Genomic DNA, 141,803 nt, shown 5'->3' on the forward strand with positions numbered 1-141,803 from the left:
CCAATAAGTCAATAAGTTATGCAGAATGTCAATTAACCTACACCAACCCATGTACTATGCCCCTCAAATATAATAAAATCACTTTGTTCAACTATTGTCCTATTGTCCTAAACCCCTTCACACATAAATCAACAATGGTATAAGAGCAACACACATCACACCTCCTAAATTCTAACACTTTCATATTAGGTTTGATTTTGGCACCTTGCTTTCATACTAGGAACTGCCTTTCGGTTCCAAATTATTCAGTATCTTACCCTAGCAGACATTACTTGAGGCAGCCATTAAACTCAAGTTGAAATACAGAAAATCGGGTTTTACTTGAGGAGAAAGTCCGTCACTTATTTTGTCAAATCCTTAGCTTTCTGAGTCTCAGCTTTGATAATATGAAATGAATGATCTTTTCCTTCCACTTCAACCACCTCTGCTTCTCCTTCCCACCCACTTTCCTTCACTGCTTCATAATAACCAATGCCTCTATTTCTCAGCCATCATTCTCAGAAACACTCACAAACAACAAAGAGCACCAAGCCCTGCCAAGCTTGGTGTTTCAAACCACCAGGCAAACCCTCGTTCCCAACTGTCATAATGTTGGTCCTTTTTTCTGTCCTTCATCCCATTTACCAACCACAAGGGTCAGCTCTACTCTGAGGAACGAAGAGGAATTTGGCGGATCAACACCAATGCCCTGATCGGATGATGTCTTTTGGCTCGCAGAGAGAACTCCTTCAATTTCTGAACAAAATTGAAAGTTGAATCAGTTTGCCAAAAGCGGACGGGCCCGATCAAGGCCCTATCTGTCAACTTCTTCTTAGTACTGATATATTTTGTTGCGTAGGCGTGTCACTATTGAGTATATAACCAGCCTAATAGATCTAGTGTGGATATGAATGATTAATGCTGATGAGCTTGCGCTTCCTTTCTGGACTTCTTACCAAGCCATTGTGCCTCCAGGGGGGTACTGGCCCAGATAGATTCTTTTCTATACCTCAATTAAGAGGACTTCAATATTCTTTCCTTCGTGAGTATCGCCCTGACAAGTATGAGCAGCACCTGAACAGAAAACAAAGCAAGACCAAGTTTGTGGTTAGCAAAAACCCTACCTGGGTTTTATTAACCTGCTTCAATATTTTCTCGTTTTCAACTAAATCAATAGTTAATTCAGGCCCATTGGTGAAAATTTCGGGCCCAACTTAACTTCTTGTCCCTTTATTTTACTATTTATTTCGGGTCCCTATTGCCTTTCGGGCCCGAATGCTAGTTTTTCTGGACTGTTTGAGGGGCAAAAGGGCGGGAATCCAATTTTATGTATTAGAATGATCTTTAATTCTTTCTTAAGATAATCAAGTGAATTTTATCCATATAGATTCTTCTGCAACTTATGTTTACTTTGAACCTTAAACTAAATAACATAAGATTATTTAATTAATCCATCAATTGTCCTTGAATCCGAATTATAGAGTAAAGGAAAAGATATTGGAGATTTCTCAATCTAGTTCAAACGATTACATGAATTGAAACAAAAAGACGTCTTAAAAGAAAAATCATACCATGGATATGGCAGAGCTATGAGAGATAAGCGTAGAAGTTGTCAACTGGTTATCTAAAGAAAAAACAGGCAGATTGTTATCTTGGGAGTTTTTCAAGTGTTTTTTGAGACGTTGCGTCTGATTTTGGAGAGAGAGTCCCCTTCTTCTGAAGTAGACTTTCATCATTTATAGAGGTGGAGGGAACTCGTAATGATAAAAACTGAGACAAGACCTTTGGCTTGTGGTTCAAGGTCACCTGCTAGTTAGCTGATCTTAACCAGTTTATAGAAGGAATGATGGAGGACTTCTAGCAGGAACCGTCGGTTTTCTTTGTGGAGCTCTCTTGATTTGACTTCTTTATACTTGAAAACCTAGCTGGCAATTTTGATCTTTTTTGGTTTTGAGGGCTTCAGTACGACTTGTTTTCTTGCTGGGAGAGAAGGAGGTCAAGTCGTCATTAAATGTGATAATCCCCTTCGACCTCTCATGTGGGCCTAGAAAACACGCTTACCAATCTCTTAACTTGTAGTGCGAGATAAAGATCTGACTCTCAAGACTTGGGCCTTTTTTGATTATTAAGAGAGGCCCAGTTGGAAAAGAATGACCTTAAGAAAAGACAAATGCTGTTGGATTTGGCTTTATCTTTAAAAAATTCTTTTTAAAACTTGAGACCATTTTTGGCCCGTTTATCAAAATTGGGTACAAACACATAGCAATCTTATGAGCAATGTTGGCTCCTACATTGTCACCACCCAAAGAAAAAAAAACGGATCCACAGTGTCGCGATTAGCGCCACGCTCATCAGCGATGGCATTATCGTAAATGTGAGGCAACCCATCGGAGAGCAGCCCTGTCCTCTTAGGCAACGGAGCCATCCTGTACTCTACTGACATAGCAATTTTGGCTTGGGAGACCAAGTTGTTAAGATAGCAATGGTGATCTAAAGAGAAGGCAGATTCGATGCAGAAACTTTCACCATGGTACAGTGGCGGATCCAAGATTCAAAAGTCAGGTAGGCGAAACTTACCTTAAAAACTCGACGGTACGAGTGAATTTTATTGATAAAAATAAAAAGATACACCTAGTCAGGGGGGACGTAATGAGCCTTACCCTCAAATATGCATATCTATACATAAATAAAAGCTTAACAAAAAAAAACAAGAAGTAAATGCAATGCAACACAAAAACTAAACTATTTTAATCTAAAATTGTACCCTACGAGGCTTAGAAATCTTAAATTCTTCAATTATCTCTTCATTATCGATACTATTAGCAAACTCTCTTTCAATGTGGAGAATCATGCAATCAGCAAGGAATTCATCAGCTATGGTGCTTCGAAGTCTATTCTTAATAATTCTCATACATGAAAAAGTTCGTTCCGTTGTTGCTGTAGATACAGGAAGAGTCAACACCAACTGAATCAATCTGTAAAGCAAATGGTAGTTTTCTGCCAAAGTTTTCAACAAAATTCTTAAAATCAAAGGCCTAATTAATTTCAACAAAATCCCCAAATTATATTTCATTCCTAATTAAACCCTAGAAAACTCAATTTCAAATTAAAATTAAAACTAAGATGCATACATTTATTTTAGGAATAACCCAATAGAAGAAGATAATTAAAGAGAAGAGATTAAGAAGAATACTTGTTTCCTTGTATATGAGAAGAGAAGAGAAGAGAAGAGGTTGTCCAGTGTCCACGATTGCACAGCACAGCCAAGACTTGCGTTGAGAAGAAGCTCTCCCGACTGTCTGAATTGCACCGCATGCACCACTATTTGGCTACTTAAGTTATATTCTTTCTTTTATTAAAGTTTGATGGGCCATTCATAACATGGGCTAGTTATAATTTTTTCAGTTTTTTAAAGTTTGAGTAGGCTTGTGCTGTGGGTTTTATATGGATTGGGTAGGCAAGAGTGTATACCAACACATGGAATGGATATCAATTACATAGCTTATATATAGGTTTTTTTTTTAGTGAAATATTTTTGGGTAGGCGGTAGCCTACCGCCCTGGCTTAAGATCCGCCCCTGCCATGGTAGTAGAGCAAGATGGGGAGATTTTGCTGGGCTCATCAAGTTCTGGGAGAAAGACTCTAGCTAAGATCAATATCTTTTGAGGACACTCTTGTTTATGAGTCATCAAGCGATGGGGCTGCATATTGAGAGCCTAATAGGCGTTCAACATAGCCATCCTTGTACACTCCGATAAATGGGAGAAGCTCTGTCTGCCTCCTTGGCATGGAATACATGGTGAAGGTGCTGGGTTTTTCTTCTTTTTTTTTGTAGAAAGAGGGCTCTAAAAGAAAAAGAGGCAAGACCCAATTGGCATTTTTCTATATACCTTTTTTTTAATCACAAATGGTTTTGAGATTTGTGAAATTATCATATTTCGTCCCTAACTTTTTTTTTGTGACACTAATGATCTTCAAGGTTACCCTCTACACATCAAAATGGTCCATGCCATTAGCTTCAGACAAATTTTTTTGTTAAATTGCTAACGTGGCACGTGTGTAGAGTCCACACATCCAATTGTATAAAGTCACGTGGCTTTAAATAAAATAAAATAGATTTTAAATATTTTAAAACTTAAATCCATAAAAACAAAAATACCTACACCCTCTACATTCTCATTCTGCCAGCGCCCTTCGCCCCCTCGCAGACCCACATTTTGCCTCTCTCCCTCCTCTTCCTCCCTTCTCTTTCTCTCTCCCTTTTTTTAAAAAAAAATTCTACAAAGCCGAAGTCTTTGACTTTTGCTTTGGCTACGGCTGCAATGCCAAAGACTATATGTGATCTTTGGCTGACCCTGTAGAAGGCCTCTACTCTTGGACCTCCACAATGATCACATGATGTCTCTTGCTTTTGATTTCTTTCCTCTGCATCTCCTACTCTATAAAATCTGTTTTTCCCTCCAGTCTTTGTAGGCAACAGCAATCTTTTACTGCCCATGTCCAATCACAAGCAGAACGAAAAGGAGGGGCAATGTTTAGTTGGATTAGACTGTGAAAAAAAGGAAGAAGAGGGGGAAAGAGGCAAAGAGTGTGTTTGCGAGGAGAGAGGCGCAGCGCAGGCAGAGGGAGGACGCAGAGGGGATGGTCATGGTACAGTTTTTTTTTTTTTTTGGGATTTAAAGTTTTAAAATATTTATAAATAAAAAAATTGTATTTAAAGCCATGCGGCTTTATACCATTTGATGTGTTCACTCCATACATGTGTCACATCAGTAATTTAATAGAAAATTTGACAAAAACTAACAAAAACCATTTTGATGTATAGAGAGTAACCTTAAGAACCATTAGTGTCACACAAAAATATTATGAACGAAAGATGAAAATTTCACAAACCTCAAGAATCATTCATAATAAAAAGCATTATTTTTATGACTAACCAAATTTGGGTAAACCAGTAGGGTTTAAGTTTAACACGAGAGGTAATTTCCTTGATTCAATGGCTAATAAACTTATGATATTTTTCTAGATTTAAATTTGAGAAGCCACCCAATGCTATTCAAAAAAATAATAAAATAATTAAAAAATAGTTACCCTTTAAAGGCAACAAGATCAAAGCACAAATCATGTTTATGCACAATTGTATCTCTTACTGAATACTATCTCATTAAAGAGCAAAAACTTGGGGGAATACCAAGAGAAAATGTAGGTGAAGGTCACATTCCAAGCAATGTCGGAATTGTGTTACAAATGAGGCTGCGTGTCTACAAGTAATGGAATCAGAATGGACTATAAGCAAACTAAAATCAAAGAATTAGAAACTTCCACTGGCTCAACAACAGCACGAACATCTACTACCGGTCTCTGTACAAGAGGGTGTTAGAACTCAAGAATCGAAGGCGGCAATTTATAGCCGCAAATTATGTGGGTTAGGCTTAGTAAGCGCTTTAGTAAAGTAAGTGCAGATCTCGGGTATTATACGCATGATCAAATGAGAGTGCCTGCAGAATTCCAGCATAGAGAGAATTTCAGTTGATGAAAGAAAAAAAAAATCAAGACTCTTCTTCATCAAAATAAGAAAAATGATGATACCCTTCCGCCAAGGAAAACAAGACGAAATCTAGGAACTCATGTGACCATACATAATATGATCTCTTTCAACCAGTCCATTCATAGAATATACAAACACAGTAAGCTTAGCAAAGATCCAACTGATATTGCAACACAAAAAATTATCTGAGTTATATTAAGTAATATGAACTTGAGATAACTTAAGAGCATGAAAGTATTTATTTATCATAAGAGTAACTATGTGCATCTCCATAAGTTTCATTTCAGATCCATTTATTAGAAGAATGATATAACAGAAAGTATTCAGTAGCTTTAGCAAGTAACACCATCAGCACAAGCTAGCTAATATTTTCCGTTAAAATACACGGTGTAACTCCCAACACATTGCAAACTTGCCTGCATATCTTTTTTAAGGAAAAAGAAGAAATCCTGCTTGATCTGCATAGGAAGCGATATATTTTGGATAAGAACCAAAGGTTGGAAGGAGCACATACCCTGGTCTGGCACTCAATTTTTCAAACTGCTCCAAAATAAACAAAATGCACGTGTGCCTTAATGACATTGCATGGAAGGCTTCTGAAAGTTCATACATGTTTGAAACATTCTCCAATGATACGTCCTATGTCAAAAAAGTAGAATAGTAATTAGGCAGCCGCCTTTTTCAATTCAGAGCAGTACATGAACAGAGAGAGAGTGTGTGTCAGGTCACCTGTGCTATTGTATACTCACAAAGCCGCTTCAGTCCCTCCAGAAGATACTGATCTGCAGCTCTGAGGAGATCTTGAGCAATATCAAGAGTAATGTCCACTGATCCAGTGTATATAAATCTGTGCACAATCAAAAGTCTCTGAATTATCAAAGCTCACCAGAAAGCTTTCATGAAACAGGAAACACACAACCGTCACTTTACCTCATCATCAACTCGAAAACCTCCCATCTAATATTTGGTATCTCTATGTCCCTTGCATCCTTCTCCTGTAATAGGTTAACTGGAAATTATAAAGATATTGCACACTATTGAAGATGAAGACATCCTTTCTACTATGTTACATGCACTTCAGTTTACTTGTAGGTAAATGGTGATCCAGTATGAAATCACTATATGCAGATACCCACCCGGTAACCACCATCAAACATTGCACGAAATGCATCTGAAGAAGCAAGCAGGCAAATTCTGTGAGCATAGAACCGTCTACCTGCAGTTGGTGAGTGAAAAATCAAACATTTAAGGAGTTCCTTTATGCTAAGACTACAATCAATTATGCTAATTGAATGTTCCTCTATGACAGCTAAGTAGGAAAAACTTAAATGAAAATAAATAGATATAAACCTTCAACTAAAAATATAACATCGGACAGTGTGGGATTGTTTACATACTGCTCCCCTAGATAGACCTGCACAAATATTTGTCCACCGTCATAGGCAATTCATACTAAATACATACTTTAATGCTTAAAATAATGGTAGTTTCAGAAAAAAAAAGTATTATGCCACCATATTGACATTATATTATGTCCAAAACATAAGGATTCAATATATACACATGTATACATATATAATGACCACAAGCATGAAAAAGCCTTCTGCTATTGAAAAACACCCAACCTGTGGTGTCGGAGATGGGGGTGCTGCATCCACAGGAGAAAGAGTCATGGCTTTGTTGGCCAACTTATACAAAGCCATAGCAGCATCAAGCTGCTGTTTATGGGTAGTAGAGCCAAGAAGCCCAAGAAGCAACTCCAGCCCTGCTTAATAATATTGTATATATCAGCAAACTCAAAATCAACATAAATATATAAACAATAAGTTTCTATGTGAAAAAACACCATGAAAAGTATGATTTAAATATAGAGGATGTGACATGCCATTGTTGTCAATGAATATTGTTCTCAGATCATCTGGGGAACAAAGATGAGCAAAAGCCAAAGCAACACGTTTCTGGACAACCCTCTCTGCTACACGCATCAAATACAACAAATGGGACAAAACCTACATTAAGAAAATTAAGGAATTACAATCTCAGATGTTTTTAGCATAAAATTCACATAAACATAATGCCATAAGCGTACCAACAGCTAGAAATTACAAAAGTCAAAAATTAAAAAGAAAAGTAATAAGCATGAGCTCACTCGTCCATGAATCTTCTCCTCTAATCTTTTCAATGTTTTCGTCACGCAATCCTTTGTCGCCTGAAAATACAATTTGTCAATAACTTGTGATATGTAGCAAAGAGAGAAGAAAAATTGAAAACAATTGAAAAACATCTCTTATAGTTACTAAATTAATGGAGGAATCATATTATCAAACTATGACATTTGGAAACATACTGCATTTAGAGGAACTACAAATATAGCTAACTCAGAGAGAGAGAGAGAGATACTTGAAAAATAAATTCTCCATCCTGCAGCTTCTGAACACCTCCAACCCTAATAAAATCGGACACATTATCCTAGAGGAGAAAATGAATAAACAAAATAACATCACATTAAAATGGTGTTCAATGTCTACTTGTTGACCAATTTATAGCATTCAGCCCACAATTTCATGAAAATTCATAAATAATACCATACCTCATTATCTGCAAGGCCATAAAGAGTAAATGCAGCATTATGTTGCAGAGACCCATTTTTTGAATCAAGAAGCTTCAGCAATGGCAATAAACCACCATTATGAGCAATACCAGCTTGGTTGTTTGTGTCCTGAATTTGCAACACTTGATGCAATTATTGCCAAATCACATAGTACAAGACACAGAAAAACCAGTATTTCAATAATAAATCAAAATTATGGCATTGGATTACACTATCATGAGCCCGAAAAACCAGTAACGGTACTAGTGATTAGAAGAAATTCCTCAAAAATTTAATTCTGGAACTCCTGTCCAACTGTACTAACATACATGACCCATAAATTCATCTTTATTTCCATCTATGGTTACGTTATGTCAATTCTTAGCGCACAGTAGAATACATCTGCTGGCATGAAGACAATAGCCCCACACTGAACTTTTCAATTTAAACAAAGAAAAAACAACGAATGTGGAGAAATAATAACCTGTGCCAATCTCCCCAATGCAAAAGCTGACATCTCCCTCAGTTGTACGTCAGGGGATTGAAGCATCTCAATCAAAGGTCGGACAGCACCCCTCTGTACAATGTGAACCTACCAAAAACTTACTATTTCAATGGAAGGGCAAAGGAAAATTGGAAGGATCCAAAGGCAAATTAATGCATAACCACAGAAAATTAAGAACGTGAAGGTAATTATCTGCATCGAAGCAACAGGGCAAGAAAAAAGCACTACCTACAATGAGAAAGCAAACACTACAGGTCAAGGAACTATTTTTCAACAGAGAGAAAGCAAATATTGATGACATTTTGTTTCCTAACATCATTGTCATGCCAAGCGCAGAACAGGGGTGAAACTGTTGACTCAACTAATGGAAACATTTAGAAGGAGAGAAATATATCCAACCCACCTTGCAATCTGAATCAGTTGCAGCAAATTGTCCAAGTAATAAAGCTGCCTCTCTTTGGCTCTCGGAGCAGCAAGAACTATAATTCAATATAGAAGACTTGAGAAACTTCTTCACGTTATAAAATAGTGGACGGAGAATAACAACAATATAGTTGCATCATGTGACATGACACTATTGGGACGCACCTAAGCAATCCAATAACAGGTTGTAAAGCTCCCGCAAGAAGAACTTCTTTCTTTATGTTTGGAGATGAGTGTACCAGATTTCCAATAACACCAACCTGCATTACATAAAAAATAATCTGATGCTGCAGAAACATGAAGTGCAAAAACCTAATTCTGCACAGTATAAGCCCAGTAGTTCATTGTAAATTTTAGTCTAATAAGAAGATCCTACCGCTTCATAATGTATAGCAGGATCCTCAGACCGAAGCATTAGAATGAGGGTAGGAAGAGCATTGCATTCGACAATCTGCAAAGTCATAAATTGACAACATTTGTTTCATGTTCAAAACAAATCTTTTATAATAAATCATAACTTCACAAGAAAGGTCTATTACTTGATTCTTATTCTCATCATTTTTAAATGCCAGGGTTCGTAATGCTCCAGCAGCTGCTCTTTGCACCTTGGTATCAGCAAATTCAAGCAACTCAACTAAAGGTGGAATTCCGCCTTCTATTCTGTATATGCAGTCCTGGTATCATTAGAATATTGTGTTGCTACAGTCAAATTTTAAAATTAGGGTACTTGAGAGACAAGCAAACCTGACACGTGTTTTAATGCTGCTGTTTTCATGAGCAAGGTTGGTGATGGCATCAGCAGCTCTACGAATGACGCTATACAAAGCCCTGGATACAGGAATATCCTTGTGCCTCTTCAACAAATCCACAAGATGAGCCAATGCACCAGTGTCAACGATGAGTTGTTGATGCTCAGGCTGTTGACACATAAAAGAAACTGGTTTAGCAATTACATGTGGAGTTATTGTGACGCTGAATTAATACTATCCCAGAGTGTCTACCGCATAAATATTCATGCAACATCATAAAGGTGAAGAATAATACTGGCTACACCAAGAATCAAAAGCAAGCAGACATAAAAGGGCATCAAGATGTTCCACGTTTGGTATATTAGTATACTTCAAAACCGACACAAGATGGCAGAGTTTATGCACTCAGGCAAAATCATGCCACACCAACTTACTATAACATTTCGGCAAGTACAAAACAACCAAAGGGCCAGAGAAGCTGATTGTAATAAACCTTACATATACTACAACCAAAAATAAAACTACTTTTTGCCACAACTTGCAAGCTATTATGAAATCTCAGCCTCGTGCTAATTTTTTCATTCAATTTTATACAAATTGTAAATTTTAGCAACTTCAGTTACCATCCAGCTAATACAAATTTCAATCCTTGAACCTCTGCAAGTAATTTACACACTCAATTATACGATCACCAAAAAATAAAACACGAAATATATTCATGCAGAAATAGAAAGTTTTAAGTGGATTGAAATATTGAAAAACAGTAAGAGTAAAGTGACCTTAACTGCGAGAAGGCCTAGTGCAAAGGCACTTCCCTTCTCGACCTCGTGTTCGTACGGCTTCGAACTCCGGTCTCCTTCGCTTAAAGGCGGCGCTTGAAGATGCTTCACCAGAGCCGGAACCGCACCGCCTTCAACGATCACGTTTACTACTTCCTCTGCCCCAACACAAACACACAAAATAGTTTATTCCAAACAATACAAGAACCAACATAACGCTAGAAACTTGCAGAACTGAGAGCAAACTAGAAAAAACGGAAATTCGGATGAGATCGGAGGGTGTTTTGGGGATTTTGTGCAACCAACCGTTCTTAGCGAGCTCGGCGAGGACGTGCGTGGCGCGCTTAGCCGACGCTCGATCGGCTTCGCTCCAAGAGAACGTAGAGTTGAGGACCTTCACCTGCTCGCTGACCTCGCTGAGCAGGGCCTTTCTGGCTTCGCCGGACTTCACCGAGATCTCTCGTTCGTCTCCGATTTCTTCCTCCAGTTTCCGCTTTTGCCCCTTCCTCTCCGGGTGGTTCTGATCCTGGCGCCTCTGCAACTCCATCAACGAGGCCAAACCAAAAAAGCGAAGATGAGGAGAAGAAGCTGATCCGAAATGGAAAATTTTTGGATTTGAATAGGTGAGAGTGAAAGACAGAGACAAGAAAGAGAAAGAGAGTGCAGAGGGGCACTTTTGGAATTCCAAAAAAAATTACGAAAAAGAAGTAAAAGCTTTTTCTTTCCGTTTGTTCTTTTTTTTTCCCCTTTCTTTTCTTTTCCGGTGAAATGTGTCGGGTTTAAACCGGCCTCATGATTTCCGGTTCTGCTAACTAAATCTTTTTCCTTTTTTTTTTAAATTAATTTTGTTTTTTTTACTAGATTATTATTGATAATTAATTGATTAACGTGCGCTCCCGCTCTAAGAAAGTACAGCAGGAGGACGGAGTGGAGCTAACGTGCGCATGGTGTGTAGAGAGGACGGGCCCGCGAGAATCTGGGGGTCCCTCCAATTGCACTGTAGAGTAGAGCCGTCGTGCTTGCATGTAAAGTGGGGGGATAACTTTGGGTGGCTGAGCCGGGTCGACCCGAGCGGGATGCTGGTCGGGTTAGAAATGGATCCGGAATTGAATCCTTGTGAAGGTGACGTGTGGGGGGGAAAAAGCTGAAAGGGTCATGAATTTGGCACCAACCCGACCAACCAAACAACGGGCTCATCATCATCAAATAGAGGAGGATTGAGGAGGAGGTGGATTTTATTTTACACACACGTGCTGATTATGATGGGTTTTTTTTTTTTTTTTGGGTTGCAACTTTCAATCGTGTTCACATGTCCAACAAACATTTTTCAGAAATGCGATTGGAGAGAGAGGTACACACACAATGCACGCAGCCATGGGATTTTTAGAGAGAATCCAATGATGATTACATAATAAAATATAGGGTGACCATCAGCACAATCAAGTTTCGGGCCCATTCTTAATGGTGCCACTTCCACACTTTGCTTTGGGCTTACTCTAGCAGGCTAGTTGATCAAACTGTTTTTCCTTTTACATATTTACGTATTTGGAATAAAAAACGATATGAATTGGATGGATTAGGTTTAAATATGAGAACAAATGGGTATGAAAGAGTGCTGTTATTTCCACTCTTCTGTCATATTTTCCTACCCATCTTATCTTCTCACACACCATGTAAATTTGAAAAAACACAATCATATCTTTCCACCTACCATTATTCCTAAAATACGCTTTCATCATTGACGAACTGAATGAACCCACCCCTCTAGTGCTAGCACCTGCAATCTCATCCCTAGATCTCTACCATCATCGACTACAAATGTAAATATAAGAACCAAAACTGAAATTGAAAATGACTTTTATAATCACTCTACAGTGAGGGACATGAAAGATGGGATGTTTGGGGAAGAGGATGAAGGCTGTTAGAACACTTCCAACGGTGCCTCCCAACCCGGGCAACAAGGGGGCCAAGGCCCCATTTGACGTTCAAGGCAGCTTCTACAACCTTGGTAGTTCGTGGGTCCTAGCAAATCAGGCCAACCCAAAGGCAAGAATAGCTTGGGTTTGCTGATGTCAGCGATGATGTTAGCAACGAAAAAAAAAATTTAAAAATCTAAAAATATACTAGAAATTTCAGAATTTTTTTTAATCAATACTTAGTCATATTCTTCATTTCCCACACCAAAACTCTATGCAAAATTCCTCTCTCATATCTCATGTGAATAGTGGTTGCCATTGGGTTGCCATGGCAATGGGTGAAAACACCACAAGCATTTTGCAAAGGCTGCCACTATTCACACGAATAGTAACAGCCCTTGCCTTGCCATTGCCCTTTGCCACGGCAATTGGGTGGAAGTGCTCTTAGTGATGTTTGGGTTCATTTGAAGAGAGAAATGGGAGGAGAGAGAAAGAAGGAGATGGATTGATTGGAGAAATCTCTTAAATATCAATTTTTTTTCTCTTTAAGTCTTTAGAAGTCATTTTACAGAGGGGTAAATTTGTCTTAAATTTTTTGAAAATATGGTAAGTGGGAAAATAGGACAAGGGGTGGAATATAGCAGCACTCGTATGAAATCAACTACATTTCCCTAATCAACTAGGGTCACTAAATAGAATATTAGTGCTTATAGGGATCATTATTCAACCCATGACACGTTAGTTGGACGAAACAAATCCTAACAAAGCCTATAGCTAGGGATGGCAACAGGCTGGGTATGACAATACCATCCGTTTTCGCTCCCAATCCTCGCCCCCATACCCGCTAATAATTTCCGGGGAATCTCCATCCATGTCCCCTTCAGGAGACTCTCTCCCAAAACCCGCCACGAATCCCCGAATATTTTTTTTTTCTTTCCAGATTGTGCTTCCATAACTAAATTATTTTTATTGATGTTCCTCTGCAAATTTTAAGCTTGCAATCAACTGAAACCATTTTCTACAAAATAAAATCAAACCCAAGGGAAAACCCCCAATATTTGAACTGAAACCATTTTGCCCAAAATTAAATCATGTTCATAGCTACACAACCAAGAAATACACAAACAAAGGAAAACCCATTTAGCAAAACCATAAAATAATAATAATAATAATAATAATAAAACAAGAAGCAAGAAAGTGACAATTTCCCAAGCCTGTGAAGAGATGGAGCTTTTGAGTTTGGTTCTGAAACAAAGCATTCGCAGTAGATTGAGAGACCAAAGATATGGAGATTAGAGAGAGAGAGAGAGCTATGAAGAATACAGGGTGAGCTTGTTGTGTTAGAGCGGGCTTGGGTAACATCCTATTAGATTATAAGTATATTATAATTATATATATTATATACTTATTAATTCAAACATAAATATATAATACATTCGGGCCGAGTTCAAGGATGGGGACACCATTACCATCCCCAACCTGGACCTGTTAGGGATTTTTTTTGTTTGAGGATCCCAGTACTCGTACTCGATTTGTCTCCAAAACCGCCTCCGTTAGGGCCGGGACCCAATGAGGACTCGTCCCGACGGAGATTTCTGACATCGCTACCTGTAGCCACCTTCGCCCAAGGTAGAGCCTAGGTCAAGGGTTTGAAACCTAAACCCCACACACCCATTTTAGCATGATTAGGCGCAACCTGACCAGTCTAGGCTCCCTATTGAAATATATCATCTTTTAATATTAAGAACGTCAAACCTTGTAGAGGAGACTAATTCATTTTAATTGAAATATTCATGTCGAATTACAATGGAGATCATAAAGGAATTTCTAACACACACATTATCAATGTGACATTTCCCTTTGGAGATGCTATTTGTGATATGACATACATTAACACGAACTTAAAAATAAAATACAAATACATAACAAATACAGATTTAGCCAATTTAGTTGACCCTTTTTTTTTAATTTATTTATTTATTTTATTTTTTTTGCCAACCGAAAACAATTTAGTTGACTTCAATGTCTCTTGATATTTGTTTTGTTCATTCTTTGTGGTTTTGGATTGGAGCTTTTATCCGTTTCGTTTTGCAGTCAACTGTTGGGCTTCATTTTTTAGCTGCCTATTCTTTGCTGGCCTCCTCACTTGTTGTTTTATTCGTTACGACAGTTTATTTGTTTTTCCTTTCTTTTCTGGTAACCTTTCACCGTGGACTGGGCCTTCCATTTCCATTTCTTTTTGACAAAACAAAAAGAACCAGTTACTAAGTGTACCCCACACACCTACCTACCCCACCAAAAATAATAAATTAATTTAGTAATAAAATACCAACTCTGACCAAGCCTTCGTTTTCCCGCGTTTACCCAACTAAAATACCTTTCCTCTTCCCCAACTCCACCTTCTCTCAACTCCCTCTCTCTCTCTCTCTCTCTCTCTCCTCCTCCTCCTATTCCTTCCTTGCGTAACTCACTCACCCAACTCAACCAAAACCAAAACACCAACTAAAAACCCCTTCATTTTCTCCCCACACCCATCTTCTCTCTCTCTCCTCACCCCTCTCATGCCTAACCCCCCGCCATGTCATTGCCCCTCCCCCTCCTCCTCCTCTCGCTCCTTTCCATCCTCCCTCAATCTCTTTCCCTCCCCAAAGGTAAGGAAGCACTATTCATTTGAATTTTTTTTTAGTGTCACCTTATAATATTTAATGTTTAGTATCATTTTAGTTGCCAATTGATTTTGGGTTGGATGCAGGGAAACTAATAAACTGCGGTGCGCCGGTCAAATCCCTGATCGACGGCCGCGAATGGCTCCCCGACACCGGCTTTGTCTCCGTTGGGACCCCTCGGACCCTGACAGCCCCGGTCCTCGTCCCCATCCTCTCCACCGTCCGATCGTTCCCGAACAATCCCCACCGCAAGTACTGCTACACGGTGCAGGTCTACCGCAACGCCAGGTACATGGTCCGCACCACCTACTACTACTACGGAGGCCCCGACGACACCCCGCCGGTTTTCGACCTGATTGTAGACGGCACCCTCTGGGCCGTCGTTAACACCACAGAGGACTTCGCAAAAGGCATGTCGACTTACTACGAGGGGGTCTTCCTCGCTCAGGGCAAGACCATGAGCGTGTGTCTCGGGTCGAACAATTACACCGAATCTGACCCGTTTATCTCCGCCCTGGAGTTTGTGATTCTCGAAGACTCACTCTACAACTCCACGGATTTCAAGTCGTACGGCCTCGGCTTGGTTGCAAGGCACGGCTTTGGCTACACTGGACCAGTCATTCGGTATGTGCCTTTCTTCTTTCTTTGTTCAACTCGTAAATTCGTAAAGTCATACACTTGGAAGTCAAATTTGTGTGAGCTTAGAATCTGAAAATTGGGTCTTTTTCAGATACCCAGATGACAAATTCGATCGGTTTTGGGTGCCATTTGAAGGCCACAATCCCATCAATGTAAGCAACACGAATGTGTCTGTTTCTGACCTGTGGAACTTGCCCCCGTTGAAAGTTTTCCAGAGCGAATTGACGACCGGGCAAGCTGAAACTATGGAGTTGAATTGGCCTCCTGGGTCGGTTCGGGAATCGACCTACTACATTGCTCTGTACTTTGCTTTAGGGATGTTGGGGTCGAGGGTTTTCAACATCAGCATCAATGGTGTGCCATATTATAAGAATTTGGATGTGACCCCAGAAGGGCTTGTGGTCTATGCGCGCAAATGGCCTCTTTCTGGTGTTACAAGGATCACTTTGACTCCCTCTGCTGGGTCAAGTGGCGGTGCTCTGATTAATGCTGGCGAGGTGTTTGATGTGCTGCCTCTTGGAGGAACAACTTTAACTCGAGACGGTATGCTTATCTTTGATGCTATTGGGTTCGTATTTTGATTTTGAACCAACCCACATGCTAAATTTTTTTATCTTGGCATATTCAGATACCAACTGTTAGATGCCATTTTGTTCCTAGGCTTATGCAAATATGAACTATTAGCTCACAAATTAATCTCACATCTCCAAGATGAGTGAAATGTGTTCGGATAAGTTGGTTGGTTTTCATATTTTATGGCAGTCAGTTTAGTGATGTCAATTCTTACTGGGAATTGGCTTTCTTTCCACAGTTATTGCTTTGGAAAGTGTAAAACAGAGGATTCAGAACCCTCCATCTGACTGGAATGGTGATCCTTGTTTGCCCCGTCAGTACTCGTGGACAGGCATTACATGCTCTTCTGGCCCTCGACCTCGTGTGGTCACTTTGTGAGTTGAAACTTGTTATAATCATTCATATTGCTAATCAAGTACTTCCTTATCTTTTCCTTTTTTTTCTTCTGTCTCAGCTTGCTTATCCTAATATCTGTTTCCTCCTTCTTCCAGAAATCTGACGAGTATGGGCCTTTCAGGATCGTTATCACCTAGTTTTGCCAATATGACCGCATTGTCTAATATGTAGGTTTCTGAAAACTGAACTGTCTATTTAAATTGACAGAAAGAAAAAAAGTATTTGTTGAATGCCTGATTAATGATTTCATTCTTTCGACAGCTGGCTTGGGAAGAACAATTTTTCAGGGCCTATTCCTGATCTCAGTTCATTGAAGGGACTGGAGAAACTGTAAGTTGTGGCAATTTACTTTCCCCCCAGATTTTATTTTTGAACTTACAATGAAACACATGATAGCATATAGAACTATTAGCACATCAGCCACTATAAATGGAATCATAGATGTCAGTGACCTCAATCTATAACAAATATTACTTGGGGTTTGACAGAGTGACTAATATTTTGGGGGTTTCTTATGTGATACTTTGTCATTGCATTGATTGTCACAACTAAATATTCGGAACCTGAGTCTCCTTTTACCTTGACCTGTTGCCTGAAGTATGTTCTTTCTCTGATCCAATGTTTGTTCATTTTTTCCTCATTTAAGGCACTTGGAAGACAATCATTTTAGTGGAGATATCCCCTCATCGCTCGGGAACATTGTTAGCTTGCATGAACTGTAAGTATCAAACTATCAAAGTTGTTTCTTTGTTGGTTCTTGGTATTAATTTGAGATTTTTACTTGCATTTTCTACAATGTCTCTTTGTATAGAAATTGAATGAGAAAAAATTTGGTTTATTATTTTATTATTAGGTTAAGCTTAAGCTCAAACAAATATACTGTTTGATTATAGAATTGTTAGCATTGTAATTTACTGGTGCTAAAAGTTAGTTGTAATTGCTTTGAGAACTTTATGATGTAAAGTTCCTTTGGTTGAAAATAACTTACGGTTTAAGCCCAGTATCTGCGACCTCCCCATTCTCCTATTGTTGGAAACACCTACTTCTCAAGGCATATTAGAATCAGAATTGCTTCAACTAAAATCTGCATGTTCTGTCTGTTTTGTTGGTGGGAAGGAACTGCCATTAGAAGCGTTTCATGGTCTATACCTTCTAATTTGACAAAGGGATTCTCACCAAGTTTGGAAATATGCACGTACGTTTATATCTATGTATAGGACTAGAATGTTATGGATGCTTATTGTTACTGGTTTCAGATGTAGATATTTATCCGAATTGATACATTGTTTTCCATTTTTATTGAAGATATTCTAAATTACTATGTTTCTTGCTGATAATTCAGATTCTTTCCCAATTATTATGCTAACAATGCTGTTAGATGACAACGCAGCTGGGCAAACTGTTTTTTCCTTTCTTTTTTGTTTTTTTTTTTCTCCTTTTGGGTTGGGGGTTCTTGCACATGTGGTGATTCTGCTCGTTGCTTTATGTTTCTGAGTTTCTGACCTGTTCCCTTGTCTCTTTCAGCTTTTTACAAAACAATAATCTGACTGGTCAAGTTCCTAGTAGCCTTACTGGAAAATCTGGGCTGGACCTAAGGTAGTTGAATGTCCACTAGTCTTCCCACTTAAACCTTATGAATTGCACTTTAAGCTGATTGTTTTGATTTTCATTTCAGGACTTCTGGAAATTCTTTGTCCGCACCTCCACCTTCTTGAACAGCTAGTATATGCATTCAAAGGTTGCCGTGGCTGCTTTTTTTTTTTTTCTTGGAGAAACTTGATCCATACCTACATGAAGAGCTCTCAAACATTCGGATGGGAAATTTGCCCTTGCCAGCTCTTTGATCCCAGAGTCGAAAGTTCTCGTGCTTAGCTGTCTTTAGTTTTGATAGGATTCAAGGTCTTCAATGAAACTTAAGTCTGCAGTTTTATGCCCGATTGTTCATGTACAGTCATTTTGATTCGCTGGTTTCTTGGTATAATTGGTTGCTGTTCATAAGTTGTTCATATTAATTTTCCTTATTCTTTAATACAGGTTTTCTTTTTCTCTTTCCAATGTACACCCTGAATTTAGACCAACAAGGAAAAATGTACACAATGAATATGTTGGTTTGTTATATTTTTGTAAAGTGATTGGTGTTGTTTTTTCATGTCTTCATCCCTTGACTTTATCATCTACCAACGATAATTCAATACTCTGTCTTTAAGCAGAAAAACTTATATGAAACTGGGATAGTTGCTATCCCCGCCCAATCATGCTATGTCAAGTGAAAAAGTTATCACACATAGCATAATATGAATGGCCAGAAATATATACCTATTTTCCACAAGTGTTACTCGTGTTTAAAGTCAAATATCAGATTCCTGCTGCTGCCATGCCTCACATGTTGGACCCACTGAGTCACAGATTTGCATCTGCATGTTGCATGACTTCTCACTTTCTAGTGGCTTATTTAGGAGAGCCAGTTGGCAGAAAACTGTATGTACTTTTGGCAATACAAGAAGTACCAAGTAATTAAACAAATTTTGTTAATATTGAGCCACAAACTAGAAAGTTAGCATTTACATTATGATTTTTCAGATCCACCATAATCAACACTCTAAACATGAGACAAATCTTAAATGAAACCCAGAAAGAAGAAAAAAAAATTGAGAAGGCAATGAACATATTGGACAATGCTGTAGATCAAACCAGCCTCTTCTTTCTACCAAATTCCTAAATGCTCTCACCTCTCTAGCCTTCCTTTCCTGAGAGGAAACAAAGGTGGCAAGGAAGTGCTCTTCACCTGTGTGCAAATTGGCACATTGATCATTGGCCTTATTCTTATACTGGCTGATCTTGTTCTCTCCAACCCTTTCTTTATCCTCTTCATGTACTTCTCTTTGTTCCCCATCCCCTCCTTCTCTTGATCTGCTGTTGCTGCATCAGCAAATGAGCTCGAAGAAGACGTCGAAGAGGAGGAAGAAGAAGATGGGGACAGTGATGAAGCGCGCTGCTTCTTGAGCTTCAGCAACTCTTTCCATAAAACGGTGCACTTAGGTGGCCTTGGAGAGGGGTCATCATCAACAAACCAACTCCCTCTGCTCTCCTCCTTGTTCACCCCTTCCTCATTCTCATCTCCCTCAACATCTTTGGTTTTGAGGCTAAGCTTGCTGAGCCTCTCAGCATGCTGCTTTTGCCAAAAGGGAAGGAGCTTCCCTTCAAAAAAAAGCTCATCTGCAGATAACATGGTATGGCTACTCACATTGCTTGAGAGAAACTCGAATTCTGGGTTACGTACCTTTTGATCACACTCCATTATAAGATCTTGCTCACCTTGATGGGCATTTGGGGTGATGGAGATGAAGTTATTTTCGTCGAGGAATTCGGCAGAGAACGAAATCCGGGGGCTGGAAGGTGTGTCCATGGATCTAGAGGTTGCCTGAACAATTTCTAGGGACACCATTTTGGTTGTGTTTTGGGCTGGTTGGTGGAGAGTGTTTTTGAGCAAATGCATGAGGGATGTGATTTATAAAGGGAAGGAGATGCTTTTAATGTTTCAGTAATTTGTTAATCTCTGTGTTTTTGTTGTTGCTAGTTATCGTTTGGACGGTGAGATTATAAAAATTAGGTGGTCTGGTGAAGGCGAAACATGAGAGCTCAGGTGCTGTTTAGAATATAGAAGCAGCACATGGACAACTTTATCTTGGAAACTCAAAGACAAAAAGCTTTTTTTACCTTTAGTTTCCCATACAATTTTTCTTCGAAAATCCCAAATATCATTAGAAAAGGTACAAAGTAATCCTGGAAAAGGGAAATTTTCTTTTTGGTCAAAAACCTGGAAAAGGATTTAACCCATGCTATTATTGATTATTATTTAGTATAAAAAAAGAATATAGAAAGTGAAACATTATATTAACCAAAAAAAAAAAAAGCATATCATATATGTGATAATTTCTTTCCAATATAATTAACTCTACATTTATTGCAGTGTATCGGATAATCCGATATTAAGGGAAGGGAAAATTGAACCTAGGATTTCGGGTACAAGATTAAATGCTCTTAATCACTTAAGGCTACAAGTCCCACACAGGATAATCTTAAATTTGGGGAAGTTGGGTTGTCTTGGATAGACATTATGACAGAAATTGGTAAAGTTTGGTTACTTAAATAGAATATAATCTTAATGCCTTCCATGCTTGCCTTCCTTTCTTTTCTAGCTAGATATAGAGTAGGGTAAATCCTGAACTTTTCAAGATACATGCAATATTTTGGCAGGGATCTTCTGCTTTTCAAATTAAGAAAAGAAAGTTTGGTGCATGGAGTTTTAAATTAGGATTATCTCTGAGCTTAGTGGAAATTGATCTAATTGAGTTTGGATTAGTCAAAGAGAGAGGAGCTTTGTTAGTTTGACTCCCCTGCTTACAGGGGGATATAACATGGTAGGTGTCCCAAGCATGTGGTCACATGAGAGTTATTTTCTGCCATGTGATCTCTGAATCAAAGATACATTTTTCTTGATGACCAAAATACCCTTTGATGGGCTTTGACTGTTTCTGGTATTTTATGTAAATTCTCCCATCCTGGTGTGTGTTCTTGTCATCTGGAAGGGTATTTCAAGTGGTAGATATCATGTTCATGGCTTAAAAAGCTTCCATCAAGATTTGGGCAGTTGTAATTAAATCAAGACAGCTAATCAACATTGGAGGTAAATCTTGTGATTATTAAACGTAGTTATTCGCTGTGATCATTTAAGCAAAAGCACATAAACCAGAGAGCATTCTGTGGTCCTCCTCTGTCCTCTCTTGTATAATTATTTCTTGTTTGTTGTGTCTTTGTTCTGCGACGACTGAGGGAGACAATAATGTGTCAAAGTGTTTGTTTACTTGCTAATCTAATAAACAACAAGAACCATCATGTGATACACAAATCATTCAAATTTTAGCAGTGATCAATTGATGCACCATTTCATCACAACACATTCACGTAATCGGTTTAGTGAAGACTTTCTTCATAATTAGGTTGAAATGTTATGTGTCTTGTAGATGTTGTTCACGTGATAAAGTGATCGTGAAATGAATCGTGCATCGCGAGTAAGAAAGGAGCATTTAACCTGTGGAAGTGAAGGCTAGTAGGCAAGGCACTATACATCTACAGAAGAAAACTGGCTACAGAGTTATGACAGACAATGATCAGTAAAGGGTTAAGAGACAAGAACATATATACACAATAATAGTACATTCCTATCTGTCAAAGACGTGACCAATTCGATCTTGTTAGTTTGGAGAAATATTGGGACCACAAGTTTTGGTGTTCTAGGCAATTATGATTATAAAAGGAGTGATTTCAAATGCAAACCAATAAATAAAAACTGCAAAGGCAAAGCAATGTGGCTGGCTAAAGACTGTACAAGACAAGAGTTGGGGGGACCATTAATTAGCATTGACCATTTTATTAAATTAGAGAGGAGTTTACTCTGGTTTCATCTAAATCCTAGCTGTTAGTACATGAAACAGAGGAGATCAAATATTAATTACACATTATTTATTTTATACTCTATCATTCAGATTTAGCACTCTCTACTCTCTAGTGTGTGTGTATAAGAGAGAGAGAGAGAGAGAGAGAGTTTGATGCAAACATTGTCATTTGTAAGACTCAGGCCAGACAGTATAATAGGTTAGGTGGATTATATTGAAATTGAATCATCTGGGTAACTGATTTCGTTAGGCATTCAGAAAAGAAAAAAATATTTAACAATAAATGGATTTTCTATATTCCCTCAGGTTAGCCGAAATTATGAGAAAGGATTAGGATTTGGATACGTTCAAGGTTTGATTCCCTTTAATATGTAAGATTACAAAATAATATTTTAAGTACTCTAATGTACAAGAAAGGGAATCAAACTTGAGTGCAAAAGGACGGACACACTATAATAGGATTATAGGACGCCAACAGGACCTAGTAAAGTGAAAAAGGCCTTGACTTGCAGACAAATTGTCTCACGTTTAAACCTCCATGACACCATGGTAGTGTGTGTGTGAGAGAAGCTCTCATTCTCTTGTAATTTAGACAATCGTTTGTATTAAAAAATAAGATCATAAAAGAGCAGAAAATGAGGGCTAACTGAAAAAGTGGTGGATTTCAATGTGGCATCCACAGCTTGCTGTTGGCAAGGCCCCATGCTCAAGGCTAACTTTACACATGCATTGCTATCAAAAGGCCCCCATTTCTACAGTATCAGCAGCCACGGATTGGGTGGCCCAGAGACAGACATAATTGTACTGTAATAATTTTCAACCGTGCCTCGCCCAGAGTTTGTATATCGTAGCTTCGCATTGGGCCTTGCACTTGAAGTATAAATAAACCATGAATATTTATAAATTAAGGAGGCTTTTACGCTACATAACAGAACCAGCTGCAATTAGGTATCGAATAAATTCACAACAAATTGTGAAGACACCTACAACTAGACGAAAAATTAATTGGTAGTTACCAGGTGAACATAAATTTTTGCAATGAAGAACATGAGCATTATCATCGGGCCGTGAATGTGGGATTGCTTTGAGGAGTGTTAATTAAATCTCTGCAGTCTTTCTGACTAATCTACTATATTATACTTGATGTCTGCTACTAAATGCTCAGCCCTAATAATACTACTTAAATTTATAATTGCCAATTGTTAAAGCTACACAAAAGTTTCACTCTGACACCTTCAAATCAATTGAATTAATTAAAGGAAGCTAAGGCTAGGTTTGGTACTATCTTACAAAACGTGTCGAGCGTGTTCGTCTCATATTGAAAAATTAAGAGTCTTAGTCTGCGTTTATAAGGAATTGGATTATTCCCCCCATTGCCAATTGATTTTGAAGTAAAACCTCAACTTTCTTTAGTACGTGTATGGTTTTAGAGCCTTTTTCCATCTTTCGTTGTGGAATACCCTGCACAAAAATAATATAAGAGGCAACGCCTCCCTTAATTAATAAATACATAAACCAAATGATCAAACAAACACAAAAGCTAGGACAAATTTGTGTCTTCTGCTTCTACTTTTTGTGATCGAATACCGATTTCTAGCTACCACTGATTGTTTGTGGATGTCGCAATGTGATTATGTTGGGTAAAGTAAACGAATTGTTAATCATAAAAGCAGACGGGCCTCAAACATTTCAAAACACCTCAAGCATCTGATCTAATCTAACTGCAGCTAGCAAACATTTCAACCACTCAACCATACGAGAAGGTTATGTGTTGAGGGAGAGGTGCAAAATCATGCCAAGCTGCCCCTTGTGCATAGCTTTATATGATCATGATCAGAGACTAGACTTGTTCAGACAAACCATTGTCTAATTAGTTCAAGTATCTTATCATTACAACTAAGGGTAAGTGAGACAGAAAACTATACGTAGTTGGTATGTTTCTGTGGTTGTCATTCGCTCATTCCTCTCCTCACCCCCCAACTACCACCACCACAATTTATTTATTTTTCTTTCTATTTTTAATCTGGTTTTCAACAAGATTGATTGCTTTTATGGTTCATGATCGTCATTTTAGAATTTAGATTTTAGGTTTTGAATCTTGGATTTTGAACGGTCCAAAATTTAAGACTAAAAACTTAAAATCAAAACGATTAATTATGTCGTTAATTTTCTTATCTTACCAATTATCCATTGATTTCCAAAAGTATTATATGAGAACTCCAATCATAAGACTCTGTTTGGTTCATGGGAAATGAGACTTGGGAATAGGAAATCAATTGTTTTTTTGTCCCGTTTGGTTCACGGAACGAATTTGTAGGGAAATCATTTCCATGTTAGTTCCCAATAGATGGGAAATAGAATATTCTTTTCCCATGTTTGGTAATATTGGAAAAGTAATCGGGAGATATTACTTTATTTCCTTTCCCATGTTTGTTTTGAGTATAAATAGAAAACAAAGTTTGTATAAATTTTCCATTATATATTAAATCAAATTAAAAAAAATGCATTTAATGATATATTATAATTCTAAATTGTTAATGATGACAAAATAGTCATGAAAAATATTTATTTAATATTTGCTCATTTTCCCAAACTTTCCTATGATGAGGAAAAACAAAACCCAATTTGGGAGGATGACTTTACTTTCTCCCCTACTTTCCCATGAGTCAGGACGATTTTCTATGTCTGACTTACCAAACATGGAAAAGTAATTGATTTCCATTCTCAAGTCTCATTTCCATGAATCAAACGCGGTTTTCCATATTTGGTAAGTTCGGTATGAAAAATAGTTGCCTTGTACATGTGAAATTAGGGATAAAGTGAAGCTCTCCTTCCTCCTTGCATTTTGTTTTTCTCCTCATGAAAGAGGAAAATAAGTCAACATAAAATGCACATTTTTCATAATAATTTTGTTCCCATTAACAATTTAAAATTACAATATAACATTAACCGCAAACCAAACGGGGCTAAGAATAATCTTGCCAATTGTTTTTAGCAAAAGAGCAATGTTTACAAGATAGTTCGTTATCTTGATAACAATGAACACAAGTTTGATCAAAGCGATCAATATCAATCGATTAAGTGGATATAAATTTTTCTTCTGAATTGATTGAAAATCAACTTCGATAATTTTTGGCAAAAGATCAGTTTCTTTAGCTAGGATCCACGTGTCCAAAATCTCAGATTTTTTAAAATAATGCTTATTGTATTTTTATAGAAATGCTTACAATATTTTTCGGGGGGCTTTTCTTTTTTTGATAACGTGGAAAAACTTTCAGTACGAAGGAGAAGGACCACGCAAATTAGTACAATAAAGTTCATGTGACTTGTCTCTCTGGATCCATGTGAAAAACCTTTAATGCCCAGCTATAGAAGACAAATAATTATAGATGTGACTACATTTCACTTTTCTCAACTCCGATCGATTATATATGGCTAATTTCCATCCATCTTATGTGACGCAATGTGTTGGTCTAGAAGGTTTGAGGGCCACTCTTGCACTATCATGGAATGTTACGTACCTACACCCAGGGACGGATTTAAGATTTTAAAATAGAGTAGGTTAAATTTATCTTATGTACACACTAGAAAGTGGAAACATATAAAGTGCAACTACTGCAGTGTACCAAATCATTCTTTTATTTATTTATTTTTTTCACTTAAAGGAATTATGTGTGAAGAGGGATATCAGTGAAAGTGAAATTACCAGTAAACTGTTCATAAAAAAATAAAATAAATATAAATAAGTCAGCAGAGATATCATACACAAGAATGTTTTAGAATAGTTAAAGAGAATTCAATTCATTAATTTGTCTTATCTTCTTTTCCTTGAGTGTATTATTGGGCTAAATTAAATTTTTGGCATGATTTTCATTAGTAGGCATGGTTGGACTAAATTAAATTTTTGGCTGATAAAATAAGCCCAGGTTAATCTCCTTCTTGAGACCGTCTCCTACTTACACTGAAATATTACTGTGACAATATTTCAAATCAATCACACATTATTAATTCATTTTAACTTTTTCATGTAGATGTTTTACGTTGCATAAAAGAAGTTCTCCATTGGTAGACATAGATATTGTTCCACCGTCTACATATGAAGGTACTGTACTAGTAGTAGTACGTGGTATGAAAGGGGTGGCTGATGTTTATTCAGAGGGCCTGGATCTCATATTTATGATCCATTGGTATTATTTGCCATGGATGGTCCACATGAAAACGAGTTAGATTCAGAATGTGTCATCGGTCTGACAACGACAAACTATCTGGTGCCAATTGATGTGATTTGTCCCTCTCCACATATTTGACGATTTATTGCCAAAATGCATTAACAAAGCAATCTTAAAAAACCTTTGATTATTGTGAAGAAATAACATAGCTAAAATATCCTTAAACATCATTATGTACCCTCATTTTTGGGCCAATACCAAACCCTAGTCTTCCTTTCTCTCAAAACCCTTATAGAACCGTTTTCACTTTGAAGAAGAGGAAGTTAATGTTCTTCCTCACTTCTCCCTCTCCCCTATTCTCTTCCTCCCTCTCTTCTTCCCTCATTTTCAAAGACAAAATTTTTCCCTATTTGTCTTTGTTTTGTTATTATTTTTCTCCAAGCATCACAGACGGCTGCGTGTTGGCATCTCCACCTGCGCTTCAACATCGAATCTCCACTACCATCCTTTTTGCAGTCTCTTTATGTTCATAATAAATCACATAGACTCTTTGTGTTCTATGTGTAGTTTTCACTTCTCTTTTTGGGAGAGCTTTTTACCTCTCCTTTGTGAGAGCTTTTCATATCTCATTTGTGAGAGTTTTATTTGTATTGTTATGGCTTTATTTTTTCAAGTTTTATTTTTTTTGATTATTCTGAGTTTGCAATCTTAGTTTGGATGTCTATGCCAGAGTTTTTTCGATCATGCGTGATCGTTAGTGAAGGCGTATCAGATTGTCTTAATTTTAATGTTAGACCACTTTGTTATTGTAATGGCCTTTGTGTGGCTAGTGGCTTTTTTTAGCTGAATTATGGCAATCCTAAAATTGCTCCACAAAAAAAAACATCATTATGTGCTAGTGTGACATATAATATTAACCAATTTCATTGGAACAATCATATTAAACTCAATAATCAATATATAAAGATTTTAATTATGTTTGTTTCTTGGCATCAAGATTAATTAAGGAATGAGTTTAGCACTTTAAGAATGTGTTTTCCTATATGTTTGGTTAGCGCAAATTACTTTAGATTTGGCTTTCCTATAAATATCTAAACCCCATTGAACGGAGAGGTTTTACAAATTGAATGTAAGAGTTTGTGGTTTAACCCTAGAAATGAACTCTATAATATTAAATCATGATAAAATGATTTCATTTTCAAAACAATTATAAATCTCATTCGTTGGCTTCTAAAAACTTATTCCAATAGTGTAGAATTCTCAAATTTTGATAATTTAAAAGAAGTACAATCTGGAAATAACATGTTCTGAATTAGATAAGGAGGTTCTTCAATTCTAATGTAAGATTTTGGGTTTCTCATTCTTACATTATGGTTTTAGCCCTAGAAATGGACTTTATAATAAACGAGCCAACAGATCTCAAATTCGAATCCTTATGACACTTTAGTAGTGTGAGTGTGTGTGAGATTCTCCTATTCCTTGCAATTTAGACTATCGCTTATATTAAAAAATGAATGAGTGTAGAATTCCCAAAATCAGATGGCTAATGAAATGGTGCCCCGACCCAATTAAGTACCTCCACCAACAAAGATTTGGATCATCCATATGAGAAGCCTATAAGATGGATGCTCTATATATCGTCCAGATAGTTTATAAACTGAAACTTTATTAGATTTGAAATGCCATAAATAGGAAGTTGGCAACTACTTTGCCAGCTTCCCTTATTAAATATCCACCGTCTTATCCAATCACAATTGCTGAAGCTTCCTCTCTAATAATCTCTCCCCACATGGCTGACCTCAAGTCAAGCCTCAACAAACTGAAATGACCATGTGCCTTTTTCTTTTAAATTAATTAATAAATTTTTTTTTTTCTTCCCATAATTACAAGTCAGAACTCGATCAAATTCATTCATAGAAGAAAAGTAAAAAGCAAGAAAAATCATACACATTTCCAGAAAGGAAAAAAAAAAAAGCTGATCTAGCTAGCAGCCTGCTCATGAACATAACGGTCCTAAAAAGTTATGACACCCGAATTCATCGTTAAAAGAAAAACCCAAAAGCCAAAAGCATAGCAAACTCCCATATGCTACAATGATTTTTTCGTTAAATTCATTCACATTTTTGGTCAACAAAACGGGAACCAAACACAGCCTAAACAACAAGATTATACAGATTTCAAGTTCCGAGGCTAAACAGTACTCACAGACAGAGACATTTAGCTAATTTGATGCTCAATTTGAGAGACCAAATCCAAATGAGTAGTTTCCAAAATACCATCATATCATATCCATCCCCATCACATGCATGTCATGCATGTCATGCATGCAGATGCAGCTTTTTCATGAGACCTCGGGCATTTGGAAAACAGACGCAGAGATAAAAAAAACTTGTACAGATCTATTTATCTAGACGAAATCAAATTTAATTAATTAATTCATTCATCAAATTCTAATATAAGTCAAATTAATTAATTAGGTTGGATCTCAAATCTCATCACTGACCATGGCACATAGCAGCACTCTTGCTCTGAACCACCAAGGAGTTCTTGCAATGAGCAATTGCACCTTGAATTGCGCTCTGAAGCTCCTCCATCGACGACACTGAACTGTTGCCACCACTCGTACCCAAACCCGAGCCTGAACCCGTTAACCCGGTAGTACGGGAGAGAACGCCTGAGTGGCTTGGGGAGCACCTCATGGAAGAAGGGCAGCTCGAAACGCTGCCCCTCCTTCTTGGGTACCTCAGGTTACCCGAGAAGGACTGAGAAACTAAGCCATGACTGCTGCCACCACAATCTTTATTATTTCTCGTGGCGCATTTTTCTGCTGAGGTTTTTGTGGTCGTGATGATGCTTAAGCCGCCTCCTCCTCCTCCTCCTACTCCTCCCATTTTCTGTTGCTGTTTTTGGGAGAGTTTTTCATACAAGGGCTTCACCTTCTTCAAGTATTTGCTAAAAACCTCCTTGGCAGTCAAACTCATACGTTTCGGCTTCGCTGATGATGCATTATTGGATCCGGGCCCCACCATGTTGTTGTTGTTTTGCTGCTGGTGATCTGGAACATTGTTGTCTTTCTGTACTTTCGGCTCCTTCTTGAACACGGACGAGAATCTCGACAAGGAGAAGTACTTCTTCCTCGAAACGGCATCGTTGTTGCTGGCGGTGTGCTGCACTGCGTACTTGCTGCTGCTGCCGAGGCGCTTGTAAGACTCGTCGTTGGTGTCCTCGGCGACGGAGCTGGGGCGAGAGGAGCCGCAGGACTGGTCTGCGAGGAGGCCGAGGTCGCTGGCGAAGGAGGAGGTGGAGTCACGTGACTCATTGGAGCTGCTGGCGGTGGAGTCACGTGAGGTGGTAGTTTCGGAGGATGAGCAGTTGTAAGACGATGACGCGGAGGAGGGCAGGTGGAGGGTGCGGACCATGGAGAGGCGGGGGGAGAGGTGGAGGGGGAGGAGCTGGCCTTTGTAGAAGAGCTCGTCGGCGGGGCAGAGGGTGTTGGAGGATTTGCGAGGAGAGAGAGAGATTGTGAACTCGAAATCTGAAGAGGAGGAGGAAGAGAAAGAGTGGGTTGGGGAGGGCGGTAGGGTTTGGGATTTTTGGTGGGGATGATGAATATGATGATGCTTCTTCACTTTGATCATGTTCATCTCATCATCTTTTCTCATCATCTTCATCTCCATTATCTTTGTTTGAAGCAAAAACAAAAACAAGAACCAAAAAAGAAAAAAGGAAGAAAAAGAAGAAGGGAAGCTACATAATGGTTTTTGTGAGTTTGAGAGGAGGGGATGATATTAATGGGTTTTGTTTTGATGTGAAGTTTGGGTGGTGGTTCGTGTTTTGTACGTCAAAAGTGGTGTGGATCTGGGGCTGGGTTTTGGAAGGGCTCTTACCAGCTCACATGGGATGATGGGGGTTTGAAGTTTGAACCTTTTCTCTCTCTTTCTTTTTGCTGACTGATGTGGTGTATGATGAGAGAGAGAGACACGGTAGAGTACAGGTGATTAGATGATATATGAAGGGTTAGGTGTCACGTGCCTGAAACGTGAAAGGTGGGGTTTACTTCACGTTATTCTAATTTATAATCTATAAGATATCTTTGTTGTGGGGAGAGAGAGAGAGAGAGAGAGAGAGAGTTACATGAATCGAAGAAGCAGGGCATGCTGCTACGTGCTCTGCTGCTGGCTCATTTGATCATCATAATAATTATACGGTCTTCATCTTTTATAGATTTAATTTTTATACGTTATAATCTTAAATCTTATTCGACGTCATTTAGACACGAAATGAATCAACTATTGGTCTAGTGATACTTATCTTTTTACGGTAAATTACATACCAAATCACAATCATATGTTTACAGAGCTGCTGGTTATATATATATATGCACTCCTGTATGCTTTGGACATGTGCAAATCATGATTTCTGATAAAAACCTGCCGATTGCATTACATTATTGGGTCAACTAACTTCTAGTTAAAAGCCTTGAGCTCATCTGATCATTTGCATGCTGTTCTTCATAAAGTTGTGATTTTTTTATTAGCAAGTGATCAGACATAGAGCCCACGGTACTTTTATTTGTAAAATCTGATGCCTGCCCTGTCATGCCAGATAAGATGTGGTAGATTTGACCTTGTTGATCCATCTGGCATTAAACTTTTGCTTTGCACAGGGAAATTGTTGCTTCATACAAATATAATTAATCAAATCAAATGTGATAAAAATAATGAAATAGTAATTTATTAAGGAGGTCACTCTGTCCAGGAAAATTAACTAGATTCTCATGACATGAGATTTGCTCTCCAATCCCAGAATCATAGTAGAGAAGAAATAGCTTTTCGAGGCATCAAAAAGGTAATCTTGAACGAAAACAAAATTAATTGTAGTTAAACTTGCCAGCTACGAGGTATGAATACGTATACTATAATATTTCAGCAAATTAGTGGAGATTAGAGCCATGATTAATGCTATATGAAGTAATTGATTTGTACTAGTAAAGAGATCATTGGGTCGACTTGGAGCATTTTTCTCTGAGTTTTACAGGTCAATTGGATTGGACGTGAACGGCCTTTGGAACCTTTACTATGCATCCAAAATGCCCCTTTACTATGGCTAGCTATCCATTTAACTGACATTCAATTTCAGTTAAAAGCCTATCGTGCATGAAATTTAAGGGTGTGTTTGAGAGTGTTTTTGGAAGGGCAAAAGTACTTTATGACAATCAAAAACACTTATGACTGCATTTATTCCAAAAATAAACTCAAAGAGAGTTTTTGTAACTTATTCCAAAAAGAAAGAAACTAAACCAGTCATATTGCAACCATGTTGTCACAAAGCCGACTCGTTGTCTACAATTACTAAAAGATAACATATATACACCAATCGACTTTCTTTTTTAGCAAAGATAGCCAGATACACCAAAAATGAATAGATATGCAGGGATTTGTTACAAAAATACTCCATAAAAGAGCTAACAAAATAGAGATGATGATGGAGAGGGAAGCAAAGAGGATGGGAAGGGAAGGAGGTGAATAGAAAATGAAAAAGAGAAGAACAGAGGATAAAAAGTATGGTAGTCACCACCCCAAAAGGGGTGGCAAGCGGCTAGGGGTTTTCACTCTTATGTTTTCCCACGTAGGTTTAAACACGTTTGGTATTTCATCCCACCATGACCTTTAATTTGAATGCAAAAATGTACCATGACCTTTGATTTAGCCAAAAAGAGAAAAACAAATAGTGGATGTGTCAATTATTGTTCCAAAGAAATAGTGTTAGCATGAGCTTTTTGTGCTGCATCACGTGATTTTGGCTTCTCTAATGTCCTTTTTGCTTAGGTATTACTCTTAACGTGGACAAATCAACATATATACAGTATCCTATATGCCGAGATTAAAGGCGACTTCAAACTTCTGAATTATTTGATTATGAGTACAAAGTCTTAGGACGTTTCTCCTTGCTAGTTAATGGCATTATATCCACTTGCAATTTGCTCATATGTTTTTCCAGAAGCCAGTTAGTTACTGTATATGGTTAATTAATACCCTTGTGCTCGGATTAGAGCATCAATTACCCGCATAAAAAAAACATGCGTATTTCATATTTCATAAATTTGTCTTTCTATTTTTCTCGTAACATGACTTATTATTTGATAAAAAAGATAAACAAAAATGCTTATGAAATATGTTGTATGGAAGGTTTTACTCCGTCCGCACACATTGGAGGGAAAAAAAGAGCTGCACACCTATGGAACTTTTTCATTTTTCATTCTTTTTAGACTAGTAGCTAGGCCTACACACCTAATGGACGTTATTATCACGTATAATCTATGTTGCCGAAAAGGACCAAAGCAATAATATTGATGTCTTTGCTTCTCTTCCAGCTAGCAACAGTATTGTTAGTTCCGTTCACTCATTATTCTCTAGCTAGGATTGGTATTTACTGTTTGGGATGTGGATGTGGTCCTAATAGCTAATTAAGCTTCCTCTTATTTCTCCTATTTTGTAGTTGTTGTTGGCTGCTCAAACAGGTAAAGCCTTTTGCTCATATCAAGTTGACAAGTGTCATCTTGCATAAAAATATTAGGGCTTGATTGTTACACATGGACTGTCTTGATATGGACTATGCTTAGAGACTGTCTTGGTTTAGTCTAAGCTGGATAACACTTATCTTGCGTTTGGTGTATGCTTGGACTATGATTAGATTTTTTTATTTTTTCAAATATATATATATGTATATATGTATTTTATAATATATATATAATATATGTATATATACATACATGTATAATATATATATATATATATAATATATGTGTATATACATACACAGTCTCATTCTATTGAAGGATCTTTCAAATAATTTTATTTGAGGATCTCTCAAATAATTTTATTTGAGGGACGCCCTTTAAGGTACTCTACAATTTTTTTTCCAATGATCCAAACTATTTATTTTTTAGGTATTCATTTATAGATAATCTTTACAAAAACTTAGAAAAATCAGAAACCGTTTTGACATCCAATTGTGTCCTACAAAATCAATGAACACGGTGCTTCAAGAAAGTATTAAAATTTCAATAACTCAATTGAATGGTCAAATGATATAGGATTCAAGTGATTTTTTTTGTAAGGATGATATTTGAATGTGTATCTACAAAATAGACGGTTTCGATTAATGAAATACAATATGGAGTGGGCTCTACAAGAGGTGTCCTTCAATAGAAGCTCTCTGTATACATACATATAATATATATATATATAAAACATATATGTGTATATACATGTATATATAATATATATAACATATATGTGTATGTACATGTATATATGTGTATATAATAATATTATATATTATAAATAATATAAACATATATATATATATATGTGTATATAGGTGTATATATGTATATTATAATATACATGGGTATAATACAATACATATACATATATTTATATATATGTATGTATATTATAATATATAATATAATATATATATGGGTATGTTATAATAATAATAATAATAACATACATGTATATAGATGTATATATGTATATTATAATATATAATATATATGGGTATGTTATTATAATAATAATATACATGTATATACGTGTATATATGTATATTATATATGTAAAAAATATGTATACATATATAATATATGTGTATATAGGTGTATCTATATATTACAATATATACATGGGTATAATACATATACATATATATAAATATGTATATTATAATATATATGGGTATGTTATAATAATAATATACATGTATATATGTGTATATATGTATATTATAATATATATATACACATATAGTATAAATATATAATGTATATGTGTACATATGTGTGTATATGTATATCATACATGGGTATAATATATATACATATATATATATATGTATATATTATATATATTATAATATATTACAATATATATTACATATATGCATGTATGCTATTATGTACATGTGTATATGGGTATATTATAATAATAATATACGTGTATATATCTATATGTATATATATATGTATTATATGTATATATGTGTTTATATATATATATACATGTATATGTGTATATACGTGTATATATGTACATTATAATATATATATATATGTGTATGTACTAATAATAATATATGTTATTAGTATTATAATAATAATAATAATATATGCATCTTATACATTAGTGAACATAGGACTAGTTAATCCTCCATTTCTACATGGGCTTAGTAGTCCCCTCATAAGGAGGTGTTTTTGGTGGGCCTGGTATTAGCAATCCCATCTAAGACTAAAATGAAATGAAACAAACATGGTACTAAATTTAATTTAAGTCAGGCCAAGCCAAGCCTATGTACCAAATGAGCCCTTAGGGTTTTCTTTATCTATCAAGTTAGCTGGTAATGTGTGAATTAAGCAAATTAACTTTGAGAATTAGTGTGGTCCGCTGAGAGTTCATTGGACATTCAATAAAAGGCTTCTAGCTAGTAAAAGTGCTATAATCTGTATAATGTATTATTAATTAGGAATAACAAAATAGTGTTATTCCAATTTTATGGAAGTTTTTTCAAGTAGCTTTTGAAAAGTCAATTTGCCTTGTTCAAAAGTTAAGGTAGATATATTGATAAAAGGACATGACATATATGGGAACAATTCTTAATAAAGTGTTTTTTTTTCTTCTAACCATTTGCCTAACTATTTTGTAAATCCAGTTATTGGAAATAATTTAGTATGTTTGGTAATTCCAGTAATATGAAATGCTTTTTGGCACATGAATTTTATTTTCCATTCCCATAGAAAACCAAGGCCAATATTAAATGCACTTTTTTTCATGAATAATTTGTCCCCATTAGCAATTTAGTCCAACAACAAATATTGTTGGTATTCTTGCCAATTAGGTATAGTTCAGTTAGTTGAGCTGAGCTCAATTGGCCTCAAAGCAGAGGTTCGAAACTCTAATGCACCTAAGAATGTTTGTGTGTAAATCCCCAACCCCCCTATTCCTGCATCCCTCAATCGCTTGTATTAAAAAAAATATTGGCATTCTTTTTTAAATTTATTTATTTTATATTTCTAACATGGTGTAATTGAAAAACTAAATAAAGTTTGTCTTCCATTCCTACACAAATCAAATATGGAAAATGATATAAAGTAGTATGTCCTAGTTAATTTCCTAACGTTATCAAACATGAGAAAGAAATCTTCCATTCTCGTCTCTTGAAAAAGAATATAGGAAATTTTTTTCTATCTAAATTAGTTATGCAAACCAAACCAAACTTATTAGACACATTTACCACAGAGCATTTTGCCTTGGAGATGAGCCTTGACTGCAAAGCTTGCTGTAACTTTTCATTAATTGTAGCCATCTGATTTGGTCACATTGACCTTTCGATTTGAGTATTCTTTCCTTTTCAACATGGACTCTTGCCTTACTCATTTGGTCAAATTTTCAAAATTGGTGCTAAGACCATATGAGGTTACCCCTAGCATGAGCCATTGCCCACCACTCATTGATTATGGAAAATGACGACATAGTAGATTAAAATTGATCCAATATATATGAATTTGCATAAACGTGAGGATCAAAGGCAAAACTTGATTTCTCTTGGTGGAGAAATCTCATTGGTGATGGAGGTATGGAGAAACCACCACGGAGGAAGAGATGCAAAAGCTATAGGTATGCAGAAATGAGAAAATCATTTGTTAATTATTCATATTAATTTTAAGTAGAAAATGACATAAATTGAAAACTAATATTCAAAACACGACCAACTTTTTTCCCTTCAAAATTTAGAAAACGCACCCTTTTCTAAATTCGAATACAGAAATACCATTTATATCGTTGGATGGGGTTAAGGTGAAATCCAAATGGGAATATGATATAATTTTGGGAGACTTTGAAAGCAAAAGGAGAGAGAATTTTTTTAAAAAGCCAAAATGATAAAATTGCCCTTATTTATTTTTGGATTTATAAAGGAATCTTTACATTTGTATGTCTTTGATTTGAAAGTTGAGAGATTTTTCTCTTTTTGAAATAAGCTTTGACTTTTTCCAAAAATGAAAGTTTTTTTATGACTAAAATCTAAATTTACTAAGTAATCACTTGTTCGAACATATTACACAATAAAGATATAATAACTGTACAATTTAGATTTTATATTGTTGAATAAGCCCAAACGAATAGTTAACACCATATTAACTTAACGGTTAACGCTCCAACGCTAATAAGCTTTTATAATAAGAAAAAAAAAAGAAGGCGTTGGCAAAATAAAAAGAAAGAAAGCTTGTGAAAAAAAGAAATTTAATTAAAATTAAATCCGATAAGAAATTTTTACTCGAAAAGAAATACAAAGATTCCAGAGGGGTGTAGGCGTGGATTGGGTTGTTGTTGCTGACCTTCTTATACCTGACCAAATTATAAAGCTTCTCACTTTCGTTTGGGTTTTAACTTCTTTGGGCTCTCTTCTCTCTTGTCTACTCCTTTACGCTTTCCTTCTCCCAAACCCTAATTGCGATCGTATCCACCGCGGTTTCAGATCTCCATCGCTGCCGATCAGGTAATTTCTGTTGTTTTCACGATATGTTCGTTCTCGTCGTCGTCGTTTTTCAGTTCTAAGGTTCTAATCGTTTCAATCTGCCACTTTTTGTGCAATCAGATATCTGAAGTTGGTTAGTTTTTCGATTTTAATTCGAATTACTTAACTTTCTGCAATGATCTGCTATTATTTGTAGGTTTTTGTATTGAATTTTTGTATTTTTAAGTGAAGAGCCTTGAACGGATCTGATATTTATACGTTATTGAGTATCATATTTATTTCATGCATGCGCCTACATATTTATGGATATGTGCGTGTGCAAAAGATGATTTTGGAAGAATTAGAAGAGTTAACAAATTTGGTTGCTGGGTTCATTAAAATTTTTTGGTTACTGGACAATAGAAAATCGAACCTGAAGATTGGTTGAATATAGAGGCAGGTTGGTTCTTATGACAAGTTATAGGTTGTTTTTGTTATTGATTTATTAGTGATTATAGGAGGTCAAGTTTAGATAGGCTACATAGTGCATAGGCAGCAACTTTTTTGATCAAGTAAAACCATTGTAAATGCATGAGCACAACCTAAATTTTATTGTGAATAGAAATTTCTAACCAGTGTTGATCACAGTGATCTCTATGTCTTGTTCGGTTTTTGTTAATTTTAGTTTTGTAATTTCTCATGGTTTGTGTATTGTTTTTAATTTAGCAGGAGCAATGTCTTTTACACGTAACTTCCGCTCCCAAGGGGGCACTGCTGGTGATGAATATTGGCCCTCATTCAGTAGAAACGACTTCAAAAACTTCAACAACTGCAAAAACTTCAACAACTTCAACCACTGCAACAACAACTGGAACAGGAGCAGAAGCAATAGTTTCTCTAGGAATTTTAACAACTTCCATAATTACATGGGCAATTATAGGGAGCATACTGACTATTCTAATTATTCCAAGCCTGACAGTGCTCCATCGTTTAAGAGGAGAAAATTTTCAGCTTCTACGTGGGGTGATGGTGCGAGACACTATCTTCCTGCCAACACATATGACTTTGCCCCGTCTATCTACAATAACTATGTGCCTCACACAAGGTCCAATGGTGATGCCTCTACATCTACTACCGGTAAACGTGACCGCTCAAAATTAGAGGAGGATGAACTGGCCTTTATGTCAAGGGATGAGATTGAGAGACACTCCCCATCTAGAAAAGATGGTATAGATGCAGTGCGTGAAGCACATTTGCGATACTCATATTGTTCTTACCTTCAGAATCTTGGATTGCGGCTTGATTTGTAAGCTTCTTCTCACAAAGTGTCTTCGTTTTTAATAAAAAAACTAGTGGCTGTGGTATTATAAAGATTTTGCTAGTTGACATTAAGTTTCAAGGTTTTATTCTCTTTTTGTAAGACTATGTAATTGACAAACTTTATCATATATATTCCAGGCCACAAACTACTATCGCTACTGCAATGGTTCTCTGCCATCGGTTTTTTGCTCGGCGATCACATGCTTGCCATGATAGATTTGTAAGTATTCAAGTTCTTTTGAAATTCATTGCATCTATAGAAGTTAAAAAGGTTTCCATGTGTGAATTTGGAAAAATAGTTGTATTCCTTTCTTTTAGATAATCATCATTTTCATTGTTCTCGTACAATCAGCATTATAGCATTTCAGAAATTCAATCATTTATTGTGTTCAAAGTCTTTTCGTTTTTACTTTTCATTTTCTTTTTCTTAATAACTCATTTAACCTATGTTTCTGCTCTCTTTATGTGCTATTTAGTAATTTCCTATGGTGTAATGTACTAAGTATGTTATTGACTTACTCGTTCACTCCCTCTGGAAATTATAGTTCATGACTGTGCTTCTTTTTGCAGTTGATTGCTACCGCTGCTCTTTTTCTTTCTGCAAAGTATGAGGAGACACCACGCCCTTTGAATAATGTGTTGAGAGCGTCTTGTGAGATTTTCCATAAGCAAGATTTCAGTTTCTTGTCCTATATGCTCCCTGTTGTGAGTATCTTCAGATTTCTTTTGAGCCTCTATACTCTTATCTCTCCTCTTGAAAAACCAAACATGAAAGCTGAGATTAGAATTGTACTTTCAAGCATTCTGATATCTGTTGTATGTTAAGCAGGACTGGTTTGAGCAGTATCGGGAACGGGTGACTGATGCCGAGCAAATGATACTGACCACTTTAAATTTTGAACTCGGTGTGCAGCATCCATATGATCCTCTTACGTCTATTCTTAACAAATTAGGCCTTTCACAAACTGTTTTGGTGAATCTGTCCTTAAGCTTGGTCAGTGAAGGGTAAGTTCATACAATCCGAGGTTTCAGCCTTACATTTTATTGAATGTCTCTACTTGGTCATTATTTTACCCTCAGCAAAATGTTTGTGTTTGGTTACCTTAGTTGAAGAGGTAAAACCGGCTAGCTCATGTTCAACTTAACACGATGCTACTTTCTACTTAGTCAGTTTACCTTGCATGTCTTCCTCAAAATTGTGTTAGTTTTAGGATATTCACTGTGGTTTGGGCGTTCCTATGGCTGTGGAGGAGGATAAACACTGGTTTTCTTCCTTTTCTCTATAACTTTGATGCTTGATGCTTGTCTCAATAATTTCCTTGTTTCGAGCAACTTCTCTTGTAGCTATTTTGGAATATTAATTCTTTTGGCATGCATATAATTGCAGGATGTACACAAGATTAGCGTTGATCACCTGTATGATATTCTTAGCTGGCGGATTGATATGCTGTTCATGGAAACTTTTTGATTTACTTCTGAAGTTGAACTGCCGATATGTTGTGGATGAATTTTCATAATATGCCCCATCAACTTGGTCATTGGCTATTGAATATAGCCACAGAACCTCCATAGCCATTTTCACTATTTTCTTTTAACATTCTGGTGGAGTTTATTCAGAAAGAGTCCTCTAAAGTCCTGCTTACAAACATACAGTTTGTGAGACAGGGCTTTTTGTGTTCTAGGTTTTGGAGGAAGACCATTCACTAGGCAAGGATTTATTTTGTTGTGCTTGGTAGCCCTTCCTGTCCTTGAGGCATTTTTACGAACACCTCCAATGACTTTGCCTACTAACAACAAGCGGTTGACCAGATATCTAGGGGTTGCTTTAGGTTTAACGGAGGCTATGATAAGTGTTTTCTTTCTGCATCGGTTTTGAAAGTTATGAATTTTTTTTTTCCTTCTAACCTTTTGCACAAATCAGATAGTACACTGGGTTTGCACTCTGAGTGTTCTAATTTTTCTTCCTTCTTGAGTATCAGGGCTTCAATCTGATTTCAGTTTCAACCAAACGCTTTCTGATGGAAGTTTAAACCTTGGCCCAAGAATTGCAAATTGTTGTAGAAATGTTGCTAGTGATGCATGTGTCTCAGGAGCTTGTGTGGGTTCTGGCTGACTTAGATGTTTTGTTGTTTTTAGTTTTGGGTTCTTTTTCCCAGTACAGAATGGAATGGGAGGCCTTAAAATATTGACATTCATCTACCCTCTCCCCCAAAGGAAGAAAAGAAAATAGAAAATAATAATAATAATAATAATGCAACACTTGTGAAGTGAAAATGAGAAAGAAATTGGCAAAATGTGCGGACAGCTCTCTCCATTAGTGAAGCTTTGAGATGTAACTTGTTTTCCAAGATGGGGAATAGGAGGCCAGGAATTGCAACTCAATTTTGATATAGTTGCCTGGTGTCATATCATATATATTTGGTTTAACCTATATTTCTCAGGTAATGGTTTGTCTGGATCTAGACCCTGCCCAATTATTTATCAGGGCCAAGATCTTGACTGGGAACTGTTTGTTTCCATTTACTTGTTATCAGTTATTGTCAATTGCCTAGTCCCAACTCCCATGTAAGTTCTTTTTCACAATTTTGAATAAATTTTGACGCCAGTTCAAGTTAGTGGGCAATCTTTATTTATTTTTTTTTGGCTTTGACAATATTATAATATCTTATTTAAGTTTTCCTATAATCAAACTTTATTTGAAACATTCTTTCAAGTGATGAATTTGTTTCTAGATATTTTTTGTGAAAAAAAAGATAACAGTTTTCTTGAAATGGATTTTAATTTATTCAGTGTCTAAATTTATTATTTTTGTTAACTACATTTTATATCGTATTCCTATCTTCATTTACTTGTGATAATGAGTTTGATCTTAATGCTACTATTGGTGTTATTTATGATTATTAATTTTACTACTGTCACTTTGGACTGGCTATTCCTTCTGTTAGACGACTCCTTGTTTTACACAGAAGTACACAGCCATATGTATTTGAAATTTGAAAATTTCACATTCATTTATGATAGTTTGTAAAATCTCATAGAAGAATTAAATGTTTTATCTTTTATAGCATATATCCTTATCAGAAAAAAAAAAGAAAAAAAAGAAAAGAAAAATTCATAGCGGTTAAGATATAGGCGTATACTTTTGTATCCTACTTGGTTTCATCCAGGGATGTTTTTGGTGAGGTGGAAAGGCTACCCAGATCATTTGTACAAGTGTTGTAAGATTATGTGTACTGACTGCAGCTGGTATGAAAAGCTTTTGTGAAGACTAAAATCACAATGAGTATGGATCCCAGAGGAAAGATTTTACCACTTTTCCTTTTTGGTCTGAGATTTTACTAAACTATGTTACAACTTTTAGACAATTTTCTTTAGTGAGAATTAACCACCCTACCCCAGTTGAATATCTAGCATTCATCCTTGTAGTTGTCTGAAAATTCCAACCGTTGTTAAAATCCTTCTTCTAGGGCGCAGTCATCATTTTGGTGTTCTAAGAAGTTCTCGGCAAGCCTTGTTTACCCAGTGCTCCTTAGTATGTTATATAGAATAGATTAGTTGATGGTATAAGAAAAGGATATACGTGTTGTACACTCTCAGATATACACATACTGACCAGTTGGAACAAACTATAAATGACATTTCAGCTTTATCTCATGCCGGCAACGTGTGTATAGTCGATTATTCTCATTGGGAAGTCAATAGTTGGGGTAATGTGTATGTTCAATGAGCATCGATGCATGTGTTTGACAAGTCTGTCCAGATCCAGCCATTGAGCAGAAGATTGTGGATTAGCTTTCAGAAGTTTGATTGTTTGCAATGCGCTTCTGCTTCCTGTTTGCTTTCTCATATGAATTGTGTACATGAGTAAAATAGCCGTGCAGCAGTTTTGGGCCTGGGAGTTTTGATGTGTTCTCTAGATGGGTATAACATGTTTGCTATAGATTTGGTACTCTTGTCAGCAATCCTGCAGAGATTCTGGAAAATATTCTACCTGACTTGCTGCTTTTGTAGTTGGTAAGAAGAAAATGACCTGTTATTTCCTCATGATCAATGCTTGATTTGATGTCATTTTGCTATTAACCTTTTATGCTATATGTTTCTCTCTTGTTGCTGATGTACTGTCTATCAATGTGAAAATTATGCTAAGTTGCACTGGACATTGCCTGGTCTTTCTAGTGTTGCCCCAGATGGTTTGGTTTGGATATGTTGTCTTTCTGCCTCTCCTTGCCAATGTTGGTGTTTTTCTCATAACCTTGTAAAACTGATTTCCTACTTTTTATTTTTTTTATTTATGCTTTGATTTTTCAGGCTCCGGAGTTCTCTGTGGCTCCAGTTCAAACCACATCATATTGCTGCTGGAGCAGCGTACCTTGCTGCGAAGTTTCTAAATTTGGATCTTGATTCTTATCAAAATGTCTGGCAGGAGTTCCAGGCTACACCCGATATTCTTGAAGGTATGCATACATGCTTTGTTTTCACTTTTTATCACAGCTAGAGAGGAAAATGAATTGTACTATTCCATATCCACGGTGAGAAAATGAATGCTTTAATCGAAAGCCGAGCTGTAGCTGCATTATCGTATTTCTTGTAGGTATTAACTTGTATTGATTGTTGATGCAGATGTGGCCCAGCAGTTGATGGAACTGTTCTAGAAGAATGGAACATGGTTGTGGTGGTAGGCTTTAGCTACGTTTTTGTGGATAAAATTAGGATATGCATGTCATGATCAGGTGGGGAAGACATATACACGACTTTGCTGAGGTCTGGGCGTGAGGAGGCAGATATTCCCACCAAGATATTTTATATACGTGCCCGTCTTTTGTCTCACAACTGCCCCTTCCTCTTGAAGGCTTAAAAAGTATAGTTTTTTTTAAAGGTTTTTGTAACAACTTCTACCAGCCATACTCTTTTTCTCGGAGTGGTAAGTTAATACAATGACAAAATCGCTATAAAGTTTTAATTTCATGTGCTCGATGTTCTTGTTTCTACTTTTATCTCCCTTTTGTCCAACTTATTTTCATTTCTTTGGACAAAAAAAAGGACTTGTTTTTATTTCATGTGCTTGATGATCTTGTTTCTATTTTAAAACTTGATTATTATACTGATGAGGGAAAATGTTCTTTCAGATTAAAGTATAAAGCCATTTCTTCCTTGTAATTTAGACTATCATTTGTATTTAAAAAAAAAAAAAAGTAAAATGCTCTTGAAGCGAAAATAGGCTATATCGGCAGTTGTTTTAACCATTTGTGAGGCTGACAAAAAAAGACATTTTTTGTGGGTTGGTAATATAAGGATCAAGCAGAAATAGGCTATATCGGCAGTTGTTTAACCATTTGATTGCATGCATTTTTGTTTTCGTTTTTGTTCTAATGAAATGGATTTTTTGTTGTTGCATGTATTAGATGAGTGACCTGAAATATAAACGGTTTAAGTTGTTGATTTTCATTGTGGAGTAACTCTCAGAATTCTACGAGTCTCTTCCTTTTTGCGTACGGCTCCGCTGGCAGCATCGTTCTTCTTAAAATTTAGGGCATCTTTAACATTTGTACCCAAAAAAGACATCTTTAATGTATAAAAAAATCAGAATCTATTGGCTAAAACATTTTCCCATCCATTTCTTGGGAGGGGTCTCGCTCAACTCGATGCTTGTTCCTTGCCTCCACGGTTATGATGGGAACTCAGCAGTCTTGGGTTTGCAACCACACCGATCATTGTTGTCAGCACGTGGCTCCATCCTACAAAGAAACCCTCGTGCAACTGGGATATCACTTTGTGCTATTTTCGGTTAATGACGCAATGATAAGTAGAATAAATTTTCCATGTGTCATTGTGTTATTAAATAGCAAAACAATGTTATCCTTGCTATATAGCCTATAGGTAAGTTTTTTTGCCCATTCCATAGCAAGATTGTTGGAGCATCTTCAATAGTAGTAGAAAACCAAACTCTTCAAATTGAAGTTTGTTGACCAATGTGGCAATTTGAAAAGCTTTGTTTGCTACTTTAATATTTTGTGCCCCACTAGACTCTTCAATTCAATTAATGCAAGGTTATGGAAAAGAATGAAAAATATGAAAACATGTGAAAAATGTCTATGTATTTATTGTTTGAAAAGCTTTGTTTGCTACTTTAATATTTTGTGCCCCACTAGACTCTTCAATTCAATTAATGCAAGGTTATGGAAAAGAATGAAAAATATGAAAACATGTGAAAAATGTCTATGTATTTATTGTTTGAAAATAAAAAAAATGCATGTTTGTAATATTTTCAAGGTAGGTTTTATTTTTTCAAAGTAAAATTAAATGTTTTGAAGAGTCAAAGTCAACTTACCAGTCTTGAAGAGAGCGAAAAATGTTGCAACTTTGATGACTAAATTTGACAAGGCTATTGGAGAGGGTTTTGATGATGTGGCTCACTTATTTTAGCATTCCAAAGATGTTGAAGAGGTTGTTGGAGATGCTCTTACATACTCAATAGCTTATTAATGCTTTGATTATCTTTCATCAACATTTTCTTTTGTCAAATTTCAAAACAAATTTTATAATAAAAAAAAAAATGATAATCTGCCATTTTGTTGCCTCATAAATTATACGATAATTGTCAATCTACCCTTTAAACTCTTTTTCGGTAAATTAAGGACTTAAACTATATGAAATAGGCGGATTTGGTACTTGCTGTCAAGTTTTTGGATCTTCATCCATTTTTATGTCACGACCTGAATTTTCAACAATAAATAACCGTTGAGTTGTTACAAAACAAATTGATTCGGGATGCGAAGCTCGAAACCTTCAACAAAAGTACCAGGAAAATTTTCTTTTCCTTAATACAATACAATCCGCTCGTAACCACAATGTCAATATAGACTCAAATCTTCTCAGTCAAATATTACATTTCAACATTATATAATAAATTGAGTTTCAACTTATTACATCTTGCTTCTCAGATTTTAATACACATAGCTGAAGTCTTCACACCTTGTATATCAACAGAACCTTTTGTTCGTAACCTCAGTTACTTTGCTCACAGTCTCTACTACCTGCACGATTAGCCCATACACCATTGAATAGTGTACTGGGTTCATCACCAACAAACCCGATAAGCTTTCTATAGCTCGTATGAGTAAAGGACAATCAACAGTATAAATATGTCATTTTACACATAATATACATCAACATGCACTTTTAAAAGCATCACACAATCCATGTATAACCATGACAATTATAATCAATTACATAATCACAATCACAATTCTTTTATTTTCAAGAATAGTTTAAGTCACCGTCTGTGACGACAACAAAACTCTTTTATATTAAAAGCAGTTTTCACACATCAATTGTTTGACAAATTGAAGAGAGAATACTTTTGAGCTTCTAATCCATAACACTACAGCCCGTCTGCCTAGCCTATCTTATAACACTATGGCCTGTCTGGCTTAGTGTTTTCTAATTTATAACACTAGGGCTCGTCTTCCTAGCCCGTCTGGCTTAGCGTTTTCTAATTTATAACACTGAGGCTCGTTTGCCTAGCCCGTTTGGCTTAGTGCTTTCTAATTATAACATTGAGGCCAATTTGCCTAGCCCGTCTTGCTTAGTGTTTCACTAAATGACACAGAATAGATATCTAATTGTTTTTACGTCTCATCTGACCTAGGGTATTTTATTCCTCTAACAAACTCTTGAGAATGCCCTGTCTGGCAAACTCAGAAAAGGGATTCAAGATATTCTCACCTAAATCCATCAACACCAAAATCACCAAGACCAAAACAATATAAAATGTAATTTCACATTAAACATTGTTTTATCGTCAAATACACTAATCACATCCATATATATATATTCATACGTGATCTTTCACACAAGAATACCACAATACAAAATGATGTACTCACAAATAGACAGTGTTACTCAATAATACAGAAGGTTGTACTCACAATACAAAATGTTTACTCCCAATCCAAAAATGTGCACTCACCTCTCGTCCAAGCTACGTGATGAGTAGATTTTATATTATATATTTAACCCTATTCTTAGTATATTTTGGTTAATATTTTGGAAGAATTTTGATACTTTGAATTATATTTCCAATATAGGGTTTTCGACTTCCTCCGGAGCAAAACATAATCAAATGGACAAATTTTGGAGTAATTCCAGTTGGAGGACGTTCGTAAGTCACTTAGCTTGATCGTGTCAGAATTTCAGACTTTTCCACCAAGCGATGATTTCCTGGCGAATAAATAAAGGAGCTGTGCGCCGTGCTGGAACAGTGATGTTTTGGGCTTTATTGCGTTTTGGAGCCCAAGATGACCTCGGATGGGTTCGTGGCCTTCTGGAGAAGTGTTGAATATTTTTATCTTTATAACGAGCTATCTTGGGCTAGATTTGGAGGAGATTTGAGACCAAAACGTGGTTGGGCAGATTTGGGCAGATTCTCTAATCAATTTGGACTTTATTTCCTAGTCTTATTTTATTTTAACTTAGTTTCCTTGTGGGATTGGGTAGCTAAGTTTTAGGGGTATTTAAGCTTCTTTTCACAGCAATTTAGAGGACCTCCTTTATAACTTCTTTTTGGCTTTTGGAGCAATTGCTAGGGTTTTGATTTTCGCTACTTTCAGTGTTTTCATTCTTACTCATTCGAATGATATTTTCTTGGATTTCAATTATGATTATGTGTAACTAATTCCTTTTGCTAGGGCGAGGCCGTAAGCCTTAGCATGAATATGTAGTTTTATTAATTTGCTTGTGAATGGATGCATGTTTGCTTTGAATTATTAATCACGTGTTTAAAACTATCTATCTATTTTAATGATGATCACCATTATGATATGTAGACAAGTAATTTGATGCAATTTCTGTTGGAACATCACCGAATTGAGGAGGGCTTCTTGTGATTAGTAATTGTAAGTTCACTTAAAGCGAACATTACGCTCTTAAGGATTGCATGGTTTTCAAAGGGTTTTCACAAAACTTAATGAGTCTTGCATGTTTATATTTGATCCGAACATCACAGACGGATTGCATGTTAGATATCGTTTTCGCTGAACATCACAAGGAAAATATGCATTAGGAAAACCTAACCTTCAAAGCATATATGTGAAATTCATAAGTAATTGATAGAATTGCATAGGATTGCGATGGTGTTGGCTAAACCCTAGTTTTCTCTAAATTGTTAGTCTTTAAAGAAATCGTTTTCTTCTTTGATTATTTCCCAACTTTCAGATTTCTTTTGTTAGTTTAATCTTTTCAAATTCATAAACTTCAAATCTTTGATAAAATCTATTTTAGTTTTTAATTAAGAGTTAGTTTAATTACAGATTAGTTAAACAATCTTTGGGGACAACGACCTTGCATGAGCATTTATACTACAATTACCTTGTATTCTTGCAAGTATTTTTAGTGATTTTAACCCTGTTTGCGTAGGTACTAAAAATCTCAAACAGGGTTAAAATCACAAAATACTTGCAAGAATACAAGGTAATTGTAGTATAAATGCTCATGCAAGGTCGTTAAAGATTGTTTGACTAATTTGTAATTAAACTAACTCTTAATTAAAAACTAAAATAGAATTTATCAAAGATTTGAAGTTTATGAATTTGAAAAGATTAAACTAACGAAAAGAAATCTGAAAGTTGGGAAATAATAATAGCAAAGAAGAAAAACGATTTCTTTTTAAAGACTAACAATTTAGAGAAAACTAGGGTTTAGCCAACACCATCGCAATCCTATGCAATTTTATCAATTACTTATGAATTTTCACATATATGCTTTGAAGGTTAGGTTTTCTAATGCATATTTTCCTTGTGATGTTCAGCAAAACGATATCTAACATGCAATCCGTCTGTGATGTTCGATCAAATATAAACATGCAAGACTCATTAAGTTTTGTGAAAACCCTTTGAAAAGCCATGCAACCCTTAAGAGCGTGATGTTCGCTTTAAGTGAACTTACAATTACTAATCACAAGAAGCCCTTCTCAATTTCGGTGATGTTCCAACAGAAATTGCATCAAATTACTTGTCTACATATCCTAATGGTGATCAATTAAAATAGATAGATAGTTTTAAACACGTGATTAATAATTCAAAGCAAACATGCATCCATTCACAAGCAAATTAATAAACTACATATTCATGCTAAGGCTTACGGCCTCGCCCTAGCAAAAGGAATTAGTTACACATAATCATAATTGAAATCCAAGAAAATATCATTCAATGAAAGAATGAAAACACTGAAAGTAGCTAAAATCCAAAACCCTAGCAATTGCTCCAAAAGCCAAAAAGAAGTTCTAAAAGGAGGTCCTCTAAATTGCTGTGAAAAGAAGCTTAAATACCCAAAACTTAGCTACCCAATCCCCACAAGGAAACTAAGTTAAAATAAAATAAGACTAGGAAATAAAGTCCAAATTGATTAGAGAATCTGCAAATCTGCCAGCCACGTTTTGGTCTCAAATCTCTCCAAATCTGGCCCAAGATAGCTCGTTTTAAAGATAAAAATATTCGAACACTTCTCCAGAAGGCCATGAACCCATCCGAGGTCATCTTGGGCTCCAAAAACGCAATAAAGCCCAAAACATCATTGTTCCAAAGACGGCGCACAGCTCCTTTATTTATTCACCAGGAAATCATCGCTGGTGGAAAAGTCTGAAATTCTGACACAATCAAGCTAAGTGACTTACGAACGTCCTCCAACTGGAATTACTCCAAAATTCATCCATTTGATTATGTTTTGCTCCGGAGAAGTCGAAAACCCTATATTGAAATATAATTCAAAGTATCAAAATTCTTCCAAAATATTAACCAAAATATATTAAGAATAGAGTTAAATATATAATATAAAATCGACTCATCAAAATACCCCCAAACTTAGCTCTTTGCTTGTCGTCAAGCAAAACAAGACTCAAACAACAATAAAAACTTAACAAACTAGACATCTGCTAACACTTTAACCAGAACAAAATTTCCACCTTCAAGTTGCAATCCATAGCGAATTTTAAAAACTAGAACATCTATTCAAAAAATCCAATTAATCCCACCACAAAGTCTAAGCTATTTAGAATCAATTAGAAAAGAATTCACAAACTTCCTTCGGTGTAAAGTGAACCATCATAGTTAAAGAAACTCGACTAAAACCCTTACATCTCATCCTTTTTATTCATACTTCACACACTTACTTCACACATTTCTTTTTCTTTTTCTCCTTTTTTTTTTTTAGTAACAGTAGTGGTTGTGCAATGTCGGTTCCCTTAAGCTTTCGATTCAACCCATGTAGCAAGCTTTAGGTCAATGACTCCCAAACCACTAAGGCTTTAGAGCACTAGGTGTAGAACACCCCTAAAGACTTATTAACTCAAGCTGAAAAGGCTACGAAACCAACTAACCACCCTGCCTCATGCCAAAAACTCTACCATTTAACTCGAGAATCACTGCTGATTAGGCATGACTGGCCCGGTTACTAGGCAAAGCTTCGGGTGAGGCAATTATTACTTTATAACACATACTAACTTATTTATATAGAACAAAAATTAAAACACACTGGGACAAACAATAAGTATTTCAATCGTACTCCCCACAAACCACTACGTCTTCAACAACTCAACGAATCCAAGATCTTCCACAATCCTTAACGAACAACTCTGGCTCCAACAATACCTAAGCAAAGCATGTAACTTGACTTAGAACAAAACTCCAATAATGATTAAGCTCCCAGCTCATCACAACTAATTATGCACTAGCACGTAAATCACACGTCACTCGAGATGCACTCGCCTATGACTCAACAAAGTCATTGACAACTCCAAGAATATCATAACCAACCATGACATCAACATTATCCTTAACCTCGAGCAAATCCAAGATTTCGTGCCCAAATAACTAAAATGCCCTTCGGACTAACACGGGGTCCAAAGCAATCAAATCTCGTCCACACAAATCCAAATATGTGACAGACACATTGTTGACGTCAAAACAAGACCAATGACACCCATTCTCCAAAAAGTCACTATTTGGGTCCCTTGGATCCCACATGTCCAACCGACACTACGAAAATGTGCCTTGGGCCCACAACCTCAAATTTCACATCCGGTAGCACCAATGGTTTCTAAATTGTATCGACATCACCCTGTATCAATTTGGGCCTTATCCAACAGTCGAATCATTCTAGATTGCACGATCAAATGACGATCGCTTATCACATAACTTGAAACATGATAACTTAAGATTGGGATATTCTATATTTGATCAATCTGAACCTACAAATTCACAACAAAACCATCTACAACATACTGAACAACGAACATGATCCAATTGTCCGATCATCTTCTATCAAACGATCCAGATGAGGTTCTGATCGTCAATCAAAAGATGGAATCTCGACAATCTGAGCACACCACAGTGTCCCAAAATCCCAGTCAAAGAACCCCCACCACGTGCCGCCACCATGAGTGGTGGTTCAGGGTACTATTCTAGCTATGGAAAAATCTTAGAATCGCCAATCTAAAACTACATTGACTTACAGATCTTGACGAGATAAACAATTTTAAAACTTGGATTTGTACCTAAATTGATCTCTAAGGTAGTCAAATTGCCATCCAAAGTTATGGGTTTCACTATTTATTAAGGAGGTTCACGGTGTCGCCACGTCTATGATGCTGCTCGAATCGCCATGATTCTAGTTGGGTTATTCTCATGAGATTGACATGGGTGGTGCCAATCACCTTCGCCGGAAGCCGTTGGAAATTGCCTCTCCGGCTAAGGTCTAACCCAGTGGACGAAAAATGAAAATTCTGGAAATTGCACAGTGACCCGTGAATTTATAGAAAATTCAATTATGACCACTGTTCACTATTCACTGTTTACCCCTCAAATTAATTCCCAAAACTTCAAAATTGAATTTCTCCTTCGTTATAACTTTGATTGATGAGCCGTCTGCGCTACTCATTTGTGAGATTGAGCTTCGTTTTTCCATTCAAGAATTACATTTTTATCACATCAATTTCTTCTATTTCCTTTGGAAAATCATAAAATTAAGGGTATTTTAGTCCCAAATTGAGATTAAACTCACTTAACTCCATTATTACCACACCAAGCCAACTTCATAAAATACCCATACATATTATTAACTTTGTATGATTTTTCAAAATATTAATAACAACAAAATTCCCAATTTTTAGGTTATCACATTTTATAAGCCGTCCTTGATAACCATTTTATTTTAAATTTTTATTTTTCATTGTCACTATTTTTATTTTAATTGAAAAATGAAAAGAAAAATTCATTTTAAATCCAAAAAAGTCATCGAAAAGTACTACGAATTCTTTGTAATATGCAATTTCATTATATTACCTCAAATTCACAAATTGACCAAAAAAAGAAAAAGAAATGTAAATTCCTAGTTCTACGTAAAAGTAAAAATTGAAAATAGTTATTAAACAACTTTTATGTTTTCGATTTTGTTGAAAACTAAAATTGGTTAGCAAAGAAGTTTCATGGTTTCAAGTTTTTAAAAAGGAAAACAAACAACTAGAAATTGAAAATTGAAAACTAAAAATACAAATTTATAAATAAACCCAATCCTAGACATGTATTTATAAAAAAACTCAAGCACTATTTAAACATAGAAACACACCCAAAATCAACCCCAAAGTCAATTTTTTGGGTGTGTTTATAAATGGGTTTTGAGTGTGTGTAATGATGAGTTTTGGGTGTGTTTATATGTTTAAATAGTGCTTGGGTTTTTTTATAATTTCAACTCCTATTTTGGGTGTTTTAGTGAAACTCTCAACTAAAAACTAGAAACTGACCTTAAAATTACCAATTGCAATAAGAGCTATTCCAGGGTTCGGGGGAGAGGGAAGCCCAAAATCGTTTCCAACAACAAGGGTTGGTCCGGACAGTGTGGGTCCCACGGACTAAGCCTGAAGGCAAGGCTAGCTCGAGCTCTAGCCCTCGTTTTCGATGGCGTTAATGCGCCAAAGGTGAAAAAATTTGAACGCGCTGTCGAGTTTCCGCTAGTAGCCACTTAGCGTCCTCTGGGCTCTCCGATCGCTTTTCGTCCTCCAATCCAATGGCGTAATTGTTTTGCAATATATTTATGAAAAAAACCCCAAAATTAATGAATTTTTTCTATAAATACAAATCAATACTCTTCACTTTTAACACCAAAAATTTTATTCGATTCTGAGATATGAATTTTATAATAAATATTGACACATACAAACCTAAAAATCTTATCCAAATTAATTGTTTAGGTAAAAAAATTTGTGAAAAAAAAAATTATTTGCCTTTTGCTACATATATAATGATAGGTGAAAACACACATTCTTTTTATAAGAACAGCCACTATTCACATGAATAGTAGCTATCCTTCCTAATACCCCTTGCCATGACAAAGGGGTGAAGTTGCTCTAAATAATGTCAAACTCAACGCGATCATGTTTGCCAAACCAACGAAAGTGAAAATAAAAATAAAAATAAAAAACCCATGAAAATAGCAAACCAGAAAAAATAGAAAAGACAATAATTGAAATTGAACTGTGGTCCGTATTTGACCACAATTCGGAAACTATCTGCCAAAATGGATAAATATAAAACTTAAAGGTACAATAAATGTTCGACGGCCGGCCTAAGCAGATTTGACTATTTCTTCTACAAAAAATCGAAACGAGGCAAATTATTGAGACCAGATATGGAAAGCAAAAAAAGCACCAAATTATTACTTATTTATCTTTTTTTCCTTCCTCATCTGCCGTTATTCTGATTTCTGTCCGTATCCATCTCCTACATGATCTCAATCTCTTAATCGCCATCGTTGGAAGGCGTGCCCGCATTTTCTATCTCGGATATTCCCGAGTAACAAACAGAAAGCAGAAAGAGCTTACGGAGCCTGCCTCACTAGATAAAAATCACGCCAACTACTCCCAATCCAACACACAAAAGCAACACTCACGAGACCAATCGAGTTTCAACTAAGACATACCAGAAGCTCTCCTATGGATTCAACGCCAGCTCAACGTCGCCTTCAAGCCATTCACGGCCACCTCACCACCGCCGCTCCCGACTCTGAGTCTCCTCTCCGGCCAAACCTCACCGCCGGCGAGTTCGTTTCCGGTGCGCCATCTGTCTCTCTCACACACACACACACACACACACACTCTGTTTTCAGCTGAATTTCGGTTTTTTTTGATCGCGTAGTATGCAGGAGAAGCTCAAGGCTTCTTTTTGGTCCAAGTGAGGGGCTTTAATGGTGTGGTACAAAAAAACTAGGGCTCGTTTTAGGTGGTGGACCTGGGTTTCTCAGTTAATTAAGTATTGCTCGTAGATTTTTGTCGTGTCTTAATCTTGAGCGCCTTGAGAATCAGAACAATTGTGATTCGCTGCTTTTCGTTGGCTTGTTAGATGTGTGAGCTTTTCGATTATTGATCATCCGTTTTAACTTTTTGATTACTCTTTCAGCATAGGGTTGTGTGTTCCGTTTGATTTCATGTTTGATACTTTTTTATGTGGCCCACTTGAGCCCAGTTTATGAGGATGCTTTCTGAATATAAGAACCTGCTTGAGCGTTATGAGGTGCGTTTGGATGTTAAATTTTAAATTTTGGGTTTTTTTATTATAGTTTTTTAGAACATTTTATGCAAACAGAGCTGAAGCTAAATAGTCAAATCAAAATCCCTCGTTGCAAATTACAAGTCCAAATGCCAGTGTGCTTCTGGATTTCATCTGATATTTCTATTTTTTACGTTGGTGGAGCATAGGTGCTTCTGCCATTACATGACCTTGTTGTATGGGATATTTCACTGCGTGAATCCTGTATTGTGGGATAAAAATTAGTTGTGAAAGTGCTACTGGATAAGTTTATTGCTCAAAAGATGTTTTAGGAAACAGATTTTTGAGCGGGAATTAGAGCTCTCAAGTGGGATAGGAAATTAAATGCGATTGTTCGAAAGGTTTAAGTTTGTTTCTTATTTGGTGGATTACAGAATGAACACAGACAGCTTGACAAAGGTGATCTGCAATTGGATCTAAAAACATGTCTAACATGTTCAACTTATTGGCTTAAATACATATATTAATCAGGCGATGTTACAATTAATTTCTTAACAGAGCAAGGGTACAGTGTGGTGCTTCCAGAGAAATTACAGACAGGAAAGTGGAATGTATACAGGTGGGCAAATTCCCTTCTTCTTGTATGTGTTGCCTCTACAAAGTCCTCTGGCTAATCTTGTAAAAATGTGGTGGCAGATCTGCACGCTCCCCATTGAAGCTTGTTAGTAGATTCCCTGATCATCCTGAAATTGGTACACTGCATGATAATTTCGTGTGAGCCACCTACTTTTTGCTAAATTACACATGTTTCCCTACAAATATCAAAATGTCTAACCACTCTGTATTTAGTTCCCTTGAATTTTTCTAAATGATTCGATCTAATTTTCTGAATTAGGCATGCAGTTGATACTTTCCGAGATTACAAATATTTGGGAACACGAATTCGGGTTGATGGAACAGTTGGAGAGTGAGTGTCTTTTTATATAAATAAAGTTCTCAAATTCCTGGGGAAGCTTCACCCATTTGCATTCAATTTTTTTCCCCTTCAAGATACAAATGGATGACATATGGAGAAGCAAGTACTGCACGGTCAGCAATAGGTTCTGGCCTAATTTATCATGGAATACCAAAGGTATTTTCACTACTAATTCTACGGTTCCAATATATATACTGTTATTGAACTTTATCTTTGTAATCAGTTCTTTGAGAATTCTCAAGTAATCTGAAAATACCGAGTGGAAGTTTCCATGCTGTTTAATGTCAAATCCTATCTTTCTTTTATTTCTATAAATGCAGGGTGCTGGCATTGGGTTGTATTTTATCAACAGACCTGAGTGGCTCATTGTTGATCATGCTTGCTCTGCATATTCATACATATCAGTTCCTTTATATGACACTCTAGGTTTGTACTACTCTTCTCGAATTTTGCCAATCTTGGTCTAGTATTCAGATGTTACAGTTAAATATGGTATTTTTTGCAGGTCCAGATGCTGTCAAGTACATTGTAAATCATGCTGTTGTACAAGTTATATTTTGTGTGCCTGAAACGTTGAATAGTGTGAGTTTAAGTTATTCTTTATTCAGGGTGCTCTATAACTTTATGATATCTTTTTGAGTTGCTACTTACTTTCTTCCTCAGTTTTGTATATGTAGAGTAGTCAATGACAACTGATAATTATTTAAATTTTTTGGAGATGCATATAGGATCAGCAATATAAACCTGATGTTATGATAAACCTCATGGAATATAAACCTGATGTTAATGTACATATTAAACCATTATAATAATGACAGGAAAATATGCTTTACTTCCTACCCTTAAGTTATGCAAAATATAAAAGGAAGAGATAAGAAGAGAAGAACAAATTTATAAGAGAACATTAAAAATTTATTGCTACAATATAAACAATCACAATATCCACCTAAATTAGAGAAATGTTTGTTTCTTAACTATGTGGTGTTGACTTCTTTAACCTTGGCATTTGGCTCATGTTTGGCCACGATTAGTGTCAAGGTATAGTTTAGTTTAGTGTATCATTTCTCACTGTTTCAGTGCCATCGTTTAAGGCCTTTTTGCCTTCTTCGTGATTGAAATTGCTCTTCTTGTTTGTAGATCATCATAGAGGACTGCATATTTGTAGTTATACTAAGGATTAAATTTGACATTGTTATATTATAAGGCTCTGAATTTCCTTCGTTGATTCGTGTCATTTGGAATTGCAGTTGTTGAGCTTCTTGGCGGATATTCCAACTGTACGCTTGATTGTGGTATGAGAATACGCCTCATAGTATAAATGAATCTTTATACTATTGAAGGTGATCATGATCTTGACTTTGCAACTTTTTTATTATATATCTTTTAAAGTAATGCTTTCTTTTTCATTCATTATTATACAGGTTGTTGGCGGTATAGATGATCGAAATACCATCACTTCCATCATCAACTGGAGTGAAGGTTGTAACATATTCAAAATTGCTTAGTCAGGTAATTCTTTTCTTTCTTATGAATCAACCAAATCCTTGAAAAGTCTTGGGAGATCTTATAAATGATCTACTTAAGGATGGGGTATGTATCCAAGTTTCATATGGAAGTTTTTCTGTACTAAGACTAACGTAAGGATAATCCACTCAGGCATGCTAAAAGAACTCATAGACACACACCCATAGCATAAGCACTCTGCATTTTTTCATAGCTACATAATGGATAGTTTTTCTATTTTACACCTTGTCTTCACGATGAAACTTACCCCTTACATGTGGTTGGTAAGGCTTTCTTCTCACATATTCCAATGCAGAGTCTGTTCACACATGCACATGAGCTGTTTTTATATGCACATGTTGCTACACGGATATTATGACTGTTGTCATATTTGGATTCCATAAGTATGTGATGGTATAATTTTTCAAAAACGTTTGAGTGACGTGCTTCATATTCGTCATATCCTTTTAGGGCAATAGTAGTCTTCAGCCTTTTTTCCCACCAGGACCGGAAGATGTTGCAACAATATGCTACACAAGTGGCACAACTGGCACCCCAAAGGTACAACTTAAACTGCTATGACCTTTTCGCTTTCTGATGAAGTTAGTGGGTTTCCATTAAATGATTTGACTTCTATATTTCCATATATAGTTTGGATTTCTCTTTTTATGTTGGATATTATGGAAGAAAGGAAGAGAAATTGAGGGAGAAGAAGAAAGGGGAAAAAAACAGCACCTAAGAATTCTAGGGCTGGCTGGCTCCTCCTTATACAAGATTATGTTAAATACTTTCCACATCTACAGTATCATCCCAAATATTCTAACAATTGCACTATTCCAAATACTATCGTTTGGCTAGGGAGCTGTATTGACACATGGAAACTTGATTGCAAATGTTGCTGGGGCCACTATGGCTATCAAATTCTACCCGTCTGACGTGTGAGTATCATTGGCTGTCTGGTGCTTTGTATACAATAGTTCATTTGAGGTTTTGTTCTGATCTTTATACACCCTGTTTTTTCTCTGCTAAACTTACCTTATATTTTTCCAGCTACATATCATATCTTCCTTTGGCGCATATTTATGAACGTGCTAACCAGGTCATGACAGTATATTTTGGGGTTGCTGTTGGATTCTACCAAGGGGTATGAGACTTGATTTAAGCATTTTTATTTTTTAAATATTTCCTCCTATGGCCTATTAGTACTTTTAAAACTGCAGATATACCTGTTGTAATATGTGCTAGTATGTTAGAGTAGCTGAGGCATTAATATCTTCAGATACAAGCCTTACAGGGTTTATTTAACTGTTATACAGGATAGTTTGAAGCTAATGGACGATATGGCTGCTCTAAGACCTACCATCTTCTGCAGTGTTCCTAGGCTGTATAACAGAATATATGCTGGGTAATATAATTTTCAAAATTATGTGATGAGTCTTTGAGTCATCACATAATTATGTGGTTTTTCATCTAAAAGAAACAAATATAGTTAATCAGTCATTGATTCAGATGTCCTGGTTATTCAGAATTACAAATGCAGTAAAGACATCCGGTGTGCTGAGGGAGAGGCTATTTAATGCTGCTTACAATGCCAAGAAGCAAGCATTATTAAGTGGTAAAGTATATTATCGACAGGATCCTTTTTTTGGATTATAACATGAGATTATGCCTATGACTTTCTCAACAGATTATGCTTAAACTGCGTAACTTCTTTAGCCTACTCAACGCTGATATTTTAAATAAGTTCCTCTGATCTTATATTAATGGTTTTAAGGTGTAAAGTCAAATTCCTTTACTTTCTAATTGTTTGATATAATACAAAACTAGAATTGTTGAAAATAAGAACAAAACCACAAGTGAATAGGTGATATTTTATATTTGATGTAGAAATATAGCAGCTCGAAACATGAGATGTACTGAAATGTTTGCTTGGTACTGCCTCATGATCTCCTGGGACTTTCTGTTAGCCACAGCTGACAAGATGAGTCTCAACTGTTTGATTGTTAATTATAAAATTATCTTGTGTTATGTGATTTCACTATTACTGATTGTATCATTACTGAATCTTCTAGGCAAAAATCCATCTCCCATGTGGGACAGATTGGTATTCAATAAGATAAAGGCTAAGCTAGGAGGACGGGTTCGTTTTATGGCATCAGGTGCTTCACCCTTGTCTCCTGATGTCATGGAATTTTTGAAGATGTAAGTCGTTTGAATGCCTAGAAGGAGTCACATATGGTTGTTTATTTTATCTTATTGTTTTGTTTTTTTTCCCAACTGGGCTTATAACTATTGACGATTTATTTTCAGATGCATTGGTGGTGAAGTAAGTGAAGGATATGGAATGACGGAGACTTCTTGTGTTATTAGTTCTGTGGATGGGGGTGACAACCTATATGGCCATGTTGGCTCTCCTAATCCAGCTTGTGGTGAGTTATTGCCAGTTGATTCTGTGAGTTTAACACACCTATTTATTGGCATCAGTTAGGTTTATTGCATATAATGCGAACCACAAATTTTAGCTTCTTATTTTTCTTTAACATTTCTACCCATGGAATCAAAGAATGTAGAAAAGAAGGTTTTCTTCATATAAGATTTATTTCACCTTATACATTCTGCTTTTACCTTGGGCTAATATTTGATTTCCTATTTTTGATTTCAGAAATAAAACTTGTTGATGTACCAGAGATGAACTACACGTCTGAGGATCAACCCTATCCTCGTGGTGAAATCTGTGTCAGGGGTCCTATTATTTTCCAAGGCTATCATAAAGATGAAGTGCAGACGTATTTAACTTACCTGTTAAATCTTGTTTTAAATGATATTCCTTTAGTCAGATATTAAATTAGTTGGATAATATATTCCTAATGAACAGGAGAGAAGTGGTCGATGAAGATGGATGGCTTCATACTGGAGATATTGGGCTGTGGTCACCGGGAGGTCGTCTGAAAATCATTGATAGGTGAGATCATACCATCCTAAATGGTATTCTCAGATTTATTGATGCTGCTTCTGCTTTATATTTTCAAACTGTGATACTTTCCACATATGGGGGTTGCCCATGTATAACTTTACTTTGCAAAGGTATAGTCAACCTGATAACTCTGAGGTGATTTGCCTTGCACCTTTCCTGGGCTTGCTTGGGAGTGATTATGCATGGGCCATAAATCACTTGTGGGGAGAAACACCTACCATGCTTCTCCATATAATCATTTTAAGTGATTTTAAATGATTTTGGGGAGAAGCACATGGGAGGTGCTTCTCCATAAAATCACTTAAAACCACTTAAAGTGTGCTTCTCCCCAAAATCGCTTAAAATCACTTAAAAGTGATTATATGGAGTAGTGATTCTCCATAGAAGTGATTTTTGGCCTATCAAGAATCACTCCCAAACGAGCCCTTAGTGTGAAAATTTCAACTTGGTAACTCTGAAGTTCAATATATATATCTGCTACAATAGTGGCTTCTTTATCATCTTATATGAGGCTGCTAAAACCCGTTTGAATTGGTGATGGCCCTTAATGAGGTACACTATATTTTTGGACAATTAGGATCAGACATGTGCTGTAGCATGGGTTTATATTCTATGGTTTTACTAAGGGTCAAACGAACTGTGAGGTTTATTGAGAGAAAGGAACTATTCAGAAAAAAAGAAGATTTACCCCACATATAGAGAGATATCATATTTATCAAACTTACAGGATTTGTCATGATTAGAGCATATTAGTGTCTGTTTAGCATGTGGCCTTATGCCTATAACTGAAGGTTTTGTATGCCCATAGGAAGAAGAACATTTTCAAGTTGGCACAAGGAGAGTATATAGCTCCAGAGAAAATTGAGAATGTTTATGCCAAGTGCAAGTTTGTTGCCCAGTGCTTTGTCCATGGTAAGAAATAAGAATTTACAATCTCTCTCTCTCTCTCTCTCACACACACACACACACACACACACACACACACACACACGCACAGACATACTTATGGGCTGCTGACTTCTTATTTGCTGCTACTGGTAGGTGACAGCCTAAATTCTTCTTTGGTAGCAATTGTGTCAGTTGACCCAGATGTCTTGAAAGCATGGGCTGATTCTGAAGGCATTAAGGTCAGATATGACATTTCAATCGCACAAAATGAAAATAATTTCTATGCTCGAGGACTTGAGTGAAGTTTGGTTTACATTTTTGCACATGCACATAGAAAAGTATTTGGCCTTCCATTTACCTACAACTAGTTGACATCTTCATGCATTAACTTGTCAAAATTTATACAAATTAGAAGCAGATTAAGTGCAATAGATCATTTCTCCCCTGCATATATGGAAATAGTGGTATGTAAGACGAGTAAACATACGGTCTCATCACATATATGTCTGATCATATAGAATTACTGCTTCCAGGTTTACAGTGATTGACTCATCTAGATCACTGAACTAATTTTGTCTTAAATGTCCTGCATATTCTGTCCAACTATCATGGCCAATTTTAATTTTAGAACTTCCATATGAAAAACAGAAGCAAGTCTGCAAAAATCTTAGTTACAAAGTCTAGATTTGGTGTCTTTCTATTATTTGGAGAGAAAAGGGAAAACATGCACATTTGAAAGTTTACCTTTCTAAGGATCGAGGTGTTGGAGGTTTGGTGCTATAAACAAAATAAGAATATTATAATATTACATCTACATACATAAAGGGCCTTTCTAAGGGATCCTTAATTTAACTAAAGTAAGGTGCACATTGAGGGAATTGTGTTTACTCCCTCATTTCTTTCTACGTCTAAGGACATGGGCATTAGCTGCAGAAATATGATATTTTATTCATGGTTCTCTGGTGGTGTGGGTGCAGTATCAAGATTTAGGGCAACTGTGCAATGACCTTAGAGCAAGGGCAGCTGTATTGGCTGATATGGATGCTGTTGGCAGGGAAGCTCAGGCAAGCGTTCTAATAGCTCACTCAGGGCTACCTTGCACTTTGTTCAGATTTACGCTTTGAACTCTTTTCTTAATAAATAATTCTATATATTTCACTTCAGTTGAGAGGTTTTGAATTTGTGAAAGCTGTGACACTGGTGCTTGAACCATTCACGATAGAGAATGGTCTGCTCACTCCAACATTTAAGGCAAGTGTTCAGTTTCAAAAGATTGATAGCAAATGCATGGATGAATTAACATCACATTCTCACTTTCTTCTCGACTTCTTCAGATCAAGAGACCTCAAGCGAAGGAATACTTTGCAAAAGAGATATCAACTATGTATTCGGAGCTCTCGACTTCTGATCCCGCCCCTTCAAAACTTTAAGTGATAGTATGAGGATCAGTTAAACTGATGCTCTCAGCCAGCCGCAAAAGAATTCAAAGAAAAATATGGAAAAATGAAAGAGGAGAGACAAGAACAGGATGGAAAAAAAGAAATAACAAAAGCAACTGAGTAGAGAAAGGATGCCAAGCCAAGCCACGCCAAGCATCAGAGATGCTCTGGAGGTGACGTAATGGAAGACATAGGTCAAAGCGTCTCATACCTTGCTTCGGTTTTTTATTTGTTTCTAAAAGAAAATCATATAATAATATCAATTTACTCATTACAATACAATGTACCAAAAATTATATTATTTTAATAAACATACATTATTTTTCAGAACATAATTTTGATAGGCGAGAAGGTAGATGGGAAAGTGTTGTTATATTATATGTTAAAGGCAAACTGAAACCTTGTGACAGAGTTTTGACTGATAAGTGTTCTGTTTGGTGGTGTTCATCACATGTTATGACAGCTTATTTCTATAATAAAATAATACTTTGCATCTTTTGGCTGCTTTGAAGTTTGAAGCAACAAACCTTCTTTATAGGACATTGAAATTCTATATTATTTCGTTTTCTAAGTTAATTTTTTATTCTTCGAGGAAATGGTAGAATCACTCTTTTATATTGGCGGTACTATTAGTCGTGACTTCAGACTTGGAATGCATTTGCCAATTGCCAATTGCCGATCGTTTGCGTGCTTAAGTCCCTCATGTATGACTTTTGGCTCACTAAGTAGAATGAATGGAGTTTCATCATGGACCACTAAAAGAGCCATTTTTTATTTTGGAAATTAACCACACAAAGATAACATACCCACCAAAATCTAGCCTAGCTAAGTTTTTAGGTGACAATTTCAACCCCTAAAAGAGACAAGATACCCATTGTCCATATAAATACGGAAAAATCACTACTTTTTTACTTATATTTTTGTACAAACGAGAGAAGGAGAAATTCAAACACATGATCTATGATGCATGAATATTTGTTCGTAATTACCTAAGCTATGACAACAACTGCTATAATCACTTAATATTGTTTTGAGTAATGTCAGCCACCTTCCTCTCTTGCCTTTCTCTTCTTTCCTTTCTCATTCATTTTTTGCCAACTTATACATAAATCTATTTATTTAATGTATTTAAAAACTAAATGGAAAATGACATTGATTTGCAAATCAATGGTCTCAAATTCAAACCTAAGTAACACCTTAGCGTGTCAAAAACCGGCAACAAAATGCACATTTAGCTAGCACTGCTCATATATTTTTATTAATGCTACACTTACCACATTTACATCCCATATTTTCATATTACGTGGCAGATGAAGTGGACAATCACATCAATTAAAAAGTGTCAATAAATCATAAAAGTTAAGAAAACTTTAAATTAATTTTAATTGATGTATTGTCCACTTCATCCTATATAAATGTATGAAAGATACAAATGTAGTAAGAGTAACATTATTCTTTTTAGAATGGTACTCAACATCTCTATATATCCGAAACAAAAATATACTTGTTACTAATGTTCAATTCTATGTTATTTCGGATTACCAAAAATAGAGATGACATTGATATGGCGGCATCCATCCATGGACTAAACAATGATTATAAACCATGCGCCTTTGCCCGCCTCGGTTGGACACGTCCCCACCAACGCACCAAGTCGCCAACCACCATACCATAATATTTATAAAAAAAACATTTTATTTTCCTCAACCGTAAGTCCAAAATTCCGTTCAGCCGACCCCACGGGCTACCCTCCCCTACACTACTACCCTCAACCTTACTGTGCACTTGTATCCCAGGCCACCCACGCTAACAGCACAACATTCCAAAATTCCAAAATTCGCCTTGTTCTTATATAACCGCCGATCGCAAGAATTATTAGGTCACCATCCAGCCGTCCATTCACTAGACCCCCAAAATCTCACACAACTGCTGCCGCAGAAGATCCTATCCCAGAGCGCGTAACACCTGCTTCGTTGCAAAGCGATCAGTTTTCAGAGTCACAGTCAAACGCACGCAAAGAAAATAGTAAAAGGACAGAACAAAGCCACACACAGCAAAGGAGACAGAGATAGAGAGAGAGTCAGTCACGGTTCTAACTTTTACCGCCAAAGTCAGCCAACACCTCATCTCTCACTTCTCTTCTTCAAAAGCACTTTCTCGGATTCCGAATAAGATTTGGTTAATTCAATTTACTTATCTTTAATCTCCGATCTGTTATGCTGTACCGGCTCCGATTTCGAATTCGGAATTTCTAGGGTTTGATCCGAAATCCGAGTTTGGAGCAATCATGCTGTCGAATCATTTGCATAACGGGATCGAGGCGCCGAAGCTCGCCTGGTCTCGTCTTCCGAACTCGGAGGACGGCGAGCCTGACACCGTCGGCCTCATCAAGAAGAGCGACGAGAGCAGCATCGAGAGCCTCGACTATGAAGTCATTGAGAATTACGCTTATTGGGAAGAACAGGTCACACTTCTGAGCTTAATTGAACGTCAACTTTGTAGAAATGTTCGTTTTTTTTTTTCTGGGGTTAATTTTGTGTGTTTTCATATCTACAGGCTCAGAGAGGGAAGCTTTATGTTGGATATTATGTGATGGTGAAGTGGTTCTTTGCTTTGCTCATCGGTATCGGTAAGCATTTATTAGCTATGGCACCAATTGTTTAGCTTTTGTGTAGTAGTGTCACTTCAAAGGAACCAAATTGGAGTAGAATTCAGTATTAAAATTTTGTTTGGTGGTCTATTTACTTTGGTTTTAACTCCTCAGACCTTCTATTCATTTTACGAATTCTTTTTTTATTGCTTTCAGGCACTGGATTAGCTGCTGTTTTCATCAATCTTTCCGTTGAGAACTTTGCAGGCTGGAAGTTTGCATTGACATTTGCTATAATACAAAAATCATACGTGGCTGGTTTTTTGGTATACGTATTAATCAACTTAGTTTTGGTTTTTTCCTCTGTATATATTGTTACACAATTTGCACCCGCAGCAGCTGGTTCTGGTATTCCAGAAATCAAGGGATATTTGAATGGTAAGTTGGACTTATAATGTATTTCTATTGAGTATTGCTAATTTTATCAGCCAAGTGTCCTGCTGATTGTTAATCAAATGTACAGGGGTTGATATGCCTGGTATACTTCTTTTCAGAACCTTGATTGGAAAGGTGTGATTACCTGTTTTGGCTTTCTATTTATTTGTTGAGATTTAAATAATGTACTTTGAGTTATAGTCTTCTGGAAACTGCGCAGATATTTGGGAGCATTGGGTCAGTGGGAGGTGGTCTAGCTCTAGGCAAAGAGGGCCCTCTTGTTCATACTGGTGCTTGTATTGCTTCTTTGCTTGGACAAGTAAGCACATACATACTGCTCTTTTTGAAGGCTTCCAATTAGTTCTTCGTTCAACTTCTGGAGTATGTTGGCTATTGTTTACACATTCTTGTTTTTATTTATTTATATATATTTATAATCTTAATTGTCATGCACAAGTTCTTAAAAACCATGTTTTTGATGTCACATATTATAATATCTTTCTAGTGTCCGAGCTACGTACAATTTTTCTTTTAAAAATTATTGTGGTCATATCTGAATACAGGGTGGATCTTCAAAATACCATCTAAGATCCAGGTGGCTACAAATTTTTAATAGCGACAGAGATCGTCGTGATCTGGTGAGTGATTTATGACTTTCAGGTTTATTGTCTGAACTCTAAAAATTTCACCTGCCTGGAACTAGATTTTTGTCAAATTCCATTGCGAATTAATCATAGGCATGGTAATCTCCTTTGACTAGTTTCTATTCACGACTTCCATACTTGCTAGTCGTCAAGTTCATGAGCTTTGTAGTTGTAGCTGTCGTTTTTTGTCCTCCCCTGATGGTATCCAGAATCTAGTTCATATATGGCGTTCTGTTTTGTTGAAAGAAAAACGTAGGCACCCTATAACAGTCTTGAACCATTTATTTATTGTATGTTTGTCTGTTATGTTAAAAATATCCAAGTACTGTTCTTACCATCTTCCTTGGTATTCTTAGATATGTCCAACTCTGGTGATAGAAGTCATGCACCTCAAAATTGTGCTCATTTTGCATTTTTGTGATTTTTTGAAAAGGTAACCTGTGGGTGTGCAGCCGGAGTTTCTGCTGCTTTTAGAGCTCCTGTTGGCGGCGTACTATTTGCATTGGAGGAAGTTACATCATGGTAATGCAGTTACATTCTTGATCATGCAGTTAATGTCTGATTTTTATTATAGTTATTTCTTGCCAGTGTGTGGGTCTTTATGTTTCGTTGTGTTTCGATCTTTTAGTTTCTTGTCTCGTAGTTCGCTTGAGGATTGCCTTAACTCTTGTTTATCAATATAATCGTTTCTATTAAAAAAAGTAGAAGTTATTTCTTCAAATATGCAGTGTGCGTTTCTTGTGGATTCATGCAGATAGTTATATTTATATATGCTAGTATTGTGGAATTAAAATTAAAAAATATTTCAAACTCATTTTCTTGTAAGCATTTTTCTTTTGTATTTCATCAACTTTTATGTTTTTGTTATAAGGTGGAAGAGTCAACTTATGTGGCGGGTCTTTTTCACTTCTGCTATTGTGGCTGTTGTGGTGCGTACTGCAATGGGATGGTGTAAGAGTGGAAAGTGTGGACATTTTGGGTCAGGTGGCTTCATAATATGGGACATATCAGAGTTAAGATCTAAATTTTCTTCATTTTTCTGAAAAGATCTAAAACTTTCTTTAGTTCTGTATTTTTTTCTCAGTTTTTAGCCTTTTCTAACATCCTAATTAATTTCATTTAGTGGTCAAGAGGACTACTCTTTTGAGGAGTTCTTGCCGATGGCAGTTATTGGAGTTATTGGAGGTCTACTGGGTATGTGTTTGTTGCCTGAGCTATGAAAGTGTCCATGCTCTTTTCTGTTTTATGTTTCTCATGAAATTAAACTTTATTTTCAAATTGTTCTCTTTTTCAGGAGCCTTATTTAACCAGCTTACATTTTATATTGCTTACTGGCGCCGGAATTATTTGCACAAAAATGGGAATCGAGTCAAGGTGGGTTTTTGACGTAGTCAATGAAATTTATGTTTTTCAAATAGTGCCATGTTGCTCTACAGTTGACTTCAACTCTCTTCTTGTCCCTTGCTGCTGAACCCAAAATGCAGATAATTGAAGCGTGCCTCATCTCTCTGATAACATCAATTATTTCCTTTGGTTTACCCCTTTTAAGAAATTGCAGTCCATGCCCTGAAGCAGATCCAGATTCTGGTATTGAATGCCCAAGGCCTCCAGGAATGTATGGGAATTATGTAAATGTAAGATGTTGACTGATAATTATTTGCTCTCAACTATTTTGAGATGATTTCTTTCTTTCTTTCTTTCTTGTATTTAGCATGAATTGAAAAAACCTTACTATTATTTTCACTCATAGTCATATAACGATGTGGAAATTGCATAGCCAAACTTAAACCTGAAGGTGCGCCTGTCTACTCTTTTAATAAAAAAGAAAGATAATAACTAGGTTACAAAGTACATCTCTAAGATAATTGTTAGATTAAATTGTGAATTATTTGGAGTTGCTCAGTGCATGTGGAAGCCTCCTGCGTTTCATGGTTTTAAAAGATATCAGAAATACTTCTTGTTAATTTTCTTGGGAGAGCTCAGCAGTTGTTTTTAAGACTTCAATTTAGAGTTTCTCATGTGAGCCTAAGTTACTCTTACAGATTAAAAACACATCTTGCTTTATTAGTAAGCTTCATCTTCATTTAAGTGTTGAGTAGTTTTGGGTTTGTGTTTGAATTCTGAGAATTCTGAGGCTGCTTTAGAATATCCATTCCTAATTCTAGGCTATTTCCAGTTTTATTGCAGCAAGGACAAGGAATACAATGATCTGGCGACAATTTTCTTCAACACTCAGGTTTTGAGAATTTTTGGAATAATTTATCTTCTTTACATATAAGTTTGCAGGTCTCGTCGTTCGTTTTATTACAGATTTGTTTTTTGTTGTTGCAGGATGATGCAATCAGGAACTTGTTTAGTGCAAAAACAATTCATGAGTACAGTGCCCAAAGTTTATTGACCTTCTTGGTATTGCTTCTATTTACTTAGCTATTGCCTTTGGTGCATATATACTGCTCACACACAACATTTTTTTTTGTCTTTAGATGATGAATTGACCAGGCTCCTCTACTTTGCGTGTTGGTTTTTTGTCATTTGGGTACTGTTGGTCTTATGTATTGGCCATGGTGACAAAATCTCACTCTCCTTGAGAGGGGTAGCTGTTCCATATCCGATCTAGTTGGAAAAATAATTGAGTGAAAAGGAAATTTTAAGACTCAGAAACAAATGAAGGTACATGAATGAGTACTTGCACATGGACATCCCTGGAAGTATGAAAATAATATATAGAAGGTAGGAAGATTGGAACCTGCCTAAGGGGCTTGGAGTTTCTAAGATACGAAAGTATATTTACCCTAGGAAAATGAATTTTAACTCTAAAACTAATGGGCCTTCTAAGATACTGTTCTAAGGTCTTGGCAGTCCTTTTTACTGGGCAGCCTGGCAGTTTCAATAAAAATGTAATTTGACTATTTAAGTTCCCAGAGAATTTTTCTCTTATTGCTCCCTTGAGTTTTATTTTTACGTGACTTTGTTTTCCTAATGCATTTCAGGTTATGTTTTATTCATTAGCAGTTGTGACATTTGGTACAGCTGTTCCAGCTGGTCAATTTGTTCCTGGGATAATGATAGGATCAACGTATGGGCGTCTAGTTGGCATGTTTGTTGTTAAAGTTTACAAGAAGCTCAACATTGAAGAGGGAACGTGAGTCTCTTGAGCCTTTATGATCTTTGATACTCAGATTTAATCTGCTACATTTTATACTACTAACAGAGCTTTAGAACTAAATGCACTTTTATGCTTGCTGGTTCTGCAGATATGCACTACTCGGTGCGGCTTCTTTTCTTGGAGGTTCAATGCGGATGACAGTGTCTCTATGTGTCATTATGGTTGAAATCACCAATAATTTGAAACTTTTGCCTCTTATCATGCTTGTTCTTCTTATTTCAAAGGTACACTTTCTGAAACTTTGTATTACATTAATAGACTCTGTGGAGAGATACTTAAATCTTTTAGCTTTGCAGGCTGTTGGTGATGCTTTCAATGAAGGCCTGTATGAAGAACAGGCACGATTAAGGAGCATTCCACTACTGGAATCAAGACCCAAGTACCAAATGCGGAAGATGACTGCGAAGGAGGCCTCTGGAAAAAGGGTGAATGTCACTTTAATTTAGCATATCTAGCATGACTGACCCCTCATATGTATACATTAGTACGGAGCCCATGTATAAATGTGCCTAGAGATTTTCACTTGTCCTGAACTTCCCTACTCTGATCCATTCAACTTCAAAGACGCCTATCCCAAGTATGAGCCACCTTAAACTCCAAGGATTATGGCCAAATTGATTTGAATCCTTTGAAAATGGGTTCTGCTGGTGATATCATTGTGATAGATAACTGACAATTCCAAGCTAGGGAGCCTTTTGTTTAGTTCTCACTCAACAGGGAAAACATTGAAATGAAGGCAGAGAAGAAGGTTGAAAGAAAAACCTTCTGTTATCATACGAAAGTGGATGCCCATACCTTAATAACCTCACAAGGCAGTCTTTCTGATTTCAAGTGCAACACCGTATTCGTTATTTTGTTTGATGCATTTTTCATTTTGAACCTATTGTACATGGGTCCCTGTGCTCTGGCGATCCACAGTGCATTGATTTCTTTACTCTTTCCTTTTATTCATTGTAATAGTAAGCTCACTGTGCTCATTTTTTATTTATTTTTTTCTGTGTAGGTTATTTCCTTCCCTCGTGTTGTTAAGGTTGCAGATGTGGTTTCAATTTTGCGGAGCAACAACCATAATGGCTTCCCTGTATGTTACACTTTTGTTTTTTCTTCTCTCTCTCTCTCTCTACCCCTCTCTTTCTATCGTTTGATATATAAGTTTGTGTTTCATGTTATCTTCATTTCAGGTGATTGATCATGCAAGAAATGGAGAAACACTTGTCATTGGACTAATGCTGCGTAGGTATGGTGTTTATATGTTTCACATTTATGTCTGATTTCATGTATGAAGAAGGTAAATGTTCTACAAATTAACATTAGTATGTGGTTTGTGATGCAGTCACTTGTTGGTACTTCTGCAGTCTAAGGTGGATTTCCAGCATAGTCCCTTGCCCTGTGATCCAAGAGGATCCAGGTCTATCAGGCAAGTGGAGGCTTGAAGTTGGTTTGTAGTCTGGCCCTTCCCTTTTACTATGAGATTTTTGACAGATCCTCTGTACTGCAGGCACACTATAAGTGAATTTGTGAAACCTGCTTCCAGTAAAGGATTATCTATACATGATATACGTCTTAGTTCAGATGACTTGGAAATGTACATAGATCTTGCCCCCTTTTTGAACCCATCTCCTTACATTGTCCCTGAGGATATGTCTTTGACAAAGGCGAGAATTTCATTGCAATTTATGACTTCCTAGTTTCTTACCATGTCACATAGTTCTAGTCTTATTAGATTTATGTTGCACTTGATGATGCAGGTATATAATCTTTTCCGCCAACTGGGTCTGAGACATATATTTGTTGTACCCCGGCCATCTCGTGTGATTGGCTTGATTACCAGGAAGGATTTATTGATCGAGGTATTGCCATTCATCCCCCTACTACATTCTACCAACACTGGTGTCCAAGTAATGACTCTTGAAAATTTGTGTGGCAGGAAAACGAGGATTCGGCTTCAATGGAGCTCCAATCGACTAGTGTAAGGTCTCTGATGCTTTACTCATGTCAAATATCTCAAAATAGCTAGATGTGCATGGGATAATCCAAACTTGATAGGAAAAGCTTGTGGCATTGTATATGGCCTTCAAGTACAAATTTGGATTCAATGTGTATGCCAAAGTCTTTTTTTTTCTTTTTCTTTTTTGGTGTGTGGGTGAGTAGTTAACTTTTCTCGAAAGAAGCCAAGTACCACACAAGGGACAAGCTTTATACAAGTGATCAAGTCTGAGATTTGAATTTCTCACACATCTTTCATGCTATCAAGAAAGTAAACTACTGATTGAGCTATGCATGAGTTTGGATTTCAAGTCCTAGCTTTTTGTTTAGCACCTAGAATACAAAGATACCTAGATGTATATGTCTGAGAAAATATGTGTTTGCAGACCAGAAAAATAAAGAAGATTTTATTCTTTTATGTAATTCATAATTTTGATATGAGACTACATGGCACATTGCATTGTTTGATCCTGAGTATACTGGCATTACGAGGATGTCTTTCTAGTTTAGCTTTTAGGCCATGAATCTTTCATTATTTTCTTCCACTTCAATTGGGATTGTCCTTTACTTTTTCCCCTTAAGGCTTATAGTAGTGAGAAGATTCAATTTTCTACATGTTGATGGTATAATGCACGTCTTATAAGCTTTCTTAATATAATATCCTGAAGCATCTGCATACACAATTTTCAATTTTCTTTTTGCCTCTTTTGCTAGAGGTTTTGACCGTGTGACACTTCCTTTTGCATATACTGGATAGAAAGTAAGCCAATGAATAACTGTAATAACAAGAACACACAAGCTGAATCCACAGTTGCTTATCAACGGGTGGAGTGTGCTTAATGCACTTACTAGCTGAATACTTGTTACTTAGGTGTTCTTAAGCCATCAAAAAGTATGGTTATTTGTTTCTCTGTCAGTTTTAATCCTGTATTGGGTCATATTAATGGTGATTTAGTTTGATAGTTCCGTCCAATTCTAGGATGCAGTTGGCAAGTGATGGGGACTTGTAAACTTACTGGTGAGTTCGGATGTTCATTAAACTACATCGAGGAGAATTGTTTTTTAAGTTTACAGAGTAACTGTTAAATATGGTTTCCTGAATGACATATTTGATTGGCAGTGAGTCTGTCAATCATTTTATCTTTTTATTTGGAGGATTTCTGAGCTTTACATATCAAAACATGTTGTTCTTGCTTGTTTCAATGGACTGCTCAGATAGATCCTTTCTCCAGTGGAACTTATTATTTTGCCTCACGCAGAGGTCTGCAACTTGACAGTGCAATCTGTTTGCCAAATTTAGTATGCTGTCAAAACTGCATGTTATCTTGTTTAATTTCAATTTGTTAATCCTCTTCCTAATTCTCTGATGGCAGAGCTCGGCATCGAGATAGAAGTAAAGTCGGAAGGAATGGAGATGTGGAGCGCCCACTTCTCACTAGTCTTCTGGTATAACATTGCGTGTCTGGCTGATAATACGAGGTCCAGTTATTGTAGAAGACTTGATTCTTTACCACCTTCTCCATTCTTTACACCTAAATCTTATTCTTTCCAGCTTTTTCTCAGTTCACCGTAGTTTCTAGGGCTTAGAGTTCACTAATTATTTCCCCTCGTGGGATAAATGGACCACACCCATCTGAATTTTGTAACATATGTAACTGAAAGAGTAATGTTAACACAGCAGATTAATATGACATAGAAACGTAGAAAGATATGATGGGTTACAGAATTCACAACTGGGAAGGATGTGATCCATTGTACTTCAGGCAGTTCTAGTGAAATGTAGAAAGATAAATTTATCAGAGTAGTTTTGTTACAGAAAATTTTTAGTGAAAGGAATTTCAGCTTTCAGTCTTCTGATGCATCTTTCTAGACGAATATATTATATTTACCGAATAGGAGAATGCAATTTCGTACTCATTCACATAAATCTTGAACTAAACGAGCTTTTTAAATAAATCTTCAACTAAACGAGCTTTAAATTCAGAACCCGTAACTTGGAACTTAGGATCTTCAACTCAGAATCGGGACCAATAATTAAGGACTTGTACCCCAGGTTTGTGGTATGATTTTTTCTTTCCAGGATTGGGTTTGAAATATACATCCCTAGTGTAACAGCTTTTTTTCTTTTCGGGAACATTGTTTAGAATTTTTATCTTTATGTTGAAAGCGAACATTGTTTAGAATTTAGTTTATAAATTGATCTTACCCGCTTTTCTTTTGGGGGGTGAGGGGACCGCCCTTGATTTAAAAGTAAAACAAAGAGCTTCCTCCATTGTTGTTCTGAAAAAGTGAGAGATTTTCCCCATTTTGTTGTAAACCAAATTGAAATCTGTCTTAACCAAAACCCATAAGAACCAAAGAAATTTAATTGGAAGTATATTTAAATCCTGAAAAATCTGACATTCACTAACAACATATGCCAGTGCAAATGTAATGAGTAATCTTGCAATTCTTCAACATTATAGCAATGGAATTTATTAAAAAGTTCTGTAATCTGTATATTTAAGTATAAAATCACTACCCACCTAAAAAATAGCCTTAAGAAGAGACTCAAATTACTGTCCATATAAACCAATAAACTTGAGGGACATTCCCTCATTATCATCACTAAGCAAGACCAGAAACAAGAACAGCAAGTGTTGCAATTGCCAACCCTAGCACAACAAACTGCCCCTTCACAGATTTTACTGGAGCAGCCATGTTGGGACCTGGTGCTGCCGGTACATGGGCAACAGGAACAGCAGGAGAGGCTAATGCAGGAGTTGGAGCTGCCGCCAAAGGATGGCGGAGCACATTGATGTCGACCTTCTGGCCGGCTTGGCAGTGACCGGGGATTCCACAGATGAAGAAGTGGTGGCCTTTGGTGGTGATTGTGATGGTGTCGTTTCCAGTGGCATAGGAGTCCAAGGGGACTGTGGCATTACATGACTGGTACATGGGGTGTGTAACGCGCATTACGTTGTGAAATTGAGAATTGTACTCGAACTCTGACCATTGATATCCCACACAAAAGAAGGAACAAAAACACAAAAAAAGACTAATGAGATATATTTCTAGAAATATAGAACAGCGCCCAAGAAGCAAAATCTTGCTCTGGACCATTTCATTAAATTGCCAAGTAAATTAGCTGCCTAATATTACCAAACTCCAGTTATTGACACAAGCTTGAGCTATATAGCTAACACCCTAACATATATCCGCACCCTTTTCCTTTAAATTTGGTTGATTTTTCTTTTAGGAAAAAAAAAAAGTTTGCTTAATTCTTTATACTAGCTATTCTTATTTTCTTCATCTTGTATGATATCAAATCAAAAAGCAGGCACACTTGGGTTAGACCAGTTGGCCAAGACAGTGAATCTACCCCTTTGCATCCAAGTTTAAAACTAGAGTAGTTTACACTATTGCTCGTATCAATAGAACGTAAGATGTACAGTGATGCTGCTGCACCCTTTTCGAACGTGAATGTAAAGCTATAATATTGCATCAAAGCACGCGTGCATAATGGGTCAGAGAGGGTGGGATTTAGAAAGAGATGTTTAGCCTTTTGTCTGGGCAAGCATGTCCAACATATATCAATCATGGAGACACCCCAACAAAAGGTTGCATTTATAAATATGAATTATATTATATATGCGCTCATAATTATATGCTACTACGCACTGTTTTATGGAGCAATAAGAGATGCAGAAATATTAAAATATATAGTAAATGAACTGAGAAAACTTAGGAGAAAATTGAGAGAGAAACTCACTGATAACATCACCAACGTGAAAAGTCTTAGAGGCAGCCCACTTCTTGTAGTCGACACCGCCAATGGTGGTCCACCCGGCGGAGTCTCCCACCTTGTGAACAGCTGCATGGGATACCTTCAGAGCAGCCGTCACCACCAGCACCACAGCCAAGAAAACTCTCACCACCAAAGCCATGGCAGCTGCTAGAAACTTTGAGACTGGGATCTAGCTAGTAGTTAACTTGATTAGTTGGATTTTTTTGATTGGTAGCAGTGGGATGCTCAAAGGGAGCTTTCCTTCGTTGGCATTTATAAAGCTTTTGGATGGGCTGGTTGGAGAAGTTGCAACTTGGAAGCCTAAAAAGGAGAATTTTAATTGTCTAGTTGTAAAACTTTTGGGGTGGTGCTTTGGTTTAGTTGTCCCTTGTGGTTTAATTCAAGTAAGAAAAGTGAGGCGAATCCAACGATCGTGACTTAACAAAGTATGTACTTGGTTGCGGTTTAATAACGCCAAATGTAAACTGCTAGAGAAGAAATTTACAAGGATCCCCTTTTTGTTTATTTATTGTATAATTTTGGTGGTGATATTGCTGACATTTGAAGGATGGATTGGAATTGGGAGAGTTATTTATATTTCTTTTGGCTTTTGGATACTGGTAATTTGGTAGTGGGCTTTTGGGTATTCGTTTGGGAAGGAATCTGATGGGATGAAGGTCAGAACAAAACTATGGCCATATTATTCAGATGAGAGGCTCTGATTTGTTGGAAAAGGGCATTGTCGTCGGGCTTGTAAATTCTTGGTTTGGTAGAATTCAATGACCTTTCAATCCAAAGAACAGGAGATAATTTTCAATCTTCTATATTTTATTCCATGTAATATAATAATGCTACCATCTAAGTCATCAACTTCTTGGAAAAAGTAATACATACATCATTCAGTTAAAGTGTTATCCTCTATGTTGACGGATTCGGACCAATCTGATATATTCAAGTGTTATCCTCTATGTTGACGGATACGGACCAATGGCCAATACTGATATTGTCGGTAACTTAATCTGACCTGCAAAATTCATCTGTAGGTATATGACTTGGTATTATTAGCAGTGGAACCGCCCATTATATATTGTATTTATTTTGTTGAATTTTCAATATAAGACTCTACGTTCTTCAATATAATGACCAAATAATTTTTGATTATCGAAGAGGAAAATATATATATATATATATATCAGTCCCCTTCTATTGAGAGATCCCTCAAATAATTTTATTTGAGGGACGCCCTTTAAGGTACCATACAATTTTTTTCCCAATGATTCAAACCATCTATTTTTTAAGTCTTCATTAATAGATCATCCTTACAAAAAATTAGACAAATCGGAAACCATTTCGATATCCAATTGTGTCTTACAAAATCAATGAACACGGTGCTTCAAGAAAGTACTAAAATTTCAATAACTCAATTGAGTGGTCAAATGATATCGAATTCAAGTGATTTTTTAGATGATCTTTGAATGAGTATCTATAAAATAGATGATTTGGATTAGTGAAATATAATTCGAAGTGGGGCCTACAAGGGGTGTCCCTCAAATAAGCTTATTTGAGGGATCCCTCAATGGAAACTCTATATATATATATATATATATATATATATATGGAATGTAACATCCCGCATCGAACAACGGAGAGGGGGTGATGTGTCTTATATGTACATGTCCGCCTCCATCTAGTACGATGTCTTTTGGGAGCTCACTGACTTCGAGTCATGGGAACTCCGAAGTTAAGCGAGTTGGGGCTAGAGCAATCCCAAGATGGGTGACCCACTGAGAAGTTGCTCGTAAGCTCCCAAAAACAAAGCTGTGAGGGCAGAGAGGGGGGCCCAAAGCGGACAATATCGTGCTATGACGGAGCCGATCCCCGAGATGTGACAATTTGGTATTAGAGCCACTCTACTGTGTGGTGCAAATGTGTCGACGAAGACGTCGGGCCCCTAAGAAGGGTGGATTGTAACATCCCGCATCGAACAACGGAGAGGGGGTGATGTGCCTTATATGTACATGCCCACTTCCATCTAGCACGAGATCTTTTGGGAGCTCACTGGCTTTGGAGTCATGAGAACACCGAAGTTAAGTGAGTTGGGGCTAGAGCAATCCCAAGATGGGTGACCTACTAGGAAGTTGTACATGCCCACCTCCATCTAGCACGAGACTTTTTGGAAGCTCATTGGCTTGGGAGTCATGGGAACTCCGAAGTTAAGCGAGTCGGGGTTAGAGCAATCTCAGGATGAGTGATCCACTGGAAAGTTGCTCGTGAGCTCCCAGAAACAAAACTGTGAGGGCAGAGAGGGGAGTCCAAAGTATACAATATCGTGCTACGGCGAACCCAATCTCGGAATGTGACATGGAATTATTACAATAACCTGGAAGAGCATACGATGCTCACACTTTCTCTTTTTCTTTTCAGTTGACTAACCCATGTAAACAGATTGCCGCATCATCTTCTTGTTTGGGACTACCCGCTATAAGATTGAAGGACTTGAAAGGAAAGGATGTTGGGTTATGTTGGTTAGAAAGAGCGAATGTTTGTGCCATGAGTAGAGTTTTTGTTTACGTAAATTTGTACAAAAAGTTTTGTTGTTATTGGTGAGTTGCATGATGACGATCGCCTACCATTATAATTCTTTGCAGTTGAGAATGTTGCTTTGTACATGGGAGAAGAACAGCCTTGCTTTGTACAATTCCTTATAAGATGCTACATGCACGTGTTTAATATATTATTTTACCTTTTAATCCAGCATATAATCAAAGATTTGAAATGCAAAGGAAAGCAAAAAAACAGAGGGTTCAAAGTGTGCTCTCGGCACTAGACTTTTCTTAATAATATTCAATATGAAAAGAGAACCATGTATTCTCTCTCTAAGTTTGCTCCATATTTGTTCTCCTACCAAGGGTGTCTCACACGTTTCTACAAATAAGTGCAAATTGTTTTTAACAGAAACTTGTCCCGGTATCGAATATAATCTAGTATTTTGAATTTTACTTTATTTATTTTGCAACTATTATTGAAATACTTGAATCTTGAGAAAATTTATATTTATCAACAATATCTAGCGTAAATGTGATGACATTTTTTTTTAGTTCTTCAACATTTTCACAAAATTTGAGAAATTCCTGCCCCAAACTATGGGCAGTGAGAATGAGTCAAGTTAATACACAATGTATAAATGGAGTTTATTAAAGAGTTCTGCAATATGTACAAAAAAAGGTGTTGCTATTTGGACCACATTTACTGATCATATTGCTAACCACCTCTCTAATACATGTGGACTCTACGTACACTAGTAGGGCCATCTCTATTAGGGAGGTGCATCATCCACATCAAATATCCCGCCACATCAAATATCCCTCCACATAAACCACCTATTATTAGGAATCTTGGCTTCTTCCATGTGGATTGCTTCAGCAAATCCAAATTTCCTGTAATAAAAAATAATATAATTAATATTAATTATAATTATATACACATGAAAGAATTGATCAACATGAAAATATATATACACAAGCACAAGAGATTGATATAATATACTTGGTCAAGAAGCCCATCAGTTCCGTCTTCAGGAATGGGGTCCCTCATACCAAATGTCAAAAAAATTGTTCTTATGATGAGAGTCCACTTCCTCATCAAGAAGAACACGGCCCAAATTATTCAACAGATACTGGCATATTTCGTCATTCAAACCAGCCGAGGCCGGTAGGGAAGGAGAAGAAGCTGTTGAAGAATGACCATATAAGTATGTGAAAAAAATAAGGGCAAGAAGCAAAACCTTGCTTTGCACCATCATATTAATTTTTGAGTTAATTTGACCTAATACTAAACAAATTATTTGTTTTATAGAAGGTAATAACACCAAAATAATGTAGTTACTAATCAAGAGGAGCAATCTTTTATGAGATATCTAGCTCATCATACTCTGAATTGGGAAACACAGTCGGCAAGTTAATGCCCTTTTCCATTAGACTAGACCTCGTTTTGGCTTGTTTGATTGCTTCTTTAAAGAATAGTTAAGAAGAGTATAAATTTATAATGTTATTATAGTCTGTCTCGTCCTCAGATCCCTATATTGATAACAATCTAATTTTTCTTCACTAAAATATGGATATTAAGAGAAAATTGTGATGTGATAAAACTCGGTGATATCTCACCAACATGGAAATTCTTAGTAGCAGCCGGAGTGGTCCATCCAGAGAAGTCTCCAAACCTGTAAACAGCTGCATGGGATACCTGCGGCACAATCCATTATCACCAACTCTAGAGCCAAGACTCACACTCCCAAAGCCATGGCAGCTGCTAGAAACTATGACGGAGGGAAAGAGTAGTAAATTAATTTCTTCTGATCCATTTATGGAAATTTATGAAGTGTTTTTAGGTCTAAAGGGGCATCATAAGTAGCAAACCAGAATTTTCTTCTTTCGTATTCTTTCATCTTTGTTTTTGGGATGTCATGTTGCTATTGAGTGAAAGATCTTTTTGAGATTAAACAGATTTTTTAAGTTGTTTTGGCTTTTGGGTACTAGTTTGGTGGCAAGTTATATATTCCTTGGGGTATGATATGAAGTTGTTTCTTTGCGAGGGTGAAGGCCAAAACAAACCAATCGCCATCTGTTGGCATTGCTTTACCAGTCATTCTTCCCTTTTGTGAATGGTTCACATCACAGGCAAGACTAATTGCAGGGGAAATGACCCTTCATACTAGCGAGTGCCTTGAAAGCGAACCGAAAAACGAAAAAAAAAAATGAAAACAGAGATTTTTCATGTAAATTAGTTTTGTATACTAAAAGCTACTATCAATGAGTATCGATTCTGAGCAAAACAATGTTATGTTGTAATAAATTCCACATACGCATAAGATGAACAAATGAACCGCATAAAGCTTTTCAATACATGACCTTCCCCTTGAAACAGAGGAAGGTTAATTAATGACATTGGAAATAATATATATATAATATTGTTTAGATATATCTAAGCGATGTATTTACTATTTCGTGCAGACAAAACCTGCTACTTTCCCCAAATTTATAGCTGAGAAACAGGATCAAATCCATTAGCATGCCCGTTTTTCTTTAAGTCATCTCCAGCAATCTGATTTCCTTCAATGTGGTAGTCATCCATGAACCTCTTCCAAAGCCAATGCTGCTTCCATACCCTCTCTGTCATTTCTTCAATTGGGATGTTTTTCGTCTCCGGGAGCAGGAACAGCACAAAGAATGACATGATTAAGACCCAGCCGGAGAAGAAGAGGAAGATGCCAAACTTGAAGTGGCAAAGCATTGAGAGGAAGCCCTGTGCTATGACAAAAGTGAAGAGCAAGTTGGTGCAGACGGTCACACTTTGCCCGGCTGAGCGGGTCTCTAGAGGGAATGTCTCACTAGGTATCAGCCAACCTAGAGGTCCCCAAGACCAAGCAAATGCAGCTACATAAGTGCAAATCAGAACCACCACAAAGATTGCAAAGCCCTGGTGAAGGTCATCAGAGTGGTCCTTGACCTTGATTCCTAGTATTACGGCTATAACCACTTGAGACAGGAACATTTGAACTCCGGCTTGCAGTAACAGCATGCGACGGCCTACTTTATCAACTGAGTAGATGGATACAACAGTGGAGAGAACATTGACGGCCCCTGTTATAACAGCTGAGTAGAGGGCAGCGTCGCTGCCAAATCCTAATGTGTTGAATAGGACTGGTGCGTAAAACATAATTGCGTTGATGCCGGTAAATTGTTGAAAGATCTGCAGAGAAGTTTCAGTCAAGAAAGAAAATCAGCATACTAGTACTAATTGATTTTTTTTTTAAAATTCGGTTTAGTGCGAAAAGGCATTCTGTTAATTACTAACCTGCAAGGCTACTGCAATGATAAGTTGGGGGCGATTCCTACGCTTTAAGAGATTTCTAAAGGGGTGCTTCACTTCTTTAGCAATGCGACTAGCCTCAACAAGTTCCAAGAACTCTGGTTCCACATTATCAGTGCCCCGGATCCTCCTAAGTACAGCTTTTCCTTCTTCTAAGAGACCGCGCTCTACAAGACTGTTGGGAGTTTCCACCACCAAAAGGGCTCCCAAGGTTAGGAGACCAGCAGGAAGACCAGCCAACCCCAATGACACCCTCCAGCCCCATCCTCCTGCGATTCTGTTAATCAAGGAAGTTCATCGACAGTATGCAAAATAGTCAGCATTTACAAAATACATGTGCTATATGAAAGTTTTCATGGAAAATTGTTAAGTAGACAAAATAAACCATTAACTAGACACTTTTTGTGACCCAAAAAGTAAAGGAGACGGTGGTAATTTCACATGCAATGAAATAACATAAATTAAAATTGATATTTTCTATGGACTTTCCCCTGAAATTCTATCTCATGATATTCCTAGGGACAACGAGGCATCCCAAATGCCCAAATGAATGACCTATACAAAATGAACAGCTTTGAATCTTTGATCGTGTTTGAATTCCTCAAATGGACTTGGAGACATGATAAGATTGAAATTTTTGAGCCATCTGAATATGGATAAGATAATAGAAAAGGAGGTCAAACAATTTGTAAGCTGAAAAGAATATCTTGCACGTCTTTGTTAACTAACACCCACCCTTAGTTGTCATAAGGTACCATAGAGACACTTCTTGATTAGAAAACCTTGTAAATCCCACAAATCAAGATCCTATCTATTATTCAAATGCATATTTTAATAGAACAACCCTCCCTCCCTCCCTCCCTCAGACAGATACTCATCTATCGTTAGTTTAACCAGTATATTAATTGATAGTTTATTAGCCAAATTGTTGACTTTGAGTGCTGAAATGAATGCTAAAATCCCAATTGTCCAACAGAGCAGCATTTATACTAACATATAAAATTTGACAGAACGTTCAACATCTTGCATGTAATTTATGGGCACGTGTAATGTTTTCTCTTGGATCAACAACACGAGTATTGTTATTTCCACACAGCTACTCTTGTCTTCCAATCTACAACATATACTATTTTTATATCTTATTAAATTCTTTTTTAAGATATTTTCATATTGAGAGAGCGATAACTTATTAAATTCACACACATTATATGGATACTAGAAGTTGAACACATGACCTTTTCTAGAGGAGCATTTGCTCCAAAACGACAACATTAATGGATCTTTTGTTTTATCTTATTAATTTTTGACCAATAATTCTTTCATTCTGAGCAGTACTATGATGTCAAAGAAACCAGTTCCTATACATTCAGCAAATACACAAAACATGAACAAGTTAGGGAGAAGCTGACTTACTTATTGGTGCCGTAATTAACGAGGCTTGCAAATAGAATGCCAATGGTGATATTGAGCTGGAACAGTATGTTTAGCCCTCCACGTATTCTTGTAGGTGCAATCTCCGAAAGGAACAGTGGCACAGCCTGTAAGTAACATGAAAATTGAATGATTATTGAACAAGAAAAGCAGATAACCAATTTCAATAGTTTATCTGGATATCAATTTTTTTTTTTGTTGTTGTTTTTTTTCCAACTGAAACATATATATCAACTTGTCGTAGTTGTAACAGGATTAGTTTAGTCTTTTTGATTAAATAAGTTCAAAAATACATATTAAACAAGTAATTAAGTTGTTAAACAGAGGGAGAAAATCCCCCCCAACAGAATCCACTTGGGTTCATATGCATTGTGCCTTAAGGATGCCCTTTTTTTTTAATAATCATCCAGCGCCAACCCTTGGCACATAAGTGGTTGAATTTAAGGTCATAACAATTACAAAAGGATAAGATAAACAATTTGGACATGTAGACCACATAGTCATGGACCCGCTAGAAAACATTGGAACAAGAAAGGTCCACATTTTCACGTTATTTCACAAATAAATTCACGACTTTTTGGTATAAAAAAAATGAATCGAAAAAGATGCAAAGAAATTGGGTGCTGGCGGCCTCTCTGGATAACTCTAAGTCCCCTTATCGTTATCTGTTATGTCTTCTTAAAGAAATTAATCCACAAACAGAGTTGGAAAACCGTGTGGGTGATTGTGACTTGCAAAGAAAATGACTTTAAAAGCACAGAAATAAAGATTCCCATGGGCCATGGCTTCTGATTTGATCATGTTCATGGGCATACATCTCTTCCAATCTAAGCATTTACAACCAACAAATATTTTATAAGCCACAAAAGAATATTTTGCTATGATATTTTGAGAAAAATTTATTAACTGAACCACCCCTTTCTTTGATTCTTAATTATAACAAGGTGAGGTGTCTAAGTCACTGGTCAGTTTACACCTACGAAATGTTATAATCAAATTAGACTTATTACAGAAGTAGGAATGGACTCAATACTTATATGGTGTCGGTATGGTAAGAGACAAGGCTAAAGAACGCGTTTTCAGGTTACACCACACTCGGTCCCCACACAGATTACGTACCCATAAAATTAAATTTGGTATTATGGTATTGCAAGAGAGGTGAGTTAGGTCGGTTGGTCAGGATAGTGAGCCAACCTCTCTCACACATAAGTTTGAATTTCCTTTTCCCGTAAATTATATTAATTTAGAGTAGTTTAGACTATCTCAAGTTTAAAAAATACCTAATTATGAACAAAATTGAAAATTGTACTGACCTGATTGGCAAACCCAACTCCACAACCAAGTGCGATCCTGCCAATGATGAGCATGGCAATGTCTTGAGCTGCGCCATTGAGAATTGTCCCGATTATAAAGAACACGCCAGCGATGAGCATAGACGGCCTTCGCCCAAACTTTCTGGTTGTGTAGGAAGCCGCGAACGTCGCCGTTAAACCAGCAAGGTAAAGCGACGACGTGAATAACTGCAGGCCCTGGTTATCGTATTTGCAGTAATTGCTGTTGATCCCCTCCAGCTCCTGCGTCCTCCTGTACACAACAGGGAAGAACTTTTTCAGGAACGGGGACATGGATGTAACTCCACCTGCAACAAAAGGGTATAAAGGTCATTTTCAAAACTTGGAAATCAAAGCAGCACATGGTGATGGTAGTCAACGGGTGTGATGATGGCTGATGCATAATAAGGCCTCGACTCGACTCATGATTTAGTCATGTCTGCTCGGATTCCCAACTTGGCGGGAGCGACAAAAGCCGAAAAAAGAAGAAGAAGGTGGGAAATAAAAAAAACTCCTTAAATCCCATTGGCCCAAAAATGGATCAAATTTGGTAACTTTAATTTAGCCCAAAACTCAACCAGAAAGCACTCACAAGTTTCTCATGAATTTGGAAAATTTCAGAAAACATACATGATATGCAATTTTTTGTTTTAGGTTTTTATAAATAAGACCATATTAACATGATATTATACAAAAACTCATATAGAGCGTATTTCGTGCGAAAAATCCAAAACTAACTACTTGTTATTTGTGAAAAGCGATTTTATTTTTCGTAATTGAACAGCAGAAAACATAAAAATAGAAACTTTTTGCTTCATTAAAATAATAATTTGAACAAAACAATTCTCCCTTTTCCATTATAAAAATAGAAACTTTCTTTTGCTGCTTTCACCGGAATTGACTAAAAGTGGTTTTGTTTTCAGAAAACATACTAAAAGCGAAGAACAACATGAATTAATTAATCAAGCACAATATTAACGCATTGAACCCTAACCAAACAATGCCCTCAAAGTCCATCTACCAGAGTAGCTGAACCAGCAAGATCTAAGCACACCAAGCCCAAATGATTGGTCAGGTGAAGTTAATTTTTACCTGAAACGCCGACGTCGTAGCCAAACATGAGCCCTCCGGTGGCCGCCATTATACACGAGATGATGACGATGGGCGTGATCTTCGCCTCGAACTCTTGCCCGGCCGAACTGGCCGCGAACCCTCCACCAGCCATTGCCGATGAACCAAGAATAAAACTAAACTTTAGTTTCTGTTAATTTCTGAAACCAAGAGGAGGAAGAAGAAGAAGAGAGAGAGAGATGAGTGGTAGTGCGAATGAGATTTTATGGAGACGAGGGGGGTTTATATAGAGGACGAGGCATGAAAGAAAGCACGAGGTACGAATTGGATCGTGCAGTGGGCACCACCGTTGAGATTTGTCCACGTGTATTGACACGGACGGATGGCGTTCTCTGTTCACTCGTTGACGTCTTGCTCCCTGGCTTGCTGGTCCGCAGTCAACAAAATCAATATCTCCTGTAATAAGTATTCTAAAGTTCTCCTGGCATTTGGTTTAGGACTGCTAATTCATTTGTGCACCCACCAATCCCAATGTTAATGGGTTTAGACCAAAATAAAAACTTGCATGCTAATGGGTTTGTTCTAAAAAATTAATTATCATGTTCATACTAAATCCAATTTAGAATATTCGACATCAAGATTTCTTAAAGTTGCTCTTTGGAGTAGTGGTTTGCCTTTGACTTTACTCGAACCATATCAAAGTTCGAGTCCTCAAAAATTTAGCCATTCAAACAAGTGAAGTGAATTTTTTTGTAAGGCATAGATATCTTTTTATGGTTGTAAGGTCTTCTTTTGGGTATTGCCCCGAGCCTCCAAAATTTCAGGACCGACTCTTCTTACGCTTCATTAAAGTAACTAAGATCATTTGAATTTTTGGTATCAATTTGTTTTTTTTTGGGGCAAGCAAGTTCCCAATTGACTTCTTTTTCTGTTTTTCAAATGCTTCTTTTGGTCAACTTAATAAGAGAATGTCATCAACTAGGTTATCCATGGAGGATGATTAACACAGAAACCTAAAATTCCAGAGGTCGACGTGCCCCTATATCCACATGTGCAATGATGCAAGTTCGTGGAAATCATGGATGTTTCCTATATTATTTATGCTCAATTTAAATATGCCTTTCGAATTCAAAATTGCACATGTAATTTTATGATCAGTCCATCAACATCATCAACAGATTGCCAATACGACAGGCGTTCAGACACTAAAAACGAATGTAAAGGTTTACGTAGATGACACAGTTTGTTTTTATTTTATTTTTTCTGATACATGACATAGACGACGACAAATTGTGGTCCAACAAATTGATGGCTTTCATTTCCCACCGTTGAACCTTACACGGTGCTATACGTAACGCCTTACCTCCCTAGCAAAGTTCAAGTCAGTTTAATAAGACCAAATATCACAAGATTAATTAGCCACCTATTTTGCTGCTGGGTTGAATATTATTTCAGAATCAAGGCAACTTCAAACTTTCAAGGTATGCTAGATTTATGGTTCGTTATAATTTTGATATTACTTGATTACATGCACGTGTAATAATTTGGGTGAACTTGTACACTATATCATTTCGATACGAGCTATTTTAGTAATAGAGTTTTGATAAGTAGTCATTATAAGCCGTAATATCAAAAGATTGAACTTAATAAGGAGCAATAAAAACGCACTGAAACAAACTAGACTAGCAAAAAACTATAATCATCCAAAATAGGACTATTTGTTCCTTAGGTCAATATACAATATTGGAATTCCCACCAAATTAATGCTTTTACTGTAGGACCCAAAAGGAAATTAAAAACCATGATTTAACTCCATTAAAACCAAATAATTTCTCTAAAATAATAATTTTAATTAGTAATCTAGTCATCAGAGACGAAGCCACATACAAGCCTGTTATGGCCATGGCCCCCCATAAATTAGCTTCAAACTCCGCCACTACTAATCATCTTTAAATGTCATATAGTTTTCTATTTTTAATATTGTTGGTGATATCTCATGTGGGTGATAAAATATAGTTTTGTTTTAATAAATTCAGCAACCTCAATAGAACCGTTGAAATAAAACAAGTCAGGCTGATCTTGCGGTGACTCGACCATGGACCCAAGATTTAAAATGCGCAAACTCCACAATATTATAGAATAAATGTGGGGTACTTTTCTTGAATCCCCAATACAAGACTTTTATTATTATCCATTTCCTTTTATTTATTTATTAAAAGAGTAGAAATTGGCAAATCCAGCATCCAAATCTCACTGCTTGGCGTGTTCTTAGAATATTATCGTATTCCTCCAATTCACATGGCAAATCAGATGATTATTTTGCTGTTATCTTCCCCTATTTTTGTGTGTGTTCACATGTATCACCTGAAACATGTGATTTTGTAGTTTTGGGAAAATAGAGATTATAATGGCAGAATATTGGGGAAGAGGAATTCGTACATAGGACCTCGAGTGCAGATGTAAATCTCTTAATCACTGAGCATGCTTCTTGCACAACAACCATATCATTTGACCGGCACTTTATTTTGATCACCTCGGTAAACCCCTGTGTTTGCCCTTTTTTCTTTAAACAAAAGAAAAAAGTTAATCAAAAGGTTCAAAAAGAAATGTGAACAAAAAATATAAAAAATAGAAAAGAAATGACGTTAAACGATGACCTCAGGGAGAGTTGAGAGGGACAGTGGGCCGCCAAGAATGCGTGAGGGTTGATGTATACTTTTGGGAGGCACCAAAGTTGACCGTTTTAATTTAATTAGACGCTCAAAAACCATGCAAATGGCAAGGCAAGGTTTTGGATTTGGAAGTCTAGACTTTCGTTGTTGGTTTTGGATAAGGATAAAAACAAATACATGACTTTGTTCACGGGAAAATTCGTGAAAGTAAAGAAGGAAACGTACGGATGCTCATGTCCGCGGCCGAAAGGTTGGGAGGTATAAGATGCATGACTTTTTTCTACTTTTTCACAAAGCTAGAACTTTCAACTGTTCATAAATAAATAGACTTATTTTAGAAGACTTGAGGTTGAACCAACATTAAGCAGCTTTTGTGGTGCAGCCAATATTAGTGCAACTGTTGCTTGTCTTCCAATGATAAGTCTGCAATTATGACTTCACTAATTGGGCCTTTATTTTTCTGGTCTGGCTATGAACTGTACGTTGATTATTTCAAAAGCACTTATACCTCTTGTCACTGCACCATTAGCTTCAAGTTCTCATCCTCTTTTTTTTTTTAAAAAAAAATAATTTTTTTTCTTTCTACAGAAGTGACAAGCATCTACTGATTACAAAAGCATAAATTGTCTTGAAAGTTATAATTATCTTGGAGAAGTTAGTTGGACATCAGTTGGTGGAGTCGTTAAGCTCAACGATGGGATCCCTGAGCCCTACCATTATCTTTATTTTTGTCCACTATTTTGAAGGCAGCAAATTAGGAATTCAGAAAGTTGCAGCTCAAACGAAGTGTTGGCGGGAGATTGTTGGAAAAATAATATGCCGAATATTTTTAGGTCGATCGAAAAAGCGAAAAAGGAGCAAAAGTAAAAGTAAAAAGAGGAAGATTTTTTTTTTGTTGCAGCATCAATTCAAGGGTGCTGGCACTAGTCCCTTGTGCTCCAGCGCACAGTCGTGATTCCAATTTATTACTTCATTGTTTTGAATCTATTCCAAGGTTCATGATTCTGTGAGATTTCTCTATCGAGAATATAACTTTATATCACACTTATCAGATTATCTGCAACGTATCTGATAACATGTGATACATCTATACAAGTAGATCTCACTTTAAAGAAATGTGGTTCGTAAATTAAAAAAAATAAAAAAATAAAAAAAATAAAATTATACATATATAGTTCAATGCATCATTTCATTTGCATCGTTAAAACAAAACAAACTTGGTTTATAAATAGAGGTCTTAAAATATAAACCACAAAATTAGTAAAATAGAGATGTTTAGAAATATTTGAGCCGATAATTAATTTGAGGTGGATGAGGATCGAATTTTGGGGTGTGTAAATATATCTTGGTCAAGACGACTAAGACTAAGCTAAGCAACAAGAATGAAGAGTACGTACATCAACAGTTGACCATCCAATGTGGAAAGGTCCTGTCCATGGAACTTACTAAGTCACGACAGTCATCCATTTTCTACGTGGTTCACTCTCCGTCGCCTTCAGGTCTTCAGGTCGTCTGGTATATAAGGCCCTGAAGAACACACACCTCATTTCACCGAGCAAAGTCTCTTCTTCTTCCCTTTCTTCTTCAGTTTGATAGAGGTCATCTAGTAGATATATATAAAAAAAATAAATGCAAAATACTTGTGTAATTAGATACTAAGAATTAAAGTGCACGAAGTAAGTTCGAGTTCTAAATTGATTAAGAAGCAGAAACCATGGCGGGTGGTGGATTTGGGACGGGAACGGGAGGAGGAGACTTTGAGGCAAAGATCACGCCTCTTGTGATCATTTCTTGCATATTGGCCTCCAGCGGAGGCCTCATGTTTGGTTATGACGTTGGTATTTCCGGTACGTACGTATGTAGCAACAAAGAGCTAGCTAGCTATGTTTTCATGCATGCATGCATGCAAATGGTTATATATTGGTCTTACTTAAAACACAATTAATTAAAAATTATTTGATACTACGTATGTAAACATAATTAATTTATATTGTAGTCTAATGATCAAATTATAATTGATCATGCAGGGGGTGTTACATCCATGCCGGAGTTCCTGAGGGAATTCTTCCCAACAGTGTATAAGAAGAACAGCCAGCCTGGACTTGAAAGCAATTACTGTAAATACGATAATCAGGGCTTGCAGCTGTTCACGTCTTCATTGTACCTCGCTGCTTTGGTAGCTACCTTCGTTGCGTCCTACACAACCAAATCGCTAGGCCGAAAGCTAACCATGTTGATGGCGGGGATTTTCTTCCTCGTCGGAACAGTTTTCAATGCTGCAGCTGTTAACCTTGCCATGCTTATCATTGGCAGGATCTTACTTGGTTGTGGAGTTGGTTTTGCAAACCAGGTTCAATTAACTCTTAATCTTATCTTAATTTCCATTATAAGGATTTGTAGTTTGAATACATAATATTCATAAATTTAATTCCATGTAATTAATGGATATCTATATGATTGATTACAGGCGGTGCCACTTTTCCTTTCGGAGGTTGCACCCACAAGAATTCGTGGGTCACTTAATATACTCTTCCAGCTGATGTGCACCATTGGCATTCTTGTAGCCAACATGATCAACTATGGAACTTCCAAGTAATTAAGCCAATATAATTAATTATTAGCTAGTTATAAATATTAATCACATATAAGGTGTAATGAAGTTGTGCTATGTACCACCTGCATGCAGAATGTCAGGGCCAAATGGATGGAGGATATCACTGGGTTTAGCTGCCATTCCAGCACTCTTGTTAACCATGGGGTCTCTCATTGTAACAGACACTCCTAACAGTTTGATTGCTCGCGGTAAGATGGAGGAAGGCAAAGCGATTCTTAAAAAGATTCGAGGTGTTGACAACGTTGAACCAGAGTTCTTAGAAATTGTTGAGGCCAGTCGTGCGGCTAACGAAGTGAAGCATCCCTTCAGAAATCTCCTTAAGCGCAGAAACAGGCCTCAACTGGTCATTGCAATTTGCATGCAGGTGCTGCGACTATAGCCTATTGCTGTGTTAACTAGTTTTCACAATCACATATTATTAGAGAGTCTGACATGTTATGTTTGTACGTGCATACAGATTTTCCAGCAATTGACTGGCATTAACGCAATTATGTTCTACGCTCCCGTTTTGTTCAAGACCTTGGGATTTAAGAGTGACGCTTCCCTTTACTCATCCGCCATAACAGGAGCTGTCAATGTCCTCTCAACTGTTGTATCAATCTACTTTGTGGACAGAGCTGGTCGCCGCGTGCTCCTGCTAGAAGCGGGTGTTCAAATGTTCCTTTCTCAAATTGTGATTACAGTAGTGCTCGGAATCAAACTTAAGGACGACGTGAACAACCTCGGCCATGGCTTGGGAATTCTTGTGCTGGTTTTCGTGTGCAGTTTCGTTGCCTCCTTTGCATGGTCTTGGGGACCTCTTGGGTGGTTGATTCCTAGTGAGATTTTCGCACTAGATGCTCGCTCAGCCGGCCAAAGTGTGGCTGTCTTTTTCAACATGCTCTTCACCTTTATTATAGCCCAGGCCTTCCTCTCAATGCTTTGCCACATGAAGTTTGCCATTTTCTTGTTTTTCGCAATTTGGGTCTTCGCCATGACTCTCTTCACTCTCTTCTTAATTCCCGAGACGAAAGGTGTCCCTATTGAAGAGATGACTGAGAGAGTATGGAAGAAGCACTGGTTCTGGAAGCGATATATGGATGAAGTCGAAGATAATCCCAAGGCCCAGGCAAATGCTTAAACCACTTATCCTTGCCTGCAGGGTTCTTAGATTTTACAATTTCCACGAATTTAAGTTTTAGGAGTTGTTTAGTTCTAGTAGACCTTCATCTCCATGCCATTTGATTTGTTTTTCTTCCTTTGAACATAGCTTCAATTTCATTCCAAGCAAAGTACTTGTCAGCAGTGTATACACTACACTCTGCATGTCAATTGCTTTAATAATTGTTATTTTCACCGATTAATGTAAGGCTTATCTTTTATTGTTATGTCACGCATGATCTGGTTTATCTTAAAATATTTTATTCAAAACAAATTAAAAATATTCGTAGGTTAGTACATCTGGCTTACCTTGTGGCAACATCCATTTTAAGACATGCAAGATGTACTAGTTGACGAATTAACTACCACAAGATAAGGTTAGGAAATGTACGGCCCTTCTAGTTTTACTCTAGACAGACTCGATCAACTTTAGTTCAACGAATTTCGCGTTAATGCCTGACCAAGCAATCAAAACCAACCACAGATCATGCCATGGGGAAGGATCCTGACCATGGTACAGACTAAATCATGCCTTTATCTACGAAAGTTCACTCGCTGTTGCCCTGAGGTCACCTAGTATATAAACCCCTCAAGCACACATTTCATTTCAGCGAGCTAGTTTTTCAAAACAGTGTCATTGAGGTTGGCTAGTATATACAAGTATCCGCATTCATCAAATCAAATACGCAGAATCAAAGTGTAGCAAAATAAGTTTGAGTACTTAATTAGGAAGCAGAAACAATGGCCGGAGGTGGCTTTGGGGCCGCATCGGGAGGCGGAGACTTTGAAGCAAAGATCACGCCTCTAGTGATCATTTCTTGCATAATGGCCGCTAGCGGAGGCCTCATGTTCGGTTATGATGTTGGTATTTCAGGTAGGCATTGTGGAGCTTTTCATATCATTCACGTCAAATTAATTAACCATTTTTTTTTTGGGGGTTAAAATGTTAATTAGAATTCTTTCTTGATTTAATTAATTTGACACGTGTGATCATTGTGATGGATGCAGGGGGTGTTACATCCATGCCTTCTTTCCTGAAACAGTTCTTCCCGGTTGTTTACAAGAAGACTCAAGAGACTGGACTTGAGAGCAACTACTGCAAATACGATAATCAAGGCTTGCAGTTGTTCACATCTTCCTTGTACCTCGCTGCTTTAATTTCAACCTTCTTCGCGTCCTACACAACCCGATCCCTGGGACGAAAGCTCACCATGTTCATTGCTGGGGTTTTCTTTGTAGTCGGAACAGTTTTTAATGCTGCAGCTGTTAACCTTGCCATGCTTATCATTGGGAGGATCTTGCTTGGTTGTGGAGTTGGTTTTGCTAACCAGGTACATAATTATTTCCTAATCTTAGCTTTTTATCACATGCTAGGTTTTACTAATTAATGAATATAATTACAGGCAGTGCCGCTTTTTCTTTCTGAGATTGCACCCACAAGAATTCGCGGGGCACTTAACATACTCTTCCAGCTAAATATCACCATTGGCATTCTTTTCGCAAATCTTATCAATTCTGGAACTGCCAAGTAAGCCACCATCCTCCCTAATATTCCATTAATCATCACCGGTAATTAGACACAAGTGATTAATCAATGTACGTTTTCTGGCACAGAATTGAAGGGGGATATGGATGGAGAGTGTCACTAGGTTTGGCTGGCATTCCAGCAGGTATGCTGACTATTGGGTCTCTCATTGTGGTAGACACTCCTAACAGTTTGATCGAACGAGGTAAGTTGGAGGAAGGAAAAGCAGTTCTTAAAAGGATTAGGGGTGTTGACAATGTGGATCCAGAATTCTTAGAGATTGTGGAGGCAAGTCGTGTGGCAAAAGAAGTGAAGCATCCTTTCAGAAACCTCCTTAAGCGTAGGAACAGGCCTCAATTGGTCATTGCAATTTGGATGCAGGTGCCGCAACTATACTAGAACTTGTGCTAACTAAGGCAATTCAAAATCTTAGTTACATTTAACACGTATCATATAGTCTCACATGTTATGTTTTTCATGCCTACAGATTTTCCAGCAATTCACTGGCATTAACGCAATCATGTTCTACGCTCCAGTTTTGTTCCAGACCTTGGGATTTAAGAGTGATGCTTCCCTCTACTCAGCTGTTATTACAGGAGCTGTCAATGTCCTCTCAACCGTTGTATCAATATACTTTGTCGACAAAGCTGGTCGGCGCGTGCTATTGTTAGAAGCCGGTGTCCAAATGTTCCTTTCTCAATTGGTGGTTGCAATAATAATGGGACTCAAAGTGAAGGATCACTCTAACAACCTTGGCCATGGCTTGGCAATTCTTGTGGTGCTTATGGTTTGCAGTTTTGTTTCATCCTTCGCGTGGTCTTGGGGACCTCTCGGGTGGTTGATCCCTAGCGAAACGTTCCCATTAGAGGCCCGCTCAGCAGGCCAGAGCGTGGCTGTCTGTACCAACATGCTCTTCACCTTTATCATAGCACAGGCCTTCCTCTCAATGCTTTGCAACATGAAGTTTGGCATTTTCCTCTTCTTCACATTTTGGGTCTTTGTCATGACAATTTTCGTTGTGGTCTTAATTCCCGAGACGAAAGGTGTCCCTATTGAAGAGATGACAGAAAGAGTTTGGAAGCAACACTGGTTCTGGAAGCGATTCATGGATGACGTAGAAGATGATCCGAAGGGCAAGTTACAAGCTTGAACTATCTTTCCTCCTCCTATCTCGATCCGCACGTACGAGATAATACACCCAAATTGAACCCAAATTACACAGTTGACATATCAATGTTTTTCAAGAACACACATAAGAAGAGCCAAATAATCATTCCTGTCAAATTGCATCCAAATTGAAAAAAATCTTGTAGCCACTTGATTATTATCATGAATATTTCATTCTTTATCAAACATATTGTGATCGTCTATTTTGGCAATAGTTATATAACTAAACACCTTTCGATTTGAATGCATAGGGATGATCATTCAATTAACGAACTGAAAAGTAAACAGTTCAGATCATGAGATAGATTTTGGAGTAAATCAAGGCGAGTGGTTAGTGCCTTATTAACTTACTAACTGTTTAGCACTTAGATGCAAAAAATTTCTCTATAATTAAGGATAAAAGAATAAGTAAATAGGAGAAAGAAGGCTATTTAATTAACACATGCGGGTTGAGACGCTAGTATATATAATATATATCCCATTCCATTGAGGGATTTCTAAAATAAATTTTTTTGATGGATCACTTGTGGGGCCCACTTCGAATTGTGTTTCAATTATTCAAATGGTCATTCATAATCATCTTTGCAAAAAAAAATTAGACAACATGAAAACCATTTAGATATCTAAGTGTGGTCAAATAAATTGACGAACACGATGGTTTTCAAAGACAAACTAAAATGACTACCACTTAATCAAATGGTTAAATCACTACTACATTTTTCGCTTTGCGCGACAAAGAGGATTTCGTCTCGCAAAGTCACATTTAGTCGCACAAATTTCAGTGCAACAAAAAATTCGTCGCGAACAATCCGTCGTGCAAAGAGAGTGAAGAAAGACTTTGCGCAACCAAGTTTCCACATTGGTCGAGCAAAACTGAGCGACGAGGTTAACCATCGTTGCACCAAAGGTTTAGGGACGACACAGTTGTTCATCGCACAAACCTTTGCTTGTCGAAACCATATTCGTCGCAGGTATATTTGAGCGACGAAATATTCATTCGTCTCGCAAAATGTTTTCGTGAGACGAATATCTTCGTCGGGCAAGAATAAATATATGTAATTAAATTTTTGTTTTTAGTTTTTTTATTTTGTAAATGTGAATTTGCGCGACGAAAAACATTTCGTCGCTCAAAATTAATATATATTATTTAAATTTAATATTTCGTTTTTTTTTCATTTTGTCAAAAAATAAATTTGGTTTTTTTTTTTGGGTAAAAAATGAAATTGCAATCACAAAATTAATTGAAGAGAACAAAAAATTATATAAAATAAAATAAATGTGTTACAAGAGAAATGTTTAAAAAACTAATCAAATAATGTTCCAAAATCTACTTGGTCGTCAGGCATATGCAGCTCGGAGGTCTGGGGTCCACAGGGCAGTGGTCGAAGAATCAAATTGCGGGTGGAATGCCGGACTGCACGAGTGTAACAAGTGGTTTGGTTGCGATTAACTGTGAAATTACGAAACTACCCTTGGGGTAGGATATTCCGGTCATTTTCTTGTCCGAAAGGATTTTGGGACCACAAGTGGTTTGGTTGTGTAGGTGGTTCTGAGATGAATTCGTGGACATGCGGTAGGCTTGAATCGGAGTTATAACGAAGTTTTGGCGATCAAATTACTTTCGGTGGCAAAATCGTAAATAATTCGAAAAGGGTATTTGTAAAAATCAGATTTTTCAATTTCATTTCTTTTCTCTCTCTCTCTCTCTCTCTCTCTCTCTCTCTCTCTCTCTCTCTCTCTCTCTCTCTCTCGTTCTCTCTACGCATCGCTCATCGAGACGGAAATCATCGTCCGTCGCCACATCCGCCACCCCACCCTCGAGACCGGTCCTGTTCGACTCGTAGTGAAGTCCCGGACTGACCCACCCAATTTCCCGCCGGAAAGCTCAAGAATCGACGACGGTTGCGACTGGTTCGAATCGGATTTCTCCGATCGTCCGCCAATTTCCGGTGATTGAGGTGAGGTTTCTTCCTCTTTCTATCTGTTCTAGCTGGCCTTTGAGTAGGATTGGATCGATTATAAGTTTGGGGAAGTAAATTTTGAAACCTAGGCTTGGCCGGTTTTCAATTCGAAATTCCGGCCAGTTCCCGGCAAAATTGACCTTTCCCGTAGTTGAATGAAGTGATCCTTGCCTCGAGTAGTATCTAGGGTAGGAAGGGTGAGCAGTGGTGTGAAGTTTTTCCGTCGAATTTCTCTGCACACCCGCTTGCTGCCAGCGCGTGTGGCGGCGCGTGGACAAGTGTGGTGGAGCTGCAAATTGTTCCAGTGTGATCCTTAGGTTGTCACAAGCGCGTAGGATTTCGCGGATCTCGATTACAAAGGTCGTTTGACTATCGAACGGATTATCGCATATTGTGCGTTATCCGGGTTCGAAATGTACCAACCGTTGGATTGTTTTCAAGTTGCAGTATGTTACCATAGAATACCTCTTTCCTCGTATTCACTGAAAACCCGGGAAGCTAGGGTTTTATTTTACCATTCCGTTTCGAAATGCTTGTTGTTAATCGTATTTTCGTATTCAATTAGGTATTCGACCCCGTATACTGCAGCAGGTAGGACCCTCTCAGAGTCAACCTGTGTGGGACTACTTGTGAGTGGACTTTTCTTTCAAACTTCAGCATGACTTTATTTATGGAAAATATGGCATATTACTTTATTTGGTTTATTGACTTTGGTACATATTTGAACATAAAATTCGTGGTTTTCATAAAGTTTTGATAATATGTTTGAGTTTTGAGAATATATACACATATGGTTTTATGTGGGGTACTTGGGAGGTTGTTATGAGTTTATGTAAAGGTGTGATTATTTGATATGATTGTTTGGAGTGCTTTAAGCACTATCCTATGTACCTCCCCGGATATGAAACGTGATTACTGATACTGGATACACTTGGAATTATTTGAGTTCAGGACATCCTTGAGGGATGTTGCTGTGAACCCTGGATTTGGGGTAGTCATGCGCGTAGGACCGTATTTCAGCGCATGCTTTGACTATGTCGGCTGTACGTGCTGGCTGAGAGTTTGTTCCCCAGTTGGACGGCTCGTTCCCTAGACACATGGTGCATTGAGGAATGGCTCTGCCATGTGGACTAGTCAAACAATCCCCCGGTTGGATTGTTTCCCCGGTACAACTAAATTGTAGTTATATTTACATATTCTTATTATTATATGTTATATTACTATTATATATATATATATATATATGAATATTCGGTCATTCTTATTTCTCGATAAGGATACTTCCTCGCCGGTTGTACCATTGGGTACGTTTTCGAGAGTTTAATCTCTCGGGACTCCTAAGTTTTGAGTGGTGGATTTTGTGAAGTGTGATTCACAGATTTCGGATTTGGTATCCGGTATGATTTTATATACTGCTTATGACAGTTTTATTATGCATCTGGTTTCGTTGCATGTGTTTTATAAGATGGGGGTTATATTATTCTGATTTAATTGAACCGACTTAATTTGCGTCCCACTCACAATTTTCTGTTTTGCGCCTGAGCAACCGAGCTCCACAATGAGCCGGACCGGTGCTCTCGAAACTTGAGTCTTCGTAGGGACTCCTTCACCTTTTCCTTTCGATTAAACTGCATTGTTTTTTTGAATTTCTTAGATATGCTCTGTATCGCCCGCTGAGGGTATAAATCGTGAGGCGGAGGCCTTTGTTGTAAATTGTTTTATTGCTTGTAAAGCATGCTGCCATTGGTTGTTTATAACTGTAATTATGAACAGGTTGAAGTTTGGGAATGTTCATTTTACAGGGAGACTCACCAAATTTTGGTAGAAAGTCTCGGTCTTTAGGAAGTGGGCCCGGCATCGGGTGATGTCGAATTTAGGCGGGTTCGTCTGGTTTCCGAGGAGATTCGGGCGGTCCATCAACGAGGGACCGCAGAATCATTGACATTTGACCAAGCGCGGCTACTGTGCTTTCAAAGCAGCCACCGACCGCTTGACTACGCCGATGAACGGGTCTAGGTTCCCTCCGCTGGGCATTCCCCATCCCTCGACAATATGTCCTCGGCCTCCTCCCGAGAGTCAGATCCAACGTCTCCATCAAGATCTAAAATCCAGCATCCTGTGGAGGATGCATAGACTCGATCGGAGTCTCGGGAGGAAGTTGGGAGGCGGACTCCTGAAGAACCGTTTGGCTCCTCTCCACCATCGTCGTCTGTTTAACATAACATAAAATATAAATTAAAACATGCATATAATTGAATGCGTAACATAAGAATTAAAATTAAATAATACTTACATGAAAGGACTCAACCAACTCATTCCTAGGTCGAACATAAATGTCACCAAAGACGTCGATCTCTGGGAATTTGGACCCTCCTAAATTGAACAAGAGAAGAAAAATATTAGTATGAAAAAAATAAATTAATAATAATGACATATTAAAAATTAAATATAAATTATTTTATTATTACTCGCCACCGTGTATCCATCTTATATGAGAAGGGCCTGGAACCGGAATGATGGAGAAGAGTCTTCTTCTTCCTATTGTCCTTATTGACTTGGGCTTTATTCTATTATACAAAAAATAAAACGTATTAGTTGAAATATAAAAAATTAAATAATAATGAAATATAAAAAATTAAATAAACATTAGTAAGAAATATGTAATAATTAAACAAATATTATTAAAAAAATACCACATAATCGGACGCCTGAAAATGAGCACAGAGCCATGCCTAACTATTCTCCCGCCCCTCAAGCTTCTGCAGTCAACCCTCCTGAAGAGATACTTGCGGATCATCAAACGCCACAAAATGGTGGTGTAAGTCGCTCTTCCACTGCTTGTACCTTTCAGCGATGAGTCTGTTGACGTACGCCAACGACTCGTCGTCGAGGTCCTCTAAGTTGTAGTTCGTCTGCAATAAATTAATTACATACATTAAGTAATAGAAATATATAAAGTTTGAAAGAAAAATAATTAAAAGGTAGGATACATACCGACAACTGGCCGCAAACCTCTATCTTGATCTCGTCAGGCATGACCTTCCAAGACTTCCATTGCATCGGGCAATGGAACGACGTGGCCAATGTCGTGGGCCAAGGAGCTATGCAACTCCGCCTTCGGTGCAGCCCGATGGCGCTCGTCGTATCCGATGCTTGATACGATGTTGGTCAACCGAGTGACTTTCACCGTCTTTAGCTGCCTCCACGGCCCTCGGGTGTTCTTCTTGGCTGCAAAGAAATATGACATTAATGTAAAATAAATAACAAATTTAACTATAAAATTCACAATACAAAAAATAAATAAAAAGAACTAAAGTTGAAGGAAATCTATACCTGGATGTGACCGAGGCACCGATCTTGGTCGATGTGGTGTCGGTGGTGGCGGGCGGTGCCGCCGCTTAGCGCTAACAGGCGCGCCATCGATTAAGCCGATGATGCAGGCACAGGACCCCGGGACCAATCGCACGTGGTCCATCGGTCTGGGAGCGATGGCGCAGATGTCGGCCGAGCCGGGCTCCAAACTCGGTGCAGTCATCACGGACCTACGACGTTTAATCAGGTCTGACATCTGCACAATTTCATTAATACACATACAAATTAATCAAATTTACGAATATAGAAGTGTAAGCACATACAATTTCATTAAGAAATTTAACTAATTAATTAAAAGCATAGCTTGACCTAGGGTTTGCGATTTCGGAGTATCCGAGACTCCGATCCACGATCCGTCGAATCCTACACGATTCTACAAGGTACAACATACATGAGTTTAAGTTCAATCCAACGGTCGAACATACCAAACTTGAAAATCGCACAATAGGCGAAATCCGTTCGAGACACAAACGATAACCAAATTCAAATCCAAGCACACCTACGCGCTCGTGACAAATAGGGGATTGCACTGGGACCCAATACCCAACGCCACAGTCTCCCACGCGCCACCACACATGCCGGCAGCGCGTGGGTGTCCAAAGCGATAACAATCGCCAGAAAGTTCTAAAAACTAAGGGCCAAGGTTCCTACCCTAGGTTCAATACATCAATTGGAGCCACTTTGGTTCTTGGACCTACCCCAAAAAATGGCCGGAAGTGGCTGGAATTTAAATTCAAAACCGGGCCAAAACTTAGGGTTTAAATTCCAGAAACCTATTGCAACAATTAACCAAATTCTACACAACCATCAGCTAGAGCACGAAAAATAGTCCAGAAACCATACCTCAGGTGTCGGATTTGGTGGCCGGAGGAGAGAGAACGAGGCCGGCGAAGAATCTGTCAAACCCAGCAATTTCGGCGGCAGGGCTCGACGGTGATGGCCGGGAAGGTCAGGGCTTCGAAGGTTGTGGCGGCTCGGTCCTTTTCCGGCGGAGCGATGAGTGAGATGACGGCGGAGAGAGAGACAGTTTAGGGCGAGAAGAGGAAGTGAGGAAGAAAGGAGGCTATCGCGATTTTTCTGAAAATTTAACGGATCTTGCGCGACGAAGAACACAATGTGTCTCGCAAGGTATGTTTAATAAACCTTGCGCGACGGAAAAAAAAAATAATGACGTCGCGCAAGGTAGTTTTCCGCCCAAATTTTCATTACATTGCGCGACGAATAAGAAAAAACGTCGCGCAAGGTGGTTATTCCACCAAAAATTTTGTCACCTTGCGCGACGAGTGGACAAAACCGTCGCACAAGGTTGTTATTCCGCCAGAAATTTTTGGGTTTAGGGTTTAGTGAAGGGTCTGATCATTTTGCGCGACGTAGAAGACATTGTGCATCGTGCAAACCTCTGGCAAAGTAATATTTTAAATTTAAATTTAAATTTTTTTTATACATACTTATCCATATTATAAATTTAAATTTAAATTTTTTTTATACATTCTTATGGTGTTTATTATTTTTTAATAGAGTATATTTTTATGGGCATTTTTTTATGCAAGGAAAAATACTCTAGTTCAATTTGCTAGCTGTGCCCAGTTAGATTTCTCATAAATGCCCAGTTCACCTTTAGCCTTCCCGTTACCAAAACTTAGACCATTAAAAACTTGGATAGAACCAAAAGAAATGCAAAACCAAAATTGGGCAAGAGTCTCAATATATGCCTTAAAAATTAAAAAATTAAAAAATTTATGGTTTTTTTTAAAAATAAGGCCGTGCACTTGTATGACTTAATATATGCCTTATCCTTTTCCTTAAAAAATAAACCCTAAAATTTTTATTTTTTTTAAAAAATATACTCTATTAAAAAATAATAAACACCATAAGAATGTTTTAAATTTTTTTATACAAGGAAAAATACTCTGTTAAAATAATAAACACCTTTGTACAAAGAAAATCACAATGATCAAACTTTAATCAACAAATCAACTACCAATAATAAAAGTGATCTCAAGTTCAAGTTATAAAACGAAGGGTTAATACTTTTTTAGTTATTTTCAGACTCCAATCTCACTCACATGATCTCATCTCATCTCAAAGGCTTCTCTTCCTTGAACACGCAGCCTCACTCAACCCAATTGAACCCAAGAGTAACCACCATTGATTTGAACCACTATAACCTCCACTGCTTCAATCAAACCCATTCTCTCACATCGCAGAAACCTCATCGACTCGATTATGCTTGGATACTCACGTAATTTGATCTAGTAACCGAACCTAATTCAAGTTAATTGAGTACACCTTTATGTAGACAATTATATTAAACTTATATTTTAAATTTAAATTGTATATCTGTTTTTTAAATATATTCGAATGTCACTTATTATTATTCTAATATACCAATTTTATTTTTATTTTAAAAACGCCTCTTGGAATGTGGATGAACTGTGGGTTAAATCACAAATAGGGTCAACACTTTATTTATGAAATTGTGATTTATAAATATGTTTTGCGCGACGAATATCCATAATTTCATAGCGTAAAGAAGTGTTGCGCGACGATACGAATACTTCGTCGTGCAAGGTTGTATTTTTACTGAGAAATTATCGCAACTTGCAAGACATAAATGTTAACTTTGTTGCGCGACGAAGTATGTTTTTCGTCGTGCGACAAAAATATTCTTCACGCAAGTTTTAAACTATAAATTAAATATCACGATTTCTAGTATATTAGGACAACTTGCGCGACGTGGATGTTCTCATTACGTTGCGAAAACCTCTGGCAATGTTTTTTTTTTAAAAAAAGTTAATTTTTTTATTTTCATTATTTTAAATAATTAGTATAAAAATTACACATGTTACCTTAATGAACTTAAGTTTAATATGAATTACGAAAAAAATTCAAAGATTTCGGTACAATTGAAAAGTTAAATGTTTATATTTTAAATTTGAATTATTATTTTATTCTCCGATGTGAGACTTAATTTACACATTATAGTTTGTATAATGGTTTAATGCTTGATTAAATCATTAAAAAAGACGGGGTTGTGAGACCTAAGGGCCCGATTCTTGATTTTTTTTTTTTCAATTTTTTTTATTCATTCAATTTGAAGATTTTAAACACAAAAAAGATAAAATGTAACACCCCGACCCCAAATTTATCCCATGTTTAATTAATTTAAGTGGAATTGAGAAATTACCCGTGGGATAGGGGTATTTTAGTCATTTTCTTATCCGGAAGGACTTTGGGAATTCCAGTTGTACCGTTGCGTAGAGCACGGTGAGATGAGTCCGTAGACACGTAGTGGGCTCGAATCGGAGTTGTAACGAGAGAGATATGATCAAAAGAAGCTCAGTGGCATAATCGTAAATATTTGGAAAATGGATTTTTGGTTAAAAGACGAAATTGCCCCCGTCACTCTCTCTCTCTCCGCGCGTCTCTTCCTCTCTCGTCTGGTTTCGCGACAGCCACGGTGGCCGCCACGTCTTGGCCGGCCGTGCTCTCGTCCGCCACCAAAGTCGACGGGCCGGTACCAAAATGACCGGGCCGCCTCTTCCTACCCCAGTAGGGTCTCGCGCCACCGGGATTTCGCGGAAATCGAAGAAAACAGCCGGTTTCGCCCGAAACTTCGTCGGCTTCGTTCTCCGTCGTCCGACCACCGATTCCGGCAAGTGAGGTATGGATTCTCACCTATTTTCCGAGCTCTAGCTGATGGTTGGGTAGGATTTCATAAATTTTGAGGCTAAGTAGCTCGATCTATGAATTGAAATTCGGCCGGTTTTGCGATCGCGATTCCGGCCACTTCCGGTCAGTTTTTGGGGTATGTCCAAGAACAAAAGTGACTCCAAATTAGGTGTATTACCTAGGGTAGGAGTCTTGGCTCACGATTTGGAAGTTTTCCGGCGATGCGATATCGCTTTAGACACCCACGCTGCCGGCGGCGGCGGCGCTGGTGAGGGCATTTTTGTTCCATTGTGATCTTCTCGATGTCACGAGCGCGTAGGTGTGCTCGGATCTCATTTTGGATACCGTTAGAGTTCCGAACGGATATCGCATATCACGTATTTTTGGGTTCGCTAGGTTTGGACCGTTGGATGGTCCTGAAATTATAATATGTTGATCTAGGTATTACCAGGATCATGTAGGATTTGACGGATCATAAAATGGAGTCCCGGATACTCGAAAATGCCAACCCTAGGGTTAGGATTTTAGTGACCGTCCGATCGTGCGATCGTGAGCGATCCGACCGTCCGATCTGGACCAAACTTGCGGGACGTGTGTCCTAGACCTTGTAGAACCTATAGGAACTGCCGGATCATGATTTGGAGGTCGTGGGCCCCGCGGTCTGTGTGAGGTCGCACGCGTCTTTGGATTAGCCGACGTGTTGATGACCCCATACGTGGCGGGTGCGTCCGGCGTATGAGGGGAGATGTGATTGTGTGAGGGGTGAGAATGTAGCGGCCCGGTGAGGTCGCACGCGTCTTTGGATTAGCCGGCGTGTTGAGCACCCCATACGTGGCGGGTGCGTCCGACGTATGAGAGGAGATGTGATTGTGTGATGGTGGTGAGAATGTAGCGTGCCGGTGGTGAGAATGTAGCGAGCCCGGTGTGGTCGCACGCGCCTTTGGATTAGCCGGCGTGTTGCGGACCCCATCGTGGCCGGGTCCCCGACGTATGAGGAGATGTGATTGTGTGATGGCTGGTGAGAATGTAGCGTGCCGGTGGTGAGAATGTAGCTGTGAGTCGCACGCTTTGGATTAGCCGGCGTGTTGAGCACCCCATACGTGGCGGTGCGTCCGGCGTATGAGGAGATGTGATTGTGTGATGGTGGTGAGAATGTAGCGAGGCGGTGGTGAGAATGTAGCGGGCCCAGGTGTGGTCGCACGCGCGTCTTTGGATTAGCGGCGTGTTGGCACCCCACGTGGCCGGGTGCGTCTCGGCGTATGAGGAGGTATGGTTGTGTGAGGGCTAGTGAGAATGTAGCCAGAGCCCAGGTGGTGAGGTCGCACGCGTCTTTGGATTAGCCGGCATGTTGACAGGCCCCATACGAGGCCGGGTGCGTCCCGTCGTATGAAGGGTGATATTGTGATTGTGTTTGATGAGTTGTGATGGATAAATCCTAGAATATATGTATTTGTGTGGTGGTAATGGTTTATTTGATATTAGGAGCCAGGATAGATACGAAAGAGCTACGTGTGGCTTGATCCCTTAGTAGGGTACGTAGGCAGCCTGAAGTTACTAGGTGCAGCCACAGATTAGACCCCACTTAGGTGGTCTTATTGAGATTGGTTCGGACCCTTGTTGTTGATCCCGAAACTTGGTTGAATTGAGACTCGTCCTGTGGACTGAGCAAGTGAAGGTGTGCATAATTAGATTTGGAATTTGGTATATGCATGTTTGATGCATTAAGTTATTTTAAAAACTTTGTGGGCAGTTTTGCTAGAATCATTTGAAGGCCGGAGGCCATTTATGTAATTGCATGAGATTATTGTGCATGCTGCTGGTTGGGTTATAAATGCATTCTATGTGTGGAAATTTTGGGGAAATGTTCAATTTATAGGAGACTCACAAATTTGTGAAAGTCTCGTGCCCTTAGTCCTCTCAGTAAACGAGGACATAGATTTAAGGAGTGAACCCGTGGGTGTGATGCCGGGTCTCCGCAAGGTTCTCGGGTTCGGGAAATTCGGGACGGGTCCTGTCAGCTTGGTATCAGAGCTTAGGTTCAATTTCTTGTGGACCCCGCACCTTGTGTGTGCATCCTTAAGTTGTGGGATCATGATGGGTTCCGTCATGGGACGTCATCGTTCTGACGCGGAGGACTGTTGGACATGGATGGATTTAGGGTATTGATGATTACACTTAAGGGTGTCACGTTCCTCGAATCGTGTCTATCCAAATTGTCATATCTCAATATCCTATGTATAAGGAAAATGGAAGGGCTGAAAGTATTGAATCCGCTGAGACGAGATGAAATCGTCAGAGAAAAGTGATAGACAAGTTACAAGGGAGTGAAGGAGTTGTGAGTCCGACCAGGGAGGGTCGTGACATATTAAAGTGAGAAGTAGTAGTGTTGGGTGGAGTATCATCTCACTCGCGTAGACTTGAATGTCGCAATTGATAGGAGTGGAACCTCATGGTTCTTCTTCCTTGCTCTCTCACGCAGTGAATTTGAACTCCAAAATTTCTTGGAAGTTCGGCCATTGAGAGTTTGACCGACGACTTGGATTACTTCTGTCTACCCCTCTGGAAAGGGAACCAATAAGGGAAAGAGAAAGAAGAAAGGTACAAAGGCCGTTGAGGCAGAAGTAGAGCTAGAGCTTTACCACAGACAGAGGTTGTTGAGTTCTTATGGGCAGGAGGGCATGGAGCTGATAAATTCGTTTCTAGAGATCCTCCATTGCCTGAACAGGTTGCTAATTCTCGATTGTGTGCAGTGAGCACGAAGTCGAAGATATTAAGAGCTCAACCTTTCTTTGAGAAGAGTGAATTCTCGAAGATTGAATCACTGGATTCATGATCTGAAGAACGGCTTTAGTATAATCGAAACCACAAGTGTGGAAAAAGATTTAGATAGCCGTATTCCTCTTATAGAAGGAGGCTCGTGTGTGGTGGGAATACTCCAGTCAAATCCACGGATGAGACCTAGATGGATTGGGTGAACTTACCGTGGAGATGAAGAGAATGTTTTGGGGTCTCACCTCATGTGAACACATTTGAGCAGAAATCTTCCATCGGAATCAGAAAGGGATCAGGGTAGAGGGAGGAAGATGATGATTACAATTCGGTAAAAATGATCCTTTCTGACATCCCTCTCAAAGAATCGTGTTGGCAATGTTGCTTATCGATTCTAAAGAAAGAAGGAAGATATTAACAAGGCAAAGAGTTTGGATTCTCTTCATGGGAGAGATGGAAGAGAATCAAATCACAAATGGAAGCGTTTAGCTTTCAGAGGAAGATTAAGCATTACAGCAGCTATTAAAGGATATTCCTAGTGGAAGAAAGAGACTTCTCTTCCTCTGCTTGTTTGGATAGAGCTAATGGCTTGGCTGCCAACCTGGTTGTGGAAGGTGAAGCATGGGAACCCGAGTAGTAGATGCGGGCCCAATACCCACACCCTTTGGAGTGACAGGTATGAAATTTCGGGGACGAAATTTTTATAAGGGGGGTAGTATGTAACACCCCGACCCCAAATTTATCCCATGTTTAATTAATTTAAGTGGAATTGAGAAATTACCCGTGGGATAGAGGTATTTTAGTCATTTTCTTATCCGGAAGGACTTTTGGAATTCTAGTTGTACCGTTGCGTAGAGCACGGTGAGATGAGTCCGTAGACACGTAGTGGGCTCGAATCGGAGTTGTAACGAGAGAGATATGATCAAAAGAAACTCAGTGGCATAATCGTAAATATTTGGAAAATGGATTTTTGGTTAAAAGACAGAATTGCCCGGTCACTCTCTCTCTCTCGCGCTCTTCCTCTCTCGTCTGGTTTCGCGACAGCCAAGGTGGCTGCCACGTTTTGGCGGCCGTGCTCGTCCGCCACCAAAGTCGACGGGCGGTACTAAAATGACCGGCCGTCCTCTTCCTATCCCAGGGGTCTCGCCACCGCCGGGATTTCGCCGAAAATCGAAGAAAACAGCCGGTTTCGCTGAAACTTCGCCGGCTTCATTCTCCATCGTCCGGCCACCGATTCCGGCAAGTGAGGTATGGATTCTCACCTATTTTCCGAGCTCTAGCTGATGGTTGGGTAGGATTTCATAAATTTTGAGGCTAAGTAGCTTGATCTACGAATTGAAATTCGGCCGGTTTTGCGATCGCGATTCCGGCCACTTCCGGTCAGTTTTTGGGGTATGTCCAAGAACAAAAGTGACTCCAAATTAGGTGTATTACCTAGGGTAGGAGTCTTGGCTCACGATTTGGAAGTTTTCCGGCGATGCGATATCGCTTTAGACACCCACGCCGCTGCGGCGCGCGTGGGTGCTGTATCTGAGGGCATTTTTGTCCCATTGTGATCCTCTCGATGTCACGAGCGCGTAGGTGTGCTCGGATCTCATTTGGATACCGTTAGAGTTCCGAACGGATATCGCATATCGCGTATTTTCCGGGTTCGCTAGGTTTGGACCGTTGGATGGTCCTGAAATTATAATATGTTGATCTAGGTATTACCAGGATCATGTAGGATTTGACGGATCGTAAAATGGAGTCCCGGATACTCGAAAATGCCAACCCTAGGGTTAGGGTTTTAGTGACCGTCCGATCGTGCGATCGTGAGCGATCCGACCGTCCGATCTGGACCAAACTTGCAGGACGTGTGTCCTAGACCTTGTAGAACCTATAGGAACTGTCGGATCATGATTTGGAGGTCGTGGGCCCCGCGGGCCTGTTTGACCAAGTTGGGTAGTTTGACCCCGGGTTGACCTCTAGACTTTCGTTGTGTAGTTCTATCATTCCAGGAGGGTTAGAATGACCTTAGTGACAGGTCTTGGGCGTTGTCGAGTTAAATGGTTTATATGCGGATTTAGGATTTTATGTTATGATTTAAATTGCGAAAATTATCAGATGCTATACCAGGGTTGAGGTTTGTATAAGAGTAGAAATTATATTTTATATATTAAATTGTGTGGATGGATAAAGGTAAATAAAGCGGTCAAATGTTAGCTTACAGTGCTATACGCACTACCCCACGTACCCCATATTGTGATCATGTTGAGGGTGGTGAGAATGTAGCGAGCCCAGGTCGCACGCGCTTTGGATTAGCCGGCGTGTTGATGCACCTCATACGTGGCGGGTCCCCGGCGTATGAGGAGATGTGATTGTGTGATGGCTGGTGAGAATGTAGCCGGCGGTGGTGAGAATGTAGCGGCCCGGTGAGGTCGCACACGCGTCTTTGGATTAGCCGGCGTGTTGATGACCCATACGTGGCGGGTGCGTCCCGACGTATGAGGGGAGGTATGGTTGTGTGAGGGCTGGTGAGAATGTAGCCAGGCCCGGTGGTAGGTCGCAAGCGTCTTTGGATTAGCCGGCGTGTTGACAGGCCCCATACGAGGCCGGGTGCGTCCCGTCGTATGAAGGGTGATATTGTGATTGTGTTTGATGAGTTGTGATGGATAAATCCTAGAATATATGTATTTGTGTGGTGGTAATGGTTTATTTGATATTAGGAGCCAGGATAGATACGAAAGAGCTACGTGTGGCTTGATCCCTTAGTAGGGTACGTAGGCAGCCTGAAGTTACTAGGTGCAGCCACAGATTAGACCCCACTTAGGTGGTCTTATTGAGATTGGTTCGGACCCTTGTTGTTGGTCCTGAAACTTGGTTGAATTGAGACTCGTCCTGTGGACTGAGCAAGTGAAGGTGTGCATAATTAGATTTGGAATTTGGTATATGCATGTTTGATGCATTAAGTTATTTTAAAAACTTTGTGGGCAGTTTTGCTAGAATCATTTGAAGGCCGGAGGCCATTTATGTAATTGCATGAGATTATTGTGCATGCTGCTGGTTGGGTTATAAATGCGTTCTATGCAGGTGGAAATTTTGGGGAAATGTTCAATTTATGGGGAGACTCACAAATTTCGTGAAAGTCTCGTGCCCTTAGTCCTCTCTGTAAACGAGGACATAGATTTAAGGAGTGAACCCGGCGTGGGTGTGATGCCGGGGTCTCCGCAGGTTAAATCTCGGGTTCTGGGAAATTCGGGACGAGTCCTGTCATAAAACCCTAATTCTTATATTCATAATGACCACTGAAAATCAAATAGACAGATTCAAATTTGTTTTCAAGTTTAGGTATATATCTAAATTTAAATTTATATATTATATGTTGTAATTTAATTTGTGATTGCAAATTTTGTGTGCAACTTGATTATGATTTGTCATTGCCATATTTACACTACCATAATTAAATTACAACAAATTTCATTTACTATGTTTTACATGGGTAGTCGCTAATAAATTGCATTATTTATCATATGAACTATAATAACCTTCGTTATCCTTGCTATCATCACTTTCGGTCTCCTAATCCTCCTCCTCATCACTTTCGTTGTTCGGGCCCACTGGAACTTCTTATCGCAGAAGATCACCGAGGTCAATTGTAATTGACTGAATCGGTATTTCGATTGAAGACACTTTTTGAAGCTGAAACAGTTCTTGTATAACATTTGTATCTCGAAGTGTTTCTGCATCATTTTCCATAGAAGATTCCAACCGTTGGTCAGTGACATTATCAACGTCGTTGTCAGTTAGGTCTAGTTCTGGTATAGCATACACGTTCCTCTGATCCATCCGCTGAGCAACTTTCCAACCACTTCCGGCTTTAGGGTCATCTAGATACACAATATGTCTTGCCATGTTTGCCAAAATGTAAGGGTCGTCATCATACCAAGTTTTGTTAATGTTCACTGATAGTAAGCCATGGTCTATTTTAACACTTCCCTGCCTATTTGGGTTTGTATCAAACCATCGACACTTAAACATAATCACTTGGTATCGGTCTTTGTAAAGCAATTGCACGACAGTTGTGAGTTTGCCATAGAAATTAATGTCCGTACTTTCGCCTCCACCTGGGACATGGACACCGCTGTTTTGCGTACACAACTTGTCATCTCGTGCCGTCCCCAAAAACTTGACGCCGTTAACATGACAACCCGAAAATAATTCAGCGTGAATCGGGCCGAACGCCAAGTTATATAACTCTTCACTGTAAGAGGGTGAATTCGATGATTTCAACTTATTCACCTAATATTATACAAAAACATTCACATGTTAGTTTGATAACATTAAATAATACAATATATATATATATATATCAAATACAAAACACTTATAGCTTACATATTCCAAAAATCATTATGGAAACAAATCACGGTGTTTCTTGGCATACAAATGTGATGGATGTTCTCGCTTCATCATCTCTTCATGCTCATCTAAGTATGCTATTATCTCATCACAATTGTTAAGTATGAACCAATGCGCTACCTTCATGTCATTTCTGGAAAACGACTCTCCTCGTACAGGATTTCCAAAGGGTCGTGCGCTTTGGGCAAAAACAGAAAGTTTCTCATTTCTCAGACCTCCGTCATTATTGCGTTGAAGATGATTGAAATCCGTGTCCACATCTTTTAAATACATTCCACAGAAAGTAAGCGACTCATACTGAACACAAGCCTCTACAATTGATCTTTCGGGCTTCGCCTATTGCGTCTTTTTTTCAGCTCTCCGAGAAGCCTGCCAAAATAAAACGAAACGATACAAATTAGCGAGCGTGGGATAAGGATGCATAAACAAATGATGAGGATTATATACCTTTCTATTGGATACATCCAGAAACAGTTGACAGGACCAGCGAGCAATGCCTCTTCTGGCAAGTGAACCATCACGTGGATCATACTTGTGAAGAAAGCTAGAGGGAATATCATCTCGAACTTGCATAGGACTTGGACAATGTCATGGCGCAACTGATTAATGTCTGTCTTTCGCAATGTTTTTGCCGTCAGTTGGGAAAAAAATCTGGACAACAACATGATTAGTTTCACTACATCTTCTGGCAAAAGGTGTCGAATACCCATAGGAAGTAGGCGTTGTATAAATACATGGTAGTCATGGCTCTTTAGTCCAGTAAATTTACCTCCGTCAACATTCACGCAACGCGCGATATTAGAAGTATACCCATCGGGAAACTTTACAGACGATACAAACTTTAGAAAATCTTTTTTGTCATTCGGTTTCATGGAAAAAAATGCTAGATCCCTTCTAGCTTTATCACCGTCCCTGTTCATCCATAAACCTCTTCGTATTCGCATTCTTTCCAAATCAAGACGAGCTATGATCGTGTCCTTTGTCTTACCTTCGATATCTAGAATCGTGCCCATCAATGTGTCAAAGACATTTTTCTCAACATGCATAATGTCGAGATTGTGCCTCAATTTTAGTTTCGACTAATATGGGAGCTCAAAAAACATAGGCTTATGTGTCTAGTTCAAATGTGTAGAAGGTCTGGTCCGAGTAACTGTTTTTCCGAACGGAGAAAAATCCAAACGGTTAAGCTGTTCCAAGATCTCATCACCGGACCATTCTCTAGGTCTGAGGCAATGCTCTGTGTTCCCGTCAAACACTTTATCCTTTTCCCGCCACTCGTGGTCCCATGGCAACCATCTCTGATGACCAAGATAACAAACTTTTTCTGCGTTGCAACCAAAGGTTACATCTTCCTTGCATATAGGGCATGCCATATAACCCTTTGTGCTCCACCCAGAAACCATTGCATATGCGGGAAAATCATTCACATTCCACATAACTGCTGCCCGCAAAGTGAACATCTTCACTATTTAGACCCAATGCACAATGCTTCTCATGATTTGAACTAATTATTTTTCAAGAGTGACTAAATAAATAGACAAGCACATTAATATTAGATAATAATAAAATGTTCTCAGTCATATACAAATGCCTAAATGATTAATTTCCGATTTAGGTGGAACTTTGGAGGAATGATCCTTGAATGAAATTTTAAGTTGGAATCATGAAGTTACATTGTGGAGTAGGTCCAAAAACGAGTGGTTATCGTCATATTAAGTTACTAACTGGTTAGCACTTGAGCGTTTTTGTAAGATATGTTTATATTAGCTTGAATTGATGATCTTTGGGCCCACTATGTGTTCTAGTTTCATAATCAAAACCTTCAATTTTTTAGGTGTTCTCTCAAAGATAATCTCTACACAAAAAACACCAAAATGGAATAATTTAACCATTTGATTAAGTGGTAGTCATTTTAGTTTGTCTTTGAAAACCATCGCATTCGTCAATTTATTTGACCACACTTAGATATCTAAATGGTTTACATGTTGGCTAATTTTTTTTGCAAAGATGATTATGAATGACCATTTGAATAATTGAAACACAATTCGAAGTGGGCCCCACAAGTGATCCATCAAACAAATTTATTTTAGAAATCCCTCAATGGAATGGGATATATATTATATATACTACCGTCTCGACCCGCATGTGTTAATTAATAGCCTTCTTTCTCCTATTTACTTATTCTTTTATCCTTAATTATAGAGAAATTTTTTGCATCTAAGTGCTAAACCGTTAGTAAGTTAATAAGGCACTAACCACTCGCCTTGATCTACTCCAAAATCTATCTCATGATCTGAACTATTTACTTTTCAGTTCGTTAATTGAATGATCATCCCTATGCATTCAAATCGAAAGGTGTTTAGTTATATAACTACTGCCAAAATAGACGATCACAATATGTTTGATAAAGAATGAAATATTCATGATAATAATCAAGTGGCTACAAGATTTTTTTCAATTTGGATGCAATTTGACAGGAATGATTATTTGGCTCTTCTTATGTGTGTTCTTGAAAAACATTGATATGTCAACTGTGTAATTTGGGTTCAATTTGGGTGTATTATCTCGTACGTGCGGATCGAGATAGGAGGAGGAAAGATAGTTCAAGCTTGCAACTTGCCCTTCGGATCATCTTCTACGTCATCCATGAATCGCTTCCAGAACCAGTGTTGCTTCCAAACTCTTTCTGTCATCTCTTCAATAGGGACACCCTTGGTCTCAGGAATTAAGACCACAACGAAAATTGTCATGACAAAGACCCAAAATGTGAAGAAGAGGAAAATGCCAAACTTCATGTTGCAAAGCATTGAGAGGAAGGCCTGTGCTATGATAAAGGTGAAGAGCATGTTGGTACAGACAGCCACACTCTGGCCTGCTGAGCGGGCCTCTAATGGGAACGTTTCGCTAGGGATCAACCACCCGAGAGGTCCCCAAGACCACGCGAAGGATGAAACAAAACTGCAAACCATAAGCACCACAAGAATTGCCAAGCCATGGCCAAGGTTGTTAGAGTGATCCTTCACTTTGAGTCCCATTATTATTGCAACCACCAATTGAGAAAGGAACATTTGGACACCGGCTTCTAACAATAGCACGCGCCGACCAGCTCTGTCGACAAAGTATATTGATACAACGGTTGAGAGGACATTGACAGCTCCTGTAATAACAGCTGAGTAGAGGGAAGCATCACTCTTAAATCCCAAGGTCTGGAACAAAACTGGAGCGTAGAACATGATTGCGTTAATGCCAGTGAATTGCTGGAAAATCTGTAGGCATGAAAAACATAACATGTGAGACTATATGATACGTGTTAAATGTAACTAAGATTTTGAATTGCCTTAGTTAGCACAAGTTCTAGTATAGTTGCGGCACCTGCATCCAAATTGCAATGACCAATTGAGGCCTGTTCCTACGCTTAAGGAGGTTTCTGAAAGGATGCTTCACTTCTTTTGCCACACGACTTGCCTCCACAATCTCTAAGAATTCTGGATCCACATTGTCAACACCCCTAATCCTTTTAAGAACTGCTTTTCCTTCCTCCAACTTACCTCGTTCGATCAAACTGTTAGGAGTGTCTACCACAATGAGAGACCCAACAGTCAGCATACCTGCTGGAATGCCAGCCAAACCTAGTGACACTCTCCATCCATATCCCCCTTCAATTCTGTGCCAGAAAACGTACATTGATTAATCACTTGTGTCTAATTACCGGTGATGATTAATGGAATATTAGGGAGGATGGTGGCTTACTTGGCAGTTCCAGAATTGATAAGATTTGCGAAAAGAATGCCAATGGTGATATTTAGCTGGAAGAGTATGTTAAGTGCCCCGCGAATTCTTGTGGGTGCAATCTCAGAAAGAAAAAGCGGCACTGCCTGTAATTATATTCATTAATTAGTAAAACCTAGCATGTGATAAAAAGCTAAGATTAGGAAATAATTATGTACCTGGTTAGCAAAACCAACTCCACAACCAAGCAAGATCCTCCCAATGATAAGCATGGCAAGGTTAACAGCTGCAGCATTAAAAACTGTTCCGACTACAAAGAAAACCCCAGCAATGAACATGGTGAGCTTTCGTCCCAGGGATCGGGTTGTGTAGGACGCGAAGAAGGTTGAAATTAAAGCAGCGAGGTACAAGGAAGATGTGAACAACTGCAAGCCTTGATTATCGTATTTGCAGTAGTTGCTCTCAAGTCCAGTCTCTTGAGTCTTCTTGTAAACAACCGGGAAGAACTGTTTCAGGAAAGAAGGCATGGATGTAACACCCCCTGCATCCATCACAATGATCACACGTGTCAAATTAATTAAATCAAGAAAGAATTCTAATTAACATTTCAAACCCCCCAAAAAAAAAGGTTAATTAATTTGACGTGAATGATATGAAAAGCTCCACAATGCCTACCTGAAATACCAACATCATAACCGAACATGAGGCCTCCGCTAGCGGCCATTATGCAAGAAATGATCACTAGAGGCGTGATCTTTGCTTCAAAGTCTCCGCCTCCCGATGCGGCCCCAAAGCCACCACCTGCCATGGTATTCCGGCTTAACTGTACCTTAATTCTTAGTATCTAATTTGATAGAATGTTGTAGTTTGTATATGGTCCACGACCTCAAGGCAACTGTTCTTAAGAAAAGAGTAGCTCGGTGAAATGAGACGTGTGTTTGAGGGATTTATATATACTAGATGACTTCATGGCAACAAGGAGTGAATGACGTACGTAAAAAATGGATCATTTAGTTAGTGACACGGTCAGGATCTCTCCTTATGGCATCGATCTTCGGTTGTTTTTCTTTCTTGATGCTTGGTTAGGCATTAACGAGGAGTTAGTTGCACTAGAGTTGATCAAGTCTCTTACGAGTAATGTTAGAAGGACCACATTTCGTAACTATAATATGTGGTTAATCCGTCAACTATTACATCATTCATGTGCCTGAAAGTATATTTGTTTCAAGGATTGGTCCGGCTTCTCTCCTAAACTTGCCTAAGTTTCTAAGCCTCACCGTTCGTGAAGATTGAACAAGTCATAAGTTAATGTGGAAATAATACATTGACATTAAGATATTTCTGTTTACGTTTTGTGTGTGGTTTTCTTAGTACATTGCTTTCGATATCTCTGCGTGTGAAAAAAATCTTACCCCAATTTTGATATTAAACACAAAAATCTAAATTGTCCACAAACTTCATCGAGTTTTTGAATGAACCACAATTTTTTTTTTCTGGCAAGGAAGGGGAAAGAACCATATATAAATAGCCATTCTTGTGATTTTTCAAAATTTTCATCTCTGAATTTTTTTAGAAATGGCTTCATCATGGGTGCTTTGGTTGCTTTTATAGCTTTAAGTTTTGGCTATTTACTGCTGAATTGTAGACCTTAGATTTTATATATATCAAGAACCAATAGCCATTCTTCTGATTTTTTGTTATAATTGCTACTGAACTTTTGAGCAGCCATGGATGAGTGGAGAGAGATAGGGAAGGCTTTGGGCACAAGCAGTCAAAGTGGCCGCACAGGCCCTCATATTTGGAGGGCCCTCAATTTGTATATACATGCGTATGTTATATTTTTATAAAAAAAATTGTATTATATAAATAATACTAGTAAATATTATGTTAGGCCCAAGTATTGAAAAAATAATAATAATAATTTTCCCAATTCAATTCAAAATTAAAAAGAGGAAATTTAATAAAGGCCCAATTATTTTATAACGAAATGATACAAACTCAAAGATTAGATCCTGTTGAAAAAATAAAATGCATACAAAATACATGGATACCTGTCTCTATGGATTCCGAAACTCTACATTAAAAATAATATATTTTTGTGCATTATAAAAAATCTGGTATATTGAAGAATTCCCATGGTTTTGGATTTTACCACATATAGGTTATTGTGTTTTTTAATAAATTGGTAACGTTGTTGTTACCCCTCTCTCCCTGCAAGCAACTCCTCCGACATAAATTGATGGTAATATTTTGTTAACTGCGAAAACAAAAATTAGTCACACCAAGAACAACTAATTTGAAATTTTGTCCTTCAAAAGATGCAATTAACAATTATTTAATTTAGGAAAATATAACTTCTCCGTCACTAGCTAGCTGTAAGAAACTACTTATTTGAAAGCTAGATGGATGGGCTCTATATGGCAAAATCCTAAAATATTATACCGTAAAATACATTTTTGGACCAAGGTTGCATAATTGCATTGGGTTATATAGTCCACGGCAGATTACATGTAGCTCTGCCCTTGCCATCTTCTATCTGAAACTTCAGCTCCTTTCTTTATCTAATTGATAAACAAAGCATGGGCAAGAGAGAGGAAAAATATTGGCTTCAAAAGCCAAGGATAAAATGGCTCAAGGACAGCGAACACCGCTTTCTTTTATCAAACTCAACCATTGCTAGGAGAAGGCAGAACATAATCCTCATAATAGAAGGAAGCAATAGGCAGTGGCATGTGGGCCAATATGCTACAAGAAGGGTGATAGAAGAGCACTTCAAAGCGTTGTTCACGGCGAAGGCCCAAAATGTGGGAGATTGATGGGGAGATGGTATCTTAAACACAACCTCCAACGAAACTACACCAACACTAAAAATATAGAATGAACACTCACAATTTGCGGCTAAACTTAGCTGCGTTTTCTGAATATATTCTCAAATTTAACGTGACCAATTGGTCTACAAGAAAAGGTTTAAATAACAATTACACCCTAGAAATATAAGGAAAACATGATTCGAGTACAATCAGGAAAACCAAAACATGAGGAAAATAGAAAAGGAAGTAAATCAGCAGTAGGAAATGTCTCCTAATTTATTTTGGGCAATAATCTTTGAAGTAATTAGGAGGCTTGACTGATCTCTTGGGCTTCCCTAATTTGGCTTAGGATGCTCTTGCATCAGACTCCTCGGGTTGGAAAGGACTTGACCTCGAATCAAAATTTGGGGCTTCACCTCACCATAGTAAGCTTGTAAGTCAGTGAAGTTTAATGTAGGTGAGACACCAATGTCATTTGGCAATTCAAGTACATAAGCATTTTGACCAGCCCGTTTCAATATTTTGTATAGTCCACCACCTCTATCATGCAATTTACCATATTTTCCACGAGGAAATCTCTCATTTCTTAAGTTGATCCATACTAAATCCCCTTCTTAAAACTCATTGTAACGCCTATGTTTATCAGCACTGTCCTTGTACTCTGTGTTGCTCTCTTTAAGTCAAAGGCTAACATGTTCATGGGCCTTCTTGATATAATCAACCATGTCATTGGCATCCCAACTAAAATGATTCTCTATCAGATGTAATTGTAGTATGAATCCCATGCAATTTGACAATCTCCCGAAAATAAATATGAGCAATATTGTTAGCGTTCATGGTTGTTTTACAAGGAACGAAATGGGCCATCTTCAAAAAGTGATCAACAACTACCATGACTTAATCAAATCCTTGTTTTGTCTTCAGAAGGCCAACAATGAAATCCATGCTAATGTCTTCCCACGGTGCTTGTGGTTCTAGCAAAGGAGTGTAACGCCCCATGTTCTGACTATGACTCTTGGCCAAGTGGCAAGTCATGCACTGTTGTACATTCCTCTCCACATCCTTTCGCAACTTTGGGCAATGAAATTTGTTCTCAACTAGATCAATTGTTTTGTCATGTCCAAAGTGTCCTCCAAGGCCTCCCCCATGAAGCTCCTCAATTATCCACAACTGTAAAGAGCAATCAGGAATGCATAATTTGCTCCCCTTGAACAAATATACATCGTGAATATATGATAGTCTTGTATCGAATTATTGTGCACACACATTCGAACCAGATTTCACCAAATTCATTGTCTCTTTTATATAACTCCTGCAATTGCTTAAAGCCCTCCACTCTAACCTGCATGACAGATAATAAGGTCACCTTGCACCTTAAACCATCCGCTACTTTATTGTGGATTCGAGCGTTGTGTTTAATCACAAAATTGTACTACTGCAATTCTTCCACCCATCTGGCACGTCTCTAATTTAGTTTGTGTTGCCCATTGATAAATCTCAAGGCATGATCAGAGTAAAGGATAAATTCCTTGTGAATCAGATATTACATCCATTGTCTAAGAGATTGCATAATGGCATAAAACTCAATATCATAAGTGGAGTAGCGTTGTCTGGTTTCATTGAGTTTTTATCTAAAGAAGGCAAATGGTCTCCCCTCCTGGCTAAGAACTGCTCCAATCCCAACTTTGGATGCATCACAATCTACTCAAAAACCTTTTGGTAATCAGGCAGAATCAATAATGGTCCTTTAGTCATAGCTTTTTTATGGCTTGAAAGCTCTTCTCTGTAGTCTCAGTCCACTTGAAATGATTATGCTTCATACAATCAGTCAAGGGTACCATAATAGAACTAAAATTTCTGATAAATCTTCGGTAGAATGAAGCTAAGCCATGAAACTTCGCACATCATGGACAAATTGTGGTATAGGCCACCCTTGTATTGCTTCAAAAATTTTTTTTCCATTATAATACCACCTGCTCATATCACATAGCCAAGAAAAATTAAACTATCAGTAAAAAATTCACACTTCTTAAAATTGGCGAAGAGTTGCTGCTCCGGTAAAACTTCAAAAAATTGTCTCAAGTGCTCTAGGTGTTGAACAACATCAAGACTATAAACCAGAATATCGTCAAAGTAAACAACTACAAACTTCCCAATAAAGGACGGGATACTTGGTTCATGAGTCTCATAAATGCGCTAGGAGCATTGGTCAATCTAGGTGGTATCATCAACCATTCAAATAAACCATCCCAAGTTTTAAAGGATGTCTTCCATTTGTCACCAAGCCTCATTTGTATTTGGTGGTATCCACTCCTCAAGTCTATTTTGGAAAATATTATTGCTCCCGACAAATGGTCTAGCATATCATCTAGACAAGGGATTGGAAATATGTACTTGTTTATTGCCCGATTGTCGACGCAAATACGCCAAGTCCCTTCTTTTTTTCTTTTCTTTTTTTTGTGTGCAAGCAATGCAGGTACTGCACATGGGCTCATGCTCTCTTGGATCACTTCTCTGTCAACAATTCTATCACTTGCCTGTTCAGCTCCTCGTAGTCTAATGGGCTTATCCGATAATGAGGTTTATTTGGGAGAGTTGAACCTGGAATCAAATCTATACAATGTTGGATGTCTCGCATAGGAGGTAATCCAAAGGGTAGTTCTTCAGGAATAACATCATTAACATCCTGCAAAATAGATGTTACTTCCTCAGGAAAATTAAGAATTTCTAGATTTGCCTCTTTCACCATCAACATGTACATATTGCCACTCTCCTCCACCCCTTTTAGGAATTTTCCTTTGGTTAAAAAGCTTCTAGCACCAATTTTTGTGGATTTGGAATTAAATTCATATTGGGAGGGGCCTAAAATAACCTTCATACCATCTTTGATGAAGGTATATGTATTTTTGTATCCATCATGTGTGGCCTTGCGAACAAATTGCCAAGGTCTCAAAATAGTATGTGGCAAGCATCCATTGGAATTAAATCACACCATTGAGAGTCTTGATACTTTTGCCTGATGGAGAATGTCATTAGGCAACGTTGATTCACCACGACTTCGTTCCCTTTCTTGACCCAAGACAACTTATAAGGGATTGGCTTCTTTTTAGTCTTCAAATTCAATTTATCAACCAAATCCTGTAAAATTATGTTTTCACAACTACCACTATCAATAATAACGCTACATAACTTTCTAATAGAGGTGCACTTGGTATGGAATATATTATCCATAAGCCAATTCGGGTTCTCCTCCACCTTGGTAGAATTCATGACCCTTCAAATCACCAAGGACTCTCCATGGTCACTCCATGTGATCTCTTCTTCTTCATTGTCCCTATAATCATCAAATATGGGGAGCATCTCTTTTGATACACTGCTCGTTTCGCCCAATTCCTCAACCAAACTTACAATTTTTATGTTAGGACATTCATAAGCAATATGTCCTGTGCCGGAACATTTGAAACACTTGATCCCCTTCGGTTTGCTGGCAGTAAATTTCTTTGGTGCATTGGTCGTAGGTGCTTCATGCTTCCTTGGTTCTGAATTTTGTGAGCCTTTAGTCATCCAATACGCCTTGACCATGTCTTCATCTGCTTCTTTATTTGTATGGCTAACTTGAAGACATCATCATAACTCCAGTATTGTTGCAAAACCACCATATCATGAATTTCTCTATGCATCCCTCCAAGATAACATGCAACTATGTGTTCTTCTTCTTTGATGAGTCCGCACCTCATGGTTAAGAGATCAGATTCTTCAGTATATTCCTCGATAGTATGATTTCCATTTCGTAGAAGTTTCAGAAGTTGGCTTAAAGGTAGTTTTCTGGTAAACATGATCTCTTTAGCTCTTTCTTCATTTTCTCGTAGGTTTCCTTTCCAGTAGTGGATTCAGCTCATATTATAAATTCTTACTTCACGAGTTCGCCTTGACTTTAATCATGTAGAGCATTCTCTTTTGGCATAGGAGCCTTCTAGGCCTACTGACTCTTATCTGGAAGGGCATATCGAGATCCCTTAGCCCACAAAGCCCTTGACTTTCCTTCTCTGCTTCGCATAGCCCATTTTTCAATTTCTTAGGTATTACCATGACCTTGAGGTACCCAAACTAAGGTTTTCGCTGGGTGGGTGGTCCTTCTCTTTGACGTCAATCATTTGGCTTACTTGAGGGGTGAGATTTTTCTTTTGAGGTGAAAGGGTCGTCCTCTTACTTGACCATGGCATCGCCAACATGAGTCTGTGTTCGGTGGTTGATAAGCTACTAGTTGATATTTAGTTTAGGGCTTGTTATTTCTTTTTACTTTTCCCAACAAGGTGGAGGGCCATCGCAGAAAGTAACCTATCTTCGTAGTTCCAAAGACAGGAATTGGGTAGTAGGGGGCGGCACCCTTGGTCTTCCTTTTCTTGCCGCTTCGCTTCCAGACATAGGATATATTAGATTAGAGGAATGAATGAGGTATTGCTGACCAGGTAAGAGAGATCTTCCTAATTACACCAGTAAAGTCGGAGTAAGTGGATTGGCGTTACGTTATCAGATCCAAGCTCAACGGTATTGAACTAATTAACAAAGTCATCAGGTTGCATCTTTCCTTCAAACTCAGGTAAGTCTCCTTTCATGTTGAGATTTTGACTGGAATGATCTCATCCCCTTTGCATACCTTCCAACAACATGTTTTTTTAAAAGGGGTTTTCGTCTTCCTCATCATCGGAACTCCCACCACCATGGCTTTGAGTGTCGATGTGAGCGACACGATAAGTGAATTGTTGAATCATTCTTTTAATTTCATCCATGTCGTCTGTAGTGTTACAACCCTTTATTCAGACACCACCTCGACCACTCTTGTTATGAGCCATGGAGGCTTCTCTCCACCCACAAGAACCTGGCTTTGATACCAAATTGATGGGGAGATGGTATTGCAAACACGAACCTCCAACAAAACTGCACCAACACTAGAAATATACAACAAACACTCACAATTTGCGGTTAAATTTAGCTGCGATTTCTAAATTCAAATTCAACGTGACCAATTGGTCTACAAGAAAAGGTTTAAATAACAACTACACCCAATGAATATAAGGAAAACATAATTATAGTATAATCAGGAAAACCAAAATAGAAAAGGAAGTAAACCAGTAGTATGAAAGGTCTCCTAATTTATTTCGAGCAATAATATTTGAGGTAATTAGGAGGCTTGATTGATCGCTTTGGCTTCCCTAATTTTGCTTGGGATGCACTTCCCCAAGAGATAATATTTTTAATTGTGTGGATTGTGTGCTAAACTGTCACGCCCCGGACCGGGGGGGTCGGTGGAAACCCCGCGCCCAGTGCGTGAGAAAGTAAAATAAAATAAAAAGAAGCCGAAACATGAGTTTAAAATAAACTTCTATTATAAAAATAGATCCAAAATCTTACAACTTTACAATAAATAAATAAAGCTCTATCACTCTCATCTAATTCAGACTCCATCGATTTAGTCATTGTCTTGCCCACTAATTCATCTGAAAAATTAAACAGGATAAGGGATGAGCAACTATTGCTCAGTGAGTAGATTATGTAATATGCCAGTCAAGCAATGTTGTTTTACATACTCTAGAAAATATCATGAAAAGATATACCAATCCAAATCATATCACCATCATTTCATATCTTGGTTATTCTTCATAGCATGTAACCAACCACGTGACCCCTATTGGCCTTCTTGTCTTATGTCCCCGTGTGGTACATCTATCCCTCAGATACCCCAACATTGAAGTTCTCATGTTCCATGAATAATACATACTTCACAAATATTCCAATCAATATATGTATATGTAGTGTGAAAGATTGCTCCAAATTAGACATGCTTGACTTGAAATGGAGAGATATTTGTAAATAGAACAAATCCACGATAATTCATGGTTTTCATATTTTATCACAAAATAAGAACTTTTAGAACACATTACATAAACCACTCACCTCGATAATGAGAGCTCTTCAAATAAATTGGCAAGACAACCCATCTACCTATCTTCATGTACTATCACCTAAACCAAGCTCCAAGAGTTTCATCACCACTCTTTCTCCTTCTTTCTAATTTATCATGTGTTGAAACTATAAGGTAATGCTCCTATTTATAGTGTTTATAGGGATATGATAAACTTCAATATTAAAAGGATAAGAACATCCAAGTTTATCCAAAAGATAAATATCCTAACAAGATAAGATCGTCCAAGTTTATCCAAAAGATAAATATCTTAAAAAGATAATATCATCCAAGTTTATCCAAAAGATAAATATCTTCCTTTATCCATTTAAAATATGGGTCTTCACATAAACCAAAATACTAATGACATTCTATTGCCTGCAATCTTAGTCTAAGATAATTAAGTAGGCGGTCATCCAAATGGGGGGGGCTAAATGTGCCTAGATTGGATGGCTATCAGGTGTTAGCTACCATAAATATTCATTGGAACATAATACACAGGGAGATACATGGTATTATGGAAGCCTTCTTAGCTCAAAACCACAGCCCAATATCCCTCAACAAATCAACATCATGCTCATTCCCAAAGTCCCAAACTTGGAGACTCATATAAAAGGTAATGGCCAACCGGTTAAAATCTTTCATGCCGCAAATTATATCACTTGCTCATAGTGCATTTGTCTTTACTCACTACATCCAAGATGTAGTCCACCAAAACCTATAAGTTAGGTATGAATGTGGATATGAATTAAACATATGATCGAGTGAAGTCAAACTTTCTCGAGGTGGCTATGCTTAGGTTGAGGTTTTACGCTAGCTAGGTACACTACTTATTATCCTAGTTAAGATTATGGAAGCCAAGGGATACTTTCAACCCTACAATGGACATTAGGTAGGGAGAAGCTCTCTCCTCATATCTATTTTATTTATTTTAATATTATGAGTCTAGTCATTTCCCGCTTAATACAAAAGGCTTATGATGCTAACTATTTGCAATGTCTCAAATTTAGTAGGAATGGTCCCATGCTTACCCAACCTCCTTGTGGATGACACCTTGCTCTTCTTTAAGGCCAATGCTTAGAATTATGGTAACTTGAGATTGTTGTTGGACGTTTATTGTCGAGTGTTGGGACAACAAATAAACTATAGAATATCAAGTGTTTTCTTCAGTCCAAATACCTCGCTAAGAGGATGCGAACGAGCTTGGGACAGTTATTGGGGTGTCTATTGTGAGGGACCGAAGGAAGTATTTGTACTAGCCAAAAATTAGGGGTATAAAGAAAATGGGTGCTTAAGAATCTATAAGGGAGAACTTGGTGTGGAAGGTTGAAGGGTGGAACAGAGCATGCTCTCCCAAGCTGAGAGAGAAGTATTATTAAAGTTATTACACAGGGAGTCCTGACGTACCCAATATGAGTCTTCTTGTTACCTGAAACTTTCTGTAAAAATAAAAATAAAATTAAAGAAGGAGATATCTAAAGTTTAGTGGGATTAGAGGCATAATGAGATAAAGATGAACTGGGTTACTAGGCTTATCTTGACCTCCCAATACCTATGGGAGGGATGGATTTCACAGACTTTCATGATTTTAATTCAGCGTTGTTGGCTAGACAATGTTATAGGCTCATCAATGAACCTAATTCCATGTGGGCTTAGCTAATTAAAGCTCAATACTTCCAAGAGTATAATTTTCTCGAAGGAAAAAAAGAAGAAGAAAAAGGTAAGGCATCTTAGGTGTGGACATGCCTCATTGAAGGAAGAAATGTAAGCATGAATAGAGCAAAATGGCAATTTATGAATGCGACTCGAGCTAAATTATGGACAACAAATAGGAAATGATCATGTGTAACTTGGAACCTATTCACACTTTTGTCTCGGTGGAGGAGGAACGTAAGCAGAGAGATGGATTGCATTGTCTGGCTTGAAGATAAAAATGGATATCATAGAATCCAAACCCACCATCATATGAGCGTAGCTAGAAGATCATCTACATCTCTGTTGATTGATCCCAAGGTGTGGAAGACAATATTGCATGTTGAAGTTCCCCTAAAGGTCGAACACTTACTATGGCATGCACTCAATGGTCACTTGGCTAGTGCTATGAACCTTACAAGTGTCGGCTTCTCACCACCCCCTTATGTCCCATTTGCAATGATTAGGAAGAGTCAAACGAGTATATATTGCAACTTTTCCCATGGGTTGAACTTGTTCGGTTTGGAGGCCATCGAAACTATAGAATTGAAACCCTACATTAATGGATATGAAGTTGAGTGACCAGGGATGTAAACACAAAGGTGGAGGGTGTGAGTATTCTCTTTCAAATTTTCATAATGTGTCAGGCAATTTGGAAAGCTCATAACATAGTAGGCTTTGATAAATGCAATGGTTTCCTCTTGAATTCACCCTATTGAATTCTTTCTTGTGTCTCTCTCTTGAAAATTCACTTTTTTAATTATCTTCTCTTACTTTTTACCTCACCTTAAAAGTCATATCTACAACTCATAGGACTTATGTTACAAGTTAACTATGAATAGGTCCTATTAAATTAGGCTAGAAAACCCCAAAATAATAGGAAACCACGTCAAAATAGTGTGCCGTACTATTCACGTGACGACCGGTCGTCAGGCTTGGATGACCGATTGCTTTGGAGTATAACATCAACGTCAAGCTCTTGGCCAAAACAAATCAGTCTCCTGCACACTAGCTTCCTCGAGATTTCTTCCTCTCCTTCTCCCTCTCCATTCTTGTAAACCCTTAGTTTCCTTCTTCCTCCTGCATTTGTGGTGAGCCAAAACACAACAAAGGCAACTTTTCCACTAAGTGGGCAGCTCCTGCTACTCCAATCATAAAAATAAAAATTTATGCAACTTGGCATCAGTTATCGAAACGTTACAATTATAATCGAAAGATTGTCATAGAATATATTAAATTTCATAACACCATAGTACTTGTTTTAAAATAAAAAAATAAAAAGAATTTAGTGGGGGCCTAGGATCACACTAGTCCCAATGTTCCTCCGCCCCTACCACCCAAGGTAGTTAAGGTGGGGATAATATCGGTACATGATCTATTGGGCCTAACTCCACCTTAGATGGTTAAGGTAAGGACAATATCTGTTGAAGATGTGGAAAGATTCATGGCAATAAATTTTATTTTGTTACCTTGTTTAGATAGTTAACATCTTACTTTATGGTCTATATATATATATAATTTAGAAATTTATTTTCTTACCTTACGTAGCACTCTTTCCCCTATAAAAAATACAATAAGTATTATAAAGACATATACTAGAAATACCATTTTTCACATGGTACGAGGGACTATATTGATCCATTAAACTTTTCCATTCTTCCTACGCTTGTCAACCATGTTTGAATGGCCTCCACTACTTCTTTCAAATCTAATAGGAAGAAATCGGTTAATAAGGACACGACGTTATCCATAGCATACGCGACTTCTTCTTATTGGAAAAATTGGCTCACATTAAGATGCAAGTGTCGTAAATGGCGATTGGTGGCCAGGTAGGCGCGACCGGTAGTTTTGAAGTATAGTTGAAATTCGGAAAAACGCAGAAAGTGATCGGTCGCCAGGGAATTGCGCCGCCATACTTGGTTGATTTTTTCACGCATTTTTCAGGTTCTTTTTACTTGTGTTTTGGTTCTCTACCTAACTTCAAGTGTCTCCACAGACTTTTATGGGTTTCAGAAAGTTTGGCAAGATGCGAGAAAAGTTGGAACATCATTTAAGGTTGTTGGTTGGCTTGTTTCATAGCACTTACTCTATAGTTTCCTCAAATTACGGGTCAATGTAGGGTGGCTGATGTTAAAGAGTGGTTTCCCAATTATCTACTTAAGTGGGAAGTGCTGAGACTACAAGCAAGAAGCTTAAGGAGTTCAAGGGGTTGAGGGCTTGAGAGCAAGCCAAGAAAGCCAAAAGGAGAGTGCTCAAGGATTAGAGTCTTGCAAGTCTATAAACCAAGGAAGGGAAACACCAAGTATGAGAGAGTGTTCTCAAGTGCATCAAAGTGTTGAGCAGGGGTGAGAGAGAAAAGAGAGCTTGGGGAGAGAACGAAGCAAATATGGGAGAAACTCGATGAGATGTTTGCAAGGAATTGTTGTCCAACAAGCTCTTCTTCAAGGAGAAACTCCTTAATCTTTGAATGGAGGAGGAAGGATATCTGATGAAGCACCTAACCAATTTTAATAAGTGTGTTGCTGAATTGCAAATAATGGAAGTGTTGTATAATACAAAGGATAAGGCACTCATGTTTTTGACATCCTTGCCTCCGTCTTATAAGCATTTCCGAACTACGCTTTTGTTTGGGAAGAGTACTTTGAATTTTAAGGAGGTGGTGCAAGATATGATGACACATCGTAGGATATCCTAACATTTGGAGGAGAACTCTCAAGATGCTGGTCTATTAGCAGGGAGCCGTTCAAACAAGCGTAGAGGCAAGAGAAGCAATGGGAGGAATGCTAAGTTCAAGGACAATGAAGGCTGCTTCGAGTGTGGATTTCCTGTTCATTGGAAGCAATATTTTCCGGTATGGAAGGAGAAGTAGAAAAAGATGAAGAATGATGAAAGTTCAAGCTCAGCTCACGTGTCTATTGGAGACACAAATAATGAACTTTTGATGATTACGGAGGAGAGTAACGGGGAAGTCATGGCAGGTTCTTTAGGTAAGAGTTCTACTTCCAGTTGGATTTTAGATTTCAAGTATTCTTATCATATTTGTTCAAATAAGTGATGTTTGACACATATGAGGCTAAGAAGGCATGCAAGATTATGTTGGTATACAGAACTACATGTGAAGTTTTAGACATAGGGAAGATCAAGTTGCAAGATGGTGATGTTTGAAGTCTTAGCAAGGTAAGATTTGTACCTTCACTATAAATAAATCTACTCTCTCTTAGCTTTTTAGATGGAAAAGGGTACTCTTACAAGGTCGAATGAGGGAAGCTCGTAGTCACACAAGGTTCCGTTGTGGTTATGAGGGGGGAGATTTAACCAAACAACACTTACCAACTTTTGTGTAGTACAACTATTGGTGGAGCAAAGAAGTCTACCAAGGTATACTCAGATAAAAGGAAGGCCGAGTTGGGTATGTCTTGTACCAAGGAAGAGCAAGCAACATATCTAAATGTCAAGGAGCCGATTTAACATAATGCACAGTTCCAGGTTTTCTCTAGACAAGTTGGGTAAGAAAGGTTAGTTAAGATTCCTTAATTAACATTTCATCATCAGAGGTACTTGATTTCAATAATGTAGAAGTTGTGGAGTCGAAGGAAAAGGTTCACAAAAGTGAAATCAAGACAAGGGATGATATCAAGAATGTTGTTGAAGATAAGTTTCTTGCCAAAGTAGTCATACAAGGAACTCCATTTGAGGCGGAGCTTGACACAAAGGTTGAAGAATGAGGGCAACAACAACAAACTCACAAAGAGGTTATACTTGAGATGGAGCCATCGTCAATTACGAGGTGCAGGTCCAAGGAATCCATCAAACCGTCCCTAGGTTTTGGATGGATAGACTAGGAAGTTTCACCCATGTTTCGGAGTGTTGTAGGGAGCATGAAGCCGGAAAGTTAGAAATGTGCATTGATGTAAAGGAATATGTTCTTAAATCCAAGAGCAAGGTTAGCTAACAGGGGATTTATTGAACAAGGATAGGTAGAGGTTTGCATATCAAGGTATGTCAAGAATTTAAGGTTCTAAGAAGGCAAGAAGTAAGGAGTTTGGCATGCTATGAAGGAGCTCTTGTGAATTACTAGAACTATTTCTAAAATGTTGAAGATGTTCTAGAGGTCAATAATGGTTCACAGGTGATTAATGGTTCTCCAAGGCGGAGATTGTTGGAAAAATTAGCTAACATTAAGTTGCAAGTGTCGCAGAAGGCGACCGGTTACTAGTAGGTGTGACGGGTCATTTTGAAGCAGAGTTGAAATTCTAAAAAATGCAGAAAGCGATTGGTCACCAGGGAATTGCGACCGGTCATTTTCAGACAGATTGCATACCGGTGAGTTTTCCTCAATGCGACGGTTGCTTAGGGACGTCTGGTCGTCGCCGTCTGGGTTGATTTTTCCACACGTTTTTCAGGTTCTTTTCACATGTGTTTTGGTTCTCTACCTAACTCCAAGCACCTCCAAAGACTTTTATGGGTTCTAAGAAGTTTGGCAAGATGTTGGAAAAGCTGGAACATCATTTAAGGTTGTTGGTTGGCTTGTTTCATAGCACCTACTCTATGGTTTCCTCAAATCATGGGTCAATGTAGAGTGGCTGATGTTGAAAGTAGGTTTCCCACTTGTCTACTTAAATAGGAAGTGTAGAGACTACAAGTAAGAAGCTTAAGGAGTTTAAGGGGCTAAAGGCTTGAGAGTAAGCCAAGAAATCCAAGAGGTGAGAGCTTAAGGGTTGGAGTCTTGTAAGTCTAGAAAACAAGGAAGAGAAACACCAAGTGTGAGAGAGTGTTCACAAATGCATCAAAGTGTCGAGCAAGGGGTGAGGGAGAATAGAGTTCAAGGGGTTTTTCTTTGAAAACCAAAGTTTGTAACTTATTCATTCATTAGTGAATTTCTCACGGGGATCACCAAAGAGGATGTAGGCAATTGTTGAACCTCTATAAATTCTTGTGTCATTCCGAGCTTGGTTATTTTCTGTGGGTGTTTGATTCATTCATCATTGTGTTTTGTCCAAAGTCCATCAACAACAAGATCATTAGGAGAGAAAATTCAATTATACAACACTTCTCCCCTTTATTTACCTCATTCTAATAACCTTGGTGTGATTATCTTTACATAGACACTACTTGGTGACAATTATCCTACATGGTCTCGTGCCGTAAGCATGGCTCTTGATGCCCAAAACAAACTCGGGTTCATTGACGGCAAGATCACCAAACCTGAGGATTCTTCAACCAAATTTCATCAATGGACCATGTGTAATAGCATGGTTCTATCTTGAATTGTTAACACTCTCTCTCCCGAGATATCTAATAGTGTTATCCATAATGCTATAACATGCAAAGTTTGGGAGGATCTCCGTAGATATTTTTTCTCAAAAGAATGCTCTTGGGATTTTTGAGATTCATCACACCATTGCCAATCATACACAAGGTAACTCAAGCCTTTTATTATACTGTTTTGAAAGGTTATTGGGATGAGTTATCTTAATATGTTTCGTTAACCTTTTGCACTTGTGGAGCTTCTCAAACTAGCGTGAATCACATTTAAGAAGAGCATCTTATGCAATTTTTTTGCTGGGCTAAACTAGTCCTATTTTAGGGTTCGTAGTAATATGCATCTTTAGGATCCTTTGCTGACTGTCAATCGTGCCTACTCCTTACTCTTACAAGATGAATACCAACGTTCTATTTAACTTGTAATCACAATATCTCTTGATCAATCTACCAAGGCAATCAATTGACCGTAGTCTCAGAAGCCATTTTATCACTGCAAATGTTGTGATACTGAAGGTCACTCAAAATCCCGATGTCGAAAAAAACTGCAAGCAAAAATGATATGTTTTGCACATTTTGTGATACAACAGGGCATACAGATTCTCATTGCAAAAATAAGAATGGTACTACCAAGACCAATTCTTCTTCCTCATGTAATGCCTCTACTATTTCTTTTGTCACGACAATCACTAGCACTCCAGCTGGACCAATTCTAACTCATGAACAATACAATCAACTAATTGCCATGTTTTCATCCAGTAAAAATAATTCAATGGCTAATGTCGCAGGTAACCCATTATGTTTTCATTCTTCGTTCAATCTTAGTTCTTGGATCATTGATTCCGTCGCCACTGACCACATGGTCTCTAGTTATAATATGTTAGACAACATGACCACTCTTAATACTGCTCCTATTAAATTATCTACTCGACAAACATCTAATATTACTCATATTGGCTCTTCTAAACCCTTACCATCTTTACAGGTGACAGGGCTAAAAGAAATGAATAACCGAGCTTAAGCCTAAACATATGAAGTTGGGGCTAGCCTAGTATATGAACATAACACAACCGAAAGCCCCAATACAATTGAACTTGGATTTGGCTTTAGGATGCTAAAAATATAATTCAAATGGGTTTCTAAAACAATTGATATGCAATGATCAGACTCTTACCTGGATTGAAGTGTATTTTTTGGAGGATTTTTCAAGGTACTCAGTTCGTAGCTCACCTACCTCCCCAACTTCATATGTTTGGGCTTATGCTCGATTATTCATTTCTTTTAGCCTTGTCGCAATTAGGATATAATAAGTGCATTTACAACCTGATTTTCGTTTCAATCTTCTATTTGTTTGCAAACTTGCCAAGCTGCTTAGTTGTTCCATTACCTTTTATTCTGATCATTGTGTTTTGCAAGACCTGAGTTCGAAGAGGGAGATTGGTAAGGGATTGGAACGTAGTGGTCTTTATTATTTGGCTCCTGACATACTTTCCATTGCTAATTCCATTGTTGTTTCCCCAAGTTTCAATCTAGGACACTCACACTTAGGTCATCCATCTAAATTTATTCTTCCCACCTACAAAATTTTCATTCTAAAATTTCTATTGTTAATAATCATGTTTGCACCATTTGCCCTTTAGCTAAACATTGTAGACTTTCTTTTCCCTCAAGTACTATTTCAAGAAATGCTTGTTTTAATTTGATTCATTGTGATGTGTGAGGTCCTTATTCTGTTGCTTCTCTTTCTGGTGCTAAATATTTTTTAACTATAGTAGATGATTATTCTCGTAGTACTTGACTTTATTTAATGCAACATAAATTAAAGTAACTACCTATCTGCCTAGTTCTTTTTTATATGATTAAAACACATTTTAATCTTACTATTCACCAAGTTCATACCGATAGTGAAACTGAATTTTTTAATCACACCATTAAACATTTTTTTTTTCTTCAGTTGGTCTCATTCATCAACATAGTTGTGTGGCAACACCGCAACCAAATGGCATTGTTGAGCGCAAACATCGTCATCTTTTAAACATTGCTCGTTCTCTTTGTTTCCAATTGAACTTGCCTTTATCTTTTTGGGGAGATTATGTTCTTACTACTACATATTTAATTAATCATTTGCCCACAAAAATTTTAAAAGGAAAAACACCTTATATGTTCTTTTTGGCAAGTCACCCTCTTATGCACATTTATGTATATTTGGTTGCCTTTGTTACGGGCATAATCTTTCTCCTCACTCAAAGTTTGATAAACGAGCCAAACCATGCATATTTATTGGTTATCCACCTTCTCAAAAGGCTTACAAAATTTATGATCTTCACACTAAGAAGGTTTATACTTCACGTGATGTCACTTCTTATGAAATTGTATTTCCTTACAATTTATCCCACACAAATACCATGCCCAACATCTTACCTCTTCCTATCCTTGAATTTGAGCCTTCTGACCTTACTACAACTTTCGTACCTACACAATCTCTGAACCCCATTGTTGAAAGAAAAAATTCGGCCAAAGACATTTATCATTTATGCCAAATATAAAAAAAGTAAATGATAAATGCAAGCCAACAGGGGTTCCTAAAATTTTGGGATATCTATTATTTTCTAAATTCATGAGATAATAGGCCTAAAAGGAAGGCTAAATCTGTTAAGCATGGATTTGAAATTCAAAAGCATTATTTGATCAAGAGAGTCTTATCTAGTTGGCCTATAAAAAGGCTACATTAGAAAAAAAGAAAGGACAGACGACATATTAAAAAAAGTCGCAGGAGAAATTGGGGCAGTGTAGAGAAGAGAGAAAATTTCTACAGGTATTCTGTCATTTTTATTTTCCTTTTCTTGGGCATAGCAGGCCACAAATTCATGGGTGAGAAACCCCTAAATTATATGGATGAAAATCCATGGGTGAGTAACTTGGAAATTGTTTGGATATAAAAATCCATGGGTGAGTAACCCTGAAATTATGTGGATGAAAACCCATGGGTGAGTAACCCCAAAATTTTTGGATGTAAAAATCCATGGGTGAGTAACCCGAAATCATTTGGATGTAAAAATCCGTATGAGTGAGAAACCCAGAACCTCTGTAGATGAAAAAAATCTGGAAAATGGATATGCAAATAAAAAATGGGTTATTGTTGAGAATCAAAGATTATCCTTTAGTTTAGGGATTGTATAATAGAATAAGAATGTTATCTTATTTGATTTCTTGTATATATTCTTTCCTAGCTAGTTAGCTTACTTGTAGGAGAAACCTACGGAATGTATTATATAAACATACATCAATGATCAATGAGAATTATTCTGGTCAAATATCTTTTCATACCAATTTTACATGGTATCAGAGCAGAGGAAACTCTAGCTCTTGGCTCTAGCCGCACCTGTCAAATAATCATCTTTCAACCCTAATTTTCATCCTTTCCTTGCCGCTGCCACCATGACCAAAGACCAAGAATCCGCTGCATCAGGAAGCAAAAACGATGCTTCCGATCCCTTTTTCATTCACCATTCCGATCATCCTGGAATGGTTCTTGTTTCCAAAATCCTTAATGGAAACAATTATGCGACATGGTGTCGCTCTATGCGCATCTCCCTAAGCGCGAAGAAAAAATTAGGGTTCGTGAATGGGACAATCAAAGCCCCTTCGGAGAAAACTAAGCCTGAGAGTTTTAAGGTTTGGCAGCGTTACAACGACATGGTTTTATCTTGGCTGCTCAATTCGATAGAACCATATATTGCAGAAAGCGTGTTATACTCCTCCACCGCATAAGAGATTTGGGAGGACCTTAAAGAACGTTTTTCCCAACTTAACGCTCCTCGTATTTCAAGATACAACGCACCATAGCTTCCTTCTCATAGGAGCAGATGTTCGTTGCTGTTTATTATACCAGGATGAAGAGTTTGTGGGATGAGCTGTCTTCTTACAGTGATGTCCCAGCTTGTTCTTGCGGTGCCATGAAGAAGCATGTCGAATAGGAGGAACGAAACTCGTTGATGCAGTTCCTTATGGGGCTTAATGAGTCCTATAGCACCATTCGAGGCCAGATACTTCTTATGCAGCCTCTCCCTATGGTTCGCAAGGCTTATTCTTTGATTACCCAGGAAGAAAAGCAGCGTGGTTCCAGCCAAGCAATCACCGAACCAGCAACTATGGCGGTTCGAAACAATCAGCGTTCAAATTCTTCTGGGCGCCAACCTCTTCACTGCAGCCATTGCGATCGGGATCATCATACAGTGGACAAGTGCTACAAGCTACATGGCTATCCCCCTGGACACAGGCTTCACAAATCTGGGAAAGGCAAAGGGAAAGTTAGCAGCGGTTCCGCCAATAATGTGGCCTCCAATGGTCCATTCTTGCAGGAGATTCATACAGCTATGCCATCTTTATTCGAGGATCAATGTAAGAAAATTCATGCCATGATGAGTGACAACACTGATCCATCTCACGTTGCACCATAAGCCAATACCGCCTTAACTTCTTCAGGTATTTCCGAATTGTTACCCAATTTACATTGGATAATTGATAGTGAAGCAACTCATCATATTACATCGAATTCAAAATTACTTACCAAGAGGATGAGTACTTCCTCTATGTTGCTAGTCACTATGCCTAGTAGAGAAACAGCACCAATTGCGTCTACTGGGAATCTTCCTTTGAACTCTTATTTTTATTTACAAGATGTGTTATGTGTGCCTACATTTAAAGTTAATCTGATGTCCGTAAGTCGACTTACGAAAGGATTACAGTGCTTAATAATTTTCTTTCCCACTTGGTGTATTTTACAGGATTTGAAGACGAGGACGACGATTGGTTTGGGTAAGGAGCGTGATGGACTCTACTACCTTGTGGCGTTGGCGTCTGATAGAACACCATCCACCACATGACCTTCCTGTCACCTAGTTACAACTCCTGGAGATTTATGGCATCGCCGTTTAGGGCATCTTTCATCCTCTCGTTTACAATTTTTAGCAAAAGATTTGAATTGTTCATTTTCTTTCCATAATGTTTGTGATGCTTGCCATTTTTCTAAACAAACTCGCCTTCTTTTTGGCATTAGTTCAATTTCAACTTCAAGACCTTTTTCCCTTATTCATTGTGATATTTTGGGACCTCACAAAGTTCCTTCCCTTTCTGGGGCTCATTATTTTTTAACTATAGTGGATGATTATTCTCGTTTTACCTGGGTTTTCCTAATGCATCATAAGCATGAAACACAAGGGCTTCTAAAGTCTTTTTTTTCCATGGTTCAGACCCAATTCACTGCTAGAATCCAAGCAATTAGGGTAGACAACGGGGGTGAATTTTCTTCATTGCGTGATTTTTTTAAAGAACAAGGCACCATTTATCAACATTCTTGCATCTACACACCCCAACAAAATGGTGTTGTCAAACGTAAGCATCGCCATATTCTTGGGACCGCACGTGCTTTGCGATTTCAAGCACACTTGCCTTTCCGTTTTTGGGGGGAATACATTCTCACTGCCGTTCATTTGATTAATCGATTTCCCACTTTAGTTCTTTCCAAACAAACCCCTTTTGAACGTTTATATCACAAAACCCCATCATATTCACATTTACGAGTATTTGGTTGCCTTGCATATGTTACTATAGTTCACCCTACCAAAAAGTTTGATTCTCGAGCAGTTAAATCTATTTTTATTAGGTACCCAGTTGGCCAAAAGGCATATAAGCTCTATGATTTGTCCACTCAAAAATTATTCACTAGCCGAGATGTTTTATTTAAGGAAGATGTCTTTCCTTTTTCTACTCCAATTGTTGGTCCCACCACCATCCCAAACACTAGCCTTCCTTTACCCATTTTAGCCCATGACTCATCTCCACCACAAAATTCCAATCTAGCTCCTGAGCCCACAGAGCACACTTTGCCTATTAGTCTCATGCGTCCCATTCCATCTACGCCTCCTTCTACAGATTTTTCTCTTCCAGCACTAGATCCTCCTGCAATCCAATCCTCTCTTCCACCTACTGCACCACCTTCTCCAGCACCACCCGTTCAACCCACTCGCCAATTTGAACATCACAAGGTTTGAATGTGCACCTTCAAGACTATGTTTGCTCTCAAGTCACGCTACCCAAAGCTGCCTAATCGGAGTCTTCGTCTTCACATCGCACCTCAGGTACTCGTTATCCCTTGAGCAACTTTATTTCTTATCATCGTTATACACCAGCACATCTTGCTTTCATTACTCAACTCAGTCATAGTGTGGAGCCACGTTCTTTCTCTGAGGCCAATTCTGATCCTAACTGGCAGCAAGCCTTGAGCTCTGAACTTCAAGCTTTAGAGTCCAATCATACATGGACTCTTACTTCTCTTCCTCCTAGTAAGCACCCTATTGGTTGTCGGTAGGTCTACAAGATCAAACATCATTCTGATGGCTCTATTGAACGATACAAAGCTCGGTTAGTCACCAAGGGTTATACACAGACAGAAGGTGTTGATTTTCATGATACTTTTTCTCATACAGCCAAGATGGTTACTGTCCGCAGCCTTCTTGCACTTGCCGCTGCTTCCTCTTGGCCCATTCATCAACTCGATGTCCATAATGCCTTCCTTCATGGGGATCTCCATGAAGAGATTTTTATGACACCACCACCTGGTCTTTAGCGACAGGGGGAGAATCTGGTATGTCGCCTCCACAAGTCTTTATATGGCCTCAAGCAAGCTTCTCATCAGTGGTTTGCAAAATTTTCTGAAGCTATTCAAGCTGCTGGTTTTACTCAGTCCAAAGCAGATTATTCCTTATTCACGTGCAAAAGAGGAAAGTCGTTCATTGCTCTCTTGATTTATGTTGACGATATATTGATCACAGGAAATAACTTGGGTGCCATTAATTCTCTTAAAATTGTTCTTCATACTCGCTTCCGCATTAAAGATCTCGGTGACCTTAAATTCTTTTTGGGTATTGAAGTTTCGCGTTTAAAGAAAGGCATTAGCATCTCTAAGAGGAAATACACCATTGACATCCTTAAAGATAGTGGTTTTCTTGGGGTACGACCTGTCTTATTTTCCATGGAACAAAATTTGAAATTATCTGACACAAGTGAATTGCTTAAAGATTCAGCCAAGTACAGAAGGTTAGTGGGTCGTTTGATTTACTTGACCATCACAAGACCAAACATTACATATGCAGTGCATGTGCTCAGTAGATTTATGCATGAGCCACGTAAACCTCATATGGAGGTGGCGTTGCGCATTTTGAAGTACCTCAAAAACACTCCAGGACAAGGTTTATTTTTTCCAGCTCAAAATGACTTGAGATTGCGAGCTTATTGTGATTCTGACTGGGGAGGTTGTCCAACCACCAGAAGATCTACCACTGGATATTGTGTTTTTCTTGGAAACTCCTTGATTTCTTGGAGATCAAAGAGACAGAAAACTGTTTCACTTTCTTCAACAGAAGCATAATACAGAGCTATGACTGGTGCTTGTTGTGAATTGACATGGTTGCGTAGTTTGTTACGAGATCTTCAGTTGCCACATCGGAAGGCAGCAATACTTCATTGCGACAACCAAGCTGCATTACATATAGCAGCAAATCCTGTTTTACATGAGCGAACACGACACATTGAAATGGATTGTCATTTTATCAGAGACAAAATCCAAGATGGTTATGTTACTACAAAGCATGTTGCTTCTTCCCAACAAATAGCAGACATCTTCACCAAAGCATTGGGCAAAGATGATTTCGCTCGTATGTCACGCAAGTTAGGAGTTCTTGACATCCACTCTCCAACTTGAGGGGGAGTGTTGAGAATCAAAGATTATCCTTTAATTTAGGGATTGTATAATAGAATAAGAATGTTATATTATTTGATTTCCTGTATATATTATTTCCTAGCTAGTTAGCTTACTTGTAGGAGAAACCTACGGAATGTATTATATAAACATACATCAATGATCAATGAGAATTATTCTGGTCAAATATCTTTTCATACCAATTTTACAGTTATACCTCTGCCTTTGGTGAGTCTGACCAGCTTTCTCCGTCTCTGTCAAGAAAACAAAAGCACACTAATTCCCTCTTCGTGCCTGCGCTGCTCTGAAATAAAAAAAGAAAAAGAAAAAAAGATCAGCCGCTGGCATACAGAATAAGGAAAAAAAACTATCAGAACAAAGGAAAAGCGCACAGCCCTTTGGGTTTGGTTTTTTTGTTGGGGTCGCATACAAACAGGACCAAGAAAGCCAAAACAAAAGGGATTCCACAAAAAGGAAAGAAGTCCTGAAAGGGGAAGCCACGCTACAGACTTTGGAATTGTGTTTGTTTTTTTGAAAACAGTAGACAAAAGCATGTGTGGCTAGTGTGTGATTAAAAAAGATATATATGGAAAAGTTGCTGAATGAAGAAAAGAGAAGACAACCATGCGGGCTTTGGCTTGGTCTGTGCAGTGTGCAGATAGCGGCAGCAAATTAAAAAAAACAAGAGAAGAAGACTCATGTCAAAAAAAATGGGGAAGAAGAGTAAAAATGAAAAGAAACCAAAGGAAAGTGGCTGACCTCACTTGGTTTGAAAAGGAAGAGGGTGGCTGATGCCACTTTGTTGGAGATTAGAAGAAAAGAAAAAAAAGACACAGGAAACTTGGTGTTGCAGAAAAAAAAGAGCGGAAAAAGACAAAAAGAGTATGAAACCTCTTGATATGTTGCGGCGGTATTTTCTTCTGGTTTGCAAAGGTTCTGTACTAATTGTGACTTGGTGTACTCTTTTAAAGACGAAGGAGGTACAATGTTTGCTTTCAATTTGGACTGCACTTAAGCATTCCAGATAAATATAAAAGTGCATGGTCTGATTTTACCTGGAAACGAACTCTACAAAGAATTGAATAGCTATCAGGTTGTTTCAATCAGCTGCTGGACCAAGGCTTTTCTGGGCTCCTTTCTTGTGGGCTAACTGACAACAAATGTCAAAGGCCCGAAATAGAATAGTGGGCTGTCAAAAAATATTGCCCATTAATTCTCAAAGGCCCAAAATATTTAATGGGTGATATAAACAATTACCCATTAAATTGATAGAGGCTCAAATTCCCATTATATTGACAATGGATTAATTTTCTCAAACAAAAATTCTCAATTAATGGGCCACACTCACTCATTAATTTCCAATTTTTCTCATGGGACATCTACTCATGAAAATTCCAATGAGATTAAATTCAAATATCTCAAACACAAATTCTCAATTAATGGGCCACACTTACCCATTAATATCCAAATTTTCCCGTAGGTCATCTACCTATGAAAATCTCCAAATCGTCTCAAAGACACCAATCTTCAATTAGTGGGCCACACTTACCCATTAATTTCCAATTTTTCCTTATGGGTCATCTACTCATGCAAATCTCAATGAGATTAAATTCAAATCTCTCAAACACAAATTCTAAATTATTGGGCCACACTTACCTATTAATTTTTAATTTATCCCATAAGTCATCTTAGGAGTGGCATTTTAGACCGAAAAACCAAAAACCGCAAAAACCAACCAACAATTTACCGTAATGGAACCGCAATCGTGGAAAACCGAACCGCATTTGCGTTATGAAGAACCGAACCGCATTTGCGGTTGCGGTTGTGGTATTTGATTTTCAAAACTTGCGGTTACAGCAAACCGCGACTATATTTATAAATAAAAAAAATTACATTTTGTAGATAGCATTGGTGCTCAAACAACATAACGGAGTCCTTCAAATCCACTCACCACCACCAACACTTGAGTTTGTAACTTTAATTTGTAACATTGGTGTATTGTGTTTTCCTTTTAGTTTGTAACTTTAATTAACTTTGAATTGGATTTTTCCTTTGGGTCGTAATTTTAATTCATTTTGCATTGCATTTTCCTTTTGGTTTGTAACTTTAAAGGATTTAGAATTAGAATGCTTGAGAAGTTGAGGTTGTAAATGCTTGGGAAGTTTAACTTCAATTGGAATGCTTGAAATTGTAACTTTAATTTTCTTTAGGTGGTAAATGCTTGAGAAGTTGAGGAGGTTGTGAATTTATATATGCTTGAGAAGTTGAGGTTGTGAATTTATTTATTTAGGTTGTGAATTTATATTTTTGTGTTAAAGTATGCTTGAAATCAAAAGGCTTCAAAAGAAGCATCAAAATTAGGCCTAAAATGTGGAAGATTGGATTTTTATGACACAAAAAGAACTTGAGGTTTTAAACCGCTAATTCACGGTTTGCGGTTTCAAAAATCATCATACCACAAATAGTCAGTCAGTTTGCGGTTTGGACAAAAATTCGCTGTTACTGTATCGCAACCACCCCTACGTTATCTACCTATGAAAATCTCCACATTGTCTCAAAAACACAAATTCTCAATTAGTGGGCCACACTTACCCATTAATCAATTCAATTTGGAACTACGCCGGTTTGATCCCATCAAGGGTACGTAGGCAGTCTAACATCTCAATAGAGGCAACAGCAACCAAATTTGAATCACTGGTTACATCAACCAAATTCCTACAAATCAAATATCTACCCGTATGCAAATCAATTCCGAACTACGTTGGTTTGATCTCTTTGAAAGGGTACGTAGGCAATTTAGAGATTTCATCTAGATACAACCATCCCAAACACAATTCCATATCGAATCACTGGTTTATTCAACTAAATTCACTCAAACACTCCTCAAACAAATTCATTCAAATGCCTCCTTTGGCAATGAGTCATCTATTCATTACGAATCTTTGAACTACGAGTGACTTGATTCCCGCAAGGGATACGTAGGCACCCTGAGGTTGGACTTGGGAGCAGCCGCAAAACCAAACACATACGTTCTGTTTCTTTATGATGGAATCAAAGGGTTTTCCCTTGTAGTAAGGGATTGTAATTAAGAGACTTGCGTCTCGAATGAGTCGAACCTAAAATAATAAAACCCCATTAATTAATTAGTGATAGTGAAATAATGTTGAGAGATTCACATTTTCCTTCAACGCCCATTATAGAGACCACACCTTTTCCATCTCAAATTACCACCCCTTCCTCCTAACATCTACTTCTTCTCTCCCTCCTATTCCATTATCCTCTCCTCCATCTTTACCAACACCATCTCACTGTACTCCTCTTCCTGCTCACCATTGAAAGCCACCATGTTATCTTAGTGACTACACTGCAACCAATCTCAAGTTGATCTTCCCTTTTCCATTCCGGTTCAACATGGCACCAGGTACCCTTAATCCCATTATTTATCTTATGACAAATTCTCTATTAAACATCAAAGTTTTCTTGCTTCTATTACTACCATTGTTGAGCCTAACACTTTTGATGAAGCCACTAAATATCCTGAATGGTGTAAAGCTATGCAAAGTGAACTTGTTGCCTTAGAAGGTAATCATACATGGACTCTCATGGCCTTGCCTACTCATAAAAAAGCCATTGGCTGCAAGTAGGTCTATAAAATCAAACGGCATTCTAATGGCACTATTGAACAATGCAAAGCTCGCCTCGTTTCCAAGGGATATACACAAATAGAAAGGATTGATTATCATGAAACTTTTTCTGCCCATTCCCAAACTTACCATTTTGTTCGTGTTTTATTATCCTTGTCCACTGCCAAGGGTTGGTGTCTTCAACAATTAGATGTCAACAACGCCTTTTTAATGGTGATTTATAGGAAGAGGTCTACATGTAGCTCCCTCAAGGTTATCATGGCAAGGGGAAATATGGTGTGCCGTCTTAACAAATCACTTCATGGATTAGAGCAAGCTTCTCGGTGTTGGTTTGCAAAATTTTCCAAGCTTTACTTGATGCCAAGTTTTCTCAATCTAAAGCAGATTACTCCCTTTTTTATCTTCACAAAGGTAAGTCATCAATTTTCTTGCTTATATACGTTGATGATATTATTATTACAAGTACCGATGTTGCTATTATATCAATTATCAAAAATTTGATGCACCAACGTTTTCATTTAAAAGACCTTGGTGATTTAAAATACTTCCTTGGTATAGAACTGTCTCGTTCTTCAAAGGGATTGTATCTGAGCCAACGGAAGTATGCACTCGACATTTTGAAAGACTTGGGTCTTATGGGTGCACGTCCTACTTTCTTCCCCATGGAACAAAATCTGAAGTTAAACAATGAAGATGAGAACTATTACATAATCCAGAAACCTATAGAAGATTGGTGGGTCGCTTGATATATCTCACCATCACTAGGCCAGACATTGTTCACATAGTTCATATTTTGAGCCAGTTCATGCAAAGTCCCCGTGCAACTCATAAAGAGGCTGCATATCGATTATTACATCATTTGGAAGGGACTCCGGACCAAGGGATTTTGTTCTCAAATTCTAATAATTTTCAATTGAGAGCTTATTGCGATTCTAACTGGGCTAGCTATCTAATGACACGAAGGTCAACTACAGCTTATTTTGTACTTCTTGGAGAAAGTCCTATCTCATGGAAAACAAAGAAGCAAGATATTGTATCACGCTCATCAGCGGAAGCAAGATATAGAGCGATGGCTATGGCAACTTGTGAACTCCAATGGTTACGATATTTGCTTCATGATCTTGGTACGTATGTCACACCACACCAAGCTTACTTTATTGTGACAACCAAGCTGCTTTATACATAGCAGCTAATCCAGTATATCACGGGCGTACCAAGCATATTGAGCTCGATTGTCATGTTGTTCGAGAGAAGATTCAAAATGTTTATTTACATACTGCCTATATTCCTTCAAAGGAGCAACTCGTAGATGTCTTTACCAAGTCTTTAGGTAAAGATCAATTCCAACAACTGAAAAACAAGCTGGGTATTCTTGATCTCCGTACTCTAGCTTGAAGGGGAATAATGAAGATATGGAACGATTCATAGCAAGAAAGTTCATTTTGTTACCTTGTTTAGATAGTTAACACCTTACTTTAGGGCTGTATATTTGTAATTTAGGAATATATTTTCTTACCTTACATAGCACGCTTTTCTACGGATCCCGAGCCTCTTCATTTAGCATCAGTGTATTTACACACATGTACAAGAATGTCAACCACTAGATTAATTAATCTAATCAATTTTAATGAGTCCACATCAGTATAATTGTATTAGACTAAAAATCACCCGTTGCACCTAATCACTTACCCATTTCTCCTGCGGCTTTTCCCTTTCTCTCCCATAAATAATTATCATTTTATTAATTACCTTCACTTTCCCTCTTAGACTGCATTTAAATGTCAGATTTGCATTTAAATGACCATTACCTTATTCAAGTCATAAGGGGCAA

General features: G+C 37.8%; 12 protein-coding genes and 2 pseudogenes across 31 annotated transcripts; 6 read left to right on the forward strand and 8 right to left on the reverse strand.

Moving 5' to 3' along the window:
* Nucleotides 1-341: 341 nt before the first annotated feature.
* Nucleotides 342-3,777, reverse strand: LOC148920231 (2-hydroxyisoflavanone dehydratase-like; annotated as a pseudogene).
* A 1,257-nt stretch (nt 3,778-5,034) lies between these two features.
* LOC103322795 (ARM REPEAT PROTEIN INTERACTING WITH ABF2) lies at nt 5,035-11,324 on the reverse strand. The gene is made up of 19 exons (XM_008224730.2): nt 10,880-11,324; nt 10,574-10,731; nt 9,790-9,962; nt 9,585-9,705; nt 9,422-9,496; nt 9,211-9,305; nt 9,026-9,101; nt 8,602-8,709; nt 8,118-8,246; nt 7,928-7,996; nt 7,677-7,736; nt 7,413-7,536; nt 7,153-7,292; nt 6,878-6,941; nt 6,664-6,743; nt 6,458-6,522; nt 6,257-6,374; nt 6,042-6,166; nt 5,035-5,477 (listed from the first exon to the last, which is right to left on the reverse strand). Exons 1-19 carry the CDS (start codon nt 11,118-11,120, stop codon nt 5,384-5,386), a joined length of 2,115 nt encoding a protein of 704 aa, XP_008222952.1. The 5' UTR covers nt 11,121-11,324; the 3' UTR covers nt 5,035-5,383.
* Nucleotides 11,325-14,917: 3,593 nt separating this feature from the next.
* On the forward strand, nt 14,918-18,912 carry LOC103322826 (Leucine-rich repeat (LRR) family protein). Its single transcript, XM_089046775.1, has 9 exons — nt 14,918-15,140; nt 15,242-15,779; nt 15,886-16,337; nt 16,606-16,741; nt 16,859-16,930; nt 17,025-17,093; nt 17,410-17,481; nt 18,288-18,359; nt 18,439-18,912. The coding sequence occupies exons 1-9, from the start codon at nt 15,068-15,070 to the stop codon at nt 18,476-18,478; spliced, it is 1,524 nt and encodes a 507-aa protein (XP_088902901.1). The 5' UTR covers nt 14,918-15,067; the 3' UTR covers nt 18,479-18,912.
* Nucleotides 18,913-19,274: 362 nt separating this feature from the next.
* Nucleotides 19,275-20,455, reverse strand: LOC103322794 (uncharacterized). 2 transcript variants are annotated; one of them, XM_089046383.1, is made up of 2 exons: nt 20,079-20,455; nt 19,275-19,979 (listed from the first exon to the last, which is right to left on the reverse strand). In XM_089046383.1, exons 1-2 carry the CDS (start codon nt 20,257-20,259, stop codon nt 19,489-19,491), a joined length of 672 nt encoding a protein of 223 aa, XP_088902509.1. In that variant the 5' UTR covers nt 20,260-20,455; the 3' UTR covers nt 19,275-19,488. The 2 variants fall into 2 exon arrangements, with proteins under 2 accessions (XP_088902509.1, XP_008222951.2); XM_008224729.2 differs by having other exon boundaries at nt 19,275-20,443.
* An 8,019-nt stretch (nt 20,456-28,474) lies between these two features.
* MAKR1 (membrane-associated kinase regulator) lies at nt 28,475-30,365 on the reverse strand. The gene has a single exon (XM_008224728.2). It carries the CDS (start codon nt 30,063-30,065, stop codon nt 28,884-28,886), a length of 1,182 nt encoding a protein of 393 aa, XP_008222950.2. The 5' UTR covers nt 30,066-30,365; the 3' UTR covers nt 28,475-28,883.
* Nucleotides 30,366-36,739: 6,374 nt separating this feature from the next.
* Nucleotides 36,740-43,194, forward strand: LOC103322792 (cyclin-T1-4-like). Of its 8 annotated transcripts, none has more exons than XM_008224725.3 (7): nt 36,761-36,945; nt 37,630-38,209; nt 38,362-38,443; nt 38,794-38,928; nt 39,050-39,228; nt 42,532-42,677; nt 42,844-43,194. In XM_008224725.3, exons 2-7 carry the CDS (start codon nt 37,638-37,640, stop codon nt 42,873-42,875), a joined length of 1,146 nt encoding a protein of 381 aa, XP_008222947.1. In that variant the 5' UTR covers nt 36,761-36,945; nt 37,630-37,637; the 3' UTR covers nt 42,876-43,194. The 8 variants fall into 8 exon arrangements, with proteins under 8 accessions (XP_088901641.1, XP_016647718.1, XP_088901642.1 ...); XM_008224724.3 differs by having other exon boundaries at nt 36,765-36,945; nt 37,633-38,209; XM_089045514.1 differs by having other exon boundaries at nt 36,766-36,945; nt 39,053-39,228.
* Nucleotides 43,195-52,863: 9,669 nt separating this feature from the next.
* Nucleotides 52,864-62,031, forward strand: LOC103322791 (long chain acyl-CoA synthetase 6, peroxisomal). The gene is given in 24 exon segments (XM_089047321.1): nt 52,864-53,321; nt 54,315-54,375; nt 54,453-54,530; nt 54,652-54,723; nt 54,807-54,888; nt 55,053-55,158; nt 55,238-55,314; nt 55,980-56,024; nt 56,154-56,174; nt 56,176-56,241; nt 56,707-56,796; nt 57,094-57,173; nt 57,286-57,379; nt 57,552-57,640; nt 57,762-57,850; nt 58,308-58,437; nt 58,546-58,664; nt 58,898-59,021; nt 59,111-59,197; nt 60,018-60,121; nt 60,251-60,336; nt 61,075-61,156; nt 61,257-61,348; nt 61,432-62,031. Coding segments are annotated over 24 exon segments (2,088 nt in total). The 5' UTR covers nt 52,864-53,203; the 3' UTR covers nt 61,528-62,031.
* A 1,501-nt stretch (nt 62,032-63,532) lies between these two features.
* CLC-D (chloride channel D) lies at nt 63,533-72,177 on the forward strand. Of its 12 annotated transcripts, none has more exons than XR_016124688.1 (25): nt 63,533-64,000; nt 64,093-64,165; nt 64,343-64,564; nt 64,650-64,696; nt 64,782-64,880; nt 65,125-65,199; nt 65,639-65,727; nt 66,077-66,217; nt 66,329-66,399; nt 66,500-66,579; nt 66,690-66,839; nt 67,382-67,441; nt 67,537-67,611; nt 68,196-68,347; nt 68,460-68,595; nt 68,668-68,796; nt 69,375-69,452; nt 69,553-69,608; nt 69,705-69,788; nt 69,870-70,026; nt 70,120-70,221; nt 70,299-70,345; nt 71,337-71,375; nt 71,573-71,618; nt 71,731-71,908. XR_016124688.1 is itself a non-coding variant. In XM_089047324.1 (25 exons), the coding sequence occupies exons 1-25, from the start codon at nt 63,824-63,826 to the stop codon at nt 71,807-71,809; spliced, it is 2,457 nt and encodes an 818-aa protein (XP_088903450.1). In that variant the 5' UTR covers nt 63,533-63,823; the 3' UTR covers nt 71,810-72,177. The 12 variants fall into 12 exon arrangements, 9 of the variants coding, with proteins under 9 accessions (XP_088903450.1, XP_088903449.1, XP_088903451.1 ...); XR_016124687.1 differs by having other exon boundaries at nt 71,344-71,375; nt 71,478-71,618; XR_016124689.1 differs by having other exon boundaries at nt 70,299-70,340; nt 71,344-71,375.
* Nucleotides 72,178-72,806: 629 nt separating this feature from the next.
* On the reverse strand, nt 72,807-74,478 carry LOC103322788 (Cupredoxin superfamily protein). Its single transcript, XM_008224718.3, has 2 exons — nt 74,109-74,478; nt 72,807-73,344 (listed from the first exon to the last, which is right to left on the reverse strand). The coding sequence occupies exons 1-2, from the start codon at nt 74,281-74,283 to the stop codon at nt 72,965-72,967; spliced, it is 555 nt and encodes a 184-aa protein (XP_008222940.1). The 5' UTR covers nt 74,284-74,478; the 3' UTR covers nt 72,807-72,964.
* Nucleotides 74,479-78,942: 4,464 nt separating this feature from the next.
* On the reverse strand, nt 78,943-84,087 carry LOC103322787 (sugar transport protein 13-like). The gene is made up of 5 exons (XM_008224717.3): nt 83,846-84,087; nt 82,736-83,061; nt 81,405-81,529; nt 79,977-80,268; nt 78,943-79,871 (listed from the first exon to the last, which is right to left on the reverse strand). The coding sequence occupies exons 1-5, from the start codon at nt 83,976-83,978 to the stop codon at nt 79,158-79,160; spliced, it is 1,590 nt and encodes a 529-aa protein (XP_008222939.1). The 5' UTR covers nt 83,979-84,087; the 3' UTR covers nt 78,943-79,157.
* Nucleotides 84,088-88,076: 3,989 nt separating this feature from the next.
* On the forward strand, nt 88,077-90,464 carry LOC103322786 (sugar transport protein MST4-like). Its single transcript, XM_008224716.3, has 5 exons — nt 88,077-88,343; nt 88,524-88,846; nt 88,964-89,088; nt 89,183-89,474; nt 89,568-90,464. Exons 1-5 carry the CDS (start codon nt 88,211-88,213, stop codon nt 90,228-90,230), a joined length of 1,536 nt encoding a protein of 511 aa, XP_008222938.2. The 5' UTR covers nt 88,077-88,210; the 3' UTR covers nt 90,231-90,464.
* Nucleotides 90,465-90,855: 391 nt separating this feature from the next.
* On the forward strand, nt 90,856-93,183 carry LOC103344369 (sugar transport protein MST4-like). The gene is made up of 5 exons (XM_089047244.1): nt 90,856-91,124; nt 91,259-91,581; nt 91,654-91,778; nt 91,865-92,156; nt 92,263-93,183. The coding sequence occupies exons 1-5, from the start codon at nt 90,992-90,994 to the stop codon at nt 92,923-92,925; spliced, it is 1,536 nt and encodes a 511-aa protein (XP_088903370.1). The 5' UTR covers nt 90,856-90,991; the 3' UTR covers nt 92,926-93,183.
* Nucleotides 93,184-96,776: 3,593 nt separating this feature from the next.
* Nucleotides 96,777-97,963, reverse strand: LOC148920232 (uncharacterized; annotated as a pseudogene).
* A 13,536-nt stretch (nt 97,964-111,499) lies between these two features.
* Nucleotides 111,500-113,760, reverse strand: LOC148920233 (sugar transport protein MST4-like). Its single transcript, XM_089047375.1, has 5 exons — nt 113,519-113,760; nt 113,062-113,384; nt 112,865-112,989; nt 112,487-112,778; nt 111,500-112,380 (listed from the first exon to the last, which is right to left on the reverse strand). Exons 1-5 carry the CDS (start codon nt 113,649-113,651, stop codon nt 111,718-111,720), a joined length of 1,536 nt encoding a protein of 511 aa, XP_088903501.1. The 5' UTR covers nt 113,652-113,760; the 3' UTR covers nt 111,500-111,717.
* Nucleotides 113,761-141,803: the final 28,043 nt, after the last annotated feature.

This window comes from Prunus mume, linkage group LG2, assembly GCF_029339155.1.
Source record: "Prunus mume cultivar Tortuosa linkage group LG2, ASM2933915v1, whole genome shotgun sequence".
NCBI lineage: Eukaryota > Viridiplantae > Streptophyta > Magnoliopsida > Rosales > Rosaceae > Prunus > Prunus mume.

What these genes read in the sequence shown, in the direction of transcription:
- LOC103322787 (XM_008224717.3), bottom strand. Translation starts at nt 83,978, where the DNA reads ATGGCTGGTGGAGGGTTCGCGGCCAGTTCGGCCGGGCAAGAGTTCGAG. An exon ending in CTACGACGTCGGCGTTTCAG is followed by an intron (nt 83,062 to 83,845) that starts GTAAAAATTAAC and finishes CTTTTGTTGCAG; the next exon opens with GTGGAGTTACATCCATGTCC. An exon ending in TCATTGCAGTAGCCTTGCAG is followed by an intron (nt 79,872 to 79,976) that starts GTTAGTAATTAA and finishes ACTTCTCTGCAG; the next exon opens with ATCTTTCAACAATTTACCGG.
- LOC148920233 (XM_089047375.1), bottom strand. Translation starts at nt 113,651, where the DNA reads ATGGCAGGTGGTGGCTTTGGGGCCGCATCGGGAGGCGGAGACTTTGAA. An exon ending in GAGTTGGTTTTGCTAACCAG is followed by an intron (nt 112,990 to 113,061) that starts GTACATAATTAT and finishes ATATAATTACAG; the next exon opens with GCAGTGCCGCTTTTTCTTTC. An exon ending in TCATTGCAATTTGGATGCAG is followed by an intron (nt 112,381 to 112,486) that starts GTGCCGCAACTA and finishes TCATGCCTACAG; the next exon opens with ATTTTCCAGCAATTCACTGG.
- LOC103322788 (XM_008224718.3), bottom strand. Translation starts at nt 74,283, where the DNA reads ATGGCTTTGGTGGTGAGAGTTTTCTTGGCTGTGGTGCTGGTGGTGACG. An exon ending in TCACGTTGGTGATGTTATCA is followed by an intron (nt 73,345 to 74,108) that starts GTGAGTTTCTCT and finishes ATCAATGGTCAG; the next exon opens with AGTTCGAGTACAATTCTCAA.
- LOC103322826 (XM_089046775.1), top strand. Translation starts at nt 15,068, where the DNA reads ATGTCATTGCCCCTCCCCCTCCTCCTCCTCTCGCTCCTTTCCATCCTC. An exon ending in TTGAAGGGACTGGAGAAACT is followed by an intron (nt 17,094 to 17,409) that starts GTAAGTTGTGGC and finishes TCCTCATTTAAG; the next exon opens with GCACTTGGAAGACAATCATT. An exon ending in AAATCTGGGCTGGACCTAAG is followed by an intron (nt 18,360 to 18,438) that starts GTAGTTGAATGT and finishes TTTTCATTTCAG; the next exon opens with GACTTCTGGAAATTCTTTGT.
- MAKR1 (XM_008224728.2), bottom strand. Translation starts at nt 30,065, where the DNA reads ATGGAGATGAAGATGATGAGAAAAGATGATGAGATGAACATGATCAAA.
- CLC-D (XM_089047323.1), top strand. Translation starts at nt 63,824, where the DNA reads ATGCTGTCGAATCATTTGCATAACGGGATCGAGGCGCCGAAGCTCGCC. An exon ending in AGGATATGTCTTTGACAAAG is followed by an intron (nt 70,027 to 70,119) that starts GCGAGAATTTCA and finishes TTGATGATGCAG; the next exon opens with GTATATAATCTTTTCCGCCA. An exon ending in GGGGACTTGTAAACTTACTG is followed by an intron (nt 71,376 to 71,730) that starts GTGAGTTCGGAT and finishes CTCTGATGGCAG; the next exon opens with AGCTCGGCATCGAGATAGAA.
- LOC103322794 (XM_008224729.2), bottom strand. Translation starts at nt 20,259, where the DNA reads ATGCATTTGCTCAAAAACACTCTCCACCAACCAGCCCAAAACACAACC.
- LOC103322795 (XM_008224730.2), bottom strand. Translation starts at nt 11,120, where the DNA reads ATGGAGTTGCAGAGGCGCCAGGATCAGAACCACCCGGAGAGGAAGGGG. An exon ending in AATATTCATTGACAACAATG is followed by an intron (nt 7,293 to 7,412) that starts GCATGTCACATC and finishes ATTATTAAGCAG; the next exon opens with GGCTGGAGTTGCTTCTTGGG. An exon ending in GTGAGTATACAATAGCACAG is followed by an intron (nt 6,167 to 6,256) that starts GTGACCTGACAC and finishes TTTTTGACATAG; the next exon opens with GACGTATCATTGGAGAATGT.
- LOC103344369 (XM_089047244.1), top strand. Translation starts at nt 90,992, where the DNA reads ATGGCCGGAGGTGGCTTTGGGGCCGCATCGGGAGGCGGAGACTTTGAA. An exon ending in GAGTTGGTTTTGCTAACCAG is followed by an intron (nt 91,582 to 91,653) that starts GTACATAATTAT and finishes ATATAATTACAG; the next exon opens with GCAGTGCCGCTTTTTCTTTC. An exon ending in TCATTGCAATTTGGATGCAG is followed by an intron (nt 92,157 to 92,262) that starts GTGCCGCAACTA and finishes TCATGCCTACAG; the next exon opens with ATTTTCCAGCAATTCACTGG.
- LOC103322786 (XM_008224716.3), top strand. Translation starts at nt 88,211, where the DNA reads ATGGCGGGTGGTGGATTTGGGACGGGAACGGGAGGAGGAGACTTTGAG. An exon ending in TTATGACGTTGGTATTTCCG is followed by an intron (nt 88,344 to 88,523) that starts GTACGTACGTAT and finishes TTGATCATGCAG; the next exon opens with GGGGTGTTACATCCATGCCG. An exon ending in GAGTTGGTTTTGCAAACCAG is followed by an intron (nt 88,847 to 88,963) that starts GTTCAATTAACT and finishes GATTGATTACAG; the next exon opens with GCGGTGCCACTTTTCCTTTC.
- LOC103322792 (XM_008224725.3), top strand. Translation starts at nt 37,638, where the DNA reads ATGTCTTTTACACGTAACTTCCGCTCCCAAGGGGGCACTGCTGGTGAT. An exon ending in ATGCTTGCCATGATAGATTT is followed by an intron (nt 38,444 to 38,793) that starts GTAAGTATTCAA and finishes TTCTTTTTGCAG; the next exon opens with TTGATTGCTACCGCTGCTCT. An exon ending in TGTCCTATATGCTCCCTGTT is followed by an intron (nt 38,929 to 39,049) that starts GTGAGTATCTTC and finishes TTGTATGTTAAG; the next exon opens with CAGGACTGGTTTGAGCAGTA.